The sequence below is a fragment of the Enhydra lutris genome, unplaced genomic scaffold (assembly GCF_002288905.1).
Source record: "Enhydra lutris kenyoni isolate GAN:26980312 unplaced genomic scaffold, ASM228890v2 scaffoldscaffold5, whole genome shotgun sequence".
Taxonomy (NCBI): domain Eukaryota; kingdom Metazoa; phylum Chordata; class Mammalia; order Carnivora; family Mustelidae; genus Enhydra; species Enhydra lutris.
This window is the reverse complement of record NW_019154089.1, coordinates 38,156,013-38,287,840: the sequence shown is the minus strand read 5'-3', so window position 1 is coordinate 38,287,840 and position 131,828 is coordinate 38,156,013. Positions and strand designations below refer to the sequence as shown.

Genomic DNA, 131,828 nt, shown 5'->3' with positions numbered 1-131,828 from the left:
AAAAAAAAAAAAAAAAATACAGAGCCACCCTACAACCCAGTAATTGCACTAGTAGGTATTTACCCAAAGGATGCAAGCATAGTGATCCGAAGGGGTATCTGCACCCCAGCTGTATAGCAGCAGTGGCCACAATAGCCAAACTGTGGGAAGAGCGCAGCTGCTCATGTAAATGTTTTCATTTGCCTTTTGTTGCTGTTTGGTTCTCCCCCTGCCAGTAGCAGCTCTCAGTTTGTACAGTAAGTTGACTTACTATGGATATGTAAAGGTTGGTGGGCAGGAGTCCTGGAGACAGATTTTTCTACCTAGATGTTTTTGTTACCTAGATGCTTATAATTTTCTTATTCTTGACTAAGAGTTTGTCAGCTGTATTGATTTGAAATTGTTCCATTTACACGAATGATTATTCTCCTTATGAACCGTTCTCATACATAGAGGAACTTACAATTCAGGTGTAAGCTATTTGGGGAAAACTTGAAGGCTCTTTTGAATAGAGTTCTTCTGAGTGTTAGCACACTTGAACATCCATTTGTAGGAAGTTTTAAAAACATACTTTATGAAGAAACCAGTTTGGAAGAATACACATACGTGTATCTGTGACTTACCTGTCTGGTGCGTTGTCACATTGGGCCTTTAATCATGCGCGCTCTCCGTGGCCCCAGACGCGGGTGGTGGCACGTGTCACGTGGGGCCCAGTCCGGGAGCTGCACCTAGTTCGGTGGCATCACATTACAGCACATAGGCTTTTCTCTGTACCAGCTTCACCAGTGACCTCCAGATGATTCTCACAATCCTACATGTTTCCCCTTTACTTTCTAATTTCCAAGGCACCATCTATGCTCCTCGAAGGAAAGGGCAGCTGTCTGCGGACATCTGTATGGAAACAATAGGAGAAGAAATCTCCGAGATGCGCCAGATGAAGAAGGGCGTGTTTCAGAGAGTAGTGGCCGTTTTCATCCACTACTGCGATGTCAATGGGGAGCCAGTGGAAGATGACTACATTTGACTGGCCCCTCGTCTTTCCCGGGAACTCTGGCACAAGCCAGAAGGGGTCGCCCAGCAGCTGGCAAGTTCCACAGGGATTCAGGGCATGCAGTTTGGAGGCCCTGGCACATTTTGGTATATAGGAAATGTATAAGGAACATTGAAGTTGTATACAAAGATTTGTACATAGAGGAAATATACAAAGACAATTCCTGAGTACCACCTTTATATCCTATGTTTATACAATTTAATTTAAGAATTCATTTTAATGAAGGCAGATAATTGGAAAGAGTTCATTTTGTTCATTTTTCCTGACTTAGTTCATAAAGTTGTCACTTTTTGGCTGAGCCCCATTTACTATATTCTTAATAATCATTGTCATCCCCTTAAATCTGTGCCTTTTTCTTCTCGAGCAAAGCTGTTTGAGTAAATCTGTTGAAGAGTCTTTTTGTCTTGTGTGCTTTTTTCTGTGTTATTATTAAAACCAACGAAACCTATAGGAGGCAGCTTTATGTTTGTGTACAAAATGGTGATTCTTTTTTTTCTTGGTATTATAGTTGCCGTTTTTCTTAAAATCAAATAAAAAGATTTATGAGTTTAAAAAAAAATTGAGTTTGAGAGGGAAAATGGAAGTTTCCAAAGCATTTCTAATTATTTATTTCCACATTCAATTGTGTATATGCTTTATCTTGAATATAAAAATAAAAGTTTATTAAAAACGTTTTTCTTGCCTTGGACCTGAATCCCTGTTTTTAAAGAAGAGTAGCAAATAACTGCACAGAAATGGAACGTGTAGAGTTGCGTCTAAGTAAGATTCCAGTGTAATCCTGTCTCTCCTCTCTTTTTTCTCTAAAATCCTGTGGCCACAAAGTAGTAAGTAGAGCTCTTATGTGACTGAACACGGGGAGGGGCAGAATTTCCCAAAATACCTGGTCACTAGGAGATGGCCTTTCTCCTTTCTCAGAAGAGAACTTCACCCTGATCTATGATGCCTCATTATAGGACCAGGGGTCAAGAGCAAAAAAAAGCTTTTAGAGCAACACCTATGTTTGAGGGATAGCTTTGCCGCTTGCTAGCTGAGTGACCTCACAAATTGCTTAAACTGAAAATCTGTGGAAAAATTTTGTCAACCCTTTCCAAATGGAATATGTACAGATGATCTCTATGAGGTGTAATGGCCCTTAGAGACTGCCTAGTCCAACCTTTTCGCTTACGGGGATTGAAGCCCAGAGAGGGAAAATTTCTGTTATGGTCAAGAACTGGTCAAGGCTAGATAGGCAAGAATTGAAGTGTCTGTCTGATTCCCACTGGGCTGCCTCAGTATCACGTCCATAGGCATGCAAGGGCTCCAACAAGTTTTCCTAACACTAAAATAGTGTGAATGATCATCAGTGTCTTTTCATCAAAGTTCTCTCTTTTTCAAGACAATTATTTCTATCACATTGGGAAGAATTGTCCAGTACCACGTGCAGTCATCTTTTAATTACCTTATTTTTAACTCGGCCAATCTCCCTTTTAACTAAGAGTGTGTTGTACTCTCCAGTTTAGAAAAGGCAGGAAACAAATTCTAAAACATTCTAGATATTTCGAAATAATACAAACCTCTCCAACTTCGACTGAGTCTAACCCTGTTTTTTCAATGTAACCGTAATAACCAAATCATCTAGACAGTGCTCAGATGGGCCGCTAGAGGCCGCTGCCTTCTAACTTGTTGGATTCTCTCCTGCTCACCTAACCCACTGTAAGAACAGGGACAGCAGGAAGCGCGAAGATCATTGCGAAGGTGTCCAGACCAGAACATCTGAGAAAACCGTGAACTTGGAAGAAGACTCCTGTAGGAGGCATTTGGTCAGTGTGTGCAGAATGAACGGCTGCACAGCCATTGCCGCACAGCAGGGGTCCACCCACTTGCTGTCCGGGGCCAGAGAGCATGTTACTTCCAGCTCCCCCGTGGCCGTCCCTGGGCGGCTGGGAGTGGGAGTGCAGCCACAGAGGGTACTTCGACAAACGGACGTGGCTGTGTTACAATCCAACTTTATTTATGGACACATTTAAATTGCACGTAATTTCCACATGTCACAAAATACCTTTTGTTTCCCAACCACTTTAAGAAGTAGAGACCGTGCCTGCAGGCTGGAGGACTTGGCTCCCAGGCCGCCGTGCGCTTGCCCACACCTGCCACCGAGAATGGAGTTGTTCCATCCAGCCATGCAATGGCTTGTCACCAATCTGCGGTGCAGCGTCTGTCGCACATAAGAACTGTCGCAGACGGATGACTGAATTAACGTCAGTGAGATACTCGGCTCTTAGGATGCCGCCAGCTGTGACCGTGAATGACCTCTGGAGGGTGCGGTGGGCCCACATCTCCTACAGAGACTGCACCGTGAGACTCAAGACCTGGATTCAGATCCTAACTCCTCAGTGACTGCCGGGTGACCTGGGGATGGCTATAGCCTCTATTCTGGGGGCTCCGTTTCCTCAGCTGTGAACCGGTAACAAGGAATAATGGGCCCACCCCACAGGGCGGGTGTGAAGGTGCAATGAGAGCCTCCAAAAACGGAAGATGGTCCACAAGGGGACAAAACACTGCTTCTGCTGTAATTCCCTTCATTAGGAGAGGGGGTTCTATTACTCTTTCCATCACCTCCTGTTCCTTCAGCCCTGTTCCAGGATGGTAGGAAGCAGAGAGAGCTGGTGAGGCCATTAAGAGGAAGTAATGATACCATGAAGGCATTTTTAAAAGTGTTTCCGTGGGAGCCTGGGTGGTTCAGTGTTGAGTGGCCAACTTGATTTCAGCTCAGTGGTGATCTTAGGGTTGTGAGATCAAGCCCCCGTGTTGGGCTCCATACTCAGTGGGGAAAGTCTACTTAGAGTCTCTGCCTCCCCGCCCCCCAAACCCAATGTGTGCATTCTCTCAAATAGATATTTTTTGAAAAAGTTTTACCAAGTGCTTTGCGTACATCCTCATACTAACCCTTTAGAGTGTGACTGATCATTCTGTCTCTGCTTTACCGCTGGGGAAATCAGGGTTGAGCAAGTTAAATATCTTGTCAAAGGCACGCATCGGGCAACCAGCAGAAGCGGGATGCTGTCAGTCGGCCTGCAGGGCCTGTGCCCCTGGAGAAGAGGATCTCAGTCCCTCGAAGGGGGGCCGGGAAGCCCGCAGAGACCCAGGTAGGATGGGCCTTCTCCACAGGGCTCCTGCCCCATAAGCGCTAACCCGCGCTGGCTGCCCTTCACCTGGTTAGCACAGTCCCAGAAAAACGGAGGCTGCTGATTTTCCGACGTGGCCTCACACGCCCCGCTCAGCCCCGGGATGCAGCCAGATCAGAGGAGAAACAACCCCGCACGGCAGACAGCATCTGCTGTGTGGCCTGGAACGACGAAGAGTCCCACGTGTTGATCCAAAATGACCCTGACGGTGTAGTTGAAAAAGACAGGTTGCAGGTGATACTCTAGAGCGTTATTTATATATAAGAACAAAGCAAGACCATATATTTTTATCCATCCATTGAGACATATGGAGATAGACAGGACGCAGTCTCGGTAGAAGAGCACATACTTCCCTGGAGGGGAGTGGGATTAAGCTGGAGTCAAGGGGTGTTTTGCTCTACCCATAGTTAGAACTTTGTATCGTGGGGACGGACTGCATTAATACATTATCTGTGTAACCTAACCCATTTCGTAACCCATCATTTATGTCATCTAAAAATAGATAATTTGTGTATTTGGAAACAAATTTAAAGAAGAGGAGGAAAGCACTCTGCTAGAATGGAGTGCCCTGCAGTGTTTCGGCCCTGACTCCTGTGTCCTCGGGCAAATCACCTTCCCTGACAACATGAGCTTCCTTTTCTAGAATAAGCTGTCAGTAATCCCTCCCTGCAGGCTACTGTGAGAGGCCCAGGGACCTCATCGGGAAAACAAACTATAAAGTGCCTGCAGTGGTGAGCTCCTGGGACAGAAGAGCCTAGCCAGATAGTGTTCCAGGTTCCAACCACGAAGTGTGGCAAAGTCAAGTTACCTTCCACTAGAGCCACTCCTCATCTGCACACCCCAGGGAGGCTCTGGGATACAAGACAGTGCTGGCTCCGGCTCGCACAGCCCATCCTCAGGGTGTGCTGCTGGCTACTCAGTAGCCTGACAGCTGAATACTGGAGAGAGTAGGAAGGATCCATGCAGGAGGGCCTTTCCTCCCCATCAATCATCTACTGCATTCCTCCCTTGTTTAAAGACCCAAAGAGAGGCTCAGGGGGGTGAAAGAGAGCCAAAGAAGACACTAGAGCAAGTGCAGGGCAGGGCTGCACACCGGAACAGGCGCATCCCGGATTCCTGTCCAGGCTCCAGGCTGAGGCAGAAGGGCACTTCCTAGGCAACAGGAGGGCAGGGCCACCTCTGCTTGCTCACACTCTCTCCCAGCACCGTGCCCTCCACGTGAGATTGGAGTGAGCTCAGCCCAGTGTACCCTCGGTTAGGACTACTGGCTTGGCCATTACACCCGCTGCGGCCACACTCCAAACACACACTTCCCGCCCTGGGGCCTGGGCTAGACCTCTCAGCTAAGGTCCGCTCTGCTCCCTGGTGGAGAGATTTGGGCACTTACTTTGTAAGGATTTTATGAGGATTAAGATAATCTATGTAAAGCACTTACCACAGTGCCTACCAGAAAGGAGGTCATTAAATGTTAGCTTCTCTTATTATTGCTACATTATCATTACAATTATTATTATTATTAACTTAGATATGTTCTGGGGTGAGCTTAAAAAAAAAAGGAGGGGAAGGGAAAGGAGAGGCCATCTGAATCAAATATAATAGCAATTAAAAATATCACCAGTTTCGTTTTCCCTGTCTCTCTGGTTTCAAAAGGTATCTAATTCCACTAGTGATTAACCGCATTCATGCAGAAAGTTTGGAAGTTCCCCTCTAAAGTCCTCACAACCCTTCCCAGCTTCAGGAGCCCCTTGTTGGGTGGGGCACGCCCCCCGCCCTCCGCCCCTTCCCACCAAGTCCTCCAGCACTCAGTTCCCTTTTAAACACATGAGCACTGGGCTCAAGTTAGAACTTAAAAACCTTGTTTTGTTTTCATTTATTTACCTCTATGGCTGCTTTCTATTTATGGCAAGTAATGCTGATTTTCTATTCTGGGACCGATATAATGTTTCCCTCTAAAATGTTTATCTAAGTGAAAACTTGAATTGACTTCAATGAAAAATATTAAGTAAATCGCAGTATTAGGCAGGACACACGTTTGGGGATAATCCTAACGGGGGCCCTTGGATGTCTGTTGGAACACTCCCAACAGTCCTACCAGCTCAGAGAGTTTCTTCGTTTTGTGGACGAGACAAGCAAGGCACGAGCTGGTTCAGGTCCAGAGCAGAACACCGTCCCAAACCCAGGCCTTCAAGAGCATCCCTGATTTGTTAAAATTTAAGCCAAACACTCAGCCTCCTTTTTTCTAGACTGAATGAAGAAGAGATTGCAGATTACAGCTAGAAAAGTTAAGTGTATTAATCTTTTCCACCCATAAGACTAGCTGTTATAAGGAAGGACGTTGACCAGAGCACAGCAGAGTAACAGAAAGTCAAAAGCAACACTGCTCTTTCCCCGGAGAGAAATGCAACACCAACGAGAAAAACAGGCAGACAGCACAGCACCAAGAAAACATAACTTCGTTCTTCCTTGAAGACAATATTGAAGGCAGGTTTGTTATAGCCACGCGCAGCCCCTCCCTGGATCCCCTCCCTCGCCCACCCACCGCCCCCCCCCCCCATCTCCCAGGTGGACAGCAGCTCGCTCCAGGACAGAGCAAGCGAGCAGTGCGAAGTGGAAATGGGGGTGAGATGAGAAGGCGAAATCTCAGTAAGAACGGGTTTGTCCACAAGCACATACTTGGGGGTCAGTTGAAGAAGATGGTTTGGAGCATCTCTTTTGCTTTCCAGCTGCCGACCAGGAGCTGGATGGGGAGTTCAGGGCTTCTACCTGCCCAGGCCTGTGAGCTGGAGAGTCAAGTTAAGAAGAAGCACAGCTGTAGCCCCTCGATCCCACGTGTGGGGTTGTCTGGTGGCAGCAACCTTCACTGCCGTGATTGTCCAGGCTGATGTGGCAGGTGTGGCCCGAGGCGTACGCCCCCTCCCTAGAAGCATCTCTTCTTGACACCTGGGGCTTCCTGGAAAAGGGTGGTCTTCTCAGAGAAGACAGCGGAATGAGTCTCCTCCTTCCTTGGACAAACTCTACATCTCCTCCTTCTCAGTCTTCCATACGCGTGCTCTATTACTGGGACTCTGGGAAGCCAGACCTCTCAGAAATGCCCGGCTGGCAGCTGTCCAGACAAAGCACCTCTGCTCCTGTCCTATAAACTTCCAACATGGCTATTGGGTGCATCGCCACGTCATCCCAGCCCTGGTCCAAAGCCACAGCGAAGAAGAGACCTCCGCAAAAGAGACCATCTTCTTGTCGAAGGCAAGGGCTTCCATTTCCTCAATCACTACTGTTTCACTGGTCCAGGGTGCTCATGACCTCTGCAGACACCAATCAGGTGCTGACCCACAGAAGCGTGTCCCGAGAGTCCAGAAGATGATGGATATGGGAAGATCTCATTTTTCCACGTACGCTGTCCTCTGTGGGTCCCTGTTGAATCCAAGTTACCATTGAATATGGTAGACCTACCACCGAGAAATCATGGTTTACACCAGCAGATAAGCTTGCCAAGCTCCTGGGAAAAGAAGCATTTCGTAGGGAACCAATCCTACTGGATGTATGCTCATGTGTATGCGTCTACGTATGCAGTAGCAGGTACTGTCGACTTAGAGAGAAAAGCTTACCAGTTGCCACAAAGCACTAACCTATTCCTCCTCACGATGATCTGGTTCTCATGATCTCTTAGTTGTTCCCTAAGAAGTTCTTTGTGCTTTGAGATCAGAGACCTCATTTAGACAGCCTGGGAAGAACTGGACACCTGAATTCACTCAGCTCTGCCTTTTCCATGAAAAAGTATAGAGAGAAAATGCAGCTATGAGGAGGCCTGTTAATCTTCTCTGGGAGGGTCCCCTATGTGAGGTGACTAGCCGGCCTCCTTTGCCTGGAACTGAGAGCATTCCTGGGATGTGAGACTTGCAGTACAAAAAGTGGGGTGTCTGATCATCCTTCCCATTATTTCTGAGGACAGAGAGAAGGGGGAGAGCCAGTGGGTTCTCCTTCCACAGATAAAATAGGTGATAAGGAGGCAATTGTGGCTTCTGGGATGACTTAGGAAGGAAAGTGGGGTCAACAGATCAAACACAAGGGCAAGGAGAACTGGTGAGGCTAGAAACTTTGGGCCCATCTATATTTCGTAACCTCCCCCACCACCCAGCACCCACATTGCCTTTTCGCTGGGCTGGATCCCTAAGGACCAGCAATCCATCTTCGCAAGAGCATTTTTATCAGCAGTCAAAAGAAAGGCTACCAGAAAAAATCTGCCCTCAAGAGTTTCAACCTGGGGAGATAATTCGCCCCAAGACGAAATGATTTGCTGGTAGCTTCGAGATCAAGGCAGCATCTCCTAAGGAGCTTGGAGGAAGTGAGATGCTTAAAAAGATGCGGAAAAATGGCGCCCCAGCAGCTTCACAGGCAGGGAGCCAGTGAATTTTCCCCAGAAAGTAGTGGTCTGTGATTATGTCTTTGCCCCAGTGAGCAAAATGCTTGCCCTGTGCCAAGCACTGCCTTGGCACAGGGCCCAGAAAGCCCCTGAAATGTGTCTTATTGGAGCAACTTCATTTCCTCGCCAAAGACCATCCTTCAGCAGTGTTCTCGGTAACGGTGCCATTCCTTTTCCCATGTCATGGAAGGAAAGTGGATCAAGATTCATTCCACGTGACCTCAGACCCGGTATGCCGACGAGGAAAATGTCATCTTTAAACACATAGAGAAATTAGACGAACAGTAAAGATGCCTTTGGATAATGGATCCAAAATCAAAACCTGAGCAGTTTCCAGAACTATCCCCAAGAAAAAAGAGAAATGTTCATATCTATCAACCGGAAAATACTGACGTTTCACTTGTCAGCTCTTTTGTGCTTCTGGACAGACATCTTGGCATTGGTATCAACTTGATTTCATTACAAAAGCCTTGATTAATTCACCCACCAAAGTATGTCCAGGAGGTGGCCAGAATGGAGAAAAGACTTAAAAGGGTGCGTAGATGGCAGATCAGCGTCTACCAATATCTAGGGGCTCTCAAAGGGGATAGGGAGCTAACTGCATTGGCCCCGATGCAAGATGGAGCAGAGATAGGATTGTGTCCCAAGAAAGGGAAAAACTTTCTTATAATTAAAACTTCCCTACAATAGAAGGAACTGCAGTGGGAGGTAGTGAGCTCCTACCCCTGGAGGTGTGCAAGCAGAGACTGACCAGACTTCCAGGAATGCTATGGAAGATGCTACTCCTGCACTGGATGGGAGGCTGGATCTGGGGATGCCTGAAGTCCCTTCTCAACTCCAAGATCCTCCATATTCTGGCCTTGGGTCCTTTCCCACACTGTGCTCCATGTACCTTCCCTGGGCCCTTGGCCCCACTGCCTCGTGCCTCATGGGTGGTGATGAGGGTCAGGAGAGATACCAGGGTGTCCTGTTCATGCAGACACGAATGGGAATGAATGGCTTAATCATGAGCCATGTTCTCAATCAGAAGCATGATTCCAAGGATTCTGGGTCATTGTGTATGGGCAGTTTCTCAAGTTCCTGGTGGTGTCCACTGTGCAGAACTGTGTACCTAGGGAGGAAGGCAAGAAAGCATGAGAATTCAATAGGCGTCCTTCAAATGCCCCCAAGAGAGTGTTCCCACCCACTACTGTTGAATTCCTTTCTACCGCATGCTTCTGAGAGCATGGCGAGGTGGGGCCGCGCATGGGGGGACATCAAGAGGGAAGTCCCCAGAACTGAATCCAAGTTGCAAGCTAAGTTTCCTCCACCAGGGAGGGTTCTGAATTCAGTAATATCAAAGTGCTGAGATTCGTAAAGCACTCAGAGTCTGAGAGACACAGTAACTGTATTTGTTTCTTTGATTCCTTTTGGTGACATTTGGGAAAGTAAATCAATTAGACGATCAAACAGCCTAAAATTTACTACTTGACCGTGAAACCGTGAAATTTACTACTTGACAAGTGTGTATTATTTGTCTGCAGCATCACACAGCTGCACTCGTATGTTAAGTGCCTTTAAATCAATCTCAATCGCAAGTGGGTCTTATCATTAGTAACCCAGATTCCAGCATCTGGCAGTTATTCTTATGAAATTTCTAGAGTTTCAGAGCACGACCACCGCTCACTTCCCTCAGGCCAATGTCAAGCCCATTCAGTAGAACGAAGAAACACGTGCCAGTTATTTGGCATCATAGGTTGACGATCCACTCGGCCATGGCTTCTCATGAATTACATTAATGCTTTGCTTTGAATTATAATGAATTATTGCTGACTTCTAGTGACTGATTGGTATTTACCAGGTACTGTACACAAACTTCTCCAGTGTCACCTTACTTAATCTTCACAACGGAAGATAGTATTATATTTTGCAGTTGAACCAAGTGACACAGAGCTTCAGTGACTTGCCCAAGATAATAAAGGTAATAGGTGAAGAAAAAGTCAACCAAACTCTATCTGATGCCAATACCCATGTTCTCACACAACCCTTGGACCAGGTCTGGACTTAGAACAGTGGGTCTCAACAGGGACAATTAGGAGACATCTTTGGTTGTCATGGCCTTTATGCAAGGGCATCTAGTGGATGGAGACCAAGGTGCTGCTAGACATTGTGCAACACACAGCACAGTGACCCACAACAGAGAGTCACCTGGTCCCAAATGTCCATAGAGCCACAGCTGAGAAACCCTGATCTCGAATAAGAAGTCCTCTGAGCTGGCGGAAAGCAGATGTTAGCTGAGGAACAGAGACAAGGTGACAGACACGAGTCTGAGCTCTCAGAGAACTGTCCATTGCAGCTGCCGCTGGGCTTGAGGCTGGGTGGGGGAGATTGGGGATGGGACTTGAAAAACCACCTGCTAGCACCTGCTAGACGAGCGTTGAGAAGACTAGAGTGGAAATGGCTCTAGAGAGGAAGATCATGCACTTCTAATAAGGATGACCAGGCAAGGTGTCCTGGGGAGGTATGTGACTGAAGACCTCAGGGAAATCAGTGTTTCAGCTACTGAGTCATTAACGCTCAGCCCCACAACCACTCCTCTACACTTGGCTTTGAAAGGATGCTGCAAACCGAGTATCAGCTTCGTATGGGGCTCCACCTGGGTTTCTCCACCAGGGGGCGCTGCAGGAGGATGGACGCCTGGGAGAAGGCACAGGGCCTTGCTCCTCTGGCGGGTACCATCCCAGCCAGTCTTCTTCAACCCCGCAGCTGAGTCCAGTTCTCAGTCTAACTCTTGTATAAACAGCTTCACGGCAGCCCCTGAAGGATGGCAGCGCCAGCTGGCCAGCGCCTCCTCTTCAGAGGTCTCTGTCTCTGCTGTGTGGGATCCCTCCTCTAAGTTTCTGTTCCATCTGTTTGCTGTCTTGTCCTCTCAGCCCTGGAAGCAGTAGTTGCCTTAGACGCACCTCGAGGGACTGAGGAAGGAAGCTGGGCTCCAGGCACCATTTTCCATAATCACAGACATTGTTTCATTTGTATCATTTACTCTTCTCAACTCTAAGTGGTACCTACAATACTTAAACCCATTTTATAGATGAGAAAACCAAGACTCAGAGAAGCAAAGCAATTGAGAGAAGGCCACAGTGTCCGTGATGCCTGACCTCAAAACTCTTCACCCTTTACCCTGTTTGTGGCCAGTAAGTAACTTTCACAGGCCATCAAGGGCACCCCTCCCACATCAAGTTCATGTGAAGAGGGTGTCCTGGATGAAAATGAAAACTGATACACATGATCACATTAGAAAATGTGCTTTCACGGGGTATAGGCATGTCTCTCCAGCAGCCTTTCCTCTATCTCTCCTAAGCATCTGCTTCTCATGCGCCCTTGAGCAGATAGTTCGGGAATGACTAGAGAAGAGGTGTGGAACTGGAGTGGATATTGCAAGTGGAGGTTCCCTTTACCCAGAGCGCAGCTGAAGGGCAGCAGCCTTTTGAGAGATGGGAGCCGGCAGAAGGACATGCTTTCTAGTTACAACACGTGTGTGGGGAGGGTCCTCACCGTGGTGTGGCGGGTAGTACGCACAGGATGGAGGAACCAGTCTGAGACTTCAGTGGCGGGACCGAATGAGCGGCGGTGTGTCTGCAATGGAGTCTGGCCCAAAGAGGTACTCTCTGGGCTTGGGTGTACATTCCCAAGTCTCCATGAGATACAGATCTTTAACTTCATGTTTTCACTTTCATAGTGTATGGGTATTTAAGCAGATCCAGGGGTCATCAGGACAGCCACATTATGAACCCACACTGCCTTGGGAATTCGGATCCCACACTTGCATGAGGTTCACCCTGATGTCGCACTGACAGTGGCAAGCTTTAGGTTTTGTCTCTGCAAGTAGGACGCATGAACCTCCAGCAGTCTGTAAGTATATTCATGGGGATCTACACATCCCCAGTTTGAGGACCAGTGGGGAAAAGGAAGCACACTTAATGGATTAACCAACCCCGAAACAGAACAGCCTTCAAGCCCTGACGCGACCATCTGCTGGTTGTGTGAGCTGGTCAAGGAGATCAGTTCCACCTACCTTACAGCTTCTTTGTGATGATAAAATTACCATCTCTAAAGTGCTTAGCAAAGGGCTGGACGCACAGTAGATACTGGTATCTTCACTGTTAAGGAAGCCAAGGTTCAGAAAAATAGGACTTTCCTAGGGTCCAGGAAGTAGTTACAGGTGGGATGGTTAAGAATACAAACTCTTAATGCCTGGGTAAATCCTGGCTCTGACAGTCACTAACTCTGGGAATTACTACAATTCACAGGGTTGTTGTGAGCATTAGATGAGATAATGCACACAAAATGCTTATTAGAATATGATGGCCAAGTAGTAAGCACTCCATAAATGTTAATGAGCGCTGTTGCGACTTGACATTGGACATAAAACTTGAAGCTGCTTCTTGATCGCTGATTTGGTGCAGAAATCCATTCTTTAGTAATTGATCAGACATTTGTTCACCTAGCAATTGATCATAGAGCCAAAAGAAACCTTCATGATGGGTTTACAGATAAAGAAAGAGCCCCAGAGACAGCCTGTCATCTGTCAGAGTGGCAAGAGCCTCTCGGTTCGGTTTGGTTTACGATCTTACTTGGCATTCTGCAGCTGTGCGGGGTGGAACGCAGACCCCAGATGCATGGGTGTAAACCTGGGCAGTTTCAAGTCCAGATGAAAAAAACTCACGGCTGTTTCCCAAGCAACGGCGAGGCGGGAGGGAGCTCCCTTCAAGCTGGGTTGCTTCCCCCCTTAGCATTAATTTACTCAAACATGAAGGGAGCCACATTAGGTTTGGTAATTACCTGAGTCTACAATTCATTCACTGAACAATTAGCATCGCACTTAGAGCAGCTTGGATGCAATAATTAGTCGCATAATAATAGCCCCCTCTGCCTGCCCAGCCTGGCATTTTAAGGAAATGATTAGACTTTATTCCACGTCACCCCAGCGCTCCCCCGGCATGGCAGTGCTCACATGGGGTGCCCGCCAGAGGTTTTAATTATTAAAATAGGACATGCATGGGTTTAAAGGGATTCAACCCTAAGGCAGAGTTTCCTGAAGCTGGAGCCCTAACACCTGTGAACAGAGACCTCACATGGGGCATTTTCTTGATGTTGGGAAGAATGAGACTTTCAAGTCCTTGGCCTTTTTCATTCGGCCACTTATTTATTTAAAAACAGGGGCACATGGTGGCTCAGTGGGTTAAGCCTCTGCCTTCAGCTCGGGTCATGGTCTCAGGGTCCTGGGATCGAGCCCCACGTCGGGCTCTCTGCTCAGCGGGGAGTCCCCCTCTGCCTGCCTCTCTGCCTACTTGTGATCTCTCTGTCAAATAAAACAAACAAACATATTTTCAGTGTCTACCATGGTCTAGGAACTGTGCCACGCCCCAGAGACATGAGGGTGGTAAAGAAAATCTGCACAGTCTCTGTCCTTCTGGAGCCCACAGTGTGGCACTGGAGACCCACGGTCAGGTGCAAAGTCACAGCCTCAAGAGGTGTTGAGACGGGATGTTTGGGCTTGCCGTGAGACCATGTCACAGGGACACAGGTGAGGCTGTGCGTCAGGGTCTTGTGGGCCAGGAAGCGGTGGAGATGAAAACTGAAGGGTAGGGAGGGGCTCAGCAGGCCAGGGGAGGGGGAGGCTGGCAGAAGGACCACTGCCACAGGGGTGGGTGGGCACTTTGAGGGTTGAACAGGCTGCGGGTCAGTCTAAGATGAGCACGAAGGCACAGTGAGGCTCAGCACACCATGGATGACTTCACTCAGCTGAAAGCCACGGAAAGCTGGCCATGGCTGTGAGCAGAGCAGGTGCACGAGGACTTCATGTCTGGAAGAACACTCCAGCTGTGGTGTATAGAATGGACTGGAATGAGGTTGGAGCGGGAACCCAGAGGTAATTTAGGAGATGTATTAGCTTCTTATTGCTTCCGTACAAACAGCCACAAATTCATTGACTTAAAAGAACACAAATTAATTACCTTACAGTTCTGGGGATCAGAAGTCCAAAATGGGTCTCACTGGGCTACAGTCAAAGGATGGGGTCAAGTTGCATTCTTTCTGGAGGCTCTAGAGGAGAAGCCCAGCCCTTAACTCTTGTGAAGGCTGCGTGCAAGGCTTGGTTTATGGCCGCCCCGCCCTGCCCTCTGCTTGTACCAGTACACCCCCTCCATTGACGATCCTCCTGCCTCTCATCGTAAGGGTGCTTGTGAGTACAGGGGGCCTCGTGGACAATCCAGGATACTCTCCCCATCTCAAGATGCATAGCTCAATCGCATCTACAAAGTCCCTTTGGCCGAGTAAGGTGATAGATTCTCAGGATTTGCGGGTTAGGATGTGGGCCTCTTAGGACAGCCATTATGTCACATGCCACACATAATTCTCAAGGTGTCCAGAGGTGGCTCAGAGATGTTGGATGGGACAAGTGGGGGTGTTGAGAAGTCAGATTCAGGACATGTTTATCTTGAAGGGTCCGCTGATGCCTCACCCATGGGGGCAATGGGGGCATTTGGCGTTTGAGGCACAGCATGAGTGAGGTAAAGGCAGGGAGACAAGACTGAGCACAGAGTGGTATGCTTTTTGGAGGAAGGGCGGAAGTTCTAAGAATATATCCTATATGGTGAGGTGAGAGTGCTGGGAAATGAGGCTTAAAGGAGGGTGAGGTGGCAATATTGGGGATCTTAAAAGCTGGGCTAAGGAGGTTGGGCTGATTCCTTAGGTGATGGAGACTGAGATGAACACTGACTGCACTGTGGGAAATGGAAGGGATGGTCAGGGCACTGAAACCAGCGTGGAGGCTCCCTCGTCTGGGAAAGTTGAGGTCATGAGCAAGGCTAGTAGCAGAGAAAGGAGAAAGAGGACCTTGCAGAGAGTGATGGGAAGGATGCCGTCATGGATTGCACATGGGGACCCACTATGAAGGGTGCCCCAGTGAGCCAGAGTTTAGACGGGGCAACTAAGTGGATGCCATTCACGACGGGGCCCCCGACCCCCCAGAACCTTCTCTTCTCCGGTAGAGACACCTTCAGTTCCTCAACATTCCTCACAGATCAGAGTTTTTACTCTCCTCAGTTTCTTGGTTGTTCCACTCTGGACTAGCTTACCTTTGTAAGGTGGCTAAGGGTCCCGGGCCTCAGGCCCTCCCCTTGGTTATGTATCAGTGGAGTCAGGATAAAAATCCACATTTATGGTCCAGGTGTCCATTTTCATACAGGTATTTATAACTATTCCGAAACAGGGAGGGTTTCCTTTAAGTCTGCTCCCCTCACACTCCCACCCCATACTTTCAAGGGTGCACAATGTGCTTCACAATGTGAAGAAGCTAAATGTGCTTCTTCACCGTAAGATGCAGCGGTGGCCCCCAGCTCCTGTCTCCCACAGTCTGAGGCATGATCCCCACCCTGGCAGCAGGCTCTCCCTGGTCCCAGTGGAGGCCAAAGCTAGAGCATTCCTCTTCCATCTCCAGAGAAGACGTGACTGGGGACGACGTCAAGACACCGTGTCAGGCTCTTACTGCTTGAACAGAGAATGGGTGGGGCTGACTGAGGGAGCCGGGTTTGGCCCATGTGTTCACAGAAGCAGAGAAAAGTGGTCCAGAAAGAAAAGACTGAAGTTGATGTGTAGTACAAAGCAGGCCAGAGATTATGGCCTCTGAGAGATGAAAGAGGAATGCCAATCCCTAAAATCACCCCATTCCTTATTTCAGCCCTAGGAAAGATGAGTAAACTTCCTGCTCTGAGGTCTCTGTATCTCTCCAATAGATCTTTCTTTGTTTTTCTTCAGGAAGCATGAATGGATTTACAGCCTGTGGTAGATACTATGAATTACGTATTTTAAAGCCAGTGCCCATACTCTCTTCTTTTTTTCTGACAGGGGACGTCTCTTAGTAGAGGCAAAAGTGCTCGATGCATTGCAGCTGAGGGCTTGGCCAGTGATCTTCTCCTGATGGACAGGACCCGATGGTCTGCTAGGGGAGTCTGCTGAAAAATGTTTTCATCCTGAATGAAAGACAAGTGCAAAAAGAGTCTGCCTTATCTTTGAGCATTTGATTATGGCTATGGTTTTTGAGGAGGATGCAGTGTTTGGAGCTGTTGCAGCTATTTTGTGACCATAAGAGCATCATCCCAGGATGAAAACTAACAGGTTGAGAATGGCAGAGTGGAAAGATAAAAAGAATACAAAGCATCTGGGTCCTCCACGCTGCTGTTGACTTAATGGATTAACCAACCCCGAAACTACCCAGCTCTGGACTTTCTATCTTGGATAAATGATCTCCTTGTTTAAGTTAATTTTAGTTAGGCGTTGCAGATTGTCCTTGTAGGCCAAAGTGTTCTGAATGGTATGATGTCCATGCTCCCTGTCTTTCATGTCTACAGACACTTCCCAAATTCTGCCACATTCAAATCCTACCTCTCCTTAAAGACCCAGTTCAGTGCCCACCAGGAGGCCTTCCAGAAGCCTTCTACACTATCCATCAGCAGTTAGTGTCTGTAGAAATACAAATTATCTGTTAATGTCAGGTGTTTGACTGGACATATCTCTTGCCTCTTAACACTCCTGAAACAGAAGGTCCCTATCTTATAAGAGGTAACGATCTTTCAGCCCTCTATACCAGACCCTGCACTAAGTGCTTGGAAAATAATATTGCATTTAGTGCTTACAATGACTCTATGATGTCAGCACCATTATTTTATATATTTCCATTTCACAGATGTGGAAACTGAAACTCAAAGAGCTCTAGACTTGCCAGAGGTCATTCAGCCCTCAATGGGCAACGCCAGGTTTCCAATCCACACGTGTTAGAATCTGGAGCCCTTTTTGCTGTTAGTAATTCCCAACCTATTCCTTCTTAATCCTTGCTATAGAGTTCACGACACCTTCCACAGAGTGCAGAATATCATGGAATCTATAGAAATGAAAAGCACTGAATGCATTACAGAATGAGACAGTCCTCCCTAGCATTGCTTGGCATTTATATTGATTACAGAGGACGTTGGCAGGTCTTCTGTCCCTGGTCCTCACGTGGCTCTGTGTGTTGTCCTGCTCAGATAATCTCTGCCTCTGTGATGTGTTTTTCATCTTTTATGTTCCATGCCATAGCTTCTGGGGGCAGGGTCCCCTCAACATTTGGAAATGGCCCTGCTTGTGGGTAGTTTTCGTTCTCAGTCTCTTCATGGGAAGGAGACTGAGAAGGCTACCTTAGCATGAAAATCACATCATGGGCCGGGTCGTTCCCATGGAAACACCCTGACAGAGAAGCTGGGATTTTCAAGATGAAGAAAGCCATGTTTTCCAGCTGGTAGAGGATTGAAGGTATTATGCACTAAATGCATCCCACCCCAAATATGTCCCTAACTTCCAATAGGATGGTATTTGCAGGTGGGGCCTTTGGGAGATAATTAGGTTTAGGTGAGGTCTTGAGAGTGGGGCAGCCATGAAGGGATTAGTGCTCTTATAAGAAGAGGAAGAGAGACCATAGCACCTTCTCTCTCTCTTCCTCCCTCCCTGGTTCTCTCTGCCATGTGAAGACTCAGTAAGAAGGTTACCTGTCTGCAGGACAGGAAGAGGATTCTCACCAGGAAACGAATCTGCTGGCTCCTTGATCTAGAACTTCCCAACCCTCAAACCTGTGAGGAATAAATGTTGGTTAAGCCACCCAACCCATGACAGTGTGTTACGGCCGCCCAAGCAGACTAGTACTGGAGATCTTAAGGAGCCAAAGCAAAAATGTGCAGGGAGGGAGAAGGAAACAACAGGCTATGTTAGAGAGAGGGGACTTTTTGTCTTTAGGAGATTAATTCGGAAAAACCCGAGGCATCAAGAGAAAATAAATGACCAGAAGGGTGAGAGCCAGTGGGTGCTTCTGTGAATCTTTTACTAACACTTCATTTATCTAGAGGTGAAGCATCCAGTGACCTTACCTATCCAGAGACCTGACTGAGAGGTTTTTATTTGTTTGTTCTTTTTGAAGGCCTCTGAATCATCAGAGTAGCTATCACAAGTGTGCTGGCTTGTCTTAGCCCTCCTTGGTTTTTCACTCAGAGAATATTTACACTGGGTTTGTGTGTAACTCTAAAAAGTTTGGTTCTTCTTCCACACATGGCAGATCAGAGCTCGCTAGAGCTGGACAGACAGGCTGCCACACAAAAGGACAGTGGATGTGTGCAAAGAGCAAATAAACAGAAGCAGGTTGACAGAAACTGACCCAGTGAAGCCAACAGCGGCCACTTGGTGAAGACGAAAATGTTTCCGTCCATCTCTCTAGGCTGTGACTGTACTAGGATGCCTTAATACAGGAAAGCCAAAACCACAGCTTTGAATAAAGTGGCTCCAAAATCTGATTCGATACTGGGGAATCCAAGTAAAGTCTGTAGTTCCGTGGCTAGTGTTGGGAAAATGCTAATTTTCCAGCTTTGATCAACTATCCATGGTTGTGTAAAATGTTAGCATTGGGGAAAGCTGTGTGAAAGGTGTACGGGAACATTCTGTACTATCTCTGGACTGTTCTTCCACAGACAGAAATCTGTTTCCAAATAAGATGTTAATAAAATACTATCAAAAATCGTGCTCATCCTGATTTGGTCACAGTCACTTGTTTAAGAAGGATGAAGGGTGGTGCGCCTGGGAGATGCCGCCGGTGAAGCAGCTGACTCTCGGGTCTGGCGAAGGTCATGATCTCAGTGTTGTGGGATCCAGGCTTGTGTTGGGCTCACACCCGGTGAGGAGTCGCTAGAGAATCTTCCACCCTCCCCCTCGGCCCCTCCTCCACTTGCGTTCATGCACTCGCTCGCACTCTCTCTCACAAACAGATAAATCTTTGAGAAAAAGGAAAGATGAAGGAGTTTACCACTCATAGCTGAGGAGAGACAGGATGAATGGGGACCTGGGATGACTCAGATGACAGATCTGAGGACCATGATTTCATGGGGTGAATCCAGCTCCGGCAGGGGCCCATCTCCCAGAGGCCCGGGGAAGGCTGTGCTCCCAGAACAGGGAAGAAGCCCCAAACAAAATCTAAAAATTAAAGAATAGAAAAAGAAAGAAAGCCCCCAAACCATATATTTCTCCGGCCTTCAGATCAATAGCAGTGGAGGTCCAGAAGGAAGTCTGGGCGTGGTGGGTTTCTGGCAACAACTGTGATGTTTCCCTGTCAGGTGACGTGTCCATGGGACAAGCGGGTCCAGTGAAGACAGAAGAACAGGCAGAGACCAAGGACATGGTGTAGGAAGAAGTGACGAGACAGACACAGACAGACTCAGAACACAGTGACACACTTACAGAGTCAGACAGGAACTGGTCTATTGCAGAAGAGCAGGAGGAAGCCGGAGACAGAGGAGCAGCCGCTTTTAGTTGAAACAGAAAACAGCCACAGATGAGGGAGAGCCAAGCAGAAGGTGGGAAAGAAAAAAGAAAGAAAACACAGAGGTTAGTGGACAGGGGATCTTAGCCTAAAGGACTATTCCAGCAGCCTCAAAGTGCCTTTAGGGAGGATAAGGCGGGGAGCATAATTATTGCACAACATGGTTACGTCACACTGTCTAGAAAGCACTTCACTAGTTGGCATCTCATGTGGGTCTCACAGCAGCCTGGGAGGGTCACTGTGCAGGTGACCCCCTGAATTTACCATGGAAGGTCACAGGCCTAAAGAGTGCAGTCTCCTGTCCACAGATACCCAGCAGCGAACACTGCTGAAAGCCACGTGTTCCGAGTCAACCTTGCACGGTGATGGGTCTCCAGGACGCACAGACAGCCACCCCCTACCCCTGCCTCCCCTTCCTCTTCCTTATCACTAGCCCCCATTTCCTGAGTCCTTATGGCTGCCAGGTCCCATCCTGCATTTCTTATGTGAACGAGGAGTGATCCCATGTCATATTCACGACCACCTGTGAGGCAGGGTGTCCTGTCCCCATTTTCTGCTGAGGAACTGAGGCTTTGAGGCAATGTGACCAAGCTAATCTGGTGAGCAAGAGGGAAAACACGGCTCGACCCCCAGGGTCTGACTCAGAAGCACATACTTTTAAACTGTGAGCATCTCAAATCTGAGCCTTGATTCTAAAATCCTGGACTTCCTGTCCACTCCACCCCCTGCCTTGCTCCAGCCCCCGTCAGACTCTGGGCCAGGAAAGCAATGAGGCTCTTTTTTTTTTTTTTTTTTTTAATTGAGCTCTGGGTCCCATTCTAAGAAGGAAGAGCTGTCCGTGGCTCCCTCCTGTTTCCCAGAGACACCCTGAACCCCTGTACTAGGAAACCCCACCCAAATATCTATCTCCTTCAGGGCTCTAGGCTCTAAAAGGCTCTCTTAACTCTGCCCATGTCCCCCCCTAGCAAACATCAAGTTCCACTTTAGATGAGACAAGCGGTCAAGAGAAAGCCAGGATCCCGCACTCAAGATTCTTAAGGGCAGTCTGATAAAATGAATTGCCATAAGGTTAAAAAGCACAGAACATACCCTCTTCAGCTCTCCTCTCTCTTCTTTAGCTCATCCCCTATGATAGGTCTCTGTCAAAGAATCTTTGAAAATATCGTTGGGTCGATATGGCCACTTCCTCCATTCAGCTATCTCTGACCATGTCAATATGATGACGCCTTTCCTTCTTGTAAACAGACATCGCACTTCCTGCTTCTATAATTTATTTGACAGTATAAGCTGCCTTGTGACAGGCCTTGATGTAGCTTAATGAAGTGCAACCTATATGCACGTTTACCTGGTATGTTTCCCGATAAATTACAAGCTGCGGCTTATTCATCTTACTGATCATTATTCGCTAGGCAATGCTGATTGAGAATCAAACGTCCAGAATTCTAATCTCAGCCCCACTGCTCAGTAGCCCTTCAACCTTGGACCTCCCCATGTCTCAAGTTCCTCACCTCTACCCCAGAAATCACTGAACATAGCACAGGGAGTGTTAACAGAAACAAAGCACGCTCACCACGTGCACGGGCTCAGTCAATAAGAGCTGGAACTACTCTCAGCAAACTTTCAGTTAACGACGTGCTTAAATGGCAACTCGGACCCTCAACTTTTGCTTCCTTCAACTGATTCTCTCCAGTCCTTCGTTAGCACCGTGACGTGTTTCCCAATCCTTCACTAACAAAGCTCTCTAGGGCTTACTGTGGGAGCGTTCTGAATATTCTGTGGAATTCTTCGATTTCAACAATACACAGGCTGGTGTGAAAATGTGGGAAACTAGGAAACTTTCATCAGGCCATAAATAATCAGTTGAAGACTTAAATGTCTGGTTATTGGTTTGCCTGACGTGCTTCCCTGGCAGTCAGACTACCAGACCCAGGGGCTCAAATACCAGAAGCCATGGTGTGTTTTATGCAAGAGGAGTGGAAATCACCCCTTCTCTCTGGGTCCTCCACCCCCAGTCCTACTGGTGTAGGGCTGGGATTACTCACAGGATAATAGAACTGTAAACTGTACAAGTAACTAATAGTTGGGGGAGTGTGTGTGTGTGTGTGTGTGTGTGTGTGTGTGTATGTGTGTCCTCAATATTCTCATTAAAATTTTAACTACTCTTACATATTTATTTATAACTTTTTCCTTTTAAATGCAAGCCACAATACTGTTTTTCTTGGCTATAAACCTTAAGGAGTCCAATGCATGAACTTTTGGAAGGGCGACGTGTGGGGAAGTTTATAAACATGTCTGAACATAGCAGATGCTGGCCAAAAAAACAAACCAAAAAACCAAAAATTTTTTCTTGTGAAAATCTTAGACTAGAATGTAATTCTTAACACTTTTTCGCACTGCCTGATCCTTAAAAATGGGAGATGTGATTAATTTTATACCCTGAAGTAAGGTTAAGATGAAATTTAAAATATGAATAGGAAATAAAAATTTAGATTATCAGAAAATTTTTTTTTTTTAGATTATCAGAAATTTTATCATTTGTATTGAAAGACCTTATCGACGTCCCCTGTCCACGTCAGCCTTGCTGGGTTAACAGGACAGTCTTCCTGGGACCTCCCACTGCTTGGGAGCTGGAGCGATCACCGGCTGGAGCGATCACCTAAAACCACGTCCAATCAGATCTGTTTTTATTTACAGAGATTGTTTCTTACGTTTGTACTGCAGACCGTGATCTTACAAAACCCCTTTGACATCCATTATTTTTATACTCACCACACACTCATGAGGTGGTGTGAAGATCTGAATGAAAAAATAGGTCCCTTGTCCCCTTCCTCTGCCCAGACAGTGGGGGAGACTTTAAATGATCACACGAGACCATGCTCCCTGGGCAGGCTTACCTTTCTGAAGCATGTTCAGTCCAGACACGACCTCTGCTGGGAGCTTAGGACAGACCCAGCAAGCCGCACGAGGCGAGCTGCCTTGGCTGCTCTTCAGAGGGGATGTGACTGGCCAGGGATTGGGCGGCGGTTAGCCAGCTGTCTCGCAGCAGGTGTTAACGAAGCTCAAAGCCAAGCAGACGAGGCTCAGTGGCAGACAGAGAGACGGGCCTGGCCGGGAGCTGGGATCCTGGAATAATGGCTTGGAGTGCTTGGAAACACCCCGGAGAGCTCCTGCAACCTGCTTGGACATTCTGAGGTCCCTGGCTTCTCTGATACAGCTCCACTCCTGCCACTCTTAGAGGAACGTTTACTTAAAGGTGCCTTATTCACAAATATTGTGTTACTATCCCGACATCATTGCCATAGGCTCATATGAGAAGACTCCATCAGGCTTAACACAGAGACCTACAGGGCTGCCTTCCCTGGGCAGGGAGGTTGTCTTGTCCTCCTGCTGCTCAGACCGATGGTTCTGTGTCTCCCAGACAATAGGTGGGGAACAAGTCACACACTGTTTCTAAAGCAAAGCTGACCACCAGGCAGACGCAGGTCATCAGCTGTCCCTAGCAGGGGAACGCCCCTTCTACGCCCCTTCCAATTCTTCTGCCCTATGCATCAGGGGCAATGCTGAAGCTCCTTACGGGTCATTTTCTTTTCTTTTCCTTCTTTTTTTTTTTTTTAAGATTTCTTATTTATTTATTTGACAGACAGAGATCACAAGTAGGCAGAGAGGCAGGCAGAGAGAGAGAGGAGGAAGAAGGCTCCCTGCTGAGCAGAGAGCCCGATGTGGGGCTCGATCCCAGGACCCTGAGATCCTGACCTGAGCCAAAGGCAGAGGCTTTAACCCACTGAGCCACCCAGGCGCCCCCTTACGGGTCATTTTCACGACTTCTGCAAAGATAGCCTCAGGGAGCACGACCTTCCACACCGCCCAGCAATGGAGTCTGTTTGCATCTACGGCCTTAACGAGAACCTGAGCTAATGCGGAATTACAGCTCACGTTGGTCAGAAATGACAGGGACCCTTCCATGAGCGAACTTGGAGACGTTCCCTATTTCTAGTCATGAGCTCACTCTCACGATATCTACCACTCTGATCTTAACAACCTGCTATACACATCACTCCCAGGAAGCGCTTTGCTCAAATGTGTTTTGGCTTTTGGCCAGAACCAAATACAATACAATACGCATCTGACCACACCAGCTCTGTTGACAAAAACATGCTGATTTCCCCTCTCACGCTTCCCCATGGCAGGTAGCTCGGCTGGTCACTAGTGGCAGACTGAAGTCTGGCACATCCTGAAGCCAACTCTGTCCTGAATGGAAGTATTGGGAGGGTGGGTGCTGGCGCTGTTGATGAATTTCACTCTCAGCAGCATAAACAATGAGGTCCTTAAGGGGGGTTGTGTTTGTTTGCTCAGGGCTTTTTCCATTAGGCTTGGTCATCCGCGGTTGGCTGGTTACATATGCGGTCCTAAGATCAAATGGCTGGAATCCAATTATCCCAGCTTCCTGTCTGCAGAGCCTTGCCAGGGAAGAACACAGTCGTGTTTGCCTGTCTTGTCAGGCTCCCAGGACTCAAAGTATATCATTTGGAGAAAACTAACAAACAACAGATCCTCAGATGTTTTATGGGAGAGGCAGCATGGTGTGGAGAGAGGACAGGCTGGTCCAGAATGCAAAATCTACGCTCGCCTTTATTCTCCCTCTTCCTGGCTCAGTGTCTAGCCCTTCGCTTCCCTGAGTTCAGTTCCTTAGGTATTAGTGGGGGATAGTAACACCAACTGCTGGGTTGTTGGGAGCTTCTGGTAGGATGATGTAGATGGTCATGGAGATTGTAGTAATGAGGGTAGCTGACATTTACTAGTACCTTTTGTGAGAAGGGCACCGTACTAGGTGCTCAAGAGATGCTGTCTCATTTAATACTTGCAAACACCTTTGGAAGAGTTGGTCATGATGGCCATAATGATTTTAATAGCAATGGCTAACATTTCTTCAGTGTTTACCTTAGACCAGCATCCAGTCTCAGCTTCGTGTGTAAGCCCTACATCATGAGCAGTAAGTGTTATTATCACTGCTTCCTGACATCGGAGGAAAGTTAGAGACAGAAGTTGGCTAATCTGCTCAAGATTGTGCTGCTGGGAAGAGGCCACAAGGAATCAAACAGGCATCCTGATCCTAGAGCAGGAGTTGTAAACTTTTCCTCTACAGGGCTAGATGGAAGTACTTTAGGTCATCGTACTATTATAGAGCTGACTTCCTCAGGCATGGAGGTCCTATCATCCTCATACAGTCTCTGTTGCATACCCTTCTTCTCCTATTTCGCTTGTTCTTTTTCTGTTTGGTTTTATGTTGTTGATTTTTTGCTTGTTTTTATACCCTTTGCAAAAGTGAAAACCACTCTTAGCTCAAGGGTGGTAAGAAACAGGCCGATGGTTAGACGCGGCCCATGGTAGCTTGTTGACGCTTGCTCTAGAAAGAATTTTACTTTCACAAATAAAAAACCCAAACCTTAAGTGGTTAAGTTCCTGATGTTAAGATTCGAATCCAGTCTGTGTCCTTCCAGAAACTGTCAACAGCCTTCATGGGTGCTTTGAAAATGGAAGGTATTCTCACTGAGTTAGGGATGCTGGACTCAACCCAGTCAATTTCCAAAGAGAACAGGCTTTTTCCTCTTGGAACAGACTTAGGAACAAGCCAGAAGTCTGAGATTTGGCAGACCCAGAGCAGAGGACCGTGCCCGACACACACATCGCCACTGAGTGAAATAATTCGGAGTTCATTCAGTGATTCACTCAGCCGTTTGCTCAAACTCTTCTAGACCTTGCGTTGGAGTCAGAACATGAAGGCAATGACACATTCCACCATCTAGCTCAGGGGAAGTCTGTAGCAGTTTATGAGATAATTGCCACAGAGATATCTCGGGGGAAAGAAAGATGTTACGAGAAGAAATACGTTCTTTACAACCAATCACTCGACAGACAACAGTGGCACTGGAGGCCGTATTTACGACTTTGAAATAAATATCCCACCAGCCAGAGGCCTGGCAGGAGAAAAGACTCTGTGACGTCATCAAATCAATATTGTCATATCCACAGACACGGCCTCCCATTAAGCAGGGGTTTTCATCTTGACCTTGAGTTTCTACTTCAGAGAATAAATGAGCTTCTTGGACATGTATCTGACAATCTGTGCCCATGTTCAGATCTTTAGGGGAAAGGCCAGAGATTTTATCTGGCTCTCAAAGAGTTTTATTGGGCCCAAAATGTTAGAACTGTAATACATTTTTTGCCGTGTAATTTTCACGTGATGAGGAGAAGGGAAAGATGAAATTTTCTGGTGTGTAGTAAGTATTGGGTTTTGCAGATGGCCCTGTCAGTACGATGCTTCCTTAAGCCCTCGAGATACCCATGTGGGGTCCTCCCCCAAGCAACTCACCAGTTCCCCACTGGCCCTGGTGTGTGGGTCTGCACATCCAGTGGGAGGGTTAATCCCCAGTCCGGGCTGGCTACAGTGAGAGGCACTCAGGGTAAAGCAGACCCACCACTCAGCAAGACAGTCTCCTCTGCTTTCTATTTCTCCCCAAGATGGGCCCCCCGCCCCGAGACCACCATGACAAGCCCTGAGGCTTTTCTCCCCATTATTAGGGCCTAGCAGAATTGTATTAAACAGCAGGTGTTTTATAAAAGTCTATCTGAATGAAGTTCAGGATACTAATGAAATTGATAGCAATTACTCCTTACATTCCTAGGGTGATTAATAAGGTTGTTTCTTATTATATCTCTTGAGATACTATCTCAAGGACACCGTCTCTATGCGCCGACCGTCTCTATGCCCTGGTTGGTCTTGGTCAATTAGAGGACATTTTTAGTCGGTGTTGTTTGTTGCTGATGGTAGTTTTGTGCTGAGATGCCTGGTTTGGAGGTTTGTTTTGTGTGCGGGCCTCAGAGCATCCTTCCTCGGGGACTGTGGTTGTAGCCCCAGGGAATTAGGTCCTGTGGACTGAGACCGGGGTGGGCTGGATTAGGCTCCACAGACAGGGTCGCCCATGAACTGGGACTTGGCTTTAACTAGCATGTGATGGGAGAAAAACCCAAGTGGGCTGCAGCAGAGCTGGGAATGGCCACATAAATGACCTGACGGTTAGAGTGGGATTGTGTTCTGGGCACGGATGACATATTGATGAGCTACTGGGAACCACCTGAAGTTTCTCAGGAGCATTGTTGAATATGGAAAATTTTAAGCAAATGGAAAATTGGGGGGAGGGGTTACTTTATTTTTTATTTTTGTTAGTTATTGTGTGCCTGCATATAATTTAAAAATACATTAACCTAGACAGACGTAAAGGAAAAAGAATTGGAAAACAGTGTTGTTGTCTGGTATGATGGAATTGGGAATGAGCCCTGACAACTGGCAACGAAACAAAAAAGCAACAATGAGATAAAAGACCTTTCAAAGGAAGAGAATTTGGAAACTGAATGTAGGAGGCAGAGATGGTCGAGAAATCAGGAATGACTTCCCACCGAGAGTACTGGAATAGTGATGATGATGACGGTAGTAAAGATGATGATGATAGTTGGCATTTGTTGCCCAATCCTATACATTTTAGCATATTGTTTCTTAACCTCACTCAACTTAGCACTTCTTGCCCGGTTTCTAGTTTGGGGGACCATATCTTTTCCCGCCTATTAACATGGAAGCCCTCAAATGCCAGCTAACAACATTCATTTATTTCTCTCTCCTCTGGAAGCACATAAATCTTTTTGTCAAGTGAATAAAAAATATTTGGTATCTGTGAAATAGGCTAGGACACTTGTTTCGTGAGGGATTTGAGGCTCAGAGGGGAAGTGGTTTGCCAAAAGCCACTCAGCAGGCAGCAGAATTCAAGGGGACATCAGAGTCCATGTTTTTTTTTTCCATCATACAGCCTATGGCAAGTGAAACCATCAACTGCAATTGGAAGGTTTGAATAGCAAATAAATGCCAGGAAATTAGAAAATAAATAGAGACTGCTCTCCCCTGAGAGGGCTACTATTAGATGAGACAGAATTCTGGAATGACTTTGGCCTTTTACTTTTATAAGCTCAATGTTTCCAGAAGGCTCTGTGTTGAGGAGAGGAGATGCAGTAATAAGGGTGGCCCCGATAAGAATACTCTTTCCTGGTTCCTTCCATTGACTCACATCCCCTTGACCAACTGCCCACTCTCTGGCTGGCTGGGACAAGAAGTCCCATGAGAAATGGTGCCGTGGCTCAACTAGCCAGAGACTTTTCACTTGAAATTAGAAAGCCCTCGCTCCACTTCCTTTCCACAAAGCCTTAGTAATGGATGACTCACAGGCTCGGGACAAGTTCCTGAGGATGATAAAGACACATTGCTTTATCAATGGCTTTGGAGGAAGAATGTGGGGTGAAGAGGGGGACAGTGTGTACTCTGGCCAAGAACTTCATCATTAAATAATGGAATATGTGTCCCCATTTGGACCCTGTTGACCAGAAGACCATATACAAATGATTACCATGCTAACTCAGGGGACCGGGGCTGGAATGAAATGACGTAATCCCCTCATGTCATTCAATCCTGAGAAGGACTCAATTGAAATTAAATTATCTGGTCTCAACCACGTTTTTTTTAAAAACACAGATAATGTCTGACCTTTCATCCAAGGCTCCAGACCAATTTAAAGGACTATCCATCCAGGCTACATGTTACTCACACATGTTATAAAATGTCTTCTAATTTCGGAGGGAGTGTCTCTTCAAATTCGATGGCCTTGCTTCTGTTTCTTCCCTTCTACACAGGCAGGAAAGTAAAGCAATGATCCTCAAGACAGGCAAATCTAGGTTTGTGTCCTGGCTCGGCTCATTATTATTTGTATGACCTTGGTTAAGGAGCTCAGTGTCTTTGGGCCTCATTTTATTTGTCCACAAAATAGGGTTTATCAGATAAAATAACCATGAACACAATAATAATAATAATTTTACCAATTATCTGCCTGGGGGTGTTCTAATCGCTAGCATACACGTAGTTTGATTTAAATTATACAATCTCATAAATTAGGTAACCTTGACGCCTCTTTTATTCCTGAAGAAACTGGAGCTCAGAGAGGTGAATTCCCTTGCCCAAACAAGCTGGAAAGCTGGAAAACCAAGATTCAATCCAACCAATCCTTTTTTTTGGAATGTTAATAAGTTACGGAAAGGGCCGCAGAAGCACTGCCATGTCTTAGGGGCTCAAAAAGTGGAGTCCCTTTACCTCTCGGCAGGTAGAGCGTGACTATGGCTTAGGAACTTCATGAACTGGAGCAAACAAAGAGACATTTCGGTGTTCTGTAATAAGGCGACTGGGTGACAACTTGGGCTCCTGTCCCTGCTCGTCACGTTGGAGTTCTCCGATTCTGCAACCCGCTTCTATCTCCTCTTGCACGGGAGTCACAGCCTGCCTGTTTCCAGGTCACGTGACTGACACAGACACAGCCAACACCCGCCCCTCTCACCACTGCCCTGCCCCCGGTGTCTCAACACGCTTCCTATAGCACTCTCCATGTGGCTTTGGAATTTCAAATTTCATGAGATCCAGAGTAAAAATGGTAGCAGCTCCCCCTCTGTGAGCACTTCCTGCACGCCTACGCTGCACTGTTTATGAGCCTGCACCTTCTCCGGGCTCAGGGGCTCATTACAACACTGGGGGAGGCACCATCATTTTCTCTGTGTGAGGGAAAAAAGAGAGGCTCAGATAGTCAGGAACTTGTCCAAAGTCACACACCGCTCAGTAGTAAAGCCTGAATTTAAACCCATGTCTACCTAATGTCAAAGCCCAATGTTTCTCAAAACTTAAGCCGGAAAGGAGCAGGGACCCGCACCGAGCCAGTCATGTAGCAAGTTAGTTAGAAAACTGAGGGCGGGGGCGCCTGGGTGGCTCAGTGGGTTGGAGCCTCTGTCTTCAGCTTAGGTCGTGGTCCTGGGGTCCTGGGATTGAGCCCCGCATTGGGCTCTCTGCTCGGCGGGGATCCTGCTTCCCCTCCTCTCTCTCTGCCTGCCTCTCTACCTACTTGTGATCTCTGTCAAATAAATAAACAAAATCTTAAAAAAAAAAAAAAAGAAAGAAAAGAAAAGAAAACTGAGGGCGGAGGACACAGACTTGCTATCTCTTGAGCTCGCCGCACTACACCTTAGCCTGAGCAATCTCGCCTTGGCCAACCCACACCCACAATCTGGCTCAGCCATCAGTCCCTCTGTGCTCTGTGCTGTCTCAAGAAGCCTCACTCTTGGTGAAATGGTGGCCAGTGTTCTCTAGTAGGTCACACGCCTGGAGCAACCTCGGTCTGATCCCCCACTGCGTTCAGCAAATACAAAACCTTAAGCTTAACTTCTTTTTACAAGAGACAGACAGGAACCAAAAGAGAAAAAGGAAACCCTGCATAAACCAGGGAAATAATGATATTTTAAGGCCCTAATCCTTTTGCTCCTTTCAAGAAATATGATAAGCATCTTGATTTTATTCAAGACAGTCACAGGAAAATTCTCTTATCAGAAGGCTGCAGGCTTTGCAATGGGTGGAGACACACCAGAGCCCCGGCCAGATTTGGAGGGTGCAGTGCGGACTCTGCGGACAGTGAAAAGCTCCAAATTCTTTCAAATGAGCAAATTCAATGAATTTATCGGACAGCTCCAGGGCATAAAAACCTGTGATGGGTGAGAGAACCAAAAAAATGACCCGTAAGAATTGGCCACTGTCCTCCAGGAGCTCAAACTCTTGTAGGGAAGCTCAGAATGTACATAATTAATGAACCACAGGGAAAAAGCGCCGGAGAAGAACAAATCAAGTGCTTTGGGGGTTGGAATAGGTCAAAAGCCTCATGCTGTTCTGGAGGCTGGAAAAGACTTCAAGTAGAAGGTGTCCTCTGAGAGGGACCACACTGGGGGGCCGTGGGCCCAGAGGAAAGAAGAGCGGAGCCGACAGCCGGACCGTGAGATACAAAGGTTAACACACAATGTACTGTCTGCTTTGCAGGCATGCAGAGGAAGGACTGGAGGAGATAAAACTAGACAGGAGGCTTAGGAAAACAATGTGGAGCCCAGCATCTGGTAGGCAGTGGAGAATCCTTATGGGGTTCTGATTAGGGAAACAGCATGCTCCAAGTCGGGTTTCAGAGCTGAACACCCGGTCCAGAGGAAGATAACATTAGTTGTAGAAGGATGATGTCAGGAACAATGGAGATAAGGAAATGCAGGAGAAAAAAAAAAAAATCTGATTATACAACCAGACGGAAGGTGCCTCCTTAGCGTGGTAGGCAGTGCATCAGTCTCATATAACCAGATCGAATTTCCTCTTACTTCTGATACAATGAATAGTTTTCATAGGAAACCACTTTCTGGCTGGCCAAGAATTAGTTTTTACTGCTAATTAGATGGTATTTGGAATTAGCTTATTTAAAAGCAATGAAGAGCCACTGTATAAATGCATCTTTCTTTGGACAGCGAGCACTCCATGGAGAAAGATGGAGGCAAAAGGGAAAAGGTGTATGGGAGAAGGATTCTTCAGTTTCAGGGACGGTGCTTGCTGCTGAAGAGAATAGGCCTCTTGTGGGTCAGGCTCCCTCAGCAAGGGATATGGGGGAGAAGGGATACGGGGGAGAAAGGCTAGCCTGGGCAGAGACTGGGCCCCATTTCTAGCTCCCGGTAATCTCTGCATCCTTTAGGAAATTTTGGGTTAACCTCTCAGCTCTGCTTCTTCATCCATGCAGCGGGGAAATGACACTTATCCCCCAGGGTCTCCTATAAAATGCTTCCCACCATGCCAGCACCTAGTAAGTAACTGACAAATAACATCTAAATCTACTCAATCGCTATCAGCTTTCACGTCCTCATCTGACCCCATCTCATCACGTTCCCCACATTCACTGAGCACCAGCCACACACGCCAAGCTCATTTCTGTCCCAGAGTCTTCACACGCACTGTTCCCTTCACCTGACATAATACTCCTCCAAACCAACACATGACTGACTCCTCATTAGCATACTTGTCCCACGTCACAGGGCTGACCTCTTTAAAGCTTTCCCTGGCTGCTCCAGATAAGGAACACACTGTATCCCATCTGTACTTTTTATGTTCTTTATGGCACTGGTGAGTATCTGAACTTGTCTAATTTGTGTACTTTCATCCCCTTGTTTATTTTCTGGTTCCCAAAGGGACAGCAGACACATCGTCTGTGGTATTTATTAATGGGCCTCTGGCAACAGACCTCTGGCACATAGTAGGTTTTTGAGAATTTTCTGTTTCTCTAAAGACTGTAGCGCCATTGGCAGAATTAATCCATAGAACACATAGTAACCACGTAAAACACAGTGAGTACTTCATCAACAGCAGTTCCTCTTCCTTGCATGGGTCCAGAGACTTTCTTCACTTTGGCTGGCTCCAAAGTGAAGAAAGACAATCTGGAAGGAAAGCGAGGAAGGGGACAGGGGCCCAAGGCTAAGTCAATCAGGTTTCTGAGGTTCATTCTTCCCCTGGGCACAGTGGATGCTTCACAGGGGTGGGGTCTCAGATGTTCATTTTAGGAAAGAAGTTTCGGGCAATGGGGCATTTTCTGTATGGAGGAAGAAGTTTTGAAAGTAAGTGGACAGGCGTGATTTGGAGACAAATCACCTGGAGAAATAGTTCATAGGAGTCTTATGAACGCTTTATAAAAACTAAGGAAGGGGGGAAACCAAGCACCATCAGAGATTTTAGAAGAAAAAGTCCAGCCCAGGGGCACCTGGGTGACTCAGTTGGTTAAGCGTCCCCCTTTGGCTCACATCATGATCCCAGGATCCTGGGATCAAGCCCCGCATTGGGCTTCCTGCTCAGCGGGGAGTCTGCTTCTCCCTCTGCCCCCCTCATCCCTGCCTCATGCTTGTGCACTCATTCTCTCTCTCTGATATAAATAAATAAAATCTTAAAAAAAAAAGGAAGAAAAACCTCGGCCCAGCTGCTTAGGGTTTTAGGCTATAAAGAAGGCTCTATCCGGGAATATAATTATTATATTAGAATGGATAATATATTACATTGTAACATTATAATATATTATAATTATTACATAGTCATTATTATAATATTAATGAGCAGAGATGGGGAATCCAAATCTACCTGTTCCCCATCCTACTTTGACTTATGTGCAATGGGGTTCCCAGAAAATTTGTGTATGAAGAAAGGATTTTGATTTGAAAACCTAATTCTTATCCCCCGCCCCTGCATTTTATATGTGAGATGATGGGGGCTCCACGGATGAAACAGAAGGGTTGACATGAGTACCGTGCCCTGAATGCTGATGGCATCTTTCCACTGCCCCACACTCAGAAGAGATTGAGCCTGGATTTCACAAACACCTACTCTAGGCCTAACCTCCCGGGGGTTCCAGGGTAAGGGAGCTAGACTCCAGACTCTTGGATGATTCATGATACCAAAAAAGGTTTTGGTCAGGAAGCACACGCTTAATGACCTCAATCCAAGACTTCTGGATATACAACTGTCCAGATGCCTCGAATGTGTGTGCCCTGAGAGTGGCTGGGCCGGAACCTTCTCTATCCTCTGCTCTTGGGATGGCCATCTCAGAGGCATCTGTCCTAGGGCATGAGGCCCTAACCAAGGTGACAGGCAGGCAGACAGGTAGAAGCACATTATTTAAGGGTCCTGGGCTTCTGGCTTCACCTTTCGGAGAACCTGATGCTGGAAACGGGAAATTCTCTAGCTTCAAACACCAAAGCATCTAAGAGATGGGCTGGGCTACCAAAGTGACAGAGAAGCTCCACAAAACTGAGGCATGGGATTGACTTTGGCATTTTATTGTGTTTCAAAATTCAGTTATTAATTTTGAGACTTAAGATTTCCCTCAATATGTAATTTATATAAACAAGTACAGAATGCATAAACAGATGGAATTTATCAAATATTTATCAATAAATAGAGAGAATTTATCTATTACAAAAGCAAGACTATGTCAATTCCTGTTTCTCCCAGAATGCATTCCTGGGAACCGTATCAAGAGCAGATCAACATAAACTCAAGGGTGTTTTCCAAAGAGACAAATTAGATTGAGGGACCCCAGTACCTTCAAAGCTTCAGCCTCCAATAAATCACAGATGTAACTAATAATCTCATAAAACCAAAGATACAACCATCACTAAAATTTGCAATCCTTTAAAATTATATAATTAAATTCCATGTTCTCTATAACAGGCACATATGTACATTACATGTTGATTATACAGGACACTTAGGGCATTATAAACTGTAGGAGTGGCCCCACTCTAATTCTACTTTATTGAAAATGTAAACAAAATTTAGGTGGTGCCTAAATAATATTAAACCATAATTAACAATAATTTACATGGCTATCAGATTAGAAAACAATTTTTAGAATTATCTGGTTCAGTAGCTCAGTAGCTCAGTAGATTCTTCCTGTAACAGTCTTGTCAGCTACTCGTTCATAAATAATCCATGTTTGAGTTTTTATTTGCACAGAATTTATATGTATATATATATATATATATTTATAACATTTACAGAGTGGGGATCATTTTGATGACCCAGGTCTTTATTCTCGAAATAAATGTTTTCATGGCAAACAGGCATGTGAATTTTTGTCATGTGACTTTAATGTTTCATGAAATCAAGGCTCATTATTACCCAAATTAGCCTGTGGTCACCATCTCCCTCCACCGACTCCTTTAAGAACAACAATATCCCTTCAAATGAGAATGTTTCTGCTGTATAAATTTGCAGTGTGGGTGTGTGCGGTAACCAAACGAGGAGGGGTGGATTTGGAAGAAAGAAGCCCTGAAACGTGCTCCCTTGGTATGGTTTTTCAACATGGGAAGCTCATTCTCTAAACTGGTTCACATTTTGGTGAGGAAATTCTTTGTCCTTGGGTGCTCAGGAGCATCCAAAGTAATCTAAAGTAATGATAAACATACAAAATAGCATTTTATGATTTACAGGATGTTTTCACAAAAATTATCTTATTTATCTCCACAACAACTTTGCGAAGTAGCCAAGAGAGATTCTTTAGAGGCCAGAGAGGTTGAGGGTCTCACAGCAAGAGTCAGCAAAGCTTCACTGCCCCTGGTGCTTCTCTACCACATCCATCTCTCCCTCGCGCTCATAGAGGCAACAGGTAGCATGTCAAGTCGAGCAGAGAGTTTGGGGCCCATTGCTGACTTCAGGACCTTGGGACTCAGAACTTTGTTGCTGCCTCCCTTGTATTAAGAAAGAACCGTCCTCAAGATGATGGTTGTCCCCTAAGCCTGAATGCAGTCGGCAAACACGGACTTGAAAAAGCAAAAGAGATTGGTCCAGCCAGAGTCATTAGCCCATTAGGACTCGCATAAACTGTTTTCGTCCTGGATGAGACTAGATCTCCAGTTCAATCTGATCTCCACTGGTCAGCGAGAGTTCCAGCCTAGACAGGGAATGTTTCAGCACGATGCCGTAAGTCTCAACCGCATTTCAGGAGTACTAAATAATATTTCTCTTTAGAGGCTTTTCCCCTTCCCTAAGCCGTGACTTTCTCCCCAATAAAATTAAGCTTTTGCAGGACAGATGTTTTTTTTTGTTTTGTTTTGGGTTTTGTTATTTTTTTGTTTGCTTTTTTGTGGTTTTCTAGGCATTTAAACGGTTTGAGGACAATCTTTTTTTCCTTATTTCAGTCTCTTTCCTTTCCAGTTCAATTCCAGAACTAAAGTCGACATCAGCAGAAATGGTAACTGACATGTCTTAAGCAGCAGGAACAATGAGTATGATAAAGTCCTGAGATGCGATCAAGTCACAGCCAGGATCACTGTTAGAACCTTACATGGCTCTGGGACATGGCGGTGTCTAGTTCCCTGGGACTTTTACTCTGGGGCAGTTGGTAAGAGCCAAGGACCTCAGCTTCGACTAAAAGACTTCCTGGTTAATTCGAAGGACAAAGTTGGCAAGATCAAGAGTCTAGAAGGCCCAAATGAGGAGGGTGACTCCTTTGAAACAAAGTCAAAAGGCAGGCAAGCCATGGGCTTTTCGAGGTAGCTGAGGGATGTAGCAGTATCCTTGGTCCTAGAACCAGAAAGGGATCTTGGAGATCCCGGAGTCCGAACTTCAGTTCACAGATGTAGAAAGTGAGGTCCAGGAATGGAAGAGCGTAGGCCAAGATCTCACAGCATGTTAGGAGCAGAGCCAGGGCTGGAATTGGGGTCCTTGACTTCAAGTCAAGCACTCGGTTCCCTCCCCAGACACGGCTTAGTCTAGCCCTCCTCCACGTGCAGTGAGGAGGTTCACTTCTCCCCAGTGTGAGCTGCCAAGAGTTCTTTCCTTTGGGAGCAACAAGGCCAGATTCAAGGCTTTTAAGCTGCTACTGTGGGTTTTGCCACAAGTTCAAGGGAAAGATTCCAACGTCTTTAAAAAACACTACAACGTTGTTGGCCCTGCCTTAGGCCCTTCAGCAGATGATGCTGGTTCTAGTCCAAGAAGGAAGCAAGCATCTCGGAGCAGCAGAGCCCGAGGCCACGGCACTGGGGGAAGCTGTCTCTGGCCAAGCTCCAAGGGTGCCGCAGACACTGTTTTCAGATAGATCTCTGCCCCCATTTCTTCCACGGTAAGTAAATGGAGTATGTCCTGAAGAGGACTGGAACTGGCCTCAAGGAAGAGTGAGCAGGAGATCTGCAACTGACACGGGGGCTGGCCAGGAGGATGCAGGTTTGGACCCAAACACCAGGAAGAAAGCGTATTAGCGTCTGGCCCAGAACAGGATCTGGCCCAGAACAAGACAGAGACAAGACAACGAGGAGTTTGAACATGGCTTTAACAGGCGTGAACAAGCAAGAAATGTGTGCTTTTGGAACATGGCTCTGACCAAGACAGGCACGAGGAGGATGTGTTTTGACAATGTCTGTGCGCAGACACAGCAAAGAAGGCATATTTGAAGACATCTATGACTGAGATAGGACACAGTGAGTTCCATGGTGTTTGGAACATGAGAGAGACAAACCAGGAACAGTAAGGGGACATATTGGGGACAACAGAGAGTGTGACACAAGGGTGAGACGCCAGGAAGAGGGAGTGCTGGAAAATGAAAAAAAAAATCCCTTCATAGAGGATCTCTGGAAGAGAAACCCCAGAGAAAGACGAGGCCTCCTGTCCCCTGAGTCCCTCCAGCGCCACCTGCTGGAGCCCCAGAGAAAATCCCGGTGGGCGTGGCTGCCCTGCGGAAGGCGTGCTGGAGAGAATGGCAGGAGCGGTCCCACACAAGCAGCAGCTTAGAACCTGCCCTCTCTCCGAAGGATGGTTGTCTTCTGAGTCACCGCCCCAGGGACTAAGGGTCACCGGGCTGAGCAGCCACCAAGGAAGAAGTTGCTGGAGGATGGCAGTGACTCTCCCATTGGCCACCACACTCCACCGCATCCCTGGAGAGGGGAGATCATAGTACCTTAGATTTGGAACGGACTTCCCTGATGATCTCAGCAAAGGGCCCACCCAGTGCACACCAGGCCCTCGTGCCATGCAGATGGGTGGTCATTTAGACCCTACTTAGGAATGAATCTTCAGTGACCCGCCAGGCCTTTATTATTTTTGAGCAACTTTGTTCTTAGGAGAACTTAATAATGTTCAGCCAAAATCTTCCTACTGTGATTTCAACCCAGTGAAACTACTGTGCCCTCTGGGCTCACTTAAAATTCTTCCCTCTGCTAATTACATCCTCCCAACTTTTCTCTTCTCCAGGCTACACATTCCCATTTTCTTTAATGGTTCATTATATATTATGGTTTCCGGATTACTGCCCATGATGATCATTGTCCTCTGAAAACAATCCTTATTATGATTATCTCTTGAAACACAGCACCTGGAAAGAGCACAAATCTACACAGTGAGCCTGTCATGTCTGTATCATGTACATTTCATCATCAGTTTGGTTTACTTCTATGAATGTGGTCAACACCAAATTCATTCCTGTTAATGGCAACATGTTCTTGGCTTACACTGAGTTTGTTGCCAATTTGTATCTTATTAACACAAACAGTTGTCCATGCCTGTGGTGCTTTATTACACCGGTGCAGCCTATTTTATTTTAATCTTATTTTATTTTATTTATTTATGCCAAAATACAACCCATTACATTAGTCTCAGATAAATTTCATTTTATAGGTTTTAGTCAATTGAGATCATTCTAAATCGTAACAACTGCGACATTCAAGATATTACTTAGCACCCATTCAAACCAGACTTCAAGGGTTTCATAAGCTCACAGAAGATCAGATCATTTATTGCTACCTAGATCTTTCAGCCTGGTGCCATCTGCCTCCTAGGTCTTCAGGCTTCAGTCAAGATAAAAACAAACAAACAAAACAATAACAAAAACCCCCCCACTGCTTAGGACAAGGCTAAAACCAAGAATTGTTTTAGGCACAGACTGCCTTCCCAGTAAATAGCCATCATTTGGTGTGCCTGAGAATAAACCCACCCGTGGAAGGCTTTATCCAGTGCCTTGCTGAAATGTCACTGCCATGCAATAAATCTGTCCTGATAATGAAATTAGTTGGCATGAGGCATAAATTGTTTTTTTAATGAAACAACATTGACTCTTTGGCTCACAAATCCTTTGTGTAATAGCTGCTGTCTTGAATACTGGTAAGGTCTATTTCAAGCTATGAGTCTATAGTTTCTGGCGTCTAGATTCAGTCTTTTTTAAGAACTGGGGCAATATTTACTGGTCTCCAGGCTGCCTTCTCTTCCCCGCCCTCGAAAGAGTACCAGTCAGAGATCTTATCAACCAATTCCTTTAATCCCGAGATAATACACCCTGGCTCAGAGACAGTTAAATACTTTTCATGAATCTTGGACAGCAACCTTTTCCCTATAATATTCTCATCTTTCCGGTTGGAAGACTATTCTTATTGAAATAGAATATGTAAGATTTCTTCCTAAATATTGAGATCTAACTATTTCTGGGTTTGCTACTTGCTCTGAACATAGCTTTTGATTCATCCTTGGCTATATATTCCCTCTTCCATGCTATTTTCAAGTATAAGTTCTCCAGATAACTCAAGATGCAGCCTCAAGTCTTTATATGCCACCCCCCATTGGCATGACTTAATCACTGAATATATCTATTAAAAGAAAAAAATAAGGAAAAGGAAGGAATGAAGGAAGGAAGGGAAGGAAGGAAAGAAGGGAGGGAGGAAGAGAAGGAGGGAGGAAAGCATAGTGTTTCTCATTTCCCATTGGCCAGTTTTCCTTTTTGATCTACTTATTATTATCATTATTAGCAATAATAAAAATAAGCCAGGCACACTATACTATGCTGCACTATATGCATTAATCTATGAATTTTATACCCACTTAACAGAGAAGCAAACTAAGTTTTAGAGAGTTTAAATAATTTGCCCAAGTTTACTCAGTTAAAAATTAGTAGGATCAGACCTTATATTTTGGTCATTTTTGATACCAAAGTCTGTGCTCTTAATTGTCCTAATATATGGTCACTCATGTTCTCGAGAACTGGCATAGCTAAGCCCCATGTTCAGGTGCTGGTAGGTCTCTAGCATCTCCTTGTCCCACTGCGACACATTCCCAGGTCAAAGAGGCCTGTGCAGAGGTTCACACCATGTCTGTTCCACCTGGGGGAGAGCCCGCAGGGTGACGTGGCTCCCCCTTTTACTGAAACGCAGTGTGTCTGGGATGTTAACGCAAGACTCATCCCCGCGAAGCCCCCTGCTCCCTAGAAGAGAATCTTTGCCAAGTGGCCCATATACTTTTTGTAATGCGGAACTAGGGAGACAAAGACGAAAAAGAAAAAAGCTTCGCAAAAGGCAGGAGAAAAGTCGGGAGGATAGAGTCAGAGAGAGCGGGTGGGTGAAAAAACATAGCCAAGAATGAGGACAGAGGATAGGAAACACGCCAGGAGATCAGGGCTGAGGAGAGCCATGGAGTTGGCTATGTGGAAGGCTCCAGAGCAGCTGGGAAGAATGAAGGAGGCTCTTTGAGAAATGTTTCCAAAGGCTGCATTGGCTCTCTCACACAATCCTGCTGGGGAGTCAAATAAAGATTGAGTTGACCATGGAATCCCTGCTGGGTGTCCGCCACTCCCAATCCAGGCTACCTGAATGTGCAGGGTGTAGCGACGCGAACGGTAAGCCAGCATGCAGGGACCCAGGAATGAAGGCCTTTTTGGCTTTCATCCACACGTCCTCTTATGACTTACTCCCTTTCATGTGCCTCACCTTCCCCACTTGCTGCACGAGGAGGAGGATTATCTCGAAGATCCTCTGCAGCTCTGACATTCTGATTCCAATGGGAGCAGAGATGGTGGGTGACAGATACAGACTTTCTGATTGGGCACCAGCTGTGTGTGGGACTGTTCTCCAAAGCTGTGGGTAATTGCTTGAATTTGGCTTTTAATATTCTATTGTTAGTATCTGATACTTTATATTCTGTAGGGAGGGTAGAGGTTTCACTGGAAACACAGAGAGGGTAATTTTTGGATTTGTATTAAAGAATCTGAAAGACCTCAATTTCTGAATCTGTGAAATTACATTGCAAAGCTGTTAAGTGGATCTGGGTAGGATAGGCTTGGATAGCCGAGATGCCACAACTTAAAATGCAGCGAGACCACAACTGTCTCTCCTCAAACATATGCTTGAGCAGAAACATTGGCATGAAATTCAAATGAAATCCACTTGAAATCCCTGACGCCAAACATCATTGAGAAGGAACCTCTGACATGTTAACACACGAGTTTCAAGTGCAGTTTCTTGTTTTAATGATGTTAGTCAAATCTTCTATAATTTACAAAGTACTTTTACATCTTTTCCTACATTTAATCTTAAACCCAAATCCCTAGGAAGGAGAGTACAGAGTCTCATTTCAATATCAGAAGAGGAAGAAGGTCAATGTAGGGGCAGGGGTCGGCTGATGGGAAGTGGGGCCGGTGCTGTAAACAGCCTTCTGTCTCCCAAACCAGGGATTCTGTCCACGGGGGAATGTGTGCAAGTCATCTGTGTGGAGGGAAGGGTTTTGTGGTGAAGTTTAACACTAACAGTTCTTGAAACAGACTTAAAATTACCCGTGTCCCAGAAGAAAAAGGAGGAGAAGGAGGAAGAGGAAAGGGGAAAGAGGAGAAAAACACAAGCTAAGTCATCCTTCACAAAGTGGTCTAGAGGTTACGTGCCTCAGAATTATCTTGGGAAGCTACAATAAATTCAGATTCCCAGGATCCACACTTGACCTCTGTCAGTGGGGGTGAGAAGGCAGGGGTCAGGTGGGGACAGCAGACATCTGCACTTACTTAAAAGATTTTATTTATTTATTTGTTTGAGAGAGAGAGAGCGAGCGAGCATGAGTGGGGGGAGGGGCAGAGGGAGAGGGAGAAGCAGGCTCTCCACTGAGCAGGTAACCAGATGTGGGGCTCCATCCCAGGACTCTGGGATCAGCTGAAGGCAGTTGCTTAACCAACTGAGCCATGCAGGTGCCCCGACATTTGCGTTTAAGAAAAATGCTCTTGGGTAGTTCCTGTGCACATAGGAGTAAAGATTCCCTGAGCAGGTGGGTATCCACCTGCCTCACACCTGAGCCAGTGCTTTGGGCCAGAGGCTTAGGGGGAAGCACAGGTGAGTGGGAAGGGCCAACTCCACAGTTTGAGGCACTTGGTGGGGCTCCAGAGGGGATGAGAGTGTAAGCACCGAGATATACACAAACAGCGCATTTTAGCCAAGTGGATGGGGAGGTAGTTACTGGTTTTTATGACATTAATGATGAAATAAGAATGGATGGTGACTCATTAATATGAGAATTTAAAAATGTGAAGAGACACACAAGGCAAGTTTTGGTAGGTGTTTTTTACGTGATGAAAAAATAGAATGCTTGGGTACAAAGAGCTGATAAAAATTAATTGAATTGTCTAGAAACAGTAAGCACATAGAATTGTACTAAGTTATCAGTAAGTTCAGTCACTCAAAAGGCAATGTCCTAGGTCGATTTCTTCATTTATCTTTAGATTCACTATCAATCAGAATAGAATATGGACTTGGAAAGATCCAGTATTTCCCAAACGTGGGATGTGTTCTGCAGCTGAAATGTCAAACACTGGGATCAAGTTATATTTGAGTAATAATAATTTCTACAAATAACAATTTGTTTTGTTTTCATTGCATTTATATTTAAAGTAACCTTCTGTATATGATTTTGAATTCAGGTCATGACACAGTTTCCTTTACAAATACCTTTATTTAGATTAAAAATGTATTTAGGGGCACCTGGGAGGCTCAGTGGGTTCAAAACCTGACTATTAATTTTGGTTCAGGTCATGACCTCAGGGTTGTGAGATCAAGCCTGTACTGGGTGTGCAGCCTGCTTAAGATTCTCTCTCTCCCTCTGCTTCTGCCCCCCGCCCAAATAAATAAATAAATAATAAAGCTTTGCTTCCCCTGTTCCTGTCTACTAAAAAAAAGAAAAGAAAAAAGAGTTGTTTTAAAAAAAAAAGAAAAAGTGTACTTAAAGGTAAATAGTAAATAAATAATGGCATGAACAGAATGCTGATATGGTAAAAGTTGTGAGAGTCACAGGCAAGTGACAAAAGGTCCTATCAGACAGATGAGAAAACTGACTTGCAGGAAACACAAAGTCCTAGCAAGGACAGAATGCAACGTGTCCACCAGGTAGAAATTCTAAAATCACAGTTAGCAAGCATTCTGCGATTTTGTGCTACTTGTAGAAAAGACCCAAAGAGCTGAGTCTGCACAGTTTGAGATGCCTACCCTCTGGCCTCTGGACAAAATGTGTTCCCAGAGCTTTTTAATTCCATCACCAACCTCAGACATGTCCATGCTCCAGTCTGCCAAGGGGCAAGATCAAATTGGTGGGCACAGCTCGTTTCAAGCCTAGTACACCTCTTACCCTATGCCTCGATATGCACATATAACTAAGGTCAAACCACTCTCCTGTGAGATATTTTCCCTTTGTCTACCCTGATTCCTAAATGGCAAAAAAGAGGATTGTAACTTTGAGTCTTTGGGGAATCGGACTGACTGTCCGTTTTTTTCCACTGAACTGTTTCAATATGACTGAACCTAAACATTGTCTAGGAGAAAATGCCTTCAAAGTAGGAACCCATTAAAAAAAAACAGCCAACATCTATTATGTGCCATTCACTGCCACTCACAGAAACAAATAATCGAATTACCGGATATAATTTTCACCACAATCCCCGACCTGGGTTTTATTATTTGCAGGTTCTGGTTGAACGGCATGAAGCCTGTAATCTGTTCCAAGTCAAACATGTGTCACGAGGGGAGCCTGGATCTGAGCTGGGCAATCCAACGAGCATCTCACCACTCCAGCCTGTGCCTCCCAAGGTGTGCCTTCCCTGGATGGGTACCCTTGGCTCCCAGCCACTTCAGGTGAGAAGATGGTCTGCTCTTGACAAGCTTCCCAGGTGATGAGGGTGTGTCAGGTGCATAAGAGCATACAAGATCCCTTGTGATGAACTAAGCTTCCAAGAGAAGGAGAAGCAGGTGGTAAGGGAGTTCAGAGGGGGAAGTGATTGGTTATTGCTCAGAGATTGAGGGGGCGGGGATCAGAGAAGTTGGAGAGCTCATGTTGGAACTACGCCTTGAAAGATGAGTAGGCTTGGATGCCAGGCAGGAAATCGAGAAAGAGCATTTAAGACAGCAGAAAGAATCCAGATGCAGGAGAGCTCACTATTTATTTGGGGGGAAACTCATCAGTCTTACACGCACATTGCACAGGGAGTTAGGTTGGGAAAGAATTGAGGGAAATGAGCTGGACACCCAGATTGGGCCAGGAAGGAAAGGCTTTATATGCCCTTCACTCTCTGTCCATCCACCCCAAGTCCCAGTATGTTGCTCAAGGCTGTTCCATTAAACTCAACCCAGCGGGCATTTACAGTTTAAAATCCTACACACCTGAACGGGTATTTCCATCCTCTTGATACACATGAAACAGGTTGTCTAGCCATGGGTATATTCCACAAATATACCAAAAGAAAATCAGAGGTAGAAAAAAATTATAATTTGCAATATTGTCAAGAAAAGGTCACCTTAAAATTACCAAATATGTGCATAGCCTTGAGTTGAATCCTAGAGCCCATTCATTTGGAAAGTCATGGGCAAACTGGACCAAATGCAGAAGAAGTTGTCCAGGATGGTTTGTTAGTGTCGTGTGTGTGTGTGTGTGTGTGTGTGTGTGTGTGTGTGTGTGTGTGTGTGTATTGTTTCCAAGGGCTCAGACCATCAAAAAGAAACTGGATGGTAACATCTTGACCGTGAACTCCTTGACGGCAGGGATCTTGCCTGTCTAGATTTCTGCCATGTTCCCACTGCCTAAAGCAGTGCCTGGTCCATATGAGATGTGTAAACAGAGGCCACTCATGTATGAATAAGTGAGAATGAGCTAAGCGTTCTGAGACTTGGATTCAGATCTTAGTTCTGTGGATACAGCAGCATTGTCTTAAGCAAACATCTTAAGTGTTTGAGCGTCAATTTTCTTGTCTGCAAAATATTGGGTTTACCAGCCTATTTTCAGGTTATTTTCTTAACAAGACTAACAAATAAGCCCATGGAGTGGCCACAGGAGACACTGAAGGGAGGGGTTGATGGCTGTGTGCACACACATGCGCAGATGACCATCTGTTCTGCCAAAGCAGTTAGTTTCCCCATTCACACTTCCAAGTAGGATTCCACTTGGACAAAAGGTTTCCACACCTGAAAAAAAAAGTGTTTAAAAACTGCTGGACTACTCGAGCTCTGTTATCGCTCCCAGTTATAAAACTTTTAAGTTTTTATAATGTCATGATATAGAGAAGTAAAATCGGACCAAAATCTGCAACGGGAGGGCTTTTCAAACAATAGAATGTCTTGCTTTGGATCCTAAGGAGCTGAATATCTCCTCGGGAGGGGAGATAGACAGCTGTCAGATAAGTTACAGAAGAGACCACTGCCTGGGCTGGAAGATGTGACCAGATCACTTCTGAAGCCTTTCTCGTGTCTAAGAGCCAGAAGTTCTATATTCTTTCCAAAGTTTTCAGTTAACGAGTATGGAGTATAGCTTAGTGGTTTTCAGCAAGGGCTCTGAAATCAGATGAATGCGGTGTGAGAACCCTGGTCCTAACCCTCACCAGTTGTAAGCCACCAGCCGGATTATTTTCTCTCAGTCTCAGTTTCTTCATCAGTAAAATGGGAATAATAATAACAGCTGCTCCACAGAGTGTATTAAAGATTCAAGAAGATGGTACACGTAAGACAAGTAGCTCAATACCTGGCATTTAAAGCAATGTACTATACGTTGGCTAACTGAACATAATAATAACAAAAATGAAGCAATGTTCAGTAAATGGTAGATGCTACAGTGATGATGACATAGAAGGAGGAGGGGGAGGGTAGGAGGAAGAGGAGGGAGAAGGGGAGAAGAGGGGGCTGTCTGGACCAGGAAATCAAGTTATTCCTGAAACAACGAATTATTATGCATGACAATCACATATATGTATATGTGTGTATATCCCTATACGCGTGCACGTGCACGCGTGCGCGCACACACACACACACTCCTTTCCCCAAAGCCAGAAACTTGAAAGCAGCCAATGCCCATTCACAAAGGGAGGAACAAATGACATTAAGGCAGCCAGCAAAGGAAATCTAAATCTGGAAAGAATAAAGGAACAGGAGCCGGCACCAAATATATGTGTTTGTCAGGTTTATCAAAATATGGATTCACTCATTTCTTACAGAATAAAAGGCTCTCCAAGAACAATTCTAACTGTGAAATGTTTCTAGGAATCTTGTTAAAAATAACCTGAAATAGGCAGGGAAACAAGAAAAGACATTCAGAAATCATTTCGTGAAAAGTGGGTTCTTGGCTCTTTGTTTGACTGTCACCCAGAGCGCACTCAATTGTTTGTTTCTATAATCAGAAGTCGTTTACTGGGCTTCCTCATTCAGGGCTTGCAGATGATTTCACGGCATTACCAGCAGGGCAGCAGCTAGAACTTTCTGCCTACCTTTCTCCACAGTTCCCCTGTCCTTGCAGGTGAAGTACTTCTGACCCCAGTGCTCAGAAACTATCTTGCCCCTTATCAGAAGGATATTAAGGTGGCACCAACCCATTTCCCTTTACCACCTGTTCTGACAGTGAAGCAGTGTTCCAGCAATCGCAGCCTTGCTCTACAAACCTGTGTTCCTGATTTTTGCCTCAAAAGATGATGATCGTGATAATGAGAATGAGAATGAGAACACAATTCATCAATAACCTACCTGTTCCACGATCCATATGCACGAGATCTCACACAAACCTCACCACCATCTTATGAGGCAAGAACCATTTTGCCCCGGAAGACACAGAGGCACAGGGAGATCAAGCAACTTGCCCAGGGTCACACAGTTTCAAGGCAGCAGGACCTGAAGTCCAACAGGCCCATGAGATACCACATCCTATGCTTTTAGCCACAACACTAAGCTGCTCTACCGGGACTCTGGTTCCCTCTAGGCTGGGATCCCACCTTGTTATTTCCAGAGGCTGAAGTCATGGCCCTGACATCTCTATGTGAAAAAAGAAGAACATGGAGACCACATTGAGGGCGGTGTCTCTTTAAATCCAGCCTTGGGGTCCTTCTTCATAAATATATTTAGATAGCAATTGTGTTCATATGAAGGGCTCGAACAATAGAAATTTATCCTGATGGGTGGACGACAATGTTTTCTTCAAATGGGATCTCAGACACCAAATTAGCTGTGGAGCACTGAACATCTACAGAGCCTAGGGAGGGATTTTCTTCCTTAGACAAGTCTAAATTGCTTTCCACCCACAGACTGCCCGAGGAGTCGTGAACCAAAACAAAATGGCCCCTGAAATGAACAATATCACCTCTGGCACATTTCTTCCCACTGGCAATCTTTCCAGAAGGTGTCCGGCTTCAACCAAAAGAAATAGTACGCTGGTTGAAATAGGTCTTGCTCTGTCTTGAGTTTAACTGTACCGAGGGGAAGACTTCTGGCAGTTCTGTAACTCACACAGCCACAAAGGAAGGTTGTCCCTTTAGACAACCCGCCACCTCCTGGGCTATGCTGACAGTTCAGTCAAAGCTTCCAGTGACCGATGTCCATCATCACTTCGATGTGGCTGACGGTCATACAATTTTCTCCTTCTGTTCTATTCTACTCATTCTCTACTTGATTCTCCTTATTAGGAACACCCCCCTAATGAGGCAGTCCATTCCATTCTGTGCTGAAATACGGACTCTTAAAACTTCAATCTTCTGTCCCTACTTCTCTCCCCTAGGACCTTGCAGAACAAGCCAGACCCCCTTCTCCTGTAACAGTCCTTAGATAAATAAAATCAGTGCTTACGGCCTGAATCTTCTTTACGCTCTAAGCTTAGCATCCCTTGTTCCTGACATGGTTGCTCCCAGGTCATTAATTCTGCAAGGAAACATCTCGGTGTCTGCCCTTTTCTGGACACACTCTAGTTTGTCAACCCCCAGTATAAAACAGTGCTTTACCACCTCTATGGGCCGGGGACCTGCCTCCGTACGCTGCGGACCGAACCCGCGTTTACAAGGAGTATGTTTTCCAGTGGGTCTCTTGTGTGCTCTGGAGGCGATTCCTTCCTGAACAGCTGCTCTGACTAAATCGGGAGGGCTGTGTCGCTGCCAAGTACATGCTGTAAGGGAACAAGCTCTGGGGGCCTGCCTGCTGGAAAGGGTTTGTCGGCAAGGTGACTGCCGGCACGCTACCCTCAGAAATTCCGGGCCCTTCTTCGCAGCAATAACACCAACCGCCTTCTACAAACAAAATCACAGGGTGGTTTGTTTATTTATTTATTTATTTATTTGAACCTGTCTTGTCTTGGCAATGGGTGTAACATGAGAGGAGCCACATGGTGCCAGAGCTGCGCGGATGTGGGCAGGGAAAGCACAGGCCCCTCCTGGCACCAAGGAAAGACCCCTCTTGTGGGGCCCTGGCCGTGGTAAGGAGATTCTGTGTTGTGAAGCCCAGAAGAGTTGTTTAAAGCGGGGTTCCTCAACCTTGGCCCTATTGAAATCTGGGGCCCGACCACTATTGCTGGAGTGGGGGTCGGGGGCTACCCCACGCATTGATGGAGGCTGAGCGGCGTCCCCGGCCTATGTCTACTGGGTGTCTGTAGCACCCGCTGGTGCTGGAAACCAAATGCTTTCAGATGTTGCCAAATAGCCCCTGGCGTACAAAATGGTCCCCAGTGGAGCACTAATGGGTTAGACCCACACCATCTCAGCAGTTTAAGTTGCGGAACAAACCCTAAACTTGAAGCATTACCTCCAACTTCCCTGTTTTTTTTGTTTTCGTTTTTTTTTTTTTTTTTTTTTTTTTTTAAGACTCTATTCATCCACCTGAGAAAGACAGAGAGATCTCGAGAGCAGAGTGGAGGGCAGAGGGAGAAGAAGACTCCCCACTGACTGGGAAGCCCGATGTGGAATTTGATCCTGGGACTCCGGGACCATGACCTGAGCCGAAGGCAGACGCCCAAACAACTGAGCCACCCAGGTGCCCCACAACCTCCTTGTTTTATTGGTGTCACAGGAGATGATGCGCTGCTTGGTGACTGACACAGGCTTCACACTCTCTCCTCTATACCAGCGGGTCTCAGTACGGTGGTACATTGGAGCTTCCTAAGACATGTGCATTTCTGACTCCCAAGTGGACCCAATAAATAGACTCTCTACAAGTGGAACCCAGGCTCAGCTATTAAAAGCTCCTAATGTCTCTAGTGTGATACAAGGTCGAGGGTCAGAACGGCACACTGACTGCGTCCGTGACATCAGACCACCTCAGGCATCTCTAGAGCTGGTGTGCCCTGGGAGTCTGCCCCGTGGAGCAGCACACACCATCCCTCTGTGCTGTGGGCACCCATGCCAGGGGGCTGATACACAGAGCCCTCGCACCCTAGCAACAAGTGTGCCTGCAGAGCCAACGGGGAAAAACAAACACACACAGAACGCACCCAATTCATTCGACATGGTTACCATGTTTTAGTTTGGGTCTGAGACATGCCTACAGGTAATTCAAAAGCCAGAGGCGTATTCAACATAACAGCCCCAACTGTTGAGCACAGGGCACGATGTACCCAGGAAACAAGGCTCGTCTCATGTTGCTTAAACAATTATTTACAAACAGTGTGATTAATTTAATTTAATTCCTCTCTGGGTTTTTTCTTCTGGCAGAGGGAGCTCTGCATTCCTTGTCTGAGGGCAGTGATTAGAACACAGAGATTTCTCTTGACTCATTTCTTAAGAAATGCTTATCAGGAAGTTGAGAAAATAATTGGAGAAGTTTGTTTAACCAAGATATGAATGATGTTGTATATACAACTGTAATAACAGCAACTGCACCTGCTTCCGTTCAGGGAGCACTTTCTGGGTAACAGCAGGAACTGGACTCAGTTCTGCACAGAGATTTCACCTTCACAAAAGCCCGAGATGATTCTTTTTTTAATATTCAGTTGGCCAGCATATAGTACATCAAGAGGCGAGTTCTACTAGTATTCCCATTTTACTGATGAAGGAACAGGCACCCAGAAATGTCTGGGTTACACGTTAAAGGTTATTATCAATAGTAAATGTCCAGTCTTGGGACTAACAGCCAGGTGTGCCAGACCCCAGCACTTTAGCCCACCTTCTTCTAACTCAGGGGCGGGAACTTTCCTTGAAAAATGTCTCAGTGGAGGGAATAACGCTTTTGCCTCAGCACTTCTGCACAGAAGAGGGCATCCTGGAAGGCAGCTTAAGCCACCTGATTACTAAACTCAAGGCAAAGGGAGCTCTTCCAGTGTTATTCTGCCCATGTTCCTGGTGTAATCCCAACAAGCAGGATATTTCCTGAGACATGCTTTAGGTTGTGACTGGAATGACGGGGCAGGGTGGGGGGAGCAGGCCAGCTTCATGGTTGTGTGACCAGCACAGACAGATGGGCCAGCCAGATGGTGACCAGTGTTGCCATCTTGAAATTCTTAGGAAGTTTATCTTCGAACCTATGAGGTCTGAAGGGAAAATAAAACATGCCTCAGTGACAGGGGGCACCTGGGTGCACAGGCTAGGTGTGCATGTGTGTGTATGCCATAGCTCCTTTCTGCCTCAAAACATTAATGATGCCCCACAAGCACAGAATTCTGGGAGATACACCATGCATTAGGGTTTACTAAGACTCCAAGCAAATGCATGGTGAACACATTATATATAGAAAGCACTTCCTCTTTTCCATGGCCTATCAGCAACTTCTACAACATGTTTACCACCGAGTCTTACTGAATTCCCACAGGTCACGGGTCCACCAGAATCCTGTGCTCATGCTTCTTACCAGCACGTCTATGACTGAATGACTGGGAATGCAGACAGCCCTGAGTGGTCACAGAGTCTATTTGACCAGACCTTGTCCAATCCAGGAGAAAGGCAGTGCTGTGCTAAGAAAGAGGAACCAACCAAAAAACCCTATCACATCTTTTCTCACTCATGTTGCTCCACTGTATTAGCCAACACTTTCTGCTAAAAATATCAGCACAGAAAGAACGGAGAAGATAGGGCCAACCATGGCCCTTTTCCCTTTTCAGTGCTTCCTTGCTGAGCAGGAAGCTGAAGGCGGCAGAGTGTTAGTGGGGCGTGTGTGTTATCAAGAGGTGAAGTACAAACGGTTGCATAAGTTTCATGCGCCGTCTGGTAAACACAAAACACACACGCACACTTAAACTGTGAAATAGGATTTGTGTGACTTGTGTCACTTCGGTGATTCCATACAAGCAAAATGCTCTCATATTTGCACTAAAAACTGGCACTGGATAATACACAGATGAATGGTAAATATTTGCTAATCATTTATTTTTTTTTTCTTCTTGAGGAAGAAAGAAAGAAAAGAAAATATGCCATGATAAGTTGAGAGAAAAATTGCAGATGAAAGAAAAAGGCTTTACATCTTAATACTTTCGATGGAAGTTTATACCTGCACTTTGATCAAGGGACCCTGCATTTGCATTTTGTGCTTGGCCTGCCAGTCAAGCCCTGGAGGAGGCTGGGGGAGATAAGACAAGGTCATCCTCACCCATCTTTGATTCACCCAGATTAAGTCTTGCATTGGTTCAAAACAATGCGTTAAATGTTGAATCCAACTATAACCTCCAGAATACAAGGCAAAGGCCACAAAATAGCTTTTAAATGTTAAACAACTTTCCAACATTAGCAGAAACCTCTAAGCACCCAAAGTAAAATCAAACCTAAATTATTGTCTCATCTGTGGGTCATCTTCCAACCCACAGTATGAAAATCTCTGTTTAAAAGGGAAATGCTGGTGTATTGACATTGAAAATTGGCAAGTGATGGCACCGTGAAAAAGACAATGATTCTGGTTATGGGATTAATAAGTATTTATTTAAAGAGGCGAAAACTTGTAAGTATACACATTCCAGGTGAGCAACAGGGTCTGATAAAAGCGTCCATCCGTTCAACCAATAAGTATTCGAATTGAATCATGTGCTCTCCCCTAGGGGAACACTTGGGAATAAAATAGACCTGTTATCTGGCCTCATGTATGGACAGTCTAACTGAGGAGATGGATAATAAGCAAGTCAGCAAAAAATACATACAATGATAAATTCTGATAACTTATTTATAAGGGAAACAACAAAAAGCAATAGCCTAGAAGAATTTTTTTTCTCCTACTGTTCTTAGTGGAACCCTCATTCTGTTTGCCTCTTTCTCACTTTCAATTTTTCTCTATCCTCATTATTTTCCACCTCTACTGATTTCATATTTAAACCTAAGCATACTAATCTTGTGCATGGAAATGCCAAAGACTTCTATAGCACATCCATTAGAACTGGCTTATTAATTGAGCTATGGTTGGTATAAGTAAGTCTGAGGAAAAGCATATACTGCCTTATTCCAGAGAGAAGGCTCTAGAGCTATTTTGCCCAATAGAACTTTTTACAATAATGAAAATATTCTACTTATAATATGTGGCTATTGAATCCTTGGAATGTGGCTGAGGGTTACCCTATTGGATAGCACAGCTCTAGAGATCCCCAAGTCAACAAAAAAAAAGCTGTTTATCAGGGGAGACTGAGGGTGGGTAATGGAGGACAGTAGCCAAGAGTCCAGTTAGATTGACAAGAAGTTCTTAGGGAAGTGCTCGCAGAAGTTCTCAGTCTTCTGAGGAACTGGGTGAGTGTCCTAGGTTTGGGCAAGGTCTAAACCTGGAGAACCAACAGGAGACACCTAAGCCTGGCCTGAGAGCAGAGAAATCCATCCCCAAAGCTAAACTCCATGTGCCATCTCTGCATTGCTAAGCATGCAATCTTAGCTATTTACCTAACTTATAAATAGTCTGTTCTCATAACATAATTATCTCTCCCCTGAGGATGGAGCTTTGCAGTTAGCAAAGCAATTTCACCTCCATTACCTAGTTTGATTTTCACAATGAGGTAGTGAGATAGGCAGGGCAGAGATTATTTACCCAAGAAGCCAAAATTGGAATCCTCCGTGGATTTCATCTAGAGAAAAATCTGTGTTCTAAGGTTACTGTCAGTGCCAAAAATCCTTGCTCTGCCTTGGATCTTTGGGGCTAATCTTCATAAAGATAGTTAAAAGAAGAGAAGCGAGACCAGGGAAAAGGGGCAGAAACATTGCTTTACTCCTTGTCAAGCCTCACAATGTGCCAGGCACTTTACTAGGCTCTGAACACTTAGCAGAGAATGGTACTGGCAAGATCCTAGACATTTTTCCAAAGATAATGAAAAAACAACTCCAGAATCAAACTCCCAATGGACTCCAAATCACAATAGGATGGCTTCTTCCTATCTCCTGCCACACTATGTGGTCACAGCATATATGATCACACTTCACCCCGCCAAGTGGCTAGAATCACTTGGCTTGAAGAATGGCTGAGCTGAGGCAACTTCCAAAGAAATTTTCCTAGTTCAATCATGTAAAAGTATTACCCTTTAACAGAATCTTTAGGACCTAAGAATTATAATATGTGTCATAACCCAAAAGCACAGTCAATACCAGCACACACTGGACGATTCTAATCCACTGGGGTCAGAGTCTATGGTTCTCCAACTTGAACATGTGTAAGAATCATCTTGGCAAAAATATTATGTTCCTTAACTTGCCTCAATTCCGTGAATGGGGTCCAGGAATCTGTGTTTTTACTCAGTTCCCAGGTGATTTTAATGGGAGGGGTCTCCTGACCACAGTTTGAAGAAAAAATTATCAAAAAAATAATAACAAAGGTTACAAATAGGGGGACATGATCCTGTTCTCCAAACCTTTAACAATATTGCATGGAGAGTAATGGAATAATGAAGAAAAGCCTCAGAAGGGACATAGAACTAAAACATACAGAAAGATGTAGCCTTATTTTCTCTTGCTCAAAGCAGAACTAGGGCCAGTAGGCAGAAGTCATAGGGATGAAGATTTCCCCTCAATATAAGGAAGACCTTCTCAACTCTAGAGTTGCCCAACCACTGAGCAGGCTCACTGAGTAGTACAATTCTCTCATTGCAGGAATTCAAGCATCAGTGATGATGAGAAAAGGACTGGTTAGGAAGCAATCCCTTTGGCTCCCATTAAACCTTGTGCACAACGCCAGCAATGCCCACTGTACTGTAATTATGTACTTATGTGTCTCTTTCCTCATTTAGGCTGTGAGCTCAGAGAGATTCCGACTCTCATTTATCTTTCCATCTACCACCTCATACACAGTGCCTGACACATTAGGTGCTCAGGAAATAGTTACAGCAAATCAAACCTTAGAACCTAATAAATCAAGTTCCAGAATCTGCAAACCTGGTTTCTGATGAGTTTCCTATAACTTCCAAAGAAAAATTTGGATGTTTTAGTACCCTCTTCTGCTGTCCACAGTGGACCCTTAACAAGATCTCAGATTTCTCCTTCAGTTAAGGTTCTAAAATTCCTTTCAATATATGTCTTATATTTTCATTTTAGTAACTTTAGTTACTGTTCCTGTGGATGATGGTATTTTTCCTAATCTAAATTCTAAGTGATGATGTCTAGTATGTAGGAGTCACTGAATGTTGGGTTAGTTATTCAGTATCTGGACATCCTGTCAAACGTCTTAGTTCTCATGGTTTAGAGTGGATTTTCATGTTGTTTATAAATAGTCACAGTTTTGCTCTTTTTTCTCTAATTTTTATATTGCATAGTTCTCCCTTCTGTCACTTGGATTTTGTATGCAATGTTGAATAGCAGAGGTGACAAGGCAACCTTGTCTTGTCCCAGACTCGAGTGGGAATGCAGCCAGTGTCTTCCCACTAGAGGTTATTTCTTCCCTTCTCTGCCATTATGTCTGATGGGAGTTTCCTAGAGTGGGAAAGGTGACTTCTATCAGACTAAGAGACAGATTGGTGGATGGGGAAAACAACTAGAGAGCCAGGTTAAAGATGTCACAAGGAGAGAGAAGCTGGCTCCAAATTTGCTAAGAATCAGTCCACACCCAGGATGAAGCTCTTAGAATCCATTGTCCACATGATGGCATGATGCCTCTTCCTAATGTATATGGGCATACAAATTAAAACTGCCCAAGAAACATATATATGACAATAATTCATGTTTGGAAGCTCTTTTTAAAAGGCTATGTAACCTACATATCTAGACAAACTACTTCATCAGCCAACCAAATGGTATATTCACTTCTACTCTGATCATGAGCTGGATATTCCAAAAAAGATGCTTATCTCACAGAAAACCTAAACATGACTGCAGACATCTCTGCTACATTCTACGTTAGTTCGTTCAATTTGAGTGGTCAAAGTCCAATAAGACTGTCTGGCAAAAACATACTTTATTTCATTGGCTGCCCATATGTTTGCTTAATAATAAGATGTTGCAAATAAATCTTAAAAAAAAAAAAAAAAGGAGGGCAGAGGTGCCCAGGTGGCTCAATCAGTTCTGCAGCTAGCTCTTGGTTTTGGCTCAAGTCATGATCTCAGAGTCCTAGGATCAAGGCCTTCATGGGGCTCCAAGCTCAGAGGGGAGACTTCTTGTGGATTCTCTCTCTCCCTCTGCCTCTGCCCTTCCCCCTGCTCATTCACACACACACTCTTTCTCTTTCAAATAAATAAATAAATTTAAATAAATAAATAAATAAAAATTTTGCATGAGTCAAAGGACTACAAGAATGGGACCAAACTATTCCAAACCACTGAGGTAGACTGGCCTGTTTTTAGTTCAAACTGGCAAAGTAAAATTCTATTCTATTCTTTTTAAAAGAAAAAGGTCTCAAAGTTTTGGAGTATTGTCATGTCCTGGCTCTCCCCAGTGTGATTCTTGGGTTGCAGACTAAGTCCTCTATACATTGTAGAGGAAAGATTTTTTTTTTTAAGGGCAAGATAATTTTCAATTTTGAGTGTTTTAATCTTTCATTAGCCTGAAGACAATCATGAAGACTTTGTGTGACCTTGGGCCAGTTCTATAACCTCTTTAAACCTCAGTTTTCTCATTGTTAAAATCATGATAATTATAAGAGCAACCTATTTGGTTGTTGTTAAAATTAAATGCAATAATGCATTCAAAGTTCTTAAATTCAGTAACTGGCACATATTTCTGGAATTATGCTGGGCATCATAATCATTATTATTAATAACATAGAATGACATAATTTGCCAATGAATGCCTTGCATGAGGAAAATGAAGTTGCACTTAACAAATTCCAAATTCTATTCATTCTCCTTTTTATTTTTTTTTTAAGTAATCTCTACCCTCACCATGGCTCAAATGCATGAACTCGAAATCAAGAGTCACATGCTCTACTGATTGAGCCAGCCTGATGGCCCTCAAATTCCAAATTTTAAACATGCAGCGGGATGTTCAGGCATCATTCTTCATTTCTGTGGTTTACATTTTTGCCCCTGTGTTGGATTCTGTGTTTCACATTTATTTAGATCGAATTCCATATTTTCAATATCAGCTGATTGGTTTTTCTTTCTTTTTTTTTTAAAAGATTTTATTTATTTATTTGACAGAGATCACAAGTAAGCAGAGAGGCAGGCAGAGAGAAAGGGGGGAAGCAGGCTCCCTGCTGAGCAGAGAGCCCCATGTGGGGCTCCATCCCAGGACCCTGGGACCATGACCTGAGCCGAAGGCAGAGGCTTTAACCACTGAGCCACCCAGGCACCTTGATTGGTTTTTCTTTTTTAAAGCTTTAAATCTGCAGCTTAACATGGTAGTTCTCCCTGAGAGTGACAGAGAGTGTCCAGATTCAGTAACGTGGTAGATGGCAGGTCCACTTACGGAGACAGAGGAGAGCCTGGAAGCTTGGAGTAGGGGCTGGGTGAGGTATGCAAGAGAATTCTGTTTAGGTACATGAAATGTGAGATTCTTAAGAGGCACCTATGTGAGGCTGTCAAGGAAGCAAATTGGATTTTGTGGTCTGGAGCTTAGAGGACAGCTATGATCTAGAGCTGTTAATTAAAGAGAGATTGATGGCACAAAAACTATGGATGGTCAAATCTCATTAAGTGAGAAAGTCATTTGAGAAAAGTATGAAGAACCGAGCCCTGAAGAACTCTAACATTTAGAGGCCAGAGAAGGAAGAACCTATAAAAGATACTAAGAAAGAGTTACTAGTGCGTCGGGAGGCAAACCAGGAAAGTACACTGTTTAGGAAAATTAATGTGAAAAATATTTCAAGAAGGAAGACAGGTTAACTGTAAGAAGTCAAATCAACAGTGCTTTGCAAATTCAAATACTTTTTTATGAAAAGAGTTAAAGTTCAAAAGCAAGCAGAAGAGAACAAAGTGTATTTGCAAACTATAGAAGAAAGGATTAATATTTAGAATATAATATTCAGAAATGAATTAGAAAAATAGAACAAAGTTGTCAAACAAAGCACCACATATGTGAAGATGTGTCTGTACAAGGATAAATATATGCCAACAACTTTTTTTTAAATTTTTTAAATTTATTTTATGCCAACAACTTTTAAATCAGTCAGTAACTAACTTAAAAGAGATTCAACTTACCAAATCATCTGGAAAATGCAAATTAAGTGACAGTGCATTTCTGTAATTAGCAAAATAGTAAAAGAAAAATTATGTATCGTGTTGGTGAAAGGAAGGAGTAGAAGCTACTCTCACAGCCTACTGATGGGAATGCAAATCACTACAGTATTCTGCGAGGTTGATCTTACAATAAATCTAATATTTTTAAATGGAGCGATTTCACTTTGGGGAGCTCTCTAAAAGAAATACATGAACACAGGGACGCCTGGGGGGCTCAGTTGGTTAAGTGACTGCCTTCGGCTCAGGTCATGACCCCAGAGTCCTGGGATGGAGTCCCACATCGGGATCCCAGCTCTGCAGGGAGTCTGCTTCTCCCTCTGACCTTCTTCCCTCTCACGCTCTCTCTCTCAAATAAATAAATAAAATCTTAAAAAAAAAAGGAATACATATACACAAAGGAAAGTGTTCAAGGGCATTAAAAACAATACAGATAGATACAGCAAAAGATTGGTAACGCCTACACATCCACTGATGGGAAATTAATAAATTTTAACACACTTGTGGAACAGTTAAAAAGAATGAGTTAGATCTATATGTTCTGACGTGAAGTGAGCTCTAAAATACATTCATAAGGGATAAAAAGCAAGGTGCAAAAAAGTACATATAAAATGACCTCATTTATATAAAATAAAGGGAATAAGAAAGTGGTCCAGTTTCATATTTTTGCATGTGGCTGTCCAATTTTCCCAATGCCATTTATCGAAGAAAACTGTCTTCTTCCCATTGTCAGTCATTTCTCTTTTGTCAAAGGTAACTAAACTGAAAATGGAGGAAAGACCTAAATGTGAGACCTGAAACCATAAAAATCCTTTAGGAGAGTACAGGCAGTAATTTCTCTTATACTGGCAATAGCAAACTTTTTCTAGGCATGTCCCAGGAGGCAAGGGAAATAAAAGCAAAAATAAGGATGCTTGGGTGGCTCAGTCAGTTAAGAGTCGGCCCTCAGCCCAGGTCATGACCTCAGCGTCCTGGGATAGAGTCCCACCATTAGGCTCCTTGCTCAGTTAGGAGCCTGCCTCTCCCTCTGCCTGGCACTCTCCCTGCTTGTGCTCTCTCTCTCTCTCTGGCAAATAAATAAAGAAAATCTTAAAAAAAAAAAAAAGCAAAAATAAACTATCGAAATTACATCAAAACAAAAGGTTTCTACACAGTAAACAATCAACAAAACTAAAATGCAATCTATGAAATGGGAGAAGATATTTGCAAACGACATATCCAATAAAGGGTTAGTATCCGAGACTTATAAAGAACTTATATAAATCAACAACCAGAAAACAAACACCCCAATTAAAAAATGGGCATAAGACATGAACAGACATTTCTCCAAAGACATCCAGATGACTAACAAAACACATGAAAAGATACTCAAACATCACTGATCATCAGGGAAATGCGAATCAAAACTAAAATGATCTGTCACTTCACACCTGTCAGAATAGCTAAAATCAAAAACACAAGAAAAAATAGGTGTTGGCAAGGATGTGGAGAAAAAGGAAATGTACAGTTTGGTGGGAATGCAAACTGGTACAGCCACTCTGGAAAACAGTCTAGAGGTCACTCAAAAAATTAAAAAACAAAACTACTCTATGAGCCAGAAATTGCACCACTGGGTACAAAAAATACCCCAAAAATACAAAAACACTAAATCAAAGCTACCCATGCGCCCTTATGTTTATTGCAGCACTATTTACAACAGCCAAACTATGGAAGCAGTCCAAGTGTGCACTGATAGATGAATGGATAAAGAAGAAGTGGTATATTACTCAGCCATAAAAAGAATGGAATTTTGCTATTTACAACAACATGGATGGAGCTAGAGAGTTATAACACTAAGCAAAATAAGTCAGTCAGAGAAAGACAAATATCATAAGATTTCACTCATATATGGGTTTCAAGAAATAAAGCAAATGACCAAAGGGAAAAAAAGAGAGAGAAACCAAGAAACAGACTCTTAACTCTAGAGAGTAAACTGATGGCTCCTAGAGGGGAAGTGGTGGGTGGTGGGTGAACTAGGGGATGGGGGACTAAGGAGTGCACTTATGATGATGAAAAAAATAAAAGAAAATAAATAAAGGGAGAGAAATCTATGAATGTGTATGTTTTTATGAATGTTCGTAAATGCATTTAAAAAATCACCAGACTAGTTTTAACTGTCTCTGAGGTGAAGGGTAGGATCAACAGGAAAAAAGCTGATTTTGCTTTTAATTGTTTAGGTCTTTTATTTCTTAAATCCATCTGAATGTGCTGATGTCCTGCTTACAGGATTTTTAAGAAAAACATACATTGTTCTTAAATGGTGCTCATACAATTGATCTAGAGAATTAATTGTATGCTTTATTAACTCACCCATCAAGAGTTTAAGTTCCCAAAAAATAGCAACTTAAAAAAAAGAGTTTAACTTCTTGTTGTACATCAGGCAACATATTGGGTATTTGGTATGAAGCCGTGAACGAAACAGGCAGGATTCCTGCCCTTGCAAAGCTTACACTGCAGCAGATTCAGCCTTCAAACAAGTCCTCTCTGTGTCGGCTCTTAAAACACTCCTTACCTCCCCCAGAAAAGTATCTCAGACCAACTTCCTGCACTCTTCTCTACTTTATGCAGAAATACGAAAACTAAAGTATGGAGATTACATCCACAAGCCACCTCAAAACTACCATCTTCGCTTTTATAACCCACCACAGAGTTTCTGGATGCAGCGGGAATCAAACACCATGTCAGTAAAACAGATCTCTTGGGCTGCCCTTGAAACCCCCAAACAGTTTCTGGGATGGTTTCTACGGAGAAAAAGCCCCTCCAGTTCTGAACAATGGACTTATTAGCAAAGGCATGCTCTGTGAGTCGCTGACAGCCCGGACTCAGGCAACTGCTAAGGCAAATAGCTTTTAAGCCCCCACACAGAAGTTCTTGCACACACACTTCCTGGTTGGATTCTTCATACGACCCTTGCTTAAGGAGCACTAATCAGGAGAGAACGCCGGCCTAGAGGAGTAGTCTTGGAGGCTTTTCCACCTGCTGGAATCTCAACACCAGACTAGGCTTTAACTATAAGTCTGCCCACCCTAGTAGCAGCAAATTGAATTCAGGCTTCTGAGCAGTCTCTGAGGCAAAGTGTTTCTATTTCACTGCAAACCTTATTTTCTCTTCTTTTCCTACACACGCAAATGAAAATTCCCCAGTTTTCAGCTGCTGGGACAGCTGAATACTGCCATCGGAAAAATTAAATGACTGTGTCAACGAAGGAGCTGCTTTTTAGAAATGCCTGTGCATCTCGAGGCAAGGAAAGAAAGTGCTGTTGACAATTTATCTTTGCTACAGGATGAATGGACTTATTTAACACATGCTTTTTTACGGCTGAGAACGACTCTAGCCCAGGGGAGACGGAAAATTCTCAGGGTTTAGAGAAAGGCATCGTGACTGCTCACTGAACATTCAGCTCTGAAGTTGCTCCCACTTCCATCAACCCAGGTGACCTTGGGTAAACGACCTGACCTTCCCATGTTCTTTCACATTGCATTTCTTGACTCATGCTGTTCGATTTGCTAGAAAGGCTTCCTTGATCTTTCCCCCAAGTCTCAAATTCTTAAAAAATGTTTTCCTTGGAAGCTTTTCTTGATGTTCTAAAGCCGAATCAGCTTCTTTCCTCCTCAAATTCCCTTTCTCAATTACCCACACCCCCACTGTACCTCTTACCACATGGTATTACTGTTGCACATCCATCCTCCTATTTATTTCATTTATCACATTATTTTGTGGCCATCTTAGGGCATCAGGCCATATGTTATTACTGCTGCTCCTACTAATCATATGAGTAACATTATTAGGAGTATTATGAGTGCTTACCTTGTGTCAGGCCCTAAATGAATACACTATCTCTAGCTGTCACAAAAGCCTTATGAAATGGATGTTACTTTTTTTTTTTACAGTTGAGTAAAGTAAAATCAAGAGAGATTATATAAATGGTTAGTAGTGGCACTAAGAGTCAGAATAAAGTCTTTTTTACCTTAAAGCCCATGCTTTTAACCACTACCGAAAATACCACCTATAAATAATAGCAGATAATATTTGCTAAGTGCTTACTAGGTGTCGGGATCTGTATTGTGTGCTCTACCCACATTAGCTAACTTTATACTCAGAAAAACCCTGTGATGTAGGTACTGTGATTGGGATCTCAATTTTTAAAAAAAATTGAAATTGAAGTTCAGGTGGTTAAATGACTTGCCCAAGGTCACAGAACTATGGAGGCTGGATATGAATACAGGCCAGTCTCCCCCAGAGCCCAAGTCCTCCTTATCCACTATTCTACGTCACGACCAGATAGTAAATTTTCTTTAATCTTCATAAATGCTTCCCAGCTTTTCAAGAACAACCCCTCTGGAAACAAAAAAACTGGAGAGGTACCGGTTCCGAATCATGCAAATAAACTCCACCAAGCCCCCCCGCACTCACCTTAGCACGTGTGTGGATCCATTAATGGTTGTGGTTGAACAGGGGACAGCCTGGCCCAAGATGGAGGGTCTTCGGTAGCGCTCATCGTCACAGCAGAGGATGATGAGGAAGGCACGTCTAAAAGACTTATTCAAGAAGGCGTAGAGAAAGGGGTTCAACCCAGAGTTGATGTAGCCAAGCCAGAGGAAAGCGGTCCACACCTGCCCAGGAACGGTGTAGTCTATGAAAGGATCCACGATATTGGTGACAAAGAATGGCGCCCAGCAGAGGCAGAAGCAACCCATGATGATGCACAGGGTCTTGGCTGCTTTGGTCTCTGTCCTCATTCGATGAGTGCTGTGCTGGTCAGCCGGTTGGGGCCTGCCTTCTGAGGAGGCCCCGGCCCGTTGTAACATCTGGATCTGGTGGGCGTGCTCCTTCGCTGTGACGTAGATGCGGTAATAGGCCAGCACCATGAGGAGAAATGGGATGTAGAAGGCCACCACAGAGCAGGTGATGGCGTAGGGCTTGTTGACCATGAAGATACAGTATGTAGAGTTAGAGTTCTGGTTGAACTTCCTTTTTTCTATCTGAGAGTTGGAGGGAGAGAAGACATAAGGAAAGAAGGGAGAATGGGAAGGAAAAAGTGAAGAGAAAGAAGCCAGAGGGGAAGGAGGAAAATTGTGAGAAAAGAAAAAAAAGATGAAAAAGCAAAGGAGGGATTAGAAGGGAGAGAGAAAAGGAGGGGAACAGGGAAGGAGAGGAAAAGAAGGGGAAACCATGAGAGGAAAAAAAGGAGGAAAGAGAGAAGAAGGTTTATCAACCAAGTTCTCTTTTCCAAATAAGCCTACAGCACATAGAACTGCAAAGGTAGAAAGGAATAGGATTGCATCCCGGGGCGCAGAGGGACTGTCTCTGCACAAGGGGCTGAAGGCCCCGGGAAAGAGGAGAAATGAGATGGGGACAAAATCATCCTTCAGTTCTCTACCCAATGGAGAGTGGAGTTTGCATCTCCTCCCTTCCCCGTCTGCCTGCACACAACATATCGGGAGTAAAAGTCTTTGAACTGTGGCCCCTCTCCTTCAAGACTGTTCTTACATCTCAGCGTTTCCTATATAAAATTTAGAATTAGCTTATCAATTTCCATACAGATCTTTGGGAATTCTAATTGGAGATGTGGTAGAATGACTGAGGAACATGGACTTCTTTCCCATGGTAAGCCTTCCAATTCACAAACATGGTGATTCTTCCCTTTACTTAAATCTTTTAAAATGTATTTCAGGGGGCACCTGGGTGGCTCAGTGGGTTAAAGCCTCTGCCTTCGGTTCAGGTCATGATCCCAGGGTCCTGGGATCGAGCCCCGCATCTGGCTCTCTGCTCCGCAGGGAGGCTGCTTCCTCCTCTCTCTCTCTGCCTACCTGCGATCTTTCTCTGTCAAATAAATAAATAAAATCTTTAAAAAAATGTATTTCAGTAATATCTTACAATTTTTTTGTGTAAATGTCTTGCAAATCTTTTGTCAGATTTATTCCTAAGTATATGACTTGCTATCCTATTACAAATTGTACCACCTTAAAGTCCTTGACCCTAATTGCTTGTTGCTGGTATGTAAAATCTGGTGAAAATTTTTTTGTATGGCAATGTATCCAGCAACTGTGTTAAGTTTGTTATAAATATTTCATCTCTAGATTCTTATGAATTTTCTCTATAAGTATTCATGTGATCGACAATAATAAACATTTCACTTCTTCCTTTCCCATCCTAGTATCATTTTTCTTGCATTATTGAACTTGATAAGACCTTTCATGTAATCCTGAATAGAAGAGATAATAGTGGACACCATTTTACATTCTCAGTTTCAGGAGGGGAGTTTCAATATTTTACTATTAAGTATGATACTTGCTGGAAGTTTTTTATGGATGCTTTCTTCTGTTTTTAGTTTGATGGGAATTTTTAAAAATCATGAATAGATACTGAATTTTATTAATGAATTTTTGGCAGTAAAGAGACGATCTTGTGGTATTTCTCTCTTTCTTTTATTAATACAGTGAATTATAGTGATTGTGTTACATTCCTGGAATAAACCTCACTAGTATTAGATATTGTGATACACTGGATCTCTTGTAAAGTTTGACAGACTCTTCTCCCTACTATAAACTCTGTCTACTGACAGCTCTGTGTTATCAGCTGTCTAGGAAGAGCCCTTGGCTGAAGAGAGCTGTCCGAGGTCAGCCAGCATCCGCTGTGAACACATACATGAGCAAATGCATGAATAACATATATGATACACACATGTTATCTTATTTGTGTTTTATCTAGCATCTTGTCTCATAGCATATTATAAGATTAAAATATACCTTCCTATTGAATTGACCTTTTTGTCATAAGGAAATATTTCTCTTTATCTCAAGCAGTATGACTTGCCTTAAATATATTTTATCACTGATAATAGTACAGCTACACCAGCTTTCTTCTGATTAGCGTTTGCAGATTCTATTTTCCATTATTTTGTATCAGCCTTACAGTCGCCATATATCTTGTGGGCCTCTCTGCTAAGCAGCATATATTATGTATTAACTAGTCAATGAAAATATTGTGACCAGAACCTATAGGAAACTAGCCCTGTATTTCTCCGAGGAGCAGAGTCAGTATTTGCTAATTTGGGACTTGGGGCAACTTTATAGAACCCACTTACTGCGAATGGTGAGAAGCAGCTGTATCAGTATTGTGAACGTATGGGTCGTGCTAGCTTCTCTCTAGGCCAATTCAGTATGCAGGTGAGTGGAAAGATAGGCAATGCGATCACAGCATCATGGAGCAAATACTAGGCATGTTCACAGCAAGCAGATGCCCCATTCCCCAGCTGCATGAAGTGAATTGGGGATGCCTCTATCTCACCCTCAAAATGGACAGCAATTCTCTAAAATGATTTCCCTTAGAAATTCTATATCCAAAGGTAAGAGTGTTGTACTTTTTTTGAAAGTTCTGATGCACAAAAAGCTTATGTTTCTAAACGCCTTCTTCATTAGGGAGTAAGTCTAACACAGGGATTAAGAGCCTAGACTCTGGAGTGCAGTAGCTAGAGTCACGACCACTCCCCTGCCAATCTGACTTCAGCTCATAACTTAACCTCTCCGATGCTCCTTTACTGAGGGCAATTATAGGATCAACCTCATGGCATGGTTGTGAGGCCCAAGTGAGGGTCACAGAAGTGATGATTAAGTGAACATGGACTCGGCCAACAGTAAGTGTTCAACTTGGCCGGCCATAATTATTACTCTACTGGTCACTGGAAACTTGAATTTCATCTCCCTTGAAAATGGTAAAACTGGAAGTTTGAAAGAAGAAGGATAGGACTCAAGAAAATATCCATACAGTCTCCCTGGTATGAATCCCCTTTTACTTCTCCACTCCTTTGTCCCCAGCATTTCTTTCAGAAGCCCAAGGAACTCTTGTTCTGACATACCACATGCAAATCCTGGCCCAGCCTTGGCTTGGGTATCCTTTCCTGGACAAAGAACAAGGCAAGATTAGGGGCTGGGAATGTGGTGGACAGAAGAACAAGCAGCTCCTACTCTAACTAGGATTTTTGGGGGGAAGCCTGCTCTCAATCTGTCATCTCCAATCCCCTTCCTACCTCAACATGGTCCCCACTGCAAAGTGACTGCTTGACAACTTCCTTAGGGATCTATCACTGCCAGTGAACCCCACGGTAACTCTGGATCTTCACTGCAAGTTTGGCGCTATCAGCGCCATGTCAGAGCTGGAAGACTCTGGAAGATCATCTGGACAGAGGCTGGCAAACGCCTGGCACGCACATCCCGTGCTCTCCTACACCCCTGCAAGACACGCTCCTCCACTGAAGACCAGTGCACCTTCTCATTGCAGTCTTTCAAGGGTCAGGGACAGAGCTGGGCTCAAGGTCCAGTTCTCTCAACTCCTGGCCCAGGAGCCTCTCCCCATTCTCTGGAAGCCTCCACCCATGTGACGTGTGTTCTGCGGATCACTGGAAGCCACGAAATGGGCTGAAGGCCTCTCGGGGCACCTCACATGCCTCGGGCTCTGTAGTTTGAACGCTAAGCTTTGAGTACCTGTTCCGCTATTTACTGGCATGTCACTTCACCTTTTTGAGCCAGACTTTTCTCATCTGGATGAGATGAGAGAAGGATGTTGTCAAGATCCTACGTAGAGTCTGAGCATACTTTCTGGCATACAGCAAACATTCCAAAATGTTAGCTTGCATTTTTCAGTTGTTACTGTTATCACTCAGACCACTATCAGAATCTTTCTTGGACTATCCACCCAACCTGATATTGTTTGTTTATTTAGAATCCCAAGCAAATAAAGTTCATCAAGAGAGGAAACTAGCAGGGTCTGCACAGGTACTCACCAGATCAATGATGCCAATATTATTCCAGCCTTGCATTATAGGGAGGAAAGAGATAAACATAGGGATGACCCAGCAGCCTCCCAGCATTAATGCGATGCGCAGAGGGGTCATCTTGTTCCTATAGACCAGAGGCTGGCAGCAGATGGCATAATACCTGGAGAGAGAATAGAAGGTGTGGGTACCATGGGAAAGGAGGAATGAGAGGGAGAAGGAGGGAAGAATGATTCAGGAGAAAGAGGAGTGGAGAAGGAGCAGAGAGGAGAGGGGGTGTACGAAGAGGAAATGCTGGGAAAGAGGAAAGTTGGAGGGGGGACTAAGAAGAAAAATAAGGAAGGAAAAGAAGAGAAAATAATGGGGAGAAGGCAAAGAGAGAGGGAAGTAGAGGAAGGGAAGATGATGCCAGTAAAGGACAGAGGTAAGAAAGAAGCAATTACATAATGGGATGTGATATTGCCCATGACTTCTGTGGACATAAGTATCAACCTTAGATCACGGCTGAGAGTCACTGCTGGAGTTGGCCCCATATCCCTCTTCTTCTCCCTGCTGTCACTGAGAAGCTTGATACACACCTGAGGGCCTGCTTTGTCTCAGGCATGGCTCCAACACTTACCTCCGTGCCTGGGGACTTTAGGATCTTCTGTCTAGCTCTCTGGACCACAGTGTCCAGGCATCTGTGGCCCCCTTTGATAACAAGATGAAGTCTCCCAGGCTTGCCCCTATATCTGAGCACTAAGAACTGGATGTCAGATTTGCCCCCGTCCTCTTGATCACCTGGCTATCCTAAGGTGAAGTTCTAAATCAGTGTTCCAGAGACTCCACTCTTCTCCCTTGCATCAGACTCACCTGAGGAGGCCCATTTAAAATGCAGATTCCAAGGATCTCCTGAATCCGAGTCTGTTGGGGAGGGAGTCTGCATTTTAACAAGTGGAAGTCATTGCTGCTGTTTGCTAAATATGTCCAGCTCCCCCTTCTGGGCACACGTGCTTCTGACCTCCTTGTAGTTGGATGGGGCCAAATGATTTGTCTGGCCAAGGAGTTATGAACAGAAGTGACATGCAATACTTCAGGACTAGGCCATTTAATTGTTTCTCTGATGCCAAGAATGTAAAATTTCAAATACTCCCTGCTTCACCATGTCCTACCTACTGGTAGAGACCACCTCACCCTCATTTATTGGGATGTGCTCTCCCTCATGGGACTCACTGCTTACCAGTCCCTGCTCCACCAGTTACTAGCTTCCTTCTTCCCTCCAGAGAGAGATGCAACCTGCTCCACTCAGTGATGTGGTCTCTAACTCTCAGACTGCTCCCTGCATGTGTTTCCAGTCTTGGAGATCACCACCTTCACGCCCAGGGCATTCAGGGAATTTAACAACAGGCAAAATACTCCAGTAGGTCTATTAGCTCTTTGTTCTTTGGAAGTTTCAAAGAATAAGTGCAAACAGAAAGCTTGGAGGATAAGTCTATTCTTTAAGATTTTATACCATTTAATGATGAGACACCCCCTTATATCCCTCATTTTATGCAACTGGTTTTAATTTTTCCCACCTCTTCTTTTTTCTTAATTCAAAGCATAACTAACATAACAATGGCTATATTCTTTGAAGAGGTGGTGGTGGGATGACTTGGGAAAGAGGGTGGAATAAGAAAGAGAGCCCCCTCCGTGCCAGAACATGAGAAGTGGGTGCCTCTGAAGTGGAGAGGGGAGAATTATACCCTTCCCTCGAAGGCATCAGGGAGCAGCTGACGGTAACGTGACAGGAGGCTTCCTGTGGCCAGCAACACAGCAGGTGTCCTGACCTGGACCAGAGTACAGGGAACAAGGGACCAAAGATTGGGAGAAAGACTCACTTGGAAACTAATTTTCTCTATCTATAAACCTGACATGGTAGCAAAATATAACTAAAGACAATGCAGTAAAAGAATCATGATTAGCTGGAATTCCCTCCATGATCTTGACTTGCAGGAAAGGCAAATCATATCAGATTGACAAACTTTTCTGAGTGGCCATATTAATAATCATCAAGGATTTATTATGAACATAGAATTAATCATGAATTTGGAGTACATGAAAATATTTTTTCCCAAATTGTGCTCCCTTCCTCATTTCCTGCTGGAGAGTCTAGATAAGACATTTAGTTTTATCCATTTAATATCCTACCTCCTTTATTTTGGTAATAGCAATCCAAAGCCTTTGGGAATTATCTCTTCTCTGTTGTTTTCGTGTTGTTGGGAGAGCAAATGATGGCGCTCCCGATTTTTCTGGCCATGTAGTGACCCAATCAGACTTTCTCCTGGGATTCTGAATGCCATGTGGAGTGATGCAAAGATGGAGAAGTCAGTGGAGGTCGCTTGATACAGCAGCTTCCTAGTGGGGTTGGGAGTAGGTCCTGCTTCTTGGGTGGTTGGGCAACCATGCTCTTGCCTTTTTAGGTCTTCTTGCTTTAGCTCTTCTTTCAATTATGTAAGTCACCAAATATCTTTCCAATAAATTCCTTTTTTTGCTTAAGCTGGTATCCCAGATTGAGTTGTGTCCTCTCTCCCTTTCCTAACAGATATGTTGAAGTTCTAACCCACAGTCCCTTAGAATATGACTTTATTTGTACATAGAGTCTTCACAGAGGTAATACAGTAAAAATAAAGACATTAGTGTAGGCCTTGATCCCATATGGCTGATGTCCTTAGAAAAAAGGAAATTTGGACACAGATTCAAATATACTCAGAGATGGAGGATTGGAATGATGCCTCTGCAGGCCAAGGAACACCAAAGACTGCCAGCAAACCACCAAAAGCTAAGAAGAGCCAAGGAAAAAATCCTTCCTCTACAGGTTTCAGGGGGAGTGTGGCTCTGCTGACACCTTGACCTCAGACTTCTAGCTTCCAGAACTATGAGACAACACATTTCCTGTTCCAAGCACCTAACTTATGGTACTCATTATGACAACTCCAGCTAACTAACAAAGTTGGCTTAAGTTAGTCTCTTTCCAGCAAAATTTTCTGCCTCCATAAAAATGATTTTGAATGTCAGACATTTCCTTCATAGATACTTTGTTCTAGGTAAGATTATCTTTGATTCAGTGTACTTTCAGATCATAGCTCAAAGTTATAACATCCCTTCATCTACCATCCTGAAGGAAGCAATCAAGGGCTAAGTGAAGAACAGATGTTGCCCTATCTTTGCTGTACGATTTATGATTTTTGAGGCTTAGAACAAAAGTTAAATGAAGACAAGATTTCAGGGATTTTGGTTGGGTCTCCAATGTTACAGAAATGCAAAAGTGCAGAAGACAAGGCAAAATTAAGTATGTTATGGGACAAAAGGTCAGTTTGAGGAAGCAGGACATCTTAGCTGCAAAGAGACTTTAAACTTCCTTATGTGGATACAGATATTTAGAAGGTCATGTTGGGAAGACAACAGAATGTACAGAAGAAGACTTTAGAATAGATAGTCATATTAGCGCTCAGAACATTTTTGTGAAAGTTTTTCTTGGTCAGAGTGATCGCCTCATTTCCACGGCATGATGAATATCTATCTTGTGCACAATAAAATCTCCTCGTGTTCATAGTTGGGATGGGGGAGGATGGGCAAAATAGGTGAAGATCAAAGGAGACCAACTTCCAATTGTAAAAAAAATAAGTCATGGGGATGTAAAGTACAGCATAGTGAATATGGTCAATAACACTGCAATACCATGTATGGTGACCAATGGCAACTAGGCTTATTGTGGTGATCATTCGTAAAAAAGTACGTAAGTGTCAAATCACTGTGTCGTACATCTAAGTAATATAATATCGTATGTCAACTATACCTCAATAAAAATAGTTAGATTTAATTTTTTTTTAAATGATCTCTCCATGGTCTGCTCATCCAGTGTTCTCACTTTATTTGGATTACCTGAGGTTACTAGGAGCTCCTGCCATAGAGAAGTAAATAGTGATGGCAGATTTCCCTTTGAAGTTCAACCTCAAGGGGGAATACCATGGATGTCATACACATTTCACCAGTCTTTTCCCTATTTGACCTAAGCAGTAAGTATGCTGGATAATGGATGCCTGAAAGAAGGTTACTTGGACAGCTCATTCCACAGGGGTTAAGGGGGAGGCATCCTTGGTCTCTTGCACAGACAGTTGTAGAAAGTTACTTTCGCATGCTGTGGGGTGGTTGGGTAAGCCTAAGAAAAGTCCTTTATTTCCTACTTTAAAAATCAGCAATCAGTAAAAGGAAAAAAATAATTTTATGTTATTTATGTTATTTGAATTGGATTGGCTAAGTTGGAAGGGGTAGGTAAGGATGCAAAGGAAAAATACCAAACTGTGTCTTGGTATCTGTTTGACTTGAATCTTCCCCTCTATCATATCCAGCCTGATGCTGTCTAATGACAGACATACTTTGATTTTTAAGTAACACGGAGTAGAAAATATGAGGTTTTTATTTGGAACTCCGATCATAGCAGCCACGTGACTGATGGGTTCAAGATTCTTACCAAGGCTTCGGCACGTGTGAGGCAGCTGCCCTAAGTAAGCCACGTCATATCCTTCTATCTTTCTTGATAACTTTCTAATCTTTCTTTCTAGCAATGAATTGAGAAAAATAAACATTCTCTTGATGTCTGCATTCAAGAATCTAAATTAAGTAAGTGAAAATAAACATCACTGAATAAAATGATTAATAAAAATTGAGACCGAGTGTTAATTGACTAATGGAGTTTCCTTAAAAATTCTAACCTTTGTTTACAGTTCAGGAACCAGACAGAAATCAGACTGGTTACCTGACATGGCTGTTTTTTCATTTCTATATTTGAATTATATTACCCCTGCAAATAACAAAACTATTTATCCTTTAATGAACTGTTCCAAAACACACATAACACCACCACTAGGCAGAAGTAGCTAAATTTGCAAGCTCTCTGGAGATCAGGCAAAGCGCATTGGCTGAGTTTACTTACCAAGGGCTCTCCCTGGATTATCTCATTTAGTCCCCACAGCGACTCCTGAGACAGGAACTACAAAGGCACCGGTTTTGTAGATGAGGAAACAAACACACAGAAGGCTCAGAATGTGCCCAAGGTGAGCGCTGAGCTGGGATCTAGTCCAGGCAGTTTGACTCAAAGGCCAGGACATCAATTTCATCGTTATTACTTCACTCTGCCCCCTTCCCAAAGTCCCCAAGGGATGAGTCTATTTTTTAAAAGCCACTTTAGAAACAATCAGAATGGCTGAATCTCAGAACTTGTAGGATCCTCAAAATCCTGAAATCCCCAAATCTTCTCTAAAATGAAGTGTATCCAGACCTGGATTCCCAGGGACGGGGAGCTCACCATAGCCCACTGCGCTACTTTCTAAACTTAAGACTGTCCTGAAGTTAAGAAAATTCCTTCCACAACTGATTCTCTTCAACCTCCAGCTTCACCCTCTGGCTCAACTGTACATTTCTATCTCGAATTCTTTTTCTGCATAATGCTCCTACAGACATCTAAGGAGAGTTTTTATATTTTTCTGAAGTCTTACTTTCTGTAGGAAACATACACCCAGTTGGATTCAACTCAGGTTGGTTTGGCTTACCAAGGGGTACTTGGCAAGGTCTAGCGACATCTGTTGTTGTCACAAGTGGGAAGGGTGATGCTATTGGCACCAGTGGGTAGAAGTCAGAGGTGCTACATGTCTCACAATGGATACGACTGTCCCTCACTCCACAAAAAACAATCACTTAACTTACAACGTCCACAGTGGTGAGGTTAAGAAAGCCTGGTTTAGAAGGAGTGAGGTGCCCCAATAGTATGGCCTCCGTTTCCTCAGCACATGCTACAGTGTGCCACTACCAATGAGAGCACAAGACTCCCGTGCATCCTCTGAAGACCAGAGAAGACTAGCACGTTGCCTTCTGCCCTGCTCACCATAACTTAATACAGCCTGGGGGACACCTGGAGGTACAAGACACCCGCACTCCCTCAAAGAGCTATGATCTATGACAGGGGGTGAGAAAAGTCCACCTTACCTGATTTATAAGATCCAGAAACGTTTGCTTCGTTTACCACTATATCCCCAATGCCTTGTACAATGCTCGATAGAGGGGATGTTCACAGAATGGGTTGAATACATAATAAACCCGTAGCCACTACCATTTAAAATAAATTCCATTACAATGTGGGACCAAGTTTTTGGGATGTAAGGTCATATTTGGTAGAGGGATGGAAAGGTTTTCTCCAACAAATGTCTTTTAAAGTGGACACCAGAGCCTGGGTCAGGATGGTAGAGAAGAAAGTGTAATCCATGTACTATAAACAGTCTGGACAAAGGTCTGAAAACAGAAATTTTATATATATATATCAAAAATATATAATTTATATATAGTACATAAATAAATTTATATTATATATTAAATATACAAATAACTATATATTTATATTTATTACATATATATTTTTATCATATATAAATATATAAAATAAAACCATAAATCTATATCCATATCTCCACATAGCCATATAAACGTAAAAAGAATACAAGTGAGCTGGACCACAGAGTGTTTGTAAGGACATAGAAAAAAATACATTTAAAAAGTCTGGCTGAAAGGCAGTGGCTCTCAGACTTCAGCATGCAACAGAATTGCCTGGAGGCTTTGCTGAAACAGGCTGCTGGAAGATCTGGAACCAGGCCCAAGAATTCGCATTTCTGTTATGTTCCTGGGCGACGCTGCTGCTGGTGGTCTGGGGACCCTGAGAACCACTGTCTCAGAAGTTTTTGCATGTTATGCCAGGATGAGTCACCAAAAGTTTTTTGAACTGGAAAATGTCCATTGCAACCAACATTGCTGCGTGTTCCACTAAAGAAGCTGAGTTACAACAAATTCAGGAGGAAGGATTGCTGGTTGACAGGCTAGGTGGGTAGTGCTCATCAGGGAAAGCAGTTTTGTCTCATCTTAGGGATAGATTTATCTGCAATATCTGTTCTCTACACTTCCTTTGGACAAGTCCCATTCTTCTTTAATTAGAATACTTTTACAAAGCGGTTAAATGAATGTTTAAGTGACAAGTGAGGTTCCAGATGGCCTGGATTAACTAAGATGTGGCATGAGTTTTTGCAAAGAAATGTCTTATGCAAAAGCATTTCAAACTATTGCTTATAGAACTCCATTAAAATCCCCTTTCATACACCAGCCACCCGCTTCCCCAACTGCAGCCATGTGTAAATGTGTGCTCAAATTGCTTTTAAATGTCTCTGGGGACACAATTTACTTTGACAACTCTTAGAAGACAGTCATGTATTTTAAGCTCCATGCTAATCTCTTCCCCACTCGTCCTGCAATTAAGGAAAATTCTTCCTCCTCACTTCCTGCCATCCAACCACAAGGAAAGCAGAAGGAGCAAGGAGAATAACTTGGAACATTAGATTCTCAGAATTAGAGGAGATTTGAGCAGTCAACTCTATGTCTTGATCTGGGTATCAAGTCTCCCTGCCTTAACTGTTTATTAGCTCTATGGTTTCAGGATCAGTTATATGACCTCTCCATGATCCAGCTTCCTCACATGTAATGTGGGAATCACTGTGTCCACCTCCTTGTTTGACGGTCAGAATTGATGACAAAATGTTTTAAAATAGAAAGTTCCTGGCACATAAATATTAATAAATAATAGTTATTATTTTTACCTCTATTCCTTCTGATCTTTTATGTATATATCTAATATCTAAGCATATAAGTATATATACATATTTGTGTGTGTGTGTATACATATACATAAATAAGTAAAAGATCAGAGAGTATATATAGATATACACACAAATATATATGAATTCAAATAGATTCAAATGCATTTTGGAATCAGGGGCTCTAAATTATTTAACACATAAAATGGAAGTCACTTGGTTCAACATCTCTTCTGGCAGTCAATTATAAGAAACAAAATGGTGAATGAGTTGGCCCCTAAAAGTGAATGGAAGCATTGAGACCATATTGGTTATAAGCAATGAATTTGATTATATGTAGTATCTTCTTATGGACTTAATCCAGGCCCAGTTCTCCTACCTGAAAGGATCTAAGGCAACATCCTAGACGGTCACTGAGACCAAATGTCTAATCAAGATCAACTAAAGAGAAGTATCGAGTGCATGAGAGAAGAGACAAAGTAGCACCTGGCTGCTGAGACCCAAGTATCGCAATGGGATCAGGAAGACAAATCTTTCACCACAGACTTACCCCCCACGGTTCCCAACTCATAAAGTGCAAGCTAGTGGTCTTTAGGACTTTGGACTAAGGGGATAGAGAGCTCCACTGAATCAGTAAATTTATTAGTTACAGGGACATTTTTGCCTTTAGCAAGAAAAGCAGTTGTAGTCCCAACTCTTTCATGGCTATTCCTTCCAACATTTGACAAATCACTTGGCGTCTTTGGGTCTGTTTTCTTATATGTAAAAGGGGATTAATTACAACTTAGTTTTTGTAAGAGGTTGTGATTGTGTTGGATGGCCACAAATACTTTGACCCTTCCCATCCACAAGTGGAGAGCCCGTCCCTTCCCTTGGATCTGGGCTGTCTTGTGACTGCTGCAGCCAAGAGTTCATGAAAAGTATTGTACGCCGGTCCTGAGACTAATTTTTAAGAGGACTCTTGGTTTCTCAGAGCCTCTTAAAAAAAAAAAGAGCCCTGTTAGATTTCTTACATGATTTAACATGAGATCATGTATAGAGACCTGGAACCCTGTGGACAGGGAGAGGGGCCCAGCTTTCCAGATGACCTCACCAAAGTGCTATACATGTGATAAATTGCCTTGGACCCTCCTAGGCTAGTCCAGTCTCCAGCTAAAGACCACCAAGAGACTTTAGCCAAGCCCAAATTCCTGGTGCACAGAATTGTGAGATCTAATAATAATACATTGTTGTTCAGGCCATTACATTTGGGGGCAGATGTTATATAGATAAACACAACAAGTGAACAAGTAATATATAGTCTGGTTTAATTGTGGGGTTCAGTTAAGTGTGGCTGGATAGCAGTGCTCCCTCCAGTAGGGGGATCTAGCCAAACATTTTGTGGCAGAGTTCTGGATAAAGAGATTTATCTTTCTGGTTGTAGTAACTGGTTTTGTAATATTCCAGTTGCTCTGGTTCCCCTTTGAAAGAGATGGAGAAGCAGCAGAAGCTTCAAAAAAAAACCCAAAACCAAAAACAAAAACTAAAGGGCTTTCCTTATGTTCCCCCAAGGAGCTTGGCAAGTGGTCAGTCACCTAGAGGATCAATGAAGAAAGACCCCAGCAGGGATATTCATCAGGAGCCAAGGACATAAAGGGGAGCTGAGGATGTACCCAAGAGCAGAGTGAGAACTTGCGTTCCAGGAAGAAAAAACTGTGTGGGTGGTGAGACAGGGAGAGAAGCCTTTCCATCAGAGACCTGAAGGGCATCAGACTGGGCCTCTGCAGGAGCCATAACCCCCTGTGCAATTTGTAGATCTAATGTTTACTGTTCTCCTCTCTGTTAAATATTCTTCTGTGCCTTTGAGATCAGAAAACTTGCAAGAAGGGGAGTATCATCTGTCTAGGAGGGGGTCTTCTTGAGCTATTATAGACTAAAGAAAAAGGAATAATCTGCCAAAACTGTCATCTGAAAACATCCTGGCAGGGCTTACTGAACACACATGAAGGTTTCCAAGGTATCCTAAGTTTAGGACATGTGTGGATTGAATTTAGGAGAGTCTGGCACCAGGCACTGGATGACTGCCCCATCCACCCTTCCAGACTCAGCTCAAGAGTCCTATCACCTAGAAAGTTCTTTCTGCACCCCCCCAAAAAAAAAACAACAGGAGAGAATTCTTTCTTTTAGAGATCTGTAATTGGTTCCCCATCTCCGGTCTGGGTTTTCATAGTTCTTTGTCTATGCCTGCAACACAGCTGCTCTCCAGCTGTACCATAATTGTCTGTTTCTTCTCTCTGCTACAATGACTACTATTCCTACCAGAGGTGCCACACACTCACTGAGGGCACACTATGCAGCCAGAGGTGTATTTTATATTGTATCTAATTCTTATAGCCACTCTGAGTGGGGGGGAGAGGCAGAGGGAGAGAAAGTCTTAAGCAGGCTTCATGTTCAGCACAGAGCCTGCTGCGGGCTCGATATCATGACCCTGAGATCATGACCTGGGCCAAAATCAAGAGCCACCCAGGCACCCCTCATCCACATTTTCAATATGAGGAAACTGAGCCCCAGAGAGTTCAATCCACTCAACTAATATCATACAGCCAGGATACAGTAAAACTGGGACTTAAACCCATTTCCACAAAAGGCCATTCTCTGGTAATGCTGGTAAAAAAATGGGCAAGTTGATATCAAAGCAAGCCTATTTAGGAAGAGGAAGGAGATTATGTAGCACCCTATAAGCTTTTTGAGCTGAGGACCCACGGAAAAAAATGAAATATATTTAAATAACTTAAAGATACTCCTGACAAATAAGATAATATACAGGAATAATAACTAAAAACCTACTGCAACAACCAAGCAATGGGAGGGGGGAAAGGAGTGAGGAGGAAGAAGATGGATTGGAAAGATATTTATGAAAATACATCTACGATTTGGCATCCAGTGGTCATGGTAGGTAAGTCAAAGATGATTTCAAAGAATTGCATTTAAATGACTAAAAGATGACTAATAGATGCACCTTTGATGTACAAAGTAGAAAAGGGTATTAGTTTATGATGGAAATTTCCACTTTGGGCACATTGGAATGAAGAAGACAGAAGCTTAAGGCAAGATGCTGAAGAGACAGGCAGAGATGGGACCCCAGAGTCCAGCATGGGACACAACTGCAGGAGAGATGACAGTAGAGGTGCTGGTGAGGCCATTGAATGGGCGAGCTCTCCAAAGGAAAGGGGGAGAGGCCCAGTGCTGGCTGGCTGAGGGGCAAACCTTGAAGGACTCTCAGTCATTCAACACAAAGGAAAAGGCAGCTACCAGTGTCTGGGAAGGCACCCACACCAACCAGTAGAAATTTGCATTTGAAAAAGAAAACAATAATGGAATGACAGTGTGGCTAACATTTACTGAATCCTTACTACTACGTACCATGTACTGATTTATGTTCTCTGCATGCATTCCGCTATTCATTCTTCATAAACTCCAAAGAGAAGGTACTATTATTAGTACAATGTTACAGCTGAGTAGATAAAACCTAGAAAATTTAGGTAACTTCTCAAGATTAGACAACTGATAACTGCTCAAGCCAGGATTGAATCCAGGCTGTCTAACATCCCAGGCCTCGTCCTTAACTATTTGCTACATTGCACATTCTAGAAGGGCAGAAAAATGACATTGAAGTCTGCCCAAGCAACCACAAGTCACATCTCAGAGCATCAGCTAAATGTGCCTGGAGCAGCTACTGGGGACTGATCAGAAGAGCACAGGACAGGTGAATTGGAGAATGACTCTCAAGGAGCTTCTAGTCTAGGCTGAGAAGAACCTAAACCAATGATTAAGATAAATGATAATTGATATTTAACATTCTGTGGGCACTCAGAGGAAGAAACAACAAATCTTTGGGAATGAAGCCTGGCCAGTTGGTAGAGAAGGTGACATATTTTGCCTGAATAGTGAAAGGTAAGAGTTCATCAGGAAAGAAAAGGAATGCAAGACACAGGCAGCAACATGGGGCTATGAGGAAGCATATACTCAGGATATGATAATGGATCACTCGTGGGTGGGAGCTGAGGTAGGAAAAATAGACTGAGGACATGTTGGGAAAAGCACTAAAAGACAAGGTAAGAATTTAGCCTAGAGTTGATAAGATGTCACTGAGAAACCTCTGGGACTTTGCACATGCTGTTTTCTGGAACCTTCTTTCCCCATGCCTCCTCTTCTTCCCTTTACCTACTGACATGTGCATATTCCACAGATCCCAGCCTCACCATTACTTCCTCCCAGAGCTTCCCTGCTCTGGAGGCCAAGTTCTCCTTGATTTCTAGGGCCACCATTTTACCATAATTCCCTATTAACTACCAGTATTCCTCTCCAAACTAAAAGCTCTGTGATTCAGAGCTTTTTCTGGCTATTCTCCACTGCACTGCTCTGCTCAGCTCCTAGCAATTAGCAAGTGCTCAAAGCATATTTGATGAAATGAATATAAAACTAAGAGTTCATATCCTCTAGCATGAGATTCACTCAACAAATATTACTATTATGTACAAAGCATGAACCAGGCCTCAGAGAATATGTGAGAAGGGGAAACATAATACGCTTTCCTGACAGAGCACATTTCAATCTCACTGGGAAAACAAATGTCACTGTGTGACACAAGTTCACAATGACAGCCACTTTTCACGTATATGTTATAAAACTGAGCGGTGCTACCAGGAGAGCCTGAAGACGTGTGGACATGTTTCTCTCTAGCACAGGATGAAATACGCAATCTTTGAGTCAGAATCATATGTTTAACAAGTAAACCTGTTTTAAAAGAAAACCTGTGACTAAGAAATGGTTGGAAGAGTTTTTGCAGATAAAACTCATCAAGTTCTTGGGCTGCCAAGGGAAAGGGTGGCAATTTGGTATCAACGAGGAGATCTTGCAATGCTATAGGGAACAGTATACTGGGTGAAGTGAGACATTTTAAAGGGAGGTCGCATTTGATGCCAAATACAGGACAAAGTACAGCACTGATAAGGGAAAGGGGATCAAAATGGTTAAAAGTCTAAAAAGTTTGGCCTATGAAGCTAGTGGAAGGATCTAGGGATGTTTGGCCTAAAACAAGAAGAGGTGGGAATAGCAAACCTTTGTCATATTGTGGAGGCTCCATAAAGATATCTGCATGTCCCTCAACCAGCTTAATAGAAGCTGATGTCTGCTACTCTGGTCTGCCCACATCCTTCTTCTGGAGGGAACTGCTGTTCTCCCATGCCCTACACTTTAGGTAAACCTGACAGCCACGTTGCCTCACTTCTGCCCAGCAACCAGGTGTATGGTCCCACCATGGTGATTAGTCAAGACAAGCGTGACTCAAGCAAAGGCTGCCAAAGTTCTTCCATGAGAAAGAGCATTTAGGTTTCTGCTCTTGCAGATTCATGGGCTAAGGATGGTTTAAGACTCATTTTTCTAACCCCAGTCGAAGACTGAATCCAATAAGAACACAGCATAGGGACAGAGAGAACAGACAGAAAGACAAGAACACAGAGAAATGTACAGAGAAGGAGAGGGAGACAGACAGAATGAGAAGGAAGAGACAGAAGAAAGAAGAAAAGGCAGACACAAGCAGGAAAGGGTGACAGAGACAGACGGAGAGAGCGAGTCTAGGTGGCATTGTTCAAACCCTACTGAGAGCCATGTCTGACGCCAGACTTTTTAGCTAACCGAACCAATCAATTTATTTTCTGTCATATGCTGCTGAAAAGATCTTACTAATATATCATTTGAGAAGCAATTTCGGTCAAAACGCTACGTTCAGAAAATTCATTGGGATATATACAGGGAAAGCCCTTTTCAAAGATTTATTTAAAATATAAATCCGTTTGAGTAAACTAAAAATATATTCACTGAAGTCTGCTTCTTGCATATAAAATGACTAGTTACAGAAGGGAGCTACTAGTTATGGTGGTTACCTCTGGGGTTTTCAGCTGTGGAAGTGCAGAGGGAAAATGGAGACCTTTTTTATGTTCTTACTTGTAAACTGATGGCATTTTTTTTTTTTTTTTTTTTTACAATGCCCAGGTATTACTGTCGTGCTTGTTTAAAACTGTGATGATTAGAAAAGAGGCTGCTGCAGGGGGTCAGGAGAAAGGTCATGACCTGGGGCGGGACCAAGGAAGATGGATGGGAGGGTCAGAGGGAAGTAGAGGGTGCTGACCCTCTAGGAGATGGTGAGGGCTCCCACCGGGGGGTGAATCCAGGGCCTCCTGTGGGAAAGCAGAGGGGACACGTTGGCCAGAAGATGTCTGTGCTCTCTGCCTTGCTCAGCCCTCAGAGGGAACTCTTAGCCTAATGTCAGAATGTTCTCAGTGACTTGAGATTGTGCTGGTCCAAGGAGCACTTTCAGTCAAAGGCTATTATGGATACTCCTACATTCAAGAAGTGTCAACATCTAGCAAAGGGAAAACTGAAGTTTAAAACTTGTATTTTAGAAGTTAGTAAGAGTGATGTCTCCCGACCCATTATCAGTTGGATAATCTAACTGATTATCCAGTCTGGCCAGTACCACTCCCAACTTGCCCCCCCCGCCCCCTGCCCATATAACTCTTGTTATTGGTTTCGTGCAATTTCATTCATAATCAATCTCTCTCTCTTTCTGTCTCTACCTGTCTCACACTTACTAACGTACACCTAGATATAAACATCTCTATATTTATTTTACAGAAGTGGAATTACTCTGAACATTGAAATCTGACACTTGTTGTTTTTTGTTTCTTCCAAATAATACACCAGTGGTCTCTTTCCAGGTCAATACACATAACTATTTCCCATGGTTTTTAGTGGCTGGATTAGAACCAGTACTCTATGACAAATACTTGGTTTTCATTCACCACAGAACCTCAGATTAAAAATAATCAACTGTACTATAATACTTTTAATGCAGCTTTCTGGTCTCCCATGACCCATACTATATGACGCATGTAGTTTAATTATGCTTCAGAAATGATTTTTAACAAGGCAATAAACTTTCATTAATAGGATTCAATTCTCAAAGCACCAGGAAACACAGTGGATGGAGCACTGCAGTTGGGAAAAAAACATTTTATAATATTAATGGAGTCCTACATCTTGCTTTAATCCAAAGGTCTGCCATCCCAGTAGAATTAAGAATCACAGTCAGCATTTTTGCCTGGGAAGCACTACCCTAGATCAGTTGTCTCCACAGACTCAGGGTAGTTCCAGAGAGGAAGACAAAACATTTTGCCAGGAGTCACATCTCACTAACACACTCACTCTGTGCTCTGGCTCAGCCCAGTCCAGCCCAGACTAACTGTCGGCTGGGAGGGACACAGAAAAACAGAAGTTAGGGCACCTGGGCGGCTCAGTGGGTTAAAGCCTCTGCCTTCAGCTCAGATCATGATCCCAGAGTCCTGGGATCGAGCCCCACGTCAGGCTCTCTTCTCTGCGGGGAGCCTCTCTCTCTCTGCCTGCCTCTCTACCTACTTGTGATCTCTGTCCGTCAAATAAATAAATTAAAAAAACAAACAAACATAAGTTAGATGATAAATAAAAGCGTACTCTTCCAGACTAAGGTGTCGTGTTGTCATGTTCAGGGTGGACCTTCCAGCACAATGAGAATATTGGTTTAGGGACAAGAGATGCTAAAGACAATTGGCAAATTTCCCAGGCTCCTTGAGGAAAACGAACCAAATGAAACCATCTGACTCCATCTTATTTATGGCACTGGAGGTTTTGATGTCCACTATCAGAGAAGGAACTGGAACCGATGGTGGCACAAAAAGAGGATTTTTAAGAGTATCTCCTCAAAAAGAGAGTGTACTGAATACTCTATTTGTTAAACAGTGTTTTCCAAATACCTAAATCAGTATTTATGTAATTACTAGTCAATTGTTAATTTCCCCATTACAAGGGGAAAAAAGAAAAGTTCCATGAGGGTAGGACCATGTCCTTATTCATATCCTTGCACTTTTTCCCCTCAGGGAAGATATTCCACATATGAGTGGGATATAAGAAAGAAAAGAAAAGAAAACAAAACAAAACAAAAAAGCAAAAACCCCTAAGACTCTTAAATACAGAGAACAAATAGGGAGTTGCCAGAGGGGAAGTGGGGGGCAGAGATGGGTGAAACAGACAAAGAAGAATAAGGGGTACAAACTTCCAGTTACAAAATGAATAAATCACAGAGATGAAAAGTACGGCACAGGGAATATAGTCAATAAGATTGTAATAACATGTAATAACATGACAGATGGTCACTACACTTATCACGGTGAGCTTTAAATAATACACAGAATTGTTGAAGCACTGTGTGTATACCTGAAAGTACTATAACATGGCACATTAATTATACTTCAATAAAAAAGTATACATGCAAAAAAATTAGAGAATCGATTTATATCACAATTGCACTAAATTTTACAAAGCAGAACTGGTTTGATGGGGTCAGAGACAGCTTCTGGAAGGAGGAAAGGATTGAGCTAAAATCTGAAAAACAGGCAGGAAAGGAGGGGACAAAGGAGCTTTCCAGGCAGAGGGTGGAGCTAAGGTCCTGGGATGGCTGAGCACAGAGCACTGGAGAGAGAAAGGGGGCCAAGACAGCTTGCAGCCCAGAGAGTGAGACCGGTGAAGGGCATCAAGTGAGGCTCGGGACAGAGAAGGAGACAGATGGCACAAAACCCTACAGGCCAAGGAGTCTGGTCTTGATCCTCAGTCTGATGACAGCCATTGAAGGGTTTCAGGCAAAGAAGCAACAAGATCAGAGTTGCATGGTTGACTCTGGCAATGAGCTCTTACAAGGTATGAGCAGATTGGAGGAGGATAAAGTAGATGTGGGGAGAACAATTAGGAGGTTGCAGAGGTGGCTTATGCAAGAGATGACATTAGTTTGCACTAGGATAATAAAGATGGGGAGAAACAGAGTTGGATCTGTTTAGGAAGGAAAATCAGTAGGTCTTACTATTTAAATGCAGGTGATAAGGAAAGACCACATTAAGAACAACCAACTGATTCCTGGATGATGCATCTGCTGGAGAAGCTATTCCCTGAAGAGGTCCAAGTTCCATAAGAAGGATCATGAGGTACACAGACAGTTGCAGGAAACTGAAATTAATATCCACTAGCATTGTCGACGGTGCCTAGCCAGGCCGGTGCTATGCCTTCGGGGGACTATCTCACTTAATCCTAACTGCAATTCTGTAAAATAGATGCTATTGCCCCCATTTTTAGAGATGAGAAAACTGAGACTCAGAAAAGCTTAATAACTCACCACCATTCTTAGAGCTGAACATTGGCAGAGCGGGGATTTGAACCCGTATCTCTTCAGTCCTACAGCAGATGGTTCTTAACGACCAGCCCATCCTGCTTCATGACAGCTCCCTCGTACTCCTGACAGTTAATCTGGAACTCTGAAGCCAAATCTCCCTAGGGAACCTTCAGTCCTTCCCTCAGGACTGCTCAGAGTAAATTTTCCGTATCGGGGAGATGATTCTTCACGCACGCCCCCAATTCTTCACTCCCTATTCAGCTCCTTTTCTTCCCCTTGCTTTTGCCCCAAACTGAAGGTTACTTCCTGGTGCCACGATCCCCCCAGCTTCGCCTTCTCCAAGTTCCTGTAACACTTCCCGTCTTGGCACTCATTTTGGCAATGATCACATGCAGGCTAGCCTGTAAGATTTCCATGCATTTTCTACTCCTGGGCATTTCATTTCTTTTCATGCTGATTTCCACGTAGAGAGTGACTGTCCTCAAGTCTTTCATGGACTGAAGTCAGATTGTTGTAAATAAGCTGATAAACACAAATTTCAAACCATGAGAGGCTATGGGTCTGGCTGCCAGCCAGCAGCCAGATTTACCAACGTCACTGTCCACGGCTAGAGAGTTTCATCATATGCGCGTTTAACTTCAGCACATTCAACTATGTGTTCTTGGTAGATCAAGAGAGAGAAAGAACTCACATAATTTAATCAGAGCTGGCCATTACACTCCCCTTCCAATCAATAAGCACGTGTCCCATGGGATAGGAGATGAATCCGGTGTTCCTGCAGCTGCTTTCAGGCCCTCAGGACCTTCCCCAGAGTGAGTAATTCCCTGGACAGACTCTGATTTTCGTGTTTAAAGACACATATTTTGGATACATCATAATCTCTAATTTTAGTCAACTGCTTTTCCTATCACCCAATTAAAGATACAGCGACCTATCCCTAGACTGGAAGAAAAACTGGGTTTCTTGGACTCTTCCAGAGACAGGAAAAGTTTGTTCCTGCTCATTCTGATAACATGTGACTCGCACACCACACCTTCTTTTGGGAGATACTCCTAAGATACAGATACCATGGTGGTGGCCTATGATCCTAGAATCATCTGAGTTTTAAATTGCATTCTGCTTTTACTACTGAATACAAACATGCAGGAACTAATACAACTGACAAATGTATATCTCAAACAAATAAGGCAAAGATGGAAATCATTAGGCCTCCTGAAGTCAAATGTGAAGAAAAAGAACAAAATCTGCATGCTAGCCCCTCATCCCCCAAACAAGCAAATATTCGAGATTTTATAATTAACTTTCTGGAAAGACTCCCCAAGTTGCATGCACATAAAATCATAATACAGACACGTTTTGGGGGAGGAGGTAATGTTTAAACATGAGACTATCCTTCTGAACCAGCCCTGCTACCTACAGGGCTGGTGTATTGATTCTTACTCCCTCCGAGTTTTGATCACACCATCAGTATAAAATGTAGAGCTCTAGGATGGGTCTGACTTCCACACATTAGCCACCTGTCACTGTCTAGATTGCGAGCTTCCCTGAAGGCAGGTTCTAAGACTTTCAAATCTCTGTGTCTGCAGGACCTGAGAAAGGGCCTGACTGAAATGGAGCCCTCTGTAGAGACTGGAGGGTGGGGGAACCCATGAGTATCCAGATTTATCTCTCTGAGATTCATCCCTTCTAATGAACTAGGGAAGAAAGAAAGGTGTGGGCCAATAGCCATCAGGTCCTTGCCCCCAGCATGGAGCTCTGCTGTGCCCATTGCTCTGCCCTTACCGATCCAGAGAAATGCAGCACAGGTGAAAAATTGATGCCGTCGTGAGCAGGACATCTAGAGATGTCCGGACGAGGCAAAACATCTCCCCATAAATCCAGATGTCTTGAACCAGCTCAATGGCACCGAAGGGCATCACCAGCACCGAAACCAGCAGATCCACGAAGGCGAGAGAGACAATGAAATAATTGGTTTTTATCTTCCTGTGAGTAAAAGCAGGGGGAGGGACAAAGGAAAAGAGGGGAGAAAGGAGCACAGAGGGGGAAAAAAAAGGAGAGGGAAACAAAGAAGGGAGCGAGACAAAGGGGGAAAAAGTCAACTGTGCAATGCATTCTGTTAGATTCCCTTTCCTTCCTGTCACATGGCATGCACGGTCCAACCACCCGACTTTTCCAGACCCTCTTGCCCTCTTGCACCCAAATCCCTCCATCTTCTTCCCTGAGGCCACACAGGCTTGATTTGAGCTCCCCCATGCATGGAACCCTTCCTGAGGGCCTAAGGAGGAGAAGACTGTCCTCTCTCCCCACCTGCCCTTCCCTTTAGGCCATGGCTTGGTTATTCTCAGGGGACCCTCCCAAAGGGCCTTCCTCACAAACTGTCAAATTCCACTGTATTCCACTCTGAGCCTGACTACTGTGTGCCTTGCGTTTGTGACACTGGTCAGAATCGTGCTTTTACACTTTCTTGGCATCATCCCTGGATTCGTGCATGCCTTGCTTAGAAAGGAAGGCCACAGGTCAGGCAGGACCACATCTTTTATGTCCCTTTATGGCCTGGAGGCTCTCGATCCAGACTGAAGCCTAGAATCACCTGGTGAATTTTTATAAATATCAATGTCCACGTCTCTCCCCAGATCACTTAGTTCAGAGACTTTGGGTGATTAGCCCACCCATGCACCAACACCCAAGGGTTTCAATTAGCAATAATCGCGCCTCGGATAAACCTCATTGGCTACGATACTGCCACTGCGCAAAGCTCACCCAAGGGTTTCAGATAAAATAGAGGACTCCTAGTCAAATTTCAATTTCAAATAATAATGAATAACTACTTAATATAAGTATGTTCCAAATACTACATGGGACATACTTATACTACACATTAGCAATTTTCAAAAGGTCTTCAAGTGATTTTAATTGCAGTTGGGTTGAGACTCATGAAGTGGAAAGAGCAAAAGACACAGGTTTAAGATTAGTCACTGCGCAGCCACCTCTTTTCTGAACCACTGATAAACCAGGGAGGTTAGATTAGATATGAGGTGTATATATACACCTCATATCTAATATATATGTGTGTGTGTGTGTGTGTGTGTGTGTGTATCTCACACCTATTACCAACCCCCTGCCAAAACCCTAAGTTGAACACAGGAAAAAAGATGGGACAGAAATTATCATAAGCGCTTACACTGGTTATGTTAGTCATGGGGAATTATGTGTCATCTATTTCCTGCTCTATTTCACAATATCATTTCCCTTTCATAATTATAATTGTAATGGTATTCATAGGTCAAATCCCAACTGTCCAGGGAGAGCCTAGCCTAGAACTCTACCCTGATTTCCTCCTGAGGTGTCCTCCTGCTACTCACCTGAGCTGCCTGTCCCTGCACACAGCCACCATCACCAGCAGGTTCCCCAAGATGGCCATCAGGATAACCGCTGACAGAAACGTGAGCAGCACGACCTTCTCCACTGACCCAAAACCCTCCTTGGAACTGAAAGACACATATGCACGGACACACACACACACACACACACACACACACACACACAGAATTAAAGGAAACTCTGAGACACTGGAAAGAAAATCTTTTCCCTCATTTATCTTCAGGAAGGTAACTTTAACTGAGCAGCTGTAATACACATTTATTGTGTACCCCTTGTATGCCAATGTCTGTAACTGTCAGTTTACATGTTATACTAGTTAACTCCTCCATTAAGTGGAGGAGGCTCAGAGAGGGGAATTAACTACCCTGAAACTGCACAGTTATTCCCCATCAGAGTGCGTGTGACTTTCCTTCAGATCACTTACTTCAGTTGTGCTCGGAAGTGTATTTTGTTGATTTCTTCCCCAGCTAGAGTGTAAGCTCCATGAGGCAGAGCCCTTGTCTGTGTGATCCACTGATCAATTCAATTACAATGTATCACTCACATTTGTCAGATGAAGGAAAGATGGCATTGGATGAATGAACGACAGTAACTTGGACCAGGGTCTGCGTGAATACAAGGGCCACCCCGTCTCCAGAACCCTGTCCCTGTCCATGTAGAAGCTGCTGTGTATAGGCGGCCTGTCCAAGGGAGAGGTCATGGCTTGAAGATTATTCTCACAAAGTTGACCTGAATAAACAGATCTCTGATTCTGGGAAATCCATTGCAAAGACAGCAGCCAATCAATATGCCCAGGGGTTCCTTTCACTGCCCTGAATCCTATTTCTTTTGGTGCCCAACATCATAGCTCAAATCTGTGTTCTTGTCAATTTCAGCATCTGAGTTGGTCCTATAAACCCTGCCCTCCAGCGTAAACTCAGCATTTTTTTTTAAATTTTTAATTTTTTATTTCTTTTCAGCGTAACAGTATTCATTGTTTTTGCACCACACCCAGTGCTCCATGCAATCCATGCCCTCTCCAATACCCACCACCTGGTTCCCCCAACCTCCCACCCCCCGCCCCTTCAAAACCCTCAGATTGTTTTTCAGAGTCCAAAGTCTCTCATGGTTCACCTCCCCTTCCAATTTCCCTCAAGTCCCTTCTCCTCTCCATCTCCCCTTGTCCTCCATGCTATTTGTTATGCTCCACAAATAAGTGAAACCATATGATAATTGACTCTCTCTGCTTGACTTATTTCACTCAGCATAATCTCTTCCAGTCCCGTCCATGTTGCTACAAAAGTTGGGTATTCATCATTTCTGATTGAGGCATAATACTCCATAGTGTATATGGACCACATATACTTCCTTATCCATTCATCCGTTTTTATTAATTTGGAAGCAAGTGTCCCCAATAATGAAAGCACAAAATCTGCAGGTTATTAAGAAGCTATAAGAAAAAGGTTTACTTTTTTAGTTTTATTTTATTTTTTCAGTGTTCCAAGTTTCACTGTTTATACACCACATCCAGTGTTCCATGTAATATATGCCCTCCTTAATACCCACTACCAGGATCACCCATCTCCCCACACCCCCCTCCAAAACCCTCAGTTTGTTTCTCAGAGTCCACAGTCCCTCATGGTTTGTCTTCCCCTCCAATTTCGCCTAATTCACTTTTCCTTTCCTTCTCCTAATGTCTTCCATGTTATTCCTTATGCTCTACAAGTAAGTAAAACCATATGATAATTGATTTTTTTCTGCTTGACTTATTTCACTCAAAAAATGGGCAGAAGACATGAACAGACACTTCTCCAAAGAAGACATACAAATGGCCATCAGACACATGAAAAAATGTTTATCGTTATTAACCATCAGGGAGATTCAAATCAAAACCACATTGAGATACCACCTTTCACCAATTAGAATGGCCAAAATCAACAAGACAGGAAACAACAAGTGTTGGAGAGGATGTGGAGAAAGGAGAACCCTCTTACACTCTTGGTGGGAATTCAAGTTGGTGCAGCTACTTTGGAAAACAGTGTGGAGATTGCTTAAGAAATTAAAACTAGAGCTACCCTATAACCCTGCAATTGCACTATTGGGTATTTACCCCAAAGATACAGATGTAGTGAAAAGAAAGGCCCTATGCACCCCAATGTTCATAGCAGCAATGGCCACGGTCACCAAACTGTGGAAAGAGCCAAGATGCCCTTCAAGAGATGAATGGATAAAGAAGATACGGTCCATATATACAACGGATTATTACGTCTCCATCAGAAAGGATAAATACCCAACTTTTATAAAAGTTTTGTTTTTAATAGAGTAGTAATGAAATTTTCTTCTTTAATGAAGTTTCAAAAGGATCTCAAAACTTCCAGACCCAAACCCTACATTATAATATGGAGAAATTGAGGCCAAGAGGTGAGAACTGAACTGTCAACATATATTACTGTCTGGTTTGGGAGAAGCTGCTTGTCCTGTGAGCCCCCCAATGGAAACACAGGGTCCCAAGATACAAGAAACAGCTATCTTTACTGAGCTACTTCGAATGAAAACCAAGATGTGCTGGCCCCAGATAGCAGCAGCCCACCAAGTTCCAGTTCTGGCCCCATGCAAATTTTTTTCCATTAGGCATGGAAGACAAGGGGCCAATTGGAATAAGGACCCAGCATTGCAGTGGTTGGAAAACCAGCAACTTCCTCCACTCTGCTGACAAGTGTTTTGATTGACTGATTGAAGTTGTTATGGCTAAGGGTTCAGGAAAAGAAATTCAACCTATGTTCATCCAAATCACTCTTCCATACTTAAGTTCCAACTACCATGTTAACAAATATTGGACAGGGAAGATTTAATTCAGGAGGAAAAGGCTTCAAGAGAGTGATATGGCTACCCCGAACTAATCTGATCTTAGACCATGTGAATGCAGGTGAAGTGTCTATCAAAGGAGGTGTCAGTGGTTTTTCTCCTTGTCCTTCTCTGAGGCTCTGACTGAGAGCCCTTTTGAAACATGCCCGGCACCCCCTCCCCGCCTCACCCTCACTCAGAGTCTCTGTACTTGCTGTGCCTTCCTCCTGGAATGCTTCTTCAGTGGCTGCCTTATTCTTGTCCTTCAGGTCTCAGAGTAAAATTAATCCCTATTTAATGTGCCACAGCCAACAAACATTGTGCATTTTCTTTATAGTATTTGTTATCTGAAATGACTTCTGTTGTTGATTATTGTCTCTGTCTCACTCCCACAGAATGACTTTGGTTCTCTTTTCACCACAATTCCCAGACCCTAGCACGGTGTCTAATCTGCAAATTGTGTGTACAGGTATGGGTAGTACACGGGAAGTACTCAATTATTTCCTAATTTAGTGAAAGAAAGACAATGTATTCATAACAGTGAAGTTTATTTGTCAACGTCTTTGAAGACTGGCTGTAGGTATAAAGGTTTTATCTAGAGAAGAGAAGACCAGCAGAGAAGACACAGAAGCCATTTTTAACTAACTGAAGCCCTGTCATTTGAAATAAGAGTAGATTTATGCATTCATTCATTCCACACTATTTTCTGACACCTACTCTCATTAGTCTTTGTTGTTTATCTTCTAGAAGCAGAGATATGCAAAACAGAGAACAGACAATGAACAGATAAATGAGAAACTATGTGAAGTATCAGCCAGCGATACATACTATGGTAAAAAATCTAGGAGGGAGTGGAGGACAGGACTCCCAGAGCGGGAGGAAAGGCTGGCTATTTAATAGGAGTCATCTGAGAAGGCTCTGTGATAGGGTTGTAGCAACTGATGTCCTGCAGGCTACGGAACTAAGTGGGACCAATGGTCGGGCTGGAAGCAGTGATTCTCGACTTTGGCTACACATTAAGACAAATACCTTATGATTTCACTCACACGTGGAATTTAAGAGACAAAACATAGGGGAAGGGAAGGAGAAAGAAAATAAGATAAAAACAGAGAGGGAGGAAAACCAGAAGAGACTCCTAACTCTAGAGAACAAACTGAGGGATGCTGGAGGGGAGTAGGCAGGGTGATGGGGTAATTGGATGATGGGCATTGAGGAGGGCCACTTGATACAATGAGCACTGGGTGTTATGTGCAACTGATGAATCACTAAATTCCACCCCTGAAACTAAGAACACACTATATGTTAATTATAAATGAATTTAAATAAGACATTTTTTAAATCACCTATGGAGCCTTCACAAATGCTGATGTATGAGCTCTAATCTCAAAGACATGGATTTAATTGGTCTGGGTTTTGCAGCCTAAATATTGGAATTTTTAAAAGCTCTCAAGTGATTCTGATGGGCAACCAAGGTTGAGAGTCACTGCTAGAGAAAGGTAAGATTTAGTAACAAATAGTAAGAATTTTCTACAACTAGAGGATGGTCTGCAACATTCTCCTGGTCTTGTTTTGAACTCGCCACCTCGGGAGGGAAATGTGTAAGAATACCTTGATGTCAATAAGCTACTACTTCACACCCATTACGATGGCTATTATAAAAATAAAATTGAGAAATGACCAGTGTTGATAACCACGTGGATTCTGTGGAGTTATGTGTATTTTATCACACAAAAAAAGGTTACACTGATGACCACATACCAGGATATTGTATAAGCCTCCTGTGTTAGAGGCAGGTCGAACTGGTTGATCTTTGGTTGCTTTCTTGTCTATGGAAAATGATCTGAACATACTCTTAGAGCATGGATTCTTCATCAACCACACCCTCATCATTAGAACCAACTCCCCTGTACTGCCTTTCCTCTTATAGGAGAAAAAGCCAGATTGAAGATATGTGGTGAACACCTCTGGCACCAGAGAATTTCATTTCAAATCAAAAGGGTATGTCGGGGTCAGAGAATCCCAAGTTCTGTGTTATGGTTCGTTTGTGGCCTCCAATTAGGAGCTTAAACTTTAAACTGTGAGTGACAAGCAAAATTTAAATCATGGAAGGAGCTTTTCTAATTAAACAGAACTGTCCACTGAACTAAATGTAAGTCCAGTAAGGATAATTAAAAAATAAATCAGGAACTACTTCAGCAAAATCCAAGTTAGATCTTTGGGTTACCTCTGACAGCCTTCAACCACTCGGTCAACCGTGACCAGGCAGTCCTCCTCTGACCAAAGAGCTGTTCACTCCACTAAACTTGTTCTTGGATAGCTGTTCTTACAAGAAATTTTCCTTTCTCTTCTTTTTAAAATATTTATTTATTTTGGTGGGGGGAGGGCCAGAGGGAGAGGCAAAAGAGAATCTCAAGCAGACTCCCTGCTGAGTGCAGAGCCCAACTCAGGGCTCGATCCCATGACCCTGAGATCATAATCTGAGCTGAAACCAAGAGTCAGATGCTTGACCCAGCTGTGCACTCAGCCATCCCTCCTTTCTCTTCTTCTTTGCTTTTTTCAGTGATCTCTTGATCTATTAATAAAGAAACCACAAACTTGTTAGCTCTGTGTACCATTTTCTCTGTTCTTAATAGAAGAAAATGTATGACAATAATTCTGGTTAAATTTCCACATAAGTTAGTGTATGTGAAAATGGATTATAAATGACAAAGTCTAATATAAATAAGTAATCATTGCTATTAATATCAGAACTCCATATGGGGACAATAGTTAAGAAAGTTTTAGGTTTGTAACCTCATCCAGAACCATTGTTTTCAAGGTCATACACATGCAGAATACACTTTCTTAGGAGTCAAGAACACTTTTCTCTTTTTTGGCACCGGCCATGTTAATAACAGCTATGTAACTTCAAAGAAGTCACTAACCTTCTCTGAGCCTTAGTTTCTTCATGGATCAATTGAGAAAGTTAGTTTAAATCTCTCATTTATCAAATATGTATTGATTGCCAAGCATTGTGCTAAGCACTGGGATACCACAGTACAGAAGGTGACCAAGACTCTCCCTTCACAGAGTTTACATTATTAATGGACAAAGACAATAAGCAAATGCATAGCTAAAGAAATATAATCAGTGATCAGTACTTCAAAGTGACCCTCTCAAACTTTAATGTTCCCGTGAATCTACTGGGGATCTTGTTAAAATGCAATTCTGATTCTTTTGGTCTGGGATGGGAACTGGGGTTCTGCATTTCCCACAAGCACACAAGAGCATCCAGGGTGCCCATGCTGTTGGTTCATGACTCATACTTGGGGTCATAAAGCTATCACGGGCATTGACAGGATAGTGGATAGAGAACAACTCAATCAGAGGGAAACTCTAGGTAATCAGGGAACATGGGAAGTGACACTCAGCTGAATTCTGATACATGTGGAGAATCCATGAGTTAGAGGGAGTCAGGAGAAGAGCATGTGCAAAGGTCCTAAGACAGAAAAGACATTTTGTATTCACTATCTTGGGAAGGGAGTGAGCAAGGAATAAAGAATCTGGGGTAAGCTCTGAAAAGTAGCCAGAAGCCAGGTCCCTCGGGCTTTGAACACAAAGATTAGAAGTTTATCTTCTATCAGATAATAAAAGAGAATGCAATGAAGTGAATTATGCAGAAAAGTGGCCCTGGGGATGCAAATGTGAGAGAAAGAAAATAAGCCTGTAAGGGGCCCTTGCCTGAGTTCAGGTAAGTGAGGACAGTGGCTTGGAGTAGGGTTGTGGCTATGGGTGGAATAAAGCTACATTTGGGAAGTCAAGGGATAGGTAAAAACAACAGATCCTTGGATGGATAAGAAGAAGAAATGGAAGTTCCATTTCTGAATTGCTTATCTGAGTAATGAGATAGAAATTTCATGAGATGGGAAAAACATGTTGTGTGAGATACCTATAAGACATTTAAGTGAAGGGATGCCTGGCAGGCTCAGTTGAAAGAGCATATGACTCTTGATCTCGGAGCTCATGAGTTCAAGCCCCACACTGGGTATACTAAAAATTAACTAAAAAATTGTTTTTAAAAGACATTCAGGTGAAGATGTCAAAGACACAATTGGATATTTGTGTCAAGATTTCAGAAGGGGTGGCTGGGAAGGAGATATACTTAGGATTTCCAGCATTCTATGGGATTTAGATCCTGGGGGAGGGATGCCATCATCCAACAAGAGGGCCAGCGGCTTGATGGACTCTAATACTAAGTCATGCCAGAGAGAAGGAGGAACCAGAAGAGGAGAATGAGAAAAAATGCCCAGAGATGTGTGAGGAACATCAGGTCAGGGTGATAATGTGGAAGCCAAGAGTGAAGAAAATGTCAAGTGGGGTGGGGAGCATTCCTTGATAGCTCCCCAGAAAAACCACAGGACCACTTCTGGGAATGAGGAGAGACCAAGAGACAGGGTGACTAGAGCAGTTCTTCTTTTTCTTTTGATGTATTGAATTGTGCAATAAAATTATATCTGATCAGCAGGCTCCAGCCTTGGACCAATGATCTTTGGAGAATGTGTCTCCTCTTCCAGTCCTGGTAAGTCCCAGTCACATGGGAAGCATCTTCCCCCAAAACACATCCACACGGGATCCCAGGCAGCTCAAAATACTCCCTATCCAAGGCTTCATTCACCCATCCTGTTCACCACTGAATGGTCCTCTGAAAGAACTGCAGGTAAATTAGAAACGACAGTATTTATTTTCTTGCCAATCAACAGTCGGCACAAAGGATGCTAAGGTACTCTGACTTAAAAGAGAGACCCGGACTAAAATTGGATTGTTTTTCTAGTGTGGGTTTTATCAACCTTAAATATAAGGTCCCTGGTGTTTTCAAGAAAGATGAAAGATTGGGTATTGACCAAGGCAACCTTAACTTTCTGCTCAGCTTGACTAGACTTTAGACAGACTTCTCTGTACTCTAGATTCTGGCCTCCCTTTTCTTAGAGTATTTGCCTTATTTTTTTTAACTGGAATACAGTTGACATACAATATTATAGTAGTCTTAGGTGCACCACATCGTGCTTCAACATTTATGTATTATATATAATTACGAAATGCTCACCACCATAAGTGTAGTTACAATCTATTACCATATAAAATTCGTGCAATATTGTTGACTATATTCCTTATGCTGTACTTTACATCCCTGTGACTTATTTTTAATTAGAACTTTGTACGTGTTAAACCTCTTCACTTATTTCAGCCCCTCCCCCTCCCACTACTCTGGCAACCACCATTTTTTTTTCTTTGTACTTAGGAGTCTGCTTCTGATTTAGATTTTTTATTCATTTATTTTGTATTTCAGATTCCACACACAAATCATATGGCATTTGCCTTTCTCTGTCTGACTTATTTCACTTAGCATAATACCTTCTAGGTCCATCCATGTTATCGCAAATGGCAACGTTCTTTTTTATGGCTGGGTAATATTCCATGGTTTATACACGCCACATCTTCTTTGTCCACTCACTTGTCCATGGACACAGAGTGCTCCCATATATTGGCTATTGTAAATAAGGGTGCAATAAACATAGAGGTACACGTATCTGTTCAAATTAGTTCATTTTCTTTGGGTAAATACCCAGGAGTGGAATTAATGGATCGTATGGTATTTTTACGAGGATCCTCCATACTGTTTAGCATAGTGGCTGCACTAATTTACATTCCCACCAAGAGTATACAAAGGTTCCCTCTTCTCTACAAGCTCCCCAGCACTTGTTATTTCTTGTCTTTTTTGATGCTAGCCATTCTGACAGGTAAGATCTTAGAGCATTTAGTTTAGGAACCTTGTAATTGTAAATTCTTTCTCTGGCCTCTGGGATAGAAATATTTTTAAAAGGCTTTTTCTAGTTTTACAAGCTAGAACTGTCTTTCTCATGGACCTAGCAGCCATCCCTTTGAAATGTTATCATTAAGGAAGACAGAGCTCCTACACCTCCCAGTTTCTGTGGGAGGGTAGGAGCCTAACTTCCATGGACACATTGCTCCGAATTGTAAAACTACCTCCTGTTTTCCTTTGGGTAAGGCCAGATAGCAAACACAGATGGCCTGTGAGCCCCATCCCCACTTGATTCCTGGAAACCTCTCCTGTCCTCTGTTAGAGCGAAATTGAGTTCAGACTGCATTCTGGTTTCTCTCTCCAACAGCAACAGCCTTGAAAAAGTCATCCTTATCTGTTTAATTTTGCCCAGTGCAATTTTTGCTTTGACAGTATGCATCACTTTTACAGCTAATTATGTCGTGTCGTGTGTGTATACGGTCTTCATTACCTCTATTAGTTGCCATGAACAAAACCCACGACAGAGACGCCTGGGTGGCTCAGTTGGTTGGACGACTGCCTTCGGCTCAGGTCATGATCCCGGGCTGCCGGGATCGAGTCCCACGTTGGGCTCCCAGCTCCATGGGGAGTCTGCTTCTCCCTCTGACCTTCTCCTCGCTCATGCTCTCTCTCACTGTCTCTCTCTCAAATAAATAAATAAAATCTTAAAAAAAAAAAAAACCCACGACAGAGCACATACAGGAAGCTTAAGCTCAGATAATGTTTGTGTTGGTAATATTTCTTACGTAAATTAATTTTTAAATGCCTTTTTAGGTAAAGTAGAAATAGTAGAGCCCATAGGAATGTTACCTCTTTTCCTCTGTACCAATAACTTCAGAAATATTGTAACTGTAACATTTTTAAAGCATGCGTCATTTCCTGGGACGCCTGGGTGGCTCAGTCGATTAAGCGTCTGCCTTTAGCTCAGGTCATGATCCCGGGGTCCTGGGATAGAGTTCTGTATCAGGCTCCTTGCTCAGTAGGGAGCCTTGTTTCTCCCTCTCCCTCTCCCGCCTCTTGCGCGCTCTCTCTCTAACAAAAAAATAAAAACTTTAAAAAAAGCATACATAATCTCCTTTAAATATATGCACTTATTTTCTGGGTTTCTTGACAGCCTAATGTAAAAACAATGGCCAGACCCTATAAAACAATAAAACTCCAAATGGCACTATGTGCCGCAACCAGTGCAAGGTCAGGCCTTACTCAGTGACGGCCAACCTCTGTATGTTTCTTGAGGGGAAAGACACATATGCCCACAGAAAGACAAATATGCCCCCCAAACCGATTACATGAGAGGCTCCCCTTCTTGTCAGCTCACCTCTTGCTTCTCTGTGCCAAAAACGTCCAATCAGAGAATGGCTAAAGCCCTATTGTTTTCACTATAAGCTTTTCTGCTCTCATGCCTGAGTCCTTGCAAACTGCACATGATGATGGCTGGCCCCCAAACCCCCTTGCTGTAGCCTCTGTGGAATGCCCCTGTTCCCATTCCTGTGGTCTTCATTTATTCCCATGTTCTAGGTGTGTTCTAGGTGTTCCGTGGACTTAGAATACTATTATTTTTTAATACTCTGGCATACTATTATTTTTGAATATTTGCTTTATGTTACTTTGGGTTCTTAATGGTAAGTTTTCGGGCCTTCCAGCTAGATTTTTTTAAGTATTTTTTTTCCTTAAAAAAACTTTTTTTTTTAAACAGAAAGACTAAATAGGATAATTCGTATAAAACTGTTTCATCATAAAAGCATCAGAGCATGGTGCTCCAAAATCACTGGGGAGTATCAAAGCTTGGTTAAAACAGAGATTGCTGGGTCCACCTGCACAATTTCTAATTCAGTACCTCTGGAGTGGGGCCCCAAATACGCCTTTCTAACAAGTTCCTGGGTAATGCTGATGCTGTAGGATCTGGGGACCACATTTTGGAGAACCATTGACCTCGAACCTGCCCTCATTTCTCTATTGCAAGTTACTTTGTTTTCTCCTAGATGTGGAACTTCCTGCATGCAAGTGGGGAAATTCGGACATTGATTTATTGAGCACCTACTCTATGGCAAACAGCGCACTAAGGAGGTTTTCGATGCTGCCTCACTTTATCCTCACAGTCACGATGTAATCTACTATCATGCTGTCCTTTGTTGCAAGAGACTGGTGCTCAGGTAGTCGGGAAACTTAAGTTCCTAAAGCTCTCAAGTGGTGTGCATGGGACTTAACCCTACACACTCGGATTGCAACCCAGTGCTCTTCCCACCAGATTTTAAACATGCTCACTGAAAATTGAATAAAATTCCTTAAAAAAAAACAAACTGCTAAAGTTTCACTTTTTGTCTACAAACTTAATATCCAATGTGATGATGACGACCACTAATGCACCTTATGAAAATATGCTGGCTATAGAAAATGGTAGAGATAGAAAAATCTTTCCCAGAAGATTATGCAAAATGGAGTTCAATGCAATTCAAAAAAAAGCCAAAAACCAAAAATCAAAAAAACAAAACAACCAGCCGAACAAAAACCCCTCCTTTTGTTTTTGAAGACCCTACAGAGGGGGGTGGGAGGGCGGGGGGGGGGTGGTTCATGCTCAGCTGATGAAGGTCAGGTATTTTTCAAATGCAAACCTGTGGAGGAAAATTCTAGTAGCAAGCTTTTAATAGGCTCTTCGAGGTCCTCAAAGATCACACATGTGGGCCATAAGAAAAACTTCAAAGCCTTAAGAGGCTCTGTCTGTATAGAGTATAATGGGAGTTCAAAGCTGCAAGGAATACAAAGGCTATCAGGATCAAAGACGCCCCCCCCCCCCCGCCCCGCTCGAGGCCAGGCCTGAATGCAAAGCCAGGCCAGGACTGAGGTGACCAGGTAAGACCTTCATTTGGGAAGAATCTCACTGCTGCACAGTGTGTTAACTATGGGGGCTTCCATCCATTTAGGAACTATCATGCTAAATGCCAGTGCCAGTAAATTAAACCCGAGAGGTGAGTCTTGCTCTGAGAAAATCCATTCTCCCAAAACTGGAACTGAGAAAACAGCTGAAGATATATAGATATATATATAGATATATATCTATATATATATATATGTATTTTTTTTTCTTTGCAATTTTTTTTAATCTATATGCAAATTCAGTGTAGGGTCTCTGGTCTATTTTGCAAACACCCCTTTGCCCACAGTTGCTGAGGGTCCCTAATGGACCTGATTTCCAAAGGAAGAACACAAGTGGCATGTGTTCAGTATTTGGCTGATCATTCCCTTGAAATTATTATTGTGGTTATAAGAAATCCAGCCCAAGAGGGAAATAAAAATGTGGGCCACATGAGGCCTCTCCCCTGTAGTCAATCATTTACCATGTGGATAAGGGCTCAAGGAAAAGCGGAATTTCCCATCGTCTGATAACAAGCTGCTCCCCATCGCCCAGCTATAGTTGGCCCCCGTCACTGGGCTCTGCTGCTAATGAAGCCCGCTCTGCATATTTTGCCAGGGTCCAGGCTTGCAGTTGCTCAGTGTTCTGATTTCTCACCTACCTCTGCTCTGACAGTGTAAAACTTTTCTGCTCAAAATGAAAGAAGAAACCGCTTGGTGTTGCTCTACTATAGGGACAGCCGTGTAATGGCTGGTGGGCCAAATCCAGCCCTCTGCCTGTATTCACAAATAAAATTTCATTGGAACACAGTCACACTCAATCATGGGTGCATTTTCTATGGCTGCTTTCCACAACAAAGGCAGAGTTGGGTGGCTCAGTGGGTTAAAGCCTCTGCCTTCGGCTCAGATCATGGTCTCAGGGTCCTGGGATCCAGCCCGGCATTGGGCTCTCTGATCAACAGGGAGCCTGCTTCCTCCTCTCTTTCTGCCTGCCTCTCTGCTTGCTTGTGATCTCTGTCAAATAAATAAATAAAATCTTGGAAAAAAAAAAAAAAAAGGCAGAGTTGAGGAATTATGACAGAGACTGTGTGGACTGCCAAAGCTGAAATGACTTATTCTGACCCTTTCTGAAATGAGTTTGATGACCCCTGCTATTCTCGAACCCCAAACGAGGCTGGCCTAAAGAAGAATATGGTATGGAGACCCTAGGATCTATGAGAACCTATTAAAAGAAACCTTTTTCACTGGGAGTCATTCATTCCTCTGGATTTTTTCACTAAGTGGAAAGAGGCATTATTCCACTTGACCACGCCAGAAACCAGGCATCTGACTCCACTTCTCCTCCTTGACCTAAGCCACTACCTACTTTGAGTAGCTCTTAAAACTCCTTTCTCCTCTCCAGTCCGCCCTCAACACCCTAATGAAGGCCCTCCTGTTATCTTTGCAGAGACTACTGCAACCACTTGTGTCCCACTGCCTGCTGTGCCTTCAGTTACAGGTCTATAATTGAACTCTTCATGGTCCTCCCATCAACCCTGCTTCCCATCTCAAGAAGCAGGCTATTTTCCCATTGCTTGGGCCCCTTAATCTTAGAGTAATTCTCAGTAAGCCTCCTTTTCTCATATATCACACACATCAGCAAACCATGTAGCTCTACCTTAAAAATGTCTCCAACTTTGGACCCTTTCCTTGCTCGTTAACCTATTACCACCTTGGTTTCAACCACAACACGCCTCACCTGGGTGATGGCAAAGGCCTCCCAACTGGTGTTCCTGCTTCCCCTATTTTCTGTACACAATCCACTCTTCACCCAGTAGACAGAGTGAGCTTCGAAAAATGTTTCGGTTGGAATGTGTCACTTCCCTAATCACCACCCTCGAGATGGCTTTCATGACACTCGCAGTATTACCCCCAACACTTGCATGGCCTACATGTCTCCACAAAGCTGGCTCTTGGCTGTTCTATGGTCTCCACCTTTACCCCATTCTCCTTTTCTCATGCTGCTCCTGCTGTAAAGGCTTCCTCATTATACCCAAAAGGAGCAAGTGGGCTCTCACCTTAGGGTTTTTCAGTGGGCGCTGCCTCCATCTGGATGTCTCTATCCCAGGGGATCAAAACTACTCACTTCCTCATTCAAGTCTCTGCTCAGATTCACCTCAAAGAGATGGCTTTCCTGACCACCAGAATGAACACAGGATGTCTCCTCTAGTCCCCTCTCTTGCATGATTGATCTTCATAGTGGTGAGCTAGTACATCCTCCTACACACCAGAATGTCCTGAATGTAATCCCCCTGGATTGGTGTGTTATGCTCACTGATGGTATTTCTAGCCTAAAACAGTTTCTGGCATGCACAAGTACTCAAAAAGATGAAGGGATAAATGAAAACTTGAATGAATAAATGAATGAACCTTAAAATTGGTCATCTGTCTTTACTCTTCCTCTTCCCAACCATTAGCTGCGGTGAAGTTAAAATGTATCTCTTTGCTTTTTTCCAGAAGAAACTAACTCACATCCCCCACTTGTCCAAAATCTTGTAATGTCTTCCTCTCTCCCAATGCAATGTCAGTAAAATACCAAATTTGACCTGACTTAACCTGGGCTCTACTTAGTTCTCCATCTCTATTTCTGACACTATTCCATAACAAACTCTACTACAGAGAAATGCCAAATCCCCACTGGAGGATGTGGGACACACTTGCTGTCCCCTTTCTCTCCCTCCCCTTCTTTCCCTGGCAAGCCCTTGCATGTCCTTTGGGGCTTAGTTAAACATTTTCCTCTCTGGGAAGCTCCAAGAACTTCCTCTTCCTATATGTTTTAGAGCACCTATAATTACATATCATAGCTTTTAGCACACTCTATTTTAATTATTCACTTAAATATATGTGTCATCTCAACCATACTGTCTTATTCACTTTGATATCTGCAAGAGCCTAACACAAGAAATACACATTAAACAAGTAAAAAAAAAATGTGTAAGATAACCCATGCCTGAAAGTTGCTCAAGCCTTAGCAATCAACATAAAGGTGTGTTTTTTTTTTATTTTTCTTTCTTCCACTCAGTACTTTGACTTAAGCTGTATCTAAACCACTGTCTGAGTCAGGTGTAGTAAGGCCATCAATCAACTCTTTGAGTTACAACTTATATAACTGTTGATGCCATAGGTAGACTGCCAATAGTTAGCTAGCTTCCCTAGGGAATATCAGAACACTTTCCCACATATTCTGAAGGCTGACAATGCTTTTAAATCTATTTTCTAGTCATCTCCCGGGCACTGGAGTTGTTGTGAGGATTAGTTAAGGAAATACGTGTAAAACACTCAAGATATTGCCTGGATTATACTATATGCTCAATAAATGCTAGCTATTATTATTCACCTTTTCTGTTTATTTCAAATACACACACCCAACATTCCCGTGTGTCCTGGTCCTCTAACTCATAGCATAGCCAGACACACAGCCATGTCAATGACTGGTCATCATGACAGCATGTTGTAATTTGGCTGGGGGCTTTTGAAATAACAACTAAAAATACAGTCCAGTGGAAGGAGATAATGAGTAAGAACACACTGGAATTTTTCCAGACACAGCTAGGAGAAAAGCAAATGTGACAGAGCAAAGAACGAAGAAAACATACTGAAAGTTCATAGGAGTGGGGATAGAGTTTGGAGGGTGGTGTGCAAGTGTAAGAATTGGGGGGCCCATCAAGCCACCACAAGCCTGAGGAGTGAAGGGTATCTAACATCTTAATGGGGCACAGGGTTTTGAAGAGAAAGCTCTGCATTCAAGTTTACGGTCATGTGCACACCCACTCACACCTACACACCCTGTCAGGTACAGAGTCCATAAGAACAAGCTGGGGAGTGATGGGAAGAGGGGAGGGCAGGCGGAGAGTAACTGCGGGGTCACCTGGATTCTCTACTTGCATGCCAGCAGGCATCCTTAGAACAGAATCCTATAAAGTAAGCTTGCTTGAAGATGACCACTTGGGATTCCAACCTGCCAAACTGAAGAACTGTACTACAGTTCATAAACGCATGTCCAGACCATGCACTTGACAAATGTAGGAAGAGCCTTAAAAATTTGTGCTCCAATAATCCTACTTCTAAAAATTCATCCTAAAAAAATACATTATTAGAACTGCTGTTAAAGACTCATGTATATCATAGGGGCACCTGGCTGGTTCAGTGGGTTAAGTGTCTGACTCTTGGTTTTGGCTCAGGTCATGACCTCAGGGTTGTGAGATCGAGCCCAGTATCAGGCTCGGTGCCTAGTGTGGAGTCTGCTTGAGATTCTCTGCCTCTCCCTTTCCTTCCCTTTCCTGTTCCTCCTCCCATTTCTCTCTCTCTCAAATAAATAAATAAATAAGATCTTTGAAAAAAAAAGAAAGAAAGAAAGACTTGATACATTATGACTCACAATCATATTGCTTGTAATTGGGAACATTGGAAACAACCTAAATGTCTAAATTTGGGTATCAGTTACATAAACAATTTTTATTCATTTAATATTTACACAGCCATTATAATCTGGGTTTGAAAAGAATATAACAACAGGGGAAAGTTCTCATAAATATTGTTCAGTGCTAAAAGCAGGTATGACACAGTAAAGCAAAAGTTCAATTTTCTATAAAAATGTTGTTTTATATATGGGTCCAGAAAAATAACTGTTGAGAGATTGACTTGTGACCTTTTTGTTAAAAATCACAAAAAAAGACTAGAAGGAATAAGTGGTTATTTTCCTCCTCTATCCTAAAAAGATAACTTAAATTTGTGTTTTATCAGCAGCATTGGTTATGGTTTTTCAAGTTGTAGGGCTGAAGGCAGAAATTTCTGGCACCAGAGCATAATCACCTGCTCTAAAGACAGAAAGAGGCAGTTAAGGAAGGAGGGAGGTTTCAAGAACTGTGACACAGAGAAGCCAGAAGTGTGCAGACTCCAAAACATCAGGAAGGAACTGAGCAGTCCCTCTCAGGACTCATAGACACCAACCACTAGGATCAGAGACCCCAGGGTCAAGGTTGACATAGAAGCAGCAGGTCTCTTCCAGGGACAGAGTAGAGGTGGACAGATATATTGGCAGTGGTGCCCACAGTGGACTGGAATGCAAAAGGCCCAGCTTGGCCCAGAGAGAAGAAGAGGTACAAAAAATGCCTGAGATTGAATTTCCCCAAGAGATCCATCTTGAAGGGTTCATTAAATTCAGAGATTGAAAGAAATGGGGCATTTCTTACAGCTAAATTTTGTAGAGTAAAATCCAAATGCAAGCCTGGTAAGTACATGTGAAATACAAACACATAATATACATACTTATACACACACACACGTACGATCCATATACAGTAACTAATATTTATCCATGTAATAATCTATAGATTACATTACATACAACCCATATATTGAAATTATATGCAAACATAACAGTTATCTCTAGATAATGACACTCTAGAAAAACTTGGATTACTACTTTATATTTTTCTACCACTTCCAGTTTTCCACATCAAATGTGTAATATGTCCCCAATGCCCAAAAGTTATTTTTTTTTAAATGCAGTGCCTTTCTCTAGCTCTGCTCCTAAAACTGCCTCGATTAGTATATTGCTTCAGCAAGTATTGTTTCTCCAGCCAATTATTAAGCTTACTAATGGCTGTGCTGAATTTTAAAGGAGTTATTAATTGCAAATGTAGTTGTAAGCTATGGGGCTTACTTAAAGGAATCCATTCTTTCTCAGTGTTTGCCCATCTACCTGAAGCTGCTGTAAAGAAAGAATAACTTTAATACTTTTTCCAAATTTTCCTCCCCTTCTTCCATGGATGTTTGGGTTATCTTCAGTTTCCTCCTGAATCTGACCACTTCCTACCAGTGGTACCACTAATATTAGTCTAAATCAGTGTCCTCTCCAACTTAGTCTCTTGCAAAAAACCCTGGTCTTTGATCCCCAGCCCCTTTGGCCTATTTTCAACACACAAGCCAGAGCAAAGACTTGAAACTTAAGCAGACAGTGTGAGCTCCCTGCCCCAAAATTCGTCAGTGGATTCCCAGCTCATGAAGCATACCTAAAGTTCCTACCGTGATCACCTCATTAAGAGCCTTCTCACTATTTCTTCAATATGTCAAGAGCACTCTGACCTTTGCACCTGTTGTGTTTTTTGTTTGTTTGTTTTTTTCCCCAGAAACTCACCTCCTGATATCCACTGGGTTTCCTCCTGGCCTTCAATTATGTTTCTCCTCAGAGCAGCCTCATCAGAGAGGGCTTTCTTGACCATCCTAACTGATGGAATGTGCCCCAGCATCTGATTCCTTCCAGTGTTTTATTTTCCTTCAGGGCATTTTTCCTAACATATTGTCTGTTTCTTTGTTTCTTTGGTGTGATGGTTTCCCCGTCAACAGATTGTTGTGAAAGCAGAGGTTTTGTCTGTTTTCTTGGCACATAGTAGGTGCAGCAGTCCCTTTTTAACCTGGTTCCATTTACTGCACTTCTGGATACCTGCAGGCAACTGCACTAGGAACAGGCGATCCTCCTGCTGACATTGGTCTTAGGTCAACAGTAGCTAGCGTTGTGTCACAATGCCTACATCACTCATTTGACGTCACCCCATCATGAAGACACTCTATCATCTCAGAGCATCATGAGGAGGGTGAGTGCAGTACAGTAAGACATTTTGAAATAGAAACCTCATTCACATAACTTTTATTACAGTAGATTGTTATAATTGTTCAATTTTATTTTTAATTATTGTTGTTAATCTCTTACTGTGCCTAAGGTACAAATTAAACTTTATCATAGTTATGTACCAAAGTTAAAAACATAGTACCTATAGGGCTTGGTACTATCCACAATGGCGGACATCAACTGGGGGTCTTTGAACGCATTCCCCCGTGGGTAAGGGAGGATTACTATACTCAACAAATACAGGTTGTTAGGAAAACGTCATTTAAAATGTTGAGGGATAATTTTCTCCCATCAGATTGGGAGAACACTAAGTTTGCAATCATTTGAGCTGGTAAGGATGTGTTGAAAGGCCACTCATGGGACTAGTGGAGGGAAGATACAGTGGCAAATCTTTGTGGGATACATATTCTTTTATCATAAATCACTTTTTTATATTCCAATTAAGGCATTATGTGGAAAATTATAAAATCATGTCTAGATTATATTAATCATGGATTTCATTTCTGCCTAATCAAGGTGTATTTTAGATATTTATAAAAGGGCCGGGTAGGTGTGCCTGGGTGGCTTAAGTCAGTTGAGCGGCCGGCCCTTGATTTCAACTCTGGTCATGATCTCAGGGTCCCAGGATCGAGCTCTGAATTGGGCTCTGTGCACAGTGGGGATTCTGCTTGAGATTCTCGATCTCTCTCTAAAATAAATAAATAAGTCTTTTTAAAAATAAATAAATAAATAGAAATTTAAAAGGGCAGGGTAGTGGTTGATCTGATATGACTCAGAATCACTTGTCTAAAATGGTAAAGTAACTTTCAAGAGCTTGACTGTTTCCTCTTCTTGAACTTCAGACGTCTTGTCTCAGATGAATGCACTGAAGTGTTCCTGATTTATCAACCCTGAACATGCACAGCTAAAGAGCAGTGAATGTCAAAGGTTGAAAACGAGAGCAGAGGCAGAAGCAGCACACTACCTCTCTATCAAGAAAATTAGGAAGATCTGCTCTAGCTTCAAGCTTTTTTTCATTCACAGCCCAGAAGGATTTTAACAGCTATAATACACATCTTCCATGAAAAGTTGTATTTCATTATCTTATGAATATCTAATTTGACAATATTTGCAAATCAAATTTATGGGATTCTGCGTGTGTGTGTGTGTGTGTGTGTGTGTGTGTGTTATTTTTTCCCAGTATAATTTATGGAGTAGAAATGCTTCTATGCACTAGAAACTGCTGAGAAAGAAAAATTAATTTTGTGGTAGCTTGAAAATAAATGCTAGGCTGCAATATGTAAGGTAATGTAATATACTGTAATGTGATCTAATATAATTAGGGCAACCCCCTAGGGCTGAAACTGGCAGCTTTCCAAGCCTTCAGGCCTCTTTGGCCTCTCAGCTTTAATAATGATGGAGTAAAGAAGAGTTATCACTATCTGAGTGCCACCACGTGTGGCAAAGAATGCTGTTTGTGAAGTATTAACTCATTTGTCACAACAAGCCTATGGAGATAAGTGCTACTACTGCATCCAATTTTTAGATGAAGAAGCTGAGGCACAAACATTTGAACGGATGTTCCCAAAGTCACACTACAACAGTAAGTAGTAAATTCAGGATTTGAACCAAGGTGTCCCTCAGTCCAGGACCAATGATGCACTGAGATGAATGTTCTAAAATGTTGAAGAAAATTTTATAACCAGTGGCATAGATTCTGAAGATAATCTAAGTTAAAACAGGTCTTTTTTTTTTAATTTTATTTATTTATTTGTCAGAGAGAGAGAGAGAGAGAGAGCGAGCACAGGCAGACAGAGTGGCAGGCAGAGGCAGAGGGAGAAGCTGGCTCCCCACAGAACAAGGAGCCCGATGTGGGACTCGATCCCAGGACGCTGGGATCATGACCTGAGCCGAAGGCAGAGGCTTAACCAACTGAGCCACCTAGACGTCCCAAAACAGGTCATCTTGAATAGAGATTAATGTAAATGCTTACCTCTTAAAAAATGTTCTGATGACTCCTTTGAGATCTATGAGTTCCTAAACCCGTTCTCCTCCACTGAGCTTGAGCTCCATACTTCCTCAGTTACTCACACCGATGTTCAATGCTTGAACTTTTCATTACTGATAACTCTAAGCCCCAACAACTGTACTTTCAAATATCTCATTTTCCAACCACTTCCTGTCTTCAGAACTCATCCCATTAGCACTCTGACTCCAGCAATGCTTTGACTCTCAGGATATTCAATCCATTGACCCAAACAAAACCTTTTTCCTTATCACTCACCCTTCTCTCCTTTGAACATGGCACACCCTAACCAGGTTATGGGATCTTAAAGCTATGGATGCTAAAGTTTCTAGAAGTCTGAAGATAACCTGAGACTTGTGCTGGAAAATGAGTAACCACAGATACTCGAAAATACCTAGACGGGGTTAACAAAAATAAAAAATGGCCTTTGAATTAATCCCTATGTCACAGGTAGAGCAGTTGAGGAAGTGAAGATTTCAACCTGGAGGCCAAAGGACCAACAGGTGCTGGAGTAGCTAACTCTAATCTCTGAAACACCAGCAGGCAGCTCTAAAGAGTGGCACTGGGTCCTGTGAGGGGGAAATATGGGAAAATAGAATTCAACTCAAACCAAGACAAAATAACAAATACTTCTCATTTTATAAATTCAACCCACTTGTATAGCGAAATGCTATATTGAGAAGGTTTCTGAGAATGGGTTCTCAGTCACTATGTCAGTCAGAATGGGCTAGATTATACTCTGATAACAAACAACTTCCCGTCCTCAGTAGTTTAGAAGAACAAATGTTTATTTTCACTCACTATACATATCCGCTGTGGGCAGTCACAGAGGCTCTGTTCATCACATTTGCTCGCGAACCTAAATGATGAGTAGCCATCATTTTAAATTTTGTCCGTTGCCATGCCAGAGGGAAAGAGAAGTCAAGGAGTGGGGGAGTGCATGGGTGTGTCACAAACTGGGAATAAAATGCTACTGGAAATGACTCACATCACTTCCATTAAACAATTCACTGGAAATGACTCATATCACTTCCATTCGACAATTCACTGGCCCAAATTAGTCACATGACCCCATCCAGCCATAAGGGAGGTAGGCTACTCAAATCTACCATGTGCCCAGAAGGAGGTGAGCACCACAATGAGCACCACAAGCAGCACAGTGAGCAGAGGCATTCTTCATGGATCCAGCAGAGACACTGTGACATTTAAGTATGGTACTTTTCACTCCTACCCTAATCTTCAGAGCTGCCCTGCAATGCCTCACAGTGTAGTCAGCTCCCCCAAACCACAGGGATACAAGAAAAGTCTAGAAGAATTGTCAAATCACTACGTTGTACACCTGAAACTAACATTGTGTGTCAGCAAGAAATTAAAAAAACACTAAAATGTAGCATTAAGCATAAGAACATTCAATAAATGTCCTATTTTTTCATTAAAGAAAATAGAAAAGGTTAAAGGAGTACAGGTCAATGACACCATAGAGGCTATTCCTTTATCTAATAGACTAGAGGAATGATAAGCCACAATGCTAAGTTTCTACATGGATCCCCTTACCACACTGAAATACACAGAACTTGGCACTGTGGAACCCTTTGCCAAGTGCAGCCAGATCTTTAGAGATCTAGTTCTCAAACCAGTTACATGGCCCAGCACCGAATTTTATTCAACTAAATCAGACCCAAACATGTGCTGACTCTTACTGTTCCATCACTGCTTCTCTTTTCTACAAACACAAAAAAGTCAATTACATTATCTCCCTCCCTAAGGACAGACAATGATCAGATCAATCAAACGGAAAGCTAAGCAAAGGATTTCCATTGGGAGAAACCCTGATTGCAAGATACGCAGTGCTACTAAGGTTTCTTTACAAAAACCAGAACCCGACTAGCAGTCCCCCATTCCACTACAGACAGAACAGCAAATGGTTAGGAGAGGAAATGATTTGCTATTCACCAGAGCCCATGAACCACAGACTAACCACTGATAGATACAACATCTGAGGAAAGGCAAAGATGCATTAAAGGCTCTCTCCCTCTCTCTCTCATATACACACACAGATGATAGATTTTAAAAATTAACATCTGAATTCAGCCTTCAGTTAGCAAAACCTTTCCTGGCTATTCCTGTTTAAACTACATATTTCAGAGAGATTATATTCAGTGTTATTATAAACAACACTTTCAGATAAGGAAACTCAGACCCAAAAAGATTAATTTCATTCGCTCACTCTTATCTAAGTTGGTCTATCTATGTGGTGCTCAGGAAAGCACCTGAATGGGTGGGGTCCAAAGCTGACTTTCTAGTCCATCAAAGTTGACATAATGGGGAAGGAACCACCTCAACACCCCACCAACACTTCCCCATTGCCAGAGCTGATAATGGAATGTTGGGCTTGACGGACCATGAGTCCTGTAATTTATGGAATTTCTTGCATTCTCAGGGAAATTATTTATCTTTGACATTCTCTATTAAGTCACATTTCCACCCACCACAGAATTCATTTTATTTTTCATAAATCACCAAGTGACATAAAATAATTTTCTCTGGTTTCTGCTGTGAAAATATCCCCATGGTAGAGCTGATTATAACATCCCAAGAGAAAGCAAGCACTATAGGATAACTAATGAGTTTGTCCACATGAGAGTTAATCATCAGACACCCTAGAAAATGAGCCAAATCATCTGTAGATACAATGGCTGGCTAGCTGATGGAACTGTGGCTCACTGGTCCAGTCAAGAGAAGAGTTTCTGGGGCATCTCCTTTCTCTCTTTCTGCCTCTATCTCACCAACTTGGAGCCTTCTCACCTTCTCACCTGCCTCCATCTCATCAACTTGGAGCCTATCTTTTTTACCAACTTGGAGCCACTACAGGCTCCTCTACACTCCAACTCTGGGATTAGTATTGCCTTTAATAAAAGGAGAGGTAAGTAACCCTGGGTCAATTACATAGAGGTCTAAACCTCGACTCAGCCTGCCTGTGACTCCAGTTTGGCTCTCTCCAAACACTAAAGCTGCACACTAGTTCACCAACTGGATTTCTTTCTTTTCCTGTGTCTGATGTCTGACTTTTTTCTTCTGTCTCCCTCTCTCTTTCTCCCTCTCTCTCTCTGTCTCTGTCTCTCTCTTTTTCCTCCCACTTCCCTCTCCTTCTTTCTAAATTATATGGGTAAAACACGAACACATTATTCAGTTAACAAAACTGGATTAGCAATAATTAATCATGGCCATGTGTTGACAGAGATCAGGAACAATGGGGCTTCTTATGAACTGCTGGAAGGAGCACAGCCACGCTGGAGAGGATTTTGGCACAATCTAGTAAAGTCAAGGTGTTCACGCCCTACAAACCACTCCTAGGTACAGAACCTAAAGAACTTCACATAGATATCCAAGGTGACATCATTATTTATGGGATAGTTTTCCGTAATTGCAAAACGCTGGAAATTATCTTCAACAGCAGGAGAACCATAAAAAATTATGATCAGAGAGTAGCTGCCTATGCAGGAGTGAAAAAAAATTAAACATGTCACTGTTGATACATTTTGCACATATAATGCTGAGTTTAAAAACACCAAGTTGTAAAATAATACACGTAGTATATTATTTATGTAAACTTAAAAACTTAAAACATATTAATATTTTATTAACGTATTAAATTTTTATATTATTTGGGAATCTATGCTTGTATACTAAAATGTATAAAGAAATCCATGGGAACAATAGACTCCAAATCCTAAGCGGCAATTATTTCTTTGGGGGGAAATGTGGAGGAGTCAACTTATTTGCCATGCTTTATTTTCTAAACTGGATGATGGTACACAGGAATTTGTTCCGTTTGTTCTACTATGTGCCATTTTGTTAGCTTGACTTACTTTGTAATAAATTATTAAAAAAATCAAACATTTCAAATAAACTTTAAACTCACTTTGACTACTACCCAATGCCTAATTCCCAGCACACTCCAGAGGTATCTTCTACTATTATTAGTTCTTTTCTACCCAATACATATACATTGTTTGGACAAGTGGGTCTTTCTTTTTTATATAAGTGAAAACATAACACCTATACTTTCAAGTAATATCATGTCTTGCTCATATAAGTGTACATCCCTCATTAAAAAAAAACACATTTTCCCAGATATTTAGCATTTTTTTCCCAGAGAGAAAGGTATAGTAATGAAGAAAACAGCCTTTGGAGATATGCCTGAGTTCTAGTTAATGCTTAATATTTACTTAGGGCAAGGTATTCAAGTTTCCTGTATTTCAGGGTTCTCATCTTTGGAACAGAGATAATGTTAAGTAACAGCCTCTTAAGACTGTTTGAGGATTAGATAAAGAAATTTGTGTAGAGCACGTAGAGAAGTTTCTGGCCCACAACTGGTCCTTGATAAATACTATTACCGTTACTATTAATTTATAGCCACAGTCTATGCCTTACGAGGAAAGGTCTTTATGACAGCACCTGCATATCAGTTCATGGCCCTTTTCTAGAAGAATTGTGATGCCCCTGACCCACCCCTGCTACTTGTGCTAACCTTTGGAAATCAGTTGCCCTTCAAAACACTGTAGAACCCATGGCAATGTCCAATCTTCTGGTTCCTGCACACCAAGTTCTATTTGTCCAGATTCTAGGCATTCTTTTCTTATAGAAGAATTTATTTTTAAAGATTCATTCATTCATTCATTCATCCATTCGTTCATTTGGGAGAGAGACAGACAAGCAAAAGGGGCAGAGGAAGAGAATCTCAAACAAATTTCGTGCTAAGCCACAGCACAGGACATGGAGCTTAATCTCACAATCCCAAAATCACAACCTGAGCCGAAGCAAAGAGTCAGATGCTTAACCAACTGAACCACTCAGACGCCCCTCTTAGAAGGGGCTCTCAGCTCTCAGCTAACTCATAGCTATCAGTTCCTGCCAAGTGAACCTGACAGCTATAGAAATACACTTACTGATTTACGTGTTACCATTCTTTCTTTAAACCTGGAGGCATGGACATAGCCAACCTTTCTCACATGCATTCTCTAATACCTTATGTTAAAGAATATGTCACTTTAGGGGCACCTGGGTGACTCAGTGGGTTAAAGCCTCTGCCTTTGGTCATGATCCCAGGGTCCTGGGATCGAGCCCCACATTGGTCTCTCTGCTCAGCAGGGCGCCTGCTTCCCGCCTCTCTCTCTGCCTGCCTCTGTGCCTACTTGTGATCTCTGTCAAATAAATAAAATAAAATAAAATAAAGTAAAATAAAATGATAAAGAATATGTCACTTTCAAGTAATTTGTTTCCTCATTGTTGTTGGCAATTTGCTCTAAATTCATCACATCATTTCTGTGCATTTTATACTTGCACTTAGCAATTTAAAATATCTATTTCTTGCCTTATATAAAATGTATGAATTGCATTATTCTCCAGTATAGGGGAGATTCAGAACAAAAGCTTTAAAGCCAGCCAGGCTGGAGTTAGAATCCTAGCTCTGTCATAGGCTGGTCATGCACCCCAAGGGAAGCCTGTCAGTTTTCTGTAGCCACATAACTATTTCACACTTAATGGCTAAAAACCACACTTATTCTTCAGCTCATAGTTTTGTAGGTCAAAAATCTAGGTATGGTGTGACTGAGTTCTGCACTCAGGATCCCACAGGCTGAAAATAAGACTCAAGGAGGGCTCATTGCTTGTCTCTTTGGGAATTCAGGGTTCTCTTCTAAGCTCCCAGTGGTTGTTGGCAGAATCCAGATCCTTGTAGTAGAAGAACTGAGGCCCCCATTCCTAGCTGCCATTAGCTGGGGCCACTCCCATCTCCTAGAGACTGCCCTTATTTCGTGTGTGGACATCTTCAAGATCAACAGGATTTGGAAATAGGAAAAATGGAAAAACAGGGGTTTTTCCCTCACATCAAAATCCTCTCACATTTCAAATCTCCAATTACCCTGCCTCTTACCTCTAGACCAAGACTTAAAGGGCTCATGTGACTGGGTCAGGCCTCCCTGGATAATCTCCCGATTTTAAGGTCAGCTGACTGGGGACTCTGATCACATCCGAAAAGCCTTTACAGAAGTGTACCTAGATTAGTGTTCCCCTGAGTACAGAGGAGGAGTGTGTCCTCCAGAAAACAGGAAATCCTGGAGGACATCGTAGAATTCTGCTATTCACAGCAAGCCAGTTTGATTCCATGAGCTTCTGCAAACATGGGGACACTGGTGCTCACTAGGTAAGAAAAGTCAGTTGGATACAAAGAACTAATGATAAAAGCTGCCAAGTTCTGACTATGTTGAGGCTTAGGCTCCCTGTTTTCACTACTTCATCTTGGAGCAGCCATTTATTTATTTATTTTTTTTTTCAGCATAACAGTATTCCTTGTTTTTGCACCACACCCAGTGCTCCATGCAATCCGTGCCCTCTCCAATACCCACCACCTGGTTCCCCCAACCTCCCACCCCCCGCTGCTTCAAACCCCTCAGATTGTTTTTCAGAGTCCATATTGGAGCCGCCATTTTGAAATGAAGGAGCCCAGGACACTCTTTGGGTGATTGCTCTTGCCTTGTCCCCCAACAACTGCTCATTATATGAAAGAATGAGGTGAAGACTACTATTACCCCATCCTACAGATGAAGACACTCAGGCTTAATGATGATATCTATAAAGCAGTTATCACAGGCTCTGGTGCATGCTCAGAGCTCATAAATAGTAGATGCCACCTTCACTTTTATATTAGAAAGGAGAACCCCAAAGTCTACCACAGAACCTACTACACACTCTTCACACAGACCACGTAAACACCACGGAGATGTTGAACCCCTTGCAAGGCATGTCTGAGGGGCCACTGTTCCCTGGGAAGATGCTTGCCCACTGTTTTGGCTGCCTCTGTAATACGCCAGGGAGAGCTGCTGTTGAAGCCCTCATCCTGGGACTGACACACCACAGTCCATAAGCTTCCAGTCTCTTAACGCCAGGCTGATGGTGGAATTTGCATTCCCCAGTGTAAAATGCGTCCCTTCTAGCATTTGCATTGGATCTTTGTTTTCTGGTTCTACAACTCTATCTAATTTTACCTGTTATTTATTTTAAAGCTTTTCACTGTATCTCACCTAACTTTGAGGGGAGATCCGTGTTTGAAAGCTCTCTCAACCTTAAAACAGCATATAAAACATTCCGTGCCTATTAAACACCCTTCATTCTTTTCAAATGTCAATCCATAATCAACATAAATAAGGTCAGCAGGCAGTGGTATCCAAAGAGGTTTTAGATTTCTTCTGGTTCGAATTCTTCACTGTACCAACGAAAAAACTGAGGAATGGATTTTTTTTTCTTTTCTTTTTTTGTTTTTTTGAGGGGGAGCAGATGAGAGGACAGACAGAATTCCAAGCAGGCTCCATGCCCAGCACAGAGCCCTATGTGGGGCTCGATCTCATGACCCTGAGACCATGAACTGAGCTGAAATCAAGAGTCGGACGCCTAACTGAGTGCCCCAGGAAGTCATGAAATAGTGGCAGAATCAGGACTAGATAGGGTCCCCTCACCCAGTGGCACACTCTTTCCAATGACGTGGCTCCAACTGGCATTTGGTTTATAGTCTCCAAAGCACTGCTTAGTGATTGGCTTCTTCATTGTGTGCTTCATTGTGTGTGTGTATGTGTGTGTGTGTGTGTGTGTGTGTGTGTGTGTGTACGTGTGTGTGTATAAGAAAACAAATAAATCATTACAAAGTGAAAATAGCTCATCATTGCTTACAAGTACTAGTGAGCAAGCAAAGATTCTCTGTCATAATTCAATGGGCAGGCTACCCTACACAGGTACTGCTGACACTGAGCACTACCCTCCCTGTTGTTATTCCCTCCTTTCTAGGTGGCAGGACCTCAGTTTTCTTTGGGGGCACCACTGTGCCCTGCTCCAGGAAGCTACTGTCTTTTCCAACCTCCCCTGTTGCCAGGGGTAACAAGATATAATTTTGACCCATAAGCAGAAGTCAGCTGGGGGGTGGGGAAGAAGGCTTTTGCTTCCCTGAACAAAAGGATGGACATTGCTGGATTCATCCCTTTCCCTCCCTTCCCCTTGAACTTGAATATGATGTCTGCAGCAATTGCAGCCATATAGAAGGGACAACAAAAATGGAAAGCTGGAAGGAACACGGATCCTTAATATTACTGACCTCCTTCACCAGCCCTGACATGCTGATATTTTTATTCAGGACAAGAAACAAGTCAGAAAACAATGTGTGATCATACCTAAAGGCACAGCCTGAGACACATCTAGGTTTGAGTCCTGGATAGCTGCCTGACATTGAGGAAATTACCTGACTTTTCTAAGTGTCAGTCTTCCCAACTCACAGGAGTGTTTTAAGATTAAATAAAATAATGCATGTAAAGTGCTTATAATGGTACCAAGGTACATTGCAAACCTTCAGAAAACAGTAGCCTGGTTAAATCCAGGAATCGATTCCAAAATTATTTTATTATTATCCAATGTATAACCAGGAGCTATATGCAGAGCCAACCTAATTGGTCAGCGAACACTATGTATTACACTCACAACTTCATACCTTAGTTTGCTGCGGAAGGCACAATTATCAAAACAAGACTATTGAATCTTCATCAAAGATGACCTCAAAACCCAAGAATGCTAAAGCCAGAAAGACTGCTTAGTGTTTATCCAGCAAACATTTATTGAGTGCCAAATATATGTACAGCACCATCCTTGTTGCTGTAGACATATCAGTAAGTAAGTGAAATAAGACCCCTGTTCTTCCAGTGCTTAAACTCCCGTGAGGGCTTTCCTCCCCGAGTGTTTCTGTTATGACCAGGTCATTTTGCAGTGGAGAAAGTGGAAGCCCAGACAGGTGAAGTGACTTGCAGACTTAGCTAATCACACAGCGGTTAATGGCACATATTGGAGAAGTCCAGCCCGCTGATTCCTACTGCCTTGATCTTTTGTTGTCTAGATCAGGATCGTCCTCGATCTAAACTTTTATTCACCACCACACGGCATGCTTTGCCACCTATCATGATGATGGACAAACAGAACCTGATCCCTGTGTTCCCTTCAGTTCCTACACCCCCTATCATTCTCTCTGCTTGGTTGTAATTCCTCAAGCGTGTCAAACTTGTTCCAGTTTAAGACTTTTACATTAACTGTCCCCTCTGTCTGGTTGCTCTTCCTCCCTAGTGTTATTTGGAAGAATCCTTGCCGTATTTAGGTCTCGATCTGAACGCTGCTTCATGGATGATCTCTTGAAAGATATCGCTCTTACACGACCATTTTGAAATTATCTTATGATTTTTTTTTTCCCCACCTGCTTGGTCTGCCTAAGAATAGGGACCCGGTCTGCTCTGCTCACTGCTGCATTCCAGAGGCCAAAACCATGCCCGGAACAGAACTGGCACCCGAGAAATAGTTGCCAAACATTAAATAATGCCATAAACTCTAGAAGTCTAGGCTCTCGAGGCCATCTTTATAGTATGAGCTGTGCTGGGCAATTTATGTCAAATGAATGAATGAATGAATCATGAAGCCATTTCATAGCTAGCTTCACTGACTATAAAATGCAGATGAGATTTTGGAACAAAGCTACTCCAGATCTTTCACGTGAAACGGGAGGAGAGTGAAGTCAGGGCTTGCCTCAAGATCGAACTGACTGAATTCAGTCGATATACACAGGGGGTAAAGTTGGAGGTGAGATCTATCACAGGGCACCTACCTAAAAAGTTAGATGAATGCGGGATGAGGTAGCAAATGATGATCGACTATAATAAGCTCTTACCTCTCTCACTCCTTCACTCGCTGCTGCCCCCAATCCTCTTAAACCTGTGATTGATGCGTGAAATTCCATCAGCAATTATCCCTCTCTTCTCTCCGGGGCTGCACACTAGTGACTCCTGACCCAAATCCAGCCCCCAGAAGATTTTTGTTTGTTCAGCACAGTGTTTATGAAACATTTGCACGTGAATGCCTTTGGGTAAGCAGACACTCTCCAGTTCCCCGACACCCACACTGTTCTCGATTATGTTACACCTGCCTGCTTCAGAAATTTATGCAACCTCCCTGGTCCCTGGAGACATCTGAGTTTGCCAGCTTTGTATTATGGCTCAGATGTAATTTCCCCAGCTGTCAGAGGTAGAAGACACTTGACTATGTAATCCAGTTAATTTTGTGGCTTGGAGAGCAATATCTTAAAGACGTTTATAGTTGCGTAGAATATCAGAGGGAGAAAGAAATTTAGAAATTCATTTGAGTATGAGAAGAAACTGATGTTTAGAAAAGACAGGTGACTGGTTTAAGGTCACAGAGCAAGGCAGTGGCAGATCTGGGATGGGAACTCGGACTTGGTTGTATCACACCGATGGTTGTATCACAGGGATGCTTTGAGGCACTGGGGGTGGGAGAGAGCTGGGCGGTGGGTGTGGGTTTTTCAGAACATCATCAAGATTTATGCCTGGGCTGAGCCCACCTTTCCAAGGCTTTTCCTCCCAGCAGAGCTCTGAAAGGTGGGATGCTTGTTCCTCCTGCATAATGATACATTTGTGCCTTCATCCTCCTTCACTAATTTGTATCTCTATCTTTTCTGTCACTTTATATAACTAATTACTGTTTACTCTTCCCAAGCAGGTTATGTGGGGATCCGAACCGTGGGAGAGAATGATGTTCCTTAATGAAGCCCTTGAAGAAACAAGACAGTCTGGAACAGAGGGAAACTCAGGCTGCAGAGCTCTTTTCTCTTCTCTTGCCCAGGCTTCCACCTGGGCTCCAGAGAAAATTCTATCAAGGAGTGAGCATCAGTAACTCAGCCTCAGCATCTCTCAGCAGGTATCAAAGCTGTGCTTGGAAAGCAGCCCCTCACCCCTCACCCCTCCACTTCCTCTCCAGACTGCAACCACCCCTGCAGGGGGATGACCACCCTGGGCTTTCCTAACTCACACCTTTCACTATCAGCCTCTTGCTGCTACCTTTCATTAGATTTAAGGACTTTTGGAGTAATTTTAACCACATGGGAAAGCAGTGTGATCAGGTAGAAGAAATTTAAAAACCCAGACTCTTTAAGACTTGGAACTAGCTCTTTTGCTGCCACCAACCAGCTCTTGGTCTCCCCTGCTAAACCAGCCATCAGCTGTGGGATTGTAAAATCAAAAGACTTTTCTCAGCATGTCTGATGTAACCATTGCACCACTTAGCATTGTTGATAAAGCTCTTCCTTAAAATGAAAAAAAAATTCTAATTATGAAACATTTAAAATATTCTTTAAAAATAGGGAAAATATGACTTGAACAAATAAGGATGGAATGACCAGCTGTCCAGAACTGAGCAATGTTCACTGGAGGAAAGTTCTAGATTCTAGGAGCAAGTGTGGGGGCAGGGTTTTAGCTGCCTGATGGTTAAACTCTAGGACAATGTTGGACTTTGACAACGGGGAAAAAACAAATATAGCTAAAGCCTTCATCCTTTCACACTTGCTCCCCAGAAGTTACCTGTACACTAAAAGTTAGTATACACCATTCACTCATACGTGTTAGTCATTTTATTATATATGTGTATAGACAAAAACAAAATACACTATTTTTTACATTTTTCTACATTTTATGCCTTTTTGGTTTATATATGTAATGGTATCATGTTGATTGTATCTTCTTTTATTCAGTGTCATCTTTGGAGATTTACCTGTAGAATTCATACTAATTGAGTTAATTCATCTTAATTGGTATGCTAACATGAAAAAGCCACAATTTGTCCATTCTCCTATAAAGGACAGATAATTTTTTTCACTGTGTTGTTGTCGTAAAAGCAAGTTGCTATCAACTCCCTTGCTTACAAGTTCAAAAAATTCTCTCGGATAGAAATCTAGAAGGAGAATTTCTAAATTATTGAGTGTGTGCTCCTTCATTCTGCTGCTTTCCAAAAGTTACATCAAAGTTTTGCAAAACATATAGATGAAAATTTTGTCAAATCGTCCTTCAAAATCATTATGCCGTTTTATCTTCCCATAAATAAACTTCCTGTTTCTCTACATTCTGCCAACACGCGGTATCTTTGATTCATTAATTTTTGTCAATACGATGGGTATCAGATGGCATCTCACTGTATGATAGCATTTTCCTGCTTTCTTGTGAGATCATGTAGCTTTCTGTTTATCTACTGGTCATTCAGTTTTCTTCGAAGAATTGCCTTGTTTCTCATTTTCTGCTCAGGTTTGTTTTTTCTCTTACTGTTTTGTAAGGACTCTGTATTCTGGGTGCTAAAACTTTGTTAGCTATTTGGTTTACAAATAATTTCTCTTGTTTGTCTTGTTTTTTTCACTTTTTTTTTTTTGGTATGTCTGCCATAGAGATGCTTGAATTTTTATGTAGTCAAATACAACAATCTTTTATTGTTGAATATGATTTTTGTGTTTCATTAAAGATGTTATTCCTATCTGAATACTATACTAGGTCTTTGTAATACTCTTCCCATCTAAAATGCTATTTTCTCAGGACTTTAGTCCTACCTGTTTTTATTACTCCAAATCATTACTATTATTCTTATTTTATTTTTATAGAACAGCAGAACAAGTATTTGTTTAGCATTAGCCATATGTTCATAAAATAATCTGCTTAATATTGCTTTTTGTATTTCTACTTTCTGGCTCAGTTTCCTCCTTCTTAAATTTCACCCTTAATACTTAAGCAAGGGGCTGCTATATAATAGCTCTCAGTCTTATTTGAAAATGTGTTTATTTCTGCATTACATGTTAAAAAAAGAAGAAATGGATAATGGATTTTACCACATGTTTGTTCTACATCATTTCATCTGGTTTAATTTTTCCTCTTTAGATTGTTGATATGGTACATTACATTAATACATTTTCATGTTGAAACATCACTGCATACTCAAAATAAATTCTAATAAATTATGGTATACAATTCATTTTTTTTAAAAAGGAAAGAAAATGTGTTTATTTCAAAAATGATACTGAAAGATTTTTAACTGAACACAGATGCCCAAATTAATATTTATTTTCTCTCAGCTCTTTGTAGATAACAGTCCTGTGTCTTCTGACTTCTGTTGTTGCTGAAAATTTGCTGCTGCTCTACATATACTTATTCTTCCTTCTGATAACTTTTACTCTTCTGTGGATCTTTGATATTACACAGCCTCACTGAAATACGTTTATAAATAGATTTACTTGCATTTTTTTCTACTTAGGACTCATTATGATTCCTTTACATTAATATTCATCTCTTTTTCATCAATTCTGGAAAAAATCTCAGCCATCAATTTCTTTGAATATTGCTTTTCCCTCATTCAGCCTATTTGTTTTTATGTCTCACTAAAAGTCCATTAATTATTTCTTCTGTTCTCCATGCTTTTTAAATTTTCAGATATCTCCATGACTGTGCTACAACTGGGCTAATTTCTTCCCTTCTGTCTTTCAGTTCATTAATTCTCTCTTCAGCTATAATTTATCTCACATTTATTTTTCCCTTGAGGATTTTTAATTTGAATTACTATATTTTTCTTTTTCTTTCTTTTTAATCTTCTTTGAATATTTTATTCTTTTTTTAAAGTTTTATTTATTTTTTTAATTTCTTTTCAGAATTCTGTTCCAGAATTCATTGTTTATGCACCACACCCAGTGCTCCATGCAGTATGTTCCCTCCGCAATACCCACCACCAGGGTCATGGTGAGATGGAGAGGAGAAGGGAGTTGGGGAAAACTGGAGGGGGAGATGAACCATGGGAGAATATGGACTCTGAATTTTTTCTTTTTAGACGTTCTATTTGTTATTTTGGCTTGCACGGCAAAAGGAAACAATCAACAAAACTAAAAGGCATAATCTGAGCACTGGGTGTTATACTGAACTAATGAATCATTGAACATTATATCAAAAACTAAGGATGCACTATACCTCAGCTAATTGAATTTAAATTAAAAAAAATGCAACAAGGAAAATGCAGCCAAGCACAAATTCAAACAAAACAAAATAAAACAAACAAAAACAGAAACAAAGAAAACTAAAAGTCAAACTACTGAATGGGAAAAAATACTTGCAAATGACATATTCAATAAAGGGTAAGTATACAACATATATAAAGAACTTAGAAAACTCAATACCTCAAAAATGAATAATCCAATTTAAAAATGGGCAGAAGACATGAATAGATATGTTTCCAAAGAAGACATACAGATGGGGCACCTGGGTGGCTCAGTTGGTTGAGCAACTGCTTCAGCTCAGGTCATGATCCTGAAGTCCCAGGATCGAGTCCGGCATTGGGCTCCCTGCTCAGTGGGGAGTCTGCTTCTCCCTCTGACACTCTCCCCTCTCATGCTCTCTCTCTCTCAAGTAAATAAATAAAATCTTTAAAAAAAAAAAAAAGAAGAAGAAGAAGAAGACATAGAGATGGCCAACAGACGCATGGAAAGATGCTCAATATTACTCATCAACAGGGAAATGCAAATCAAAACTACAATGAGTTACCACTTCACACCTGTCAGAATGGCTAACATCAGTAATATCAGAAACAAGTGTTGGTGAGCATGATTTTCTTACATGTGGAATTTAAGAAAAAAACAAACAAGCAAAAGGGGGAAAAACAGAAAGAAAGGGAAACCAAGAAACAGACTCTTACCTATAGAGAACAAAGTGATTACCAGAGGGTGGTGGGTGGAGGATAGGTTAAACAGGTGATGGGGATTAAGGAGTGAACTTGCTGTGATGGGCACCCGTCACCTATGGAAGGGAGGAATCTCTAAATTGTAACCTGAAGCTAATAGTACATTGTATGCCAACTAACAGTAATTTAAGTAAAAACTTTTAAAAAATATTATTTTTTTAACAATAGAAACTCCAGTGCAAATGTAAATTGACATAATTACTTTGGAAATCAATTTGATATTTTTTTAAATTTAACTATAGCTGTGGGCACCTAGGTGGCTCAGTTGGTTAAGCGTCTGCCTTCAGCTCAGGTCAAGACCCTGGGGTGCTGAGAACAAGCCCTGCATCAGACTCCCCGCTTAGCAGGGAGTCTGTTTCTCCCTCTCCCTCTGCTCCTCCCCAACTCATGCTTGCTCTCGCTCACTCTCAAATTAACAAATTTAAAAAAATTTAAGTATAGCTGACATACAATATTATATTAGTTTCAGATGTGCAATATAGTGATTCAACAATTATAAAATGCTCACTATAGTAAATGTGTTACCATCTGTTAGTATACAAAGTTATTGCAATATTATTGACTATACTCCCTATGCTGTACATTCTATTCTTGTGACTTATTTATTCTACAACTGGAAGTTTGTACCTTTTAATCTCCTTTACCTATTTTGCCCATCTCCCCATCCCCCTCTTCTCTGGCAACCACAGTTTGTTCTTTGTATTTATGTCTATTTCTGGTTGGTTTATTTGTTTTGTTTTTTATATTCCACATATAATATATGGTATTTATCTTTGTCTGACTTATTTCATTTGGCATAATACCCTCTAGCTCCATCCACATTGTTGCAAATGGAAAGATCTCATTCTTTTTAATGGCTGAATAATATTCTTTTGTGATTATATGCCACATCTTCTTTATCTATCCATCTATCAGTGGAAACTTAGGTTGCTTCCATATCTTGGATATTGTAAATAACACTGCAATAAACATAGGGGTGCATATATCTTTTCAAGTTTTAGTGTTTTCATTTTCTTTGGGTAAATATCTAGAAGAGGAATTACTGGATCATATGGTATTTCTATTTTTAATTTTTTGAGGAACCTCCATACGGTTTTCCATAGTGGCTGCACCAGTTTACATTCCTACCAACAATATACAAGGGATCACTTTTCTCCACATCCTCACCAACAATTGTTATTTCTTGTCTTTTGACATTAGCTGTTCTGAGTGATATGAGGTGATATCTCATTGTGAGTTTCATTTCCATTTCCCTGATGATCAGTGATATTGAGTATATTTTCAAGTGTCTGTATGTTTTCTCTGGAAAAATGTCTATTCAAGTCCTCTGCCCATTTTTTATTGGATTATTTGCCTTTTGTGGGTTGAGTTGTATGAATTCTTTATAAATTTTGCATATTAACCTCTTATTGAATGTATTGTTTGCAAATATCTTCTCCCATTCAGTAGATTGTCTTTTTATTTTATAGATGGGTTTCCCTCATTGTGCAAAAGCTAATTTTTAGTTTGTTGTAGTCCCGATTCCTTCCTTTTGCTTTAGAGTCAAATTGCTTAGAGAGTCAAATCCAGAAAAATACTGCTAAGATCAATATCCCAGAGGTTACTGCTTATGTTATCTTTTAGGAGTTTTATAGTTTCAGGCTGTACACTTAGGTCGTTAACCCATTTTGAGTTTATTTTTATTTATGGTATTAGAAAGTGGTTCAGTTTCATTCTTTGAATATACTTGTCCAATTTTCCCAAAACCATTTATTGAAGAGATCATCTTTTCCCATTGCATAGTCTTTCCTCCTTTGTTATAGATCAATTGATCTTATAAGCATGGGTTTATTTCTGGACTCATCTTCTGGCCCATTGATTTATGTGTCTATTTTCATGCCAGCACCATATTGTTTTGACTACTATAGTACTGTAGACATCTTGAAATCTGGGATTGTGACACCTCTAGCTTTGTTCTTCTTTCTTAAGATTGCTTTGGCTATTTGGGGTCTTTTGGGGTTTCACACAAATTTTAGGATAATTTGTTCTAGTTCTGTGAAAAATACTATTTGTATTTTAATAGGAATTGCACTGAATCTATAGATGGGGTAATATCACTATTTTAAGAATATTAATTCTTCCAACCCATGATCATGGTTTATCTTTCCATTTATTTCTGTTGTCTTCACTTCCGTTCATAAATGTCTTACAGTTTTAGGAGTACAGGTCTTTCACCTCCTTGGATAAATTTATTCCTAGATATTTTAGTCTTTTTGGTGCAATTGTAAATAACATTCTTTTTTTTTTTTTTTTAATTTATTTATTTGAGAGAGAGAGAGAGAGAGAGAGAGATCACGAGTAGGCAGGGAGGCAGGCAGAGAGAGAGGGGGGGGGAAGCAGGCTCTCTGCTGAGCAGAGAGCCCGATGCAGGACTCGATCCCAGGACCCTGAGATCATGACCCGGGCTGAAGGCAGAGGCTTAAGCCACTGAGCCACCCAGGCACCCCTGTAAATAACATTCTTTTCTTAATTTCTCTTTCTGCAATTTCTCACTATACAGAAATGAGAAATTAATATACAGAAGTTTCTGTATATTAATTTCTTATTCAGCACCTTTATTGAAGTCATTTATTCCAATAGTTTTTTTGGTGGAATCTAGGGTTTTCTATATAGAATATCATGTCATCTGCAAATAGGTATAGTTTGACTTCTTCCTTACCAATTTGGATATCTTTCATTTCTTTCCTTTGTCTGAGTACTTTAGTTAGGATTTCCAGTAATATGTTGAATACAAGTGGTGAGAGTGGATATCCTTGTCTTGCTCCCCGATCTTACAGGAAAAGCTTTCAGCTTTTCCCCATTGAATATCACCTTAGCTGTGGGTTTGTCATATCTGGCCTTTATTATGTTGAGGCGTGTTCCTTTCACACCCACTTTGTTGAGAATTTTTATCATGAACGGTGGTTTGATTTTATCAAATGCTTTTTCTGCATCTATAAAGATGATCATATAATTTTTAACCTTCCTTTTATTTTGTTTTTTTTTTAAAGATTTATTTATTTTAGAGAAAGAGAGAGAGTGAGCATGTGCAAAGGGAGAGGCAGAGGGAGAGGGAGAGGGAGAGGGAGAGAGAATCCAAACAGACTCCTTGCCAAGCATGGAGACCCATGAAGGGCTTGATCCCAGGACACTGAGATCATGACCTAAGCCAAAATCAAGAGTTGGATGCTTACCGACTGAGTCAGCCAGGCACTCCTATCCTTCCTTTTCTTAATGTAGTATATCATGTTGATTGATTTGCAGATACCGAATCACCCTTACATCCTTAGAATAAGTCCCACGTGATCATGGTCAGTGATCCTTTTAATGTATTACTGAATTCAGCTGGCTAATATTTTGTTGAGGATTTTTTAATTTATGTTCATCAGGAATATTGGCTTGTAACTTTCTTTTTTTTTTTTTTAGGATTTTATTTATTTATTTATTTGAGAGAGAGAGAGAGAGAGAGAGAGCAAGAGAACATGAGCAGTGGGAAAGGGCAGAGGGGGAAGCAGACTCCATACTGAGCAGGAAGCCTGACACAGGGCTCCATCCCAGCACTCTGAGATCAAGACCTGAGCTGAAGGCAGATGCTTAACTGACTGAGCCATCCAGGTGCCCCAACTTTCTTTTTTTGTAGTGTGTTTGTGTCATTTTGGTTTCAGGGTAATGCTGGCCTCACAGAATAAATTAGGAGGCATTCCTTCCTCTTCTATCTTTTGAAATAATTTGAGAATGCTAAGTATTAACTTTTCTTTAAATCTGGGGGGAATTCACCTGTGAAGTCATCTGGCTCTGTGCATCTGTTTGTTTGGACTTTTTGGATTACTGATTCCATTTTGTTACCGGTAATTGGTCTGTTCAGATTTTTTCTATTACCTCCTGATTCAGCCTTGAAGAGTGTACGTTTCTAGAAATTTACTCATTTCTTCTAGATTGTCCAATCTGTTTACATATAATCTTTAAAATATTTTTTATAATTATTTCTGTTTCTGTGATGTCAGTTGTAACTTCTCTTTCATGTCTGATTTTATTTGACTCCTCTTTCTTTTTTTTCTTGATGAGTCAAAGTAAAGTTTTATCAATTTTGTTTATTTCCCAAAGAACCAGTTCTTAGTTTCACTGAGCTTTTCCACTATTTAAATTTATTTCTATTCTGATCTTTATTATTTCCTTCCTTCTACTAACTTGAGCTTTGTTTGTTCCTTTTCTAGTTCCTATAGGTGAGAGGTTAGATTGTTTAGTTGAGATTTTTCTTGTTTCTTGAGGTAAGGCTATTATCTATTTTGGCTTATTCCTTATCATGGTGTCTCGTAATTTTCTTAGGGCTTTGATTCCCATTTTAAAGTCCTATTGATTTAATTTTTAATTTTTTTAAAGTCTTACTGATTTTAAAGATTATTTATTTGACAGAGAGAGAGATCACAAGTAGGCAGAGAGGCAGGCAGAGAGAGAGGGGGAAGCAGGCTCCCTGCTGAGCAGAAAGCCAGATGCGGGGCTTGATTCCAGGACCCTAAGACCATGACCTGAGCAGAAGACAGAGGCTTGACCCACCAAGTCACACAGGCGCCCCAGTCTTACTGATTTTAAACAATTATTTTGTAGTTTGTATCAAATTGGTCTACTATCTAAAGTTCTCAAAGTTAAAATCTTGCTGAGTTGAGGGTCTGCTGACTCACTGAAATCAACTTTCCTCTCATATATTTTGCAGTTTTGGACTGTAAACTCATCTTTGGGGGGACTTTATCTGGGATAATTCTAGACCTCCTACATTCAGTAGGTGTCTGTCCAGACAAGTTCTGAATTTTCTTCAGCAGGAGATCTTCTAGGGTCAATTTTATGACTTTTTCTTGGCTTGCCAGTTCCCAGACCATGAGAATAGTAGAAATTTGAACCCCACATCCACATTACAAAATTGGATTTTTATCACTTATTCCTGAATCTACTTTTCCTTCAGATTTTGTTCTAGTCAACTGGTGAATAAACTAACATAGTGCTATCCTTAATGCCTCATATTTTCTTATTCTTTCATCCAAATATGTAAATCCTATGCCTTCTATTTCTTTACTTTTTCTGGGAAATATCTACTTCTGTCCACCTCTAATGAGGTGGACAGAAGTAGATATTTTTTTATTTGTTTTTTTGTTTGTTTTTTGTTTGTTTTTGTTTTTGTTTTTATCTCATACATGAAATAAGCCTCCTAGTTACTCCCTCGGCTTGACTTGACCTCAAGACTTGACCTCCTCTAATTCATTATCTACAATGCAACCAGTCTGGTCTCTTAAAATTCAAATCTGATCATGTCACCCTTCTGCTTAAAAACCCAAAATCTAAGATGAACTTCAAGGTCATTGATAGTCTGATTCATTTTAGGCTTTATCTCTTACCAATTTCCCTTCAATACTTCCAAATGACCAATTCCTCATTCATACTAAATTTTAAACCTACTACAATTCCCCAGAATATATTTTGAATATCTTAGAAAAATTATAAGCTGAGCCATAAAGTTCAGGTGCCAACTTGTCAGCATGAATTTTCACACCTTTCCTATTGATGAAACTGTTTTTCTTCATTATGCTTAATAGTTAAAGCATATTAAGTAATAGTCAACAACAATGGTCTGCTTTTAAAGTATTAGTGGAATTATACTCATTTGCTTATATTCCAGTCACAACATCATATATATTCCTAATAATAATATATTTTATGTCCTATAAACATACTGTCAATGACCAATGTAATAATAGAATCCTCACAAGCAGATAAATGTTTGTCTTAACGCAAGTGAACTCAAAGAACTAGCTTCTTAGTTGATATAATTAGAAATTATAAGAGTAATAGAATGAGGTTAAAAAGGCCTTTTCCGGTTCAGATTTCTGTAACTCTGTGTGTGTGTGTGTGTGTGTCTGTGTGTAAAACTACCTGGTAAAATAGTAGAGGCAATTCAGTGGGAAAACTAATGAAATCATAGACTATTGGAGCTAAAAGAGACCCTAAGGACAATTTAGCTCTATAGATTCTCAAACTTGTTACTAATCAGGAAACTTTTTCAAAGAAAACTTAGAAATCCAATATGCAAGACAGATATATGTGGATTTCCTTTAGCTTATTTTAAGGTGTAGGATTCTGTAGCCCTAGATAGATGTAATCCTTCTCTACTTCACCAGAAACAAAAAGGGTATACAGAGGCAAATTTAAACGTTATTGATCTACCCCAACCAAGTCACTGTGCAAATGGAAGAATTCGGAAACCCAAAAAGGCAATGATATACTCAGGGCCACACAATCAGTTGGAGGCAAAGGTTGCATGGACCCTGATCTCCTAAGTCTCCATCAAGTGCTATGGCTATAGGTCCTATTTTTTACAATAATTTCAACCCAATCTCAGAAAGCCAATAAAATTTCTCATTTCTCATGTTCCACAAAGGAACTAAGGCTATAAAGTAACAAGTTTTCCCATGGATGTTCCCCAGAAGCTGTGGCATAAGAGATGGTTGTTCATTGCAGAAAATTACAAAACTAAAGAAAAGCAAACACAAAAAAAAGATGGAAACCTCCAGAAATCCCACCTGGAACAAATAACTAATATTATGTTTTCTCTGTACAAACAATTTATTTAAACCAATGGGATCATACAGGGGATATTAATCAGTATTTCTGGTTGCAAATAGCAAAAATCCTCTGTAATTTAGGCAGAGAAGACATTTATTAAAGGACATTAGAAAGTTCTGGAATCTCTAAGAAGATCAGAGAGCCAAGGTTGGAGTCAACCCAACCAGACAAAACACTCAAACAACATCATGGGACTGCTCCAGAGAAAATTCCATCACGACCACCACCACCACTCCACTGGGCACAGATGCCACAGCTCACACTCTGGACTCTGGAGTAGGCATCACAGCCAATGTCCCCTCGACTGTCCTCCAAAGCCAGATCCTCTGCTCTCTCCCAAAGCCAGAAAATGGATTTCCCATGGCATCTGCACCATCACATTCCTCTCTTCCAAACACTTCACTGACACAGGCCTGAATAGCCCCCAGGACACAGGACGAAATCTACCCACAAGACACAAAAAATGCCGCGAACACAGGAAAGGCGTTCAAACATCCTATGATACAATGAAATAATATTTCAATCAGTTGAAATTTCCATATAGAGGTTCCCCACACTATCCAAAAGCAGAGTGTTCTTATGAAAACTTTGGTAAGTTCAAATGCTCTTGGTGACGCCCCTCACTGCTGTCCATGCATGCTGCTTTCCTATGGGACTTGCTGCAAAACCAACACTGAACGGGATTTTCACTTTTTGCCTTTTTTCATAAAAACCAGAATCCTCTTCAGATTTCTTTTGGTTAGCGAAAAGTAACGCAGATCTTTTGCAAAAGTGAAGTGGCATAACACCAACTTAAAAAAAGGGAGGCATATCTGTATTTTGGTTGCTTTAACTTGTAATGATATCATTATGTTAATTATTGGCCTGATAAGATTGACACATCAACCATTCTATATGAATTAGCTGGCTGAGAGTGATTACTGTGAATTCTCAATGTAATGAATAATTCAGTTTGTCCTTTCCTGTCCCTTTATGTGAGGTGTGAGAGATAACTTCTAGATTTTCCATAACCCCTCTCCACCCTCCGGCATCCTCAAAAAATTGCTTTACTAATATTTTCTAATTTCAATGATATAAATTCTAAAAATGATACAACCTATTCATAAGGATGAAAATCCATAAAACTGTGGGCCACATGAGGAGTCAGAATAGTGACACTTATTTACTGCCGTGACTAATAATCATTGCAACATCATGTTTTCATCTCTCCGCGTTAGTTAAAAATATAGTACAGAAGATCAGTTGCCTCAGACACCAATCAGCAGCCCACAGACTTCCAATCAAAGTCTGTGGCCACAAATCTATTGCAACATATGGTATTTGTGCTTCTATTAAAACCTGGAGCAGCAACTGGGGACACAGTAGTCAAGTACATGCTAATCAGCAGTCTAACAAGGCAATGTATAGATTGTAGCTACCCGATGCCCATTTTAAATGACAAGCACAAAATGTGAGAAAGTCCTTTAGGATGTGATCAAAACAGCCTACTAGTCTCAGAATATGTCCCAAGAAATCTTTCCCTTTTTTTTCTTTAATTAAAATGGTATAATTACCACTAACTCATTAACAAGTAATCCTGACTCATCTTCCCGAAGCAGACTTCAAATTTAATCTCTCCCCAGTTTCAACCCTTGATTGGTTTTCATCGGATACTGTTTCAAGTCCAGTTCTCACCCAGGCATTCAAAGCTCTCTAATAAATATCACTGGAGGCAAAGGACAAGTTATATGAGAGTATCCATCAGGCCATGTCCAGCACACTTCTAAGATTAAGAGGAAGCAGTAGGACCAAGATAAGAGTAGGTGGGATCAGTCAGGCAGAAAGAATGAGGAAACAATGAAAAAAGATAGGTGGGGGTAGGAGGAAGGGGGTTGGGGGGGGGGGGGTTACAGTACAAAAATAGGATAGGAAGGTAATGCACAGAAGGCCAGAAGTTGAGATCAAAATAAGTGAAATCAGTGAAGGTACGTTGTTGGTAAGACCGAGCCATGTAGCTTAGCATTTAAAAAAGCATCTTGTCAGAAAGGATGAATATCCAACTTTCGTATCAACATGGATGGGACTGGAGAAGATTATGCTGAATGAAATCAGTCAAGCAGAGAAGGTCAATTATCATATGACTTAATTTACTTGTGAAGCATAAGAAATAACATGGAGGACATTAGGAGAAGGAAAGGAAAAGTGAATTGGGGGAAATCAGAGGGGGAGATGAACCATGAGAGACTGTGGACTCTGAGAAACAAACTGAGGGTTTTGGAGCAGACGGGGTGGGGGGAGGACCAAGCCTCGTGGTGGGTATTAAGGAGGGCATGTATTGCATGGAGCACTGGGTGTGGTGCATAAACAATGAATCTTGGAACACTGAAAAAGTAAAATTAAATTTAAAAAAATACAAATAAGCACCTTGCTACATAGTAGGTACTATAGAAACAGTTGTTAAATAGCTTCTGACCACATCCCCTTCTACTTAAAATAAACCTACTCTTTAGGAGTGTGGCAGACTTCTTTGGGATTGCAGCCTACTGGTCTTCCTTTTGGTAACAAAATTCACATTGAATGGTAGAATGGATCACTGGTGGGTCATTCAGACACCACAGTTATTATAAGACACAGGCTTTAAAATGACTATAATTAACATGTTCAAAAAAAAAAACAGATGACAGGATAGACAGAATTTCACAAGAAAACTTTAAAAGACTTTAAGAACTAAAATGAAAATTCTAGAACATTAAAATACATTTTTGAAATTAAGAATTCAATAGACGGATTTAATAGCAGATGCAATATGATCAAAGTAAGCATCAAAAAATTAGGGAGATAGGTAAGAAGAATGCACGCTGACTTAATCACAGAGATAAAAACCAGTATGGAACACACACAAATTAGCATGGTAGATAGGTAGGACACACTGAAAAAGTCTAACATAAATGCAATCAATATCTGAGAGAGGTGAATAAAAGAGGCAAAAGTGGCATTTAAAGAAATTTCTAAAACTACTGAGATACATCAAACCCAAGATTCCAGAAATACGATGAATCCAACCAAGATGAATACAAGGTAAAAGCACACCTAGGCACAGAGTAATGAATAGAAACCACTTAAAATACAAATAGAAAATATTAAAAAATACCAGAGAAGAAAATAGACACGTTTCTTCACAGGAGCAAGAAGACTTCAACCTAATTCCGGAACAATACTTAGGGAAGTCAAAAGACAACAAAATTATATTTTTTCAGTGCTGACAGAAAACAAAACGGCCAACCTAGAAATTTCATATTCAGGAAAAATATCCTTCAAATGTGAAAGAAAGATAAAACACTTCCAGAGAAATCCCAGAGAATTTAGTATCATCGGTCCTGCCCTAAAGGTGATAGAGCGTTCTCTTGGTGAAGGACAATGAGCCCAGAGGAAAACCTGGGGACGCAGATAGGAATGAGGAGCAATGGGAAGGGTGAATCTGTGAGTGAAGCTAACTTGTGCTGGACAAACGGTATATGAGGTATTGTGGCGTTGAAGTTATATGCGGGGTTAATAAGCAAAACATAAAAAGAAAGGAAGACGATAAATAGAGACGGGGTTTAAGGACTTCGGGTTGTCTGAGAAATGGTAAAATTACAAATTTATATTAAACTCTAATAACATATGGATGTCTATTTCAATCCTTTAGGCAACCGCTAAAAGAATACTCAGCTAAAAAACTAATTCAGGAGAAAATACAATAACAAAAAATAAATTAGTCCAAAGCAAGACAAGAAAGCATAGAAAATAATCGTAAAATAGGTGGGCCAACTGGAAAGTAAAAATTAATATATAACAGGCATAAACCCAAATATATTAGAATTTTATTTAAATACACCAATAAAAAGGGAAAAATTGTCATGGGTTAGAAAACTATAAGCTGCTTATATAAGGATAGTTTAAACATAAGGACACAAGTAAAATATGAACATATGTAAGAAAACCGCTGTCATTATTGTAATATATAACCAGATAAACTTAGGACCAGAACTAGCGTGTCAGCAGTAAAAAGGGATATTTCTTTTTTTTTTAATTTTTATTTTTTTATTAACATTTAATGTATTATTAGCCCCGGGGGTACAGGTCTGTGAATCGCCAGGTTTACACACTTCACAGCACTCACCATAGCACATACCTTCCCCAATGTCCATAACCCAACCACCCACTCCCTACCCCCGCTCACCCCAGAAACTCTCAGTTTGTTTTGTGAGATTAAGAATCTCTTATGGTTTGTCTCCCTCCCAATACCATCTTGTTTCATTTATTCAAAAAGGATATTTTGAGCTTCCCTATGACCCTGCAA

At 42.7% G+C, this 131,828-nt stretch overlaps 2 protein-coding genes across 3 annotated transcripts in view; one reads left to right on the top strand and one right to left on the bottom strand.

The window, feature by feature from the left end:
• Window positions 1-1,699, top strand: part of LOC111140877 (F-box protein 38) — a 54,806-nt gene extending 53,107 nt beyond the window's left edge. For both annotated transcript variants that reach the window (XM_022493115.1, XM_022493116.1), the window contains exon 22: window positions 825-1,699. In XM_022493115.1, coding sequence (XP_022348823.1) covers window positions 825-1,003 — 179 coding nt within the window. In that variant the 3' untranslated portion in view covers window positions 1,004-1,699. The remainder of the gene's footprint in view (window positions 1-824) is intronic.
• A 35,652-nt stretch (window positions 1,700-37,351) lies between these two features.
• On the bottom strand, window positions 37,352-86,096 carry LOC111141197 (5-hydroxytryptamine receptor 4). Its single transcript, XM_022493604.1, has 7 exons — window positions 86,038-86,096; window positions 84,458-84,658; window positions 65,798-65,951; window positions 61,429-61,997; window positions 38,389-38,451; window positions 37,571-37,582; window positions 37,352-37,382 (listed from the first exon to the last, which is right to left on the bottom strand). Exons 1-7 carry the CDS (start codon window positions 86,094-86,096, stop codon window positions 37,352-37,354), a joined length of 1,089 nt encoding a protein of 362 aa, XP_022349312.1.
• Window positions 86,097-131,828: the final 45,732 nt, after the last annotated feature.

Excerpts from the sequence above, each read along its gene's own strand:
- LOC111141197 (XM_022493604.1), bottom strand. The coding sequence starts at position 86,096 with ATGGCCATCTTGGGGAACCTGCTGGTGATGGTGGCTGTGTGCAGGGAC. Across the intron at positions 84,659-86,037 it reads TGCAGGGACAGGCAGCTCAG|GAAGATAAAAACCAATTATT; the intron begins GTGAGTAGCAGG and ends TTTTACTCACAG. Across the intron at positions 61,998-65,797 it reads ATATTGGCATCATTGATCTG|ATAGAAAAAAGGAAGTTCAA; the intron begins GTGAGTACCTGT and ends TCCAACTCTCAG.